The 123,025-nt window shown below is 42.4% G+C and overlaps 3 protein-coding genes, 1 long non-coding RNA gene and 1 pseudogene across 6 annotated transcripts in view; all 5 read left to right on the plus strand.

Annotated features, from left to right (window-relative positions):
- The window catches only part of LOC110544885 (3 beta-hydroxysteroid dehydrogenase/Delta 5-->4-isomerase type 6-like), a 9,037-nt gene extending 5,630 nt beyond the window's left edge, over positions 1-3,407 (plus strand). The window contains exons 2-3 of the mRNA XM_060393342.1: positions 816-998; positions 2,177-3,407. Of these exons, the coding sequence (XP_060249325.1) occupies positions 816-998; positions 2,177-2,988 (995 nt within the window). The 3' untranslated portion in view covers positions 2,989-3,407. The remainder of the gene's footprint in view (positions 1-815; positions 999-2,176) is intronic.
- Positions 3,408-22,413: 19,006 nt separating this feature from the next.
- Positions 22,414-23,059, plus strand: LOC132657119 (3 beta-hydroxysteroid dehydrogenase/Delta 5-->4-isomerase type 1-like; annotated as a pseudogene).
- A 5,585-nt stretch (positions 23,060-28,644) lies between these two features.
- On the plus strand, positions 28,645-68,814 carry LOC110542496 (3 beta-hydroxysteroid dehydrogenase/Delta 5-->4-isomerase type 2-like). Its single transcript, XM_060393007.1, has 5 exons — positions 28,645-28,662; positions 47,198-47,248; positions 55,206-55,402; positions 58,661-58,825; positions 67,633-68,814. The coding sequence occupies exons 3-5, from the start codon at positions 55,258-55,260 to the stop codon at positions 68,442-68,444; spliced, it is 1,122 nt and encodes a 373-aa protein (XP_060248990.1). The 5' UTR covers positions 28,645-28,662; positions 47,198-47,248; positions 55,206-55,257; the 3' UTR covers positions 68,445-68,814.
- Positions 58,832-65,910, plus strand: LOC132656965 (uncharacterized). Its single transcript, XR_009594805.1, has 2 exons — positions 58,832-60,612; positions 64,744-65,910. It is a non-coding gene; the product is annotated as an uncharacterized LOC132656965 (long non-coding RNA).
- A 5,927-nt stretch (positions 68,815-74,741) lies between the features above and the next one.
- LOC110543775 (NADPH-dependent 3-keto-steroid reductase Hsd3b5-like) lies at positions 74,742-112,064 on the plus strand. 3 transcript variants are annotated; one of them, XM_060393009.1, is made up of 6 exons: positions 74,770-74,908; positions 79,220-79,426; positions 87,317-87,481; positions 103,647-103,853; positions 109,210-109,374; positions 110,889-112,064. In XM_060393009.1, the coding sequence occupies exons 2-6, from the start codon at positions 79,282-79,284 to the stop codon at positions 111,212-111,214; spliced, it is 1,008 nt and encodes a 335-aa protein (XP_060248992.1). In that variant the 5' UTR covers positions 74,770-74,908; positions 79,220-79,281; the 3' UTR covers positions 111,215-112,064. The 3 variants fall into 3 exon arrangements, with proteins under 3 accessions (XP_060248991.1, XP_060248993.1, XP_060248992.1); XM_060393008.1 differs by lacking the exons at positions 103,647-103,853; positions 109,210-109,374; positions 110,889-112,064 and adding an exon at positions 94,245-95,425 and having other exon boundaries at positions 74,742-74,908; XM_060393010.1 differs by lacking the exons at positions 87,317-87,481; positions 103,647-103,853; positions 109,210-109,374; positions 110,889-112,064 and adding an exon at positions 94,245-95,425 and having other exon boundaries at positions 74,742-74,908.
- The last annotated feature ends 10,961 nt before the right edge of the window (positions 112,065-123,025 follow it).

The following is a 123,025-nucleotide window of genomic DNA, read 5'->3' on the forward strand; positions in this document are numbered from 1 at the left end:
TCTTTATTCATTTTACACTGGGATCATAGCCCTCTCCCTCCTCTGCTCTCATTCTCAAGCTTTCTCATTATAAACCTATTCTCCCTCTGCTGTTCCTCAGATAAGGGGAGCCATACATACCCACACACACCAACTCATTAAGTCAAATCAGAACTGATGGAATCCTCTTCCCCATGGACTGGTGAGGCAGCCCTGACAGGAAGCAGTGATCAGAGAGCAGGCAGGCAACAAAGTCCATGTCAGAGACAGCCTCTTCTCCCCTTACCAGGTAACCCACACAAACCCTGAGCTGCCCATCTGCTACAACTGTGTAGGGAGCCTAGGTCCAGTCTATACGTGATCCGTGGTTGGTGTTTCAGTCCCCAAAAGCCCCTCTGGGGCCTTAGTTTGCTCTGGTAGTCTTCTTGTGGAGCTGGCAATTAAAGGTCTTTTTATCCTTCCTCCCAATTTTCCACTTTCCCTGCTCTTCACCCAGTATTTCCTGTGAGTCTCAGCATATGTTTTCATCTGATGCTGGGTGGAGCCTCTAAGAGGACAGCTATGGTAGGGTCTTGTCTTGTTCCGTCTCTTCAGACACTTCTCCAGTCTATTCTATTTCACACTCTGAGTGAGATTTAAGCATCCTCCTTGGGTCCTCCTTGTAACTTATATTCTTGGGTCTGTAAATTGGATTTTGTCTATCTTGGACTATGTAACTGAAATGTGCTTATACAGATACATACCATGTGTGTCTTCCTGGACAATTCTTGATGACATAGGTAGTCAACACCTGTGTACAGGGAACATCTTAGCCCAGAGAAGAGCTTCTCAATGACCTGCCTTGTGTTCCACAGACCTCAAGACAAACACAAAGGTGTCAGTGCTGGAGGGAGACATTCTGGATGCCCAGTACCTGAAGAGAGCCTGCCAGGGCATCTCTGTGGTCATCCACACCGCTGCTGTCATTGATGTCTCAGGGGTCATTCCCAGACAGACCATGCTAGATGTCAATCTGAAAGGTAGAGTATCTGCAGAGGAGAAGGTGAGATTATGGAGGTTGAAAATGTTAACACAGATTGGGAAGGAATGCTCTCACCATAGAATACCTGCCATTCTCTGAGTCTAATGCCTCAGCTCACCATACCCTGCTGGAAGAGATCACTGCTATTTCATGGCTAAGGCCCAGCAGTTAGAAAGTAGGTAACCCAGGATGTAAGGCCACAGCCATGTCACTCCACCTTCAAGAAAAGCTCTTCTGTTGTCCTCCATGCAGAGGAGACTGAACTCCAACTCCAAGCAGTTGACAAGAACCCACCCATTTTCTGCCTAGACTTTGCAGGAACCTGCTCTGCAGGCTGTTCTGTCTTCAGGACCTCACAATGTCCTGCCTTTACAAGAATGCCCAGCAGGAGGCTCACAAGCCCTTTTAGTTTACTACTAAGAGCAACAGATATCAGTGCTGGGTTCCAGAATGAAACTAGAAGGAATATGTATCACCCCTACTTTATATAACCAGGTAAAATGAAGTCATAGATAGAACCAAAAATGTTTTAAAGATTGTGCATACAATCAGGAATACAGCTGTATCTCTACATCTCCCCAAACCCAATAACCATCTGTTCCCTGAGTCAGACTTGTTGTCCTTGGCCCATTTTGATTCTTATCAAATAACAACAACAACAAAAAGCTGTACCTATGAAATGGTTACGTAACATGCATTTCAACTGTACACACTATACTTGAGCCTGAATGATGTTAATTCTTCAATGAATCTTGGTGAAAAGAACTATTCTCGTTCACAATCTAAAAGAATATGATCCGATTCTATAATTTAAAAATCATGGATGAATTGATATGCATAAAATTATACTTATTTCATGGGCACTTTAGGAATAGATTAATGAGAAGCTTTAAAGCATTTTAAAGTAATAATAAAGAAAACTCCACTCAGTCACATACACTCACGCTTGCACATATCCACAAGGCAATGAACACAAAAGCCTAGAGATACGTGCTCTCTGGAACCCACCTGTTGTCTTCTGGGAACAGCTTGGTAGCTGAGTCCAGGTAGGGAAGATGAACTGTAATCTCTAAACGTTGTATTGTTGGGCAAAAAGACAAGAATAATCCTGAAGCTGTGCACACACTGGGCCCCTGGCTTATCTCTTGACACTGACAATGCATTGTCTATGATTAGGTACCAAGAACCTACTGGAAGCCTGTGTCCAAGCTAGTGTGCCAGTCTTCATCTTCACCAGCTCAGTTGAGGTGGCAGGGCCCAACTCCTACAAGCAGATCATCTTGGATGGCCATGAAGAAGACAATCTAGAAAGTATATGGTCTGATCCATACCCATACAGCAAAAAGATGGCTGAGAAGGCAGTGCTGGCAGCCAATGGGTGTACCCTGAGAAATGGTGGTACTTTACATACTTGTGCCTTAAGGCCCATGTACATTTATGGGGAAAAAAGCTCATTCCTTTATGACACAGTAATTTGTGCTCTGAAAAATAAGGGTGTTTTGGATACTACTGGCAAATTCTCTAGAGCCAACCCAGTGTATGTGGACAACGTTGCCTGGGCACACATTCTGGCTGCCAGGGGCCTACGAGACCCCAAGAAGTCCCCCAGCATCAAAGGACAGTTCTACTACATCTCAGATGACACCCCTCACCAAAGCTATGATGATTTAAATTATGCCGTGAGCAAGGAATGGGGCCTCTGCCCTGATTCCAGTTGGAGCCTATCTCTGCCCCTGCTCTACTGGCTTGCCTTCCTGCTGGAAACTGTGAGCTTCCTGCTGCGTCCAGTCTACAACTACCGGCCCCCCTTTAACCGCCGTTTGGTTATACTTTTAAACAGTATGTTCGCCTTCTCCTACAAGAAAGCCCAGCACGATCTCGGCTATGAGCTGTGTGTCACCTGGGAGGAAGCCAAACAGAAAACCTCAGAGTGGATCAGGACACTAGTGGAACAGCACAAAGAGACAATGAACTCAAAGACTCGGTGATGTAAAGATGGCAGGGACATGGCCCTGGGTGTTATCAGAAATTATCCTCAGGTCCTCAGAAAGGATACACTCACAACCCAGGTCCTATTGCCACCCTTTGACATAGAAGCCAACTTAATGTCTTCCTAAAGTACCCAGAATCCTTGCCAGGCACTGACCCAGCCACAAGCTTTCTTCCCCAAACACCTGCCCAGAGACACACAGGCCATTGTGCCTCAGCTCCTGGTTCCTAACTACCAAGCACTTCTCGTTGCTCAAGAGTTCTCTCCATGGGCGTCATCTCCCCATTAACAGCATTTCTCATCTTTAAAAATTCTGCTTTGGTTTATGAAGTTGAGTGAAAGAAACAATAAACATGTGTTAATAGCTCATCTGTAGACATTTTTCTGTCAATAAACATGGCCATGCTGGATCAGAAATGGATTGTGGATTTGAGGGACTGAGGAAAAGCCATGAACAGAGGGGATGTGAGACAAATCCCAGCACATTGTCCTTTTGCGGTGTAATACATGACTAGAATAGATTACTGTATTTGAAATAATACAGTTCATATAGAAATAGTGTTTACATATATATTGACATTCTAGTCTTCTACTCTCTGACCAGTCATGCCTTACGATATGTTTATGACTATCTAGGAATTCTCTAACCTCTTTACATCATGATGTACCATGAGGTAGAGAGCAAAGGTAGAACCAGAGCTAGACTACTGCCTTCAAAGCCACCCTAATGCAGCTTCCCAATGCCATGGCTAGCATTCAGGAAAAAAGTAGACAGCAAGAAATAATTAAACTCAAGTCTGAAATATGTGAAACAGAAGCAAAAACATATGAAAATATCAGTAGAAAGAGCTGATTCTCTGAGAAAATCAATAATATTGGCAAACCCTTATAACCAATGAACAGAAAGCCAGAGAAAAACTAAATTAACAAGTATGAGCTCAAAAGGGAACATAACAGATACTGAAGAAATTGCAATTATAAACACATAGTGTAAAAACATGTACTCCACCAAATTGAAAAATCAAAAACAAATGGATAATTTTCTCAATACCCATCACCTATCAAAGTTAAGTCAAGATAAGATAAGCAAATTTAAACATACTTACACAACCTAGTGTAATAGAAACAGTCATTAAAATTCTCCCAGCAACACCACCAACAACAAAAGCCCAGGGCCAGAGGATTTTAAAAGAGAATTCTGCCAGATTTTCCAAGTAGTGTTATTGCCAATACTCCTCAATTTATTGAAAAAAAAAAAAAAAAAACAAGAAAGAAACAAAAGAAATAGTGACCAAATTGTTTTATGATGTCACAAGTACCCTGATAGCCAAACCAAGTTAGAAACCAAGGAATAGAAAGTTACAGAACAATTTTTTTATGAACATAGATGCAAAAATACTCAATAAAATACTTTCAAATGAATCTAAGAACACATCAAAAAGATCATCCACCATGGTCAACTTGGCTTAATCCCCGAGATGCAGGGATGGTTCAACAAGTGTATGTTGATAAACATAGGCCATATAAACCAACTGACAGCAAAAATCCTTAGGATCATCTCATTACAAGCAGAAAAGCCTTTGACAAAATCCAAAGTCCTTTCATCAGAAAAGTCCTGTAGAAATAAGGGATACAAGGGACATACTTCAACATAGTGAAGACAGTTTACATCAAACCTATAGCCAACATCAGCCTAACAGAGAGAAACTCAAATCATTTTCATTAGCATCAGGACCAAGACAATCTTGTTCAGTCTCTCCATGCCTATTCAATACAGTACTTGAAGTCTTAGCTAGAGCAATAAGACAACTGATGGAGAACAAAGGGATACATATTGAAAAGGAAGAAGTCAAAACATCTTTATTTGCAGACACTCTGATAGTATACTTAAATGGTATGAAAAATTCCACAAGAAAACTCCTACAGTTGATAAACACTTAGAGCAAAGTATCAGGACAGAAAATTAATTCACAAAACACAGTAGCCTCCTATACACAAATGACAAATAGACATAGAAATAAATCAGAGAAACAAAAGTCGCTACAATAGCCTAAAATAATATAAAATATCTTAGGATAACTTTAATCGAGCAAGTTAAAGATTGAATGCTAAAAATTTTTAGACCTTGAAAAAGGTATTAAAAGATGGAAAGAATGTCTATGCTCATAGGCAGGATTAACATAGTAACGATGGCCATCCTATCAAAGGCAAACATGCAGATTCAGTGCAGTCCCTGCCAAAATTCCAAGACAATTCTTCAAAGATCTTCATATGGAAACACACACACACACACACACACACACACACACACACACACCCTGGCCTAGATGAATCATTCCTGAATTATAAAAGAACTTCTAGAGGTATCACTATGTCTGATTCTCATTTGTACAACAGTCCTATAATGTTAAAGACAGAGTGCTATTAGAACAAAACCAGATGCAATCAATGGAATCAAATGGAAGACTGAGACATAAATCCACAAACATATGGACACCTTAATTTTAAATAAAAATTTAAATGTACACTGGAAAAGAGACAGCATTTTTGACAAATGGTACTGGTCAAACTAGATGCCTGAATGTAGAAAAGCACACATAGATCCATACTTACCGCTCTGTAAAAACTCAACACCCAATAAATCAAAGACCTCGAACACTAAACCAAATATACTGAAGTTGAAAGAAGAGGAAGTGGAACATAGCCTTGAACCCATAGGCACAGGAAAAGACATTCTGAACAGAACACTGTTAGCACAGGCCCGAAGATCAATAATTAACAAATAGGATCTAATGAAACTGAAAGGCTTCAGCTGGACAAGGGACACCAGAATTCAGACAAAGCAGCAGACTACAGAATGGGAAAAGTGTTTTACCAACTACACATTCAATACAGAGGGCTAATATGCAAATTATATAAAGAGCTCAACAAACTAGATAACAAGAAAACAACCCAGTTAAAAGTGGTGTACAAGACTGAAAGAAAAAAAAACCTCAAATGGTTGAGAAAGACTTAAAGATGTTCAACATCCTTAGTCAATGGGGAAATGCAAATGAAAGCAACTTTGAGATTTTACCTTACACCAGTCAGGGTAGATAAGATCAATGAAATGAGTAATAGCTCATGCTGGTGAGGATGTAAAACAAAGGTAGCACTCATCCATTCTTGTTGGGAGTGCAAACTTGTACAAATAATATGGAAGTTATTGTGGGTTCCCCAGGAAGGTGAGAATTGACCTACCTCAAGACTCTTGGGCATATACCCAAAGGACATTTCATCCTGCCATAGAGATACTTCCTCAGCCAAGTGTATTGATGCTCTCTTGATAAGAGCCAGAAATTAAAAACAGCTTAGATGTCCATCAACAAATGAATGAATAGTGAAAATGTGGGAAAACCGTTGAGAGGAACAGTAACAGCATGAGTGAGATAACTCTGACCAAGAAAGATAAATATGGTATGTGTTTGCTTATGTGTGGATATTTATCTATTGAGTCAGTGATAAGAAGCTATAATTAGTAAAACAACCAAGTTTAGGCATACAATAAATGATTTGGGGGCAAACAGATCTCCCTAGGGAAAGGAAATAAAATAAATATCTATGAGTGGATGAAGAGAAGTGACTGGAATGAGAGAATTAAATCAATGAGGAAAGAAGGAGCAGATGAAGGTAATACTGGGAGACAGCTAAAGTTAAAGGCCATTTGTTTTTTGTTTTGTTTTGTTTTTCTTTTTTTTTTCTTTTTTTATTTTATGTTTTTTATCAATTACATTTTATTAACTCTGTATCCCAGCCGTGTCCCGATCCCTCATTCCCTCCCAGTCCCTCCCTCCCTCCCTCATCTCCACCGTTCCCCTTTCCAAGTCCACTGATGGGGGGACCTCCTCCCCATTCATCTGATCCTGTTTTATCAGGTATCTTCAGGACTGGCTGCAAAGCCCTCCTCTGTGGCCTAACAGGACTGCTCCTCCCTTCGGGGGTGGGGAGACCAAAGAGCCAGTCATTGAGTTCCTGTTAGAAATAGTCCCTGTTCCTCTCACTTTGGGAAACCAATTGGTTACTGAGCTACCACAGACTACATCTGAGTGGAGGTTCTAGGTTATATCCATAAATGGTCCTTGGTTGAATGTCAGTCTCAGAAAAGACCCTGTGCCCAGATATATTTGGTCCTTGTGGAGCTCCTATCCTTTCCCCATCAGACTAACTCCCCTGCTTTCTTATGATTCCCTGTACTCTGCCAAAGGTTTGGTCATGAGTCTTTGCTTTGAAAACACTGCTAGTTAGAGTCTTTCAGATGCGCTCAGTAGACTCCTGTCATATGTTCAATGCACATCCCATCTGTCTTTCTAAATGAGGATTGATCATCTTACCCCATGTCCGCTCAATTGATTATCTTTTTTAGGTGTATAGATTTCATTATGTTTATCATATCTTATAGGTCTATATAAGTGAGTATATCCCATGTTTGTCTTTCTCTTTCTGGGATATTTCACTCAGAATGATCTTTTCTAGATCCCACCATTTGCCTGCAAATTTCATGATTTCCTCCTTTTTGATTGCTGAGTAGTATTCCATTGTATAAAAATACCACAATTTCTGTACCCATTCCACCGTTGATGGACATCTGGGTTGTTTCCAGGTTCTGGCTATTACAAATAGAGCTGCTATAAACATGGTTGAGCAAGTGTCCTTTTTGTGTACTTGAACAAACTTTGGGTATATACCTAGCAGTGGTATAGCTGGGTCTGGAGGAAGCACTATTCCTATTTGTCTTAGGAAGCGCCAGATAGCTTTCCAGAGTGGTTGTACCAGTTTACATTCCCACCAGCAGTGGAGGAGGGTTCCCCTTTCTCCACAACCTCTCCAGCATGTGTTATCGCTTGAGTTTTTCATCTTGGCCATTCTGATGGGTGTAAGGTGATATCTCAGGGTCGTTTTGATTTGCATTTCCCTGATGGCTAATGAGGATGAGCATTTCTCTAAGTGTTTTTCTGCCATTCGATATTCCTCTGTCGAGAATTCTCTGTTTAGCTCTGTTCCCCATTTTTTAATTGGATTACTTGGATTGCTGTTTTTCAGCTTCTTTAGTTCTTTGTATATACTGGATATTAGTCCTCTGTCAGATAAAGGGTTAGTGAAGATTCTTTCCCAATCTGTAGGCAGTCGTTTTGTTTTGATGACGGTATCCTTTGCTTTACAGAAACTTTTCAGTTTCATGAGGTCCCATTTATTGATTGTTGCTCTTAGAGCCTGTGCTGTTGGTGTTCTGTTCAGGAAGTTGTCTCCTGTGCCAATGAGTTCTAGGCTGTTCCCCACTTTTTTTTCCAATTGATTTAGGGTATCTGGTTTTATGTTGAGGTCCTTGATCCACTTTGACTTTAGTTTTGTGCAGGGTGATAAATATGGATCTATTTTCATTTTTCTGCATGTAGACATCCAGTTGGTCCAGCACCATTTGTTGAAGATGCTGTCTTTTTTCCATTGAATGGAATTGGCTTCTTTGTTGAATATCGAGTATTCATAGGTGTGTGGATTTATTTCTGGGTCTTCTATGCGGTTCCATTGATCCTCCTTTCTGTTTCTATGCCAATACCATGCAGTTTTTATTACTGTTGCCCTGTAGTACAGCTTGAGATCAGGAATGGAGATACCTCCAGATGATCTGTTGTCGTACAGGATCGTTTTGGAGATTCTGGGGTTTTTGTTTCTCCATATGAAGCTGAGAATCTTTTTTTCAAGGTCTGTAAAGAATTGAGTTGGTATTTTGATGGGAATTGCATTGAATCTGTAGATTGCTTTTGGCAGTATGGCCATTTTCACAATGTTAATCCTACCAATCCATGAGCACGGGAGATCTTTCCATCTTCTAATATCTTCTTCGATTTCTTTCTTCAGAGACTTGAAGTTTTTCTCAAACAGGTCTTTCACTTGCTTGGTTAGAGTCACACCAAGGTACTTTATGTTATTAGTGGCTATTGTGAAGGGTGTTGTTTCCCTAATTTCTTTCTCAGCCTTTTTGTCTTTGGTATATAGGAGGGCTTCTGATTTTTTTGAGTTGATTTTGTATCCTGCCACTTTGCTGAAGGTGTTTATCAGCTGAAGGAGTTCTCTGGTTGAATTTTTGGGGTCGCTCATGTATACTATTATATCATCTGCAAATAGTGACACTTTGACCTCTTCCTTTCCGATTTGTATCCCCTTGATCTCCTTTAGTTGTCTTATTGCTCTGGCTAGGACTTCAAGTACTATGTTGAAGAGATATGGGGACAATGGACAGCCTTGTCTTGTCCCTGATTTCAGTGGGATTGATTTAAGTTTCTCTCCATTGAGTTTGATGTTAGCTATAGGCTTGCTATATATTGCCTTTACTATGTTTAGGTATGTGCCTTGTATCCCTGATCTCTCCAAGACTTTAAACATGAATGGGTGTTGGACTTTGTCAAATGCTTTTTCGGCATCTAAGGAGATGATCATGTGGTTTTTCTCCTTCAGTTTGTTTATGCAGTGGATTACATTGATGGATTTCCGTATGTTGAACCACCCTTGCTTGCCTGGGATGAAGCCTACTTGGTCATGGTGGATGATATCTTTGATGTGTTCTTGGATTCGGTTTGCAAGTATTTTATTGAGTATTTTTGCATCAATGTTCATAAGAGAGATAGGCCTGAAGTTCTCTTTTTTTGTTGGGTCTTTGTGTGGTTTAGGTATTAAGGTGACTGTGGCTTCGTAGAATGAGTTTGGTAGTGTTCCTTCTGTTTCTATTTTGTGGAATAGCTTGAGAAGAATTGGAGTTAGCACTTCTTTGAAGGTCTTGTAGAATTCTGCCCTGAAGCCATCTGGTCCAGGGCTTTTTTTGGAGGGGAGACTGTTAATGACTGCTTCGATTTCCTTGGGAGATATAGGGCTATTCAGTCTTTCTACCTGATCTTGACTTAGTTTTGCTAGATGGAATCTTTCAAGAAAATTATCCATTTCATTTAGATTCTCAAATTTTGTGGCATATAGGCTTTTGTAGTATGACCTAATAATTGTTTGGATTTCCTCAATGTCTGTGGTTATGTCCCCATTTTCATTTCTGATTTTGCTGATCTGGATAGTTTCTCTCTGCTTTTTAGTTAGTTTGGCTAAGGGTTTGTCTATCTTGTTGATTTTCTCAAAGAACCAGCTTTTTGTTTCATTGATTCTTTGGATAGTTTTATTTGTTTCTAGTTGATTGATTTCAGCCCTTAGTTTGATTATCTCCAGCCGTCTGCTCCTCTTGGGTGTATCTGCTTCTTTTTTTTCTAGGGTTTTCAGTTGGGCCATTAAGTTGTTTGTATGTGATGTTATGAATTTCTTCTTGCAGGCACTTAGTGCTATAAATTTTCCTCTGAGCACTGCTTTCAATGTGTCCCATAAATTTGGGTATGTTGTGCCTTCCTTTTCATTGAATTCTAGGAAGTCTTTAATTTCTTTCTTTATTTCTTCCTTAACCCAGCTGTCATTGAGTAGTAAGTTGTTCAGTTTCCATGTGCGTGTCGGCTTTTTGTTGTTTCTGTTGTTGTTGATGTCTAGCTTTAGTCCATGGTGGTCAGATAGTATACAAGGGATTATTTCAATCCTTTTGTATCTGTTGAGGCTTGCTTTGTGACCCACTATATGGTCTATTTTGGAAAAGGTTCCATGCGGTGCTGAAAAGAAGGTGTACTCTTTTGAGTTTGGGTGAAATGATCTGTAGACGTCTATTAGGTCCATTTGATTTAGGGATTCTGTGAGTGCTTTTATTTCCCTATTTGGTGTCTGTCTAGTTGATCTGTCCCTTGGTGAGAGTGGAGTGTTGAAGTCTCCCACTATTAAGGTATTAGGATCAATGTATGATTTAAGCTTTAATAATGTTTCATTTACGAATGTCGGTGCTCTTGTGTTTGGGGCATAGATATTCAAGATTGTGATGTCCTCTTGGTGGATTTTTCCTTTGATGAGAATATAGTGGCCCTCCTTATCTTTTTTGATTAACTTGGGTTGAAAGTCTATTTTATTAGATATTAGGATGGCTACTCCAGCTTGTTTTCTGGAACCATTTGCTTGAAAAACAGTTTTCCAGCCCTTTACTCTGAGGTAGTGTTTGTCTTTGTTGCATAGGTGTGTTTCTTGGATGCAACAGAATGTTGGATCCTGTTTCCTTAACCATTCTGTTAGCCTGTGTCTTTTTATTGGTGAGTTGAGTCCATTGATATTGATAGATAATAGTGACCAATGCATGTTAGTTCCTTTTGTAATGGAGTCGATGATCTAACCCTGTTTCATTGCTTGTTTTCTTTTCATTTTTGTTGGGACATTATCTGTATGCCCTGTTTTCTTGGGTGAATTTGTTTTCATTGGATTGGAGTTTTCCTTCTAGTATCTTCTGTAGGGATGGTTTGCTGTGTAGATATTGTGTAAATTTAGTTTTGTCATGGAATATTTTGTTTTCTCCATCTATGTTGATTGAAAGCTTTGCAGGGTATAGTAGTCTGGGTTGACATTTGTGATCTCTTAGAGTCTCCATGATACTTGTCCAGGCCCTTCTGGCTTTCATAGTTTCTGATGAGAAGTCCGGTGTGATTCTGATAGGTCTAACTTCATATGTTACTTGGCCTTTTTCCCTTGCTGCATTTAATATATTTTCTTTGTTCTGTAGATTTAGTGTTTTGACTATGATGTGTCGTGATGTGTTTCTTTTCTGGTCTAGTCTATGTGGAGTTCTGTAGGCCTCTTGTATATTTATGGACATCTCTCTCTTTAAGTTGGGAAAATTTTCTTCTATGATTTTCTTGAAAATATTTTCTGGACCTTGGAGTCTGGAGTCTTCTTTTTCGTGAATTCCTATTATTCTTAGATTTGGTCTTTTCATAGCATCCTTGATTTCTTGGATATTTTGTGATTGGAACTTTTCTGATTTTACTTTTTCTTTGAGAGAAGTATCCATTTCTGCAAGTGTGTCTTCAGCTCCAGAGATTCTCTCTTCCATCTCTTGTATTCTGTTGGTGATGCTTACTTTTGTGGTTCCAGATCTTTTCTCCAAGTTCTCCAGCTCAAGGGTTTTCTCATTTTGTGTTTTCTTTATTGATTCTAATTCTGTTTTCATGCCTTGCACCATTTCTTTCATGTGTTTGAATTTGGATTCCTGTCTCTCTACGACGGCCTCTATTTCTTTTTTCATTTCCTTCTTATATGCCACTAATTTTTCCTCTACTTGTGTATCTATTTGTTTGGCTATGTTTGCCTGTGTTTCTTTAAGGATATTGTCTATTTCTTCTTTCTTTGCCCCCAATTGACTGGCCATCTCTTTGAAAGACTTGTTCATTTCCTCCTTATGAGCCTCAAATAATTGGGCAAGCATGGCTTTAAAATCATTTTCCTGTGCTTCCGCTGAATTGGTGTATCCATCAATTTTAGGGTTTGCTGGTGAAGTCATGATGTCCTGATTTATGTTGGAAGTGTTCTTTCGCCTACCTCTGGCCATTGGCTTATCTGAAACCTTTCCTGTTTGTTTTTGGATTCTGCAGATCAGACTGGTGCTGTCTCTCTCTGGTGTCTGGAGAGTTCTTCAGGAAGCTGAGCACTCTCAGCGTGTGCTGAGGACTAGCTGTACCTATGGGAGGAAAGTACACAGGCACAAACGGGGCAAATGTAAGCATGTGTGCGCACGCGTGTGTGTGTGTCTGTGTGTGTAAGTGTGTGTGGATGAGTTTCTTGAGGGACAGAGTGATGGCTAATGTTGAACCCTTGAGTGTGTGGGAGGGGCTCTGCACTGTATATGTCACAGGCGCTAATGATGATCGCAGCGCAATTTCTGGCATTAACTGTCTTAACTCCTCAATCAGACCCACAGGGCAGGAACTTCAATGTCCCTAGTGCCCCTCTGTTTCCCAAAGTGGGTATGTGGGTGGGAGGGGGGTTCAATGCCTGGCTTCTGATTTAGAAGGACCCAGGATCTGGGGAACTGCAGATTCTCAAGGGTGCACTCACTTACAGGCAGGTCTCTTGGCAGAGATCGTGGTATCCGGGGCTCTCTGCTCTCTGGTTTGGCCCTGCTTCTTTGATGTGTTCCACCAGTTCTGTGCTGCTGTCACTGCCAGGTTCTGAGGTCTTGCTGCAGCTGGAGATTTCAGGGTGGTCACTTCAGCAGGGATGGGGTAACCAGGCTCTCTGTTCTCTGGTTTGGCCCTGGTTAGTCTTAAACTGGAGGGCTGTGGTGCCCCACCAGTTCAGTGCTGCTCCGCTGCCACTTCCCGCTGTAACTGGAGACAGGGTTGCTAGTCCCTATGCTTTCTGGGAAGTCCTGGGATCTCTTCGTTGTGCTCTCCAAGCTTGGGAGGCCCAGCGCCTGGTGTGTCCAGGTTGTATGACGTTTCTGCCTGGTTTTGGTGAGTATATAGCGTATTCTCTGTCACTGTGGGATTGGGCGGGGTGTACCGTCAGTGATGGCGATCCTGCGGAGCTAGTACGGTGTCTAGCAGATTCGCGCCCTGGGAGGATGGTGCAGCCGCTGCGCGAATCTGGGACTCCGGGGCACGTACTGCTGGCTTTTGTCTGCCGCTAAAGTGCTTGGGGCTCCGTCTCAGTGACTGTATACCCCAGGCAGTTAGGTCTGCACTGAGAAAGATGAGTCCGCAGTGCCGCTGTGCCAAGGAGGAAGGAGGTCTGGGGGAAGGGAGTGCCGCAAGAACAAAGGATCGTTTCTCTCCTTCCCCAAGCAAGTCTCCAGGTGACCAGAGGCCAAAGTTTTCACCTCCTGCGATGTTCCCTGGTGTTCACAAAGGCTCGCTGTGGTTTTCCTGGGTTGGGGGTCCTTCCATTCTCCAACTCAGAAGATCAGGTATCCCACCGCTCAGAAACTGTGTGTGCTAGTCGCCATCTTGGCTCCCTCCCCGTTAAAGGCCATTTGATGGGTAACATGGACACCTGATATAGTAGAAACTTCCTAAAATATATGCATAAATGAAGGTGGTCTAAATAAAATGAACAAATACTGGGTGAGACAGAGCCCAAACTGAGTATCTCCTGTCAGCAAATGAAGCTTCAGGTACCAGGACTGGGTCACATCTGTACTAGAAGTTTTGGTTTCTTTGTGTTTTGTAAATACGTTTTTGTTTTTATGCCAAGTGCAGGATTTTAGTTTGGGCTTTAGTTTGTCCACAGCTGGTAATTGCCTCCTTAAAGACATGGTCCTTGCCAGCTGATAACAGCCCGCCTCATGCAGCATACAGATGGGACATGGTCTAGGACTCTGAGAGATATAAATATGAGAGCCCAGAAAGGGCTCAGGAAACCCCATGGTTGAGGAGGCAAAAATAGCAAGAGCCAGAGGGCCTGGAGAACACCAAAAACACAATGCCTTTTTATTCCCTATGATCAATACACATGTGAACTCACGGAGACTGAGGCAGCACATCAAGGCCTGTGCAGGTCTGCATCGACTGGAGTCCTGGAGATGAAAGAAGACATGAACAAATGCTCCCATTCTTAGCTAAGAAGCAATCTCCAGCTCATACCACTTGCAAGTGAAAATTTAGTTTCTTCTAAGGAAGTCTCACTGGGGAAACAAACTACTTACTCATAAGAGTAGAATGCATGTCAGGCACTAGTTGGCCAACAGAAGACTAACACAATGGCATAATTGGAGGTGTTTATTGTTTCATAAGATCATGTCAGACCTCTCTTATTTTTATCTAATTGTTATTATGTTACTTTATTTAGTTTATATATTTTCTCTTTTTATCATTCAGATACCTTGTGTATATGTCTTTCAGTTGATTGTTTTTATAGGATTCCTGGATGTGCAAACCCATGAGTCTGTTTCTGGTGCCTTCTCTGGAATCTTCTGAGTCTTTACCTACATAACCTAAGCACGTCCCTTCCCATGTTTATACCACTTTCAGGTATTATGCTTGGTGTGAACCAGCACAACATATGAGCTCTCCTGTACAAAGTTAAGGCTGCTGTGATTGTAGAGAAAGGTTCTGCACAGTAGTCCAATGTGGGACCTACACTGGGCTCCATGTGAACCTCAAACACCAAAAGGCAGTGAGCCCCTTCCATGCACCTGGACTTGGTCACCTCCAAAGCTCATGGTCAGAAACCTCATAATAAAGTCACTAAATGGCATGAACTGTTCGTCATGTTCTAAGTAAAATCTCAACTTCATGTTGGGCTGCATTCAGAGCGATTCTTGGCCACATGGGCCTTTGGGCTGTAGATTGCATAAGCCTTAGTGTGTTTCTCCCATAAGGCCTTTCATTTACTCAGCTACTGTTGTCAATCTGAACAAACAAACACCAAAAGCAGCTTATTCCAGTAAACAGTGAAATGTCTTTCAGATGAGCACATGCATGACTACAGTTGACTGTGAGATGCTCAAAGAGGTTGAGGCCAAGAGAAGATTTTATAAACAATAACAAAAAGCATTACATGTAAGCCCCAGAAAGACTACCCTTTGGCCAGGTATTGAGTAGCCTTGGTTGTAAACTTGACATAACCTAGAGTCATGAGGAAGAGGAAACCTCTATTGAAAAATTGCCTAGATCACATTGGCCTATGGGACATTGACCTTATTGTTAACTGATACAGGAAAGCCCAGTCTCCTGATCTGTGGAGAAGTGAAGTTAGGCATTCTTGGAATGCTTACTTGTTTGCTCCCCCCCAAAAAAAAACAGGTGGATCAATAAATGACCTCAGCAGAAATAATCGTGGTTTTCACAGCACAAAAGATACTGCAAAGTTGGACAAAGTGGTTCTGGCCTGACCCAGAACTAGAAGATGGTGGAAACAGATGGGATCACCTTGGGTTTGCAGGTGATCTCTTTAGACATTGCAGATGAGGGTTCTCTGTTTCTAAATGTTCTTTACTGTCCTAAAGGATCTGAACTTGGAAATATTGTGCAATATTGTGCCATACTAAAAAGGTTATTAACTCAGAGACCTTAGCAGTGGTCAATGCCTCTTTTGAATGGTCTCAATCTGCCTATAAACATAGGTATATGTTTATTATGTTTATTAATGACTAGAAAGAGTGTTCAGATCATAGCAGGCAGTGATTATAATGTAAAGGTAAACTTATGAAGGCTGTATTGAAGGGGAGTGAGGATGGGGCAGCAGGGAGATTGGAAAGCATATGGACAGTACAGAAACATATTGAGGGGCACAGGACTTCACATATGTCATCAGGAATCCCCAAAAGTCTTTCCCATCAATCCTCCTCTCTGTCTTTCATCCTCAGAGAAAGTGACAACACTTTGCTGGAGAGGTACTTTATTGTTTTTTTCTATTCTCTCTACCTCACCCCAAGGCCAAGTGTAAGCACTGGATAGAAGTGTAGTTTCCCAGATTCTACATTCTTACATCCTTCTGTGGAGGTGGTTTGAAGGTCCTCTGCTACTGCTGTGAGGCCATCATAAATGCCATCTCTTCCTTCATATTCCCCAGAGTTCATTTACAACGAGTTTCTTGGATTCCACTCACCCATCCCTGGCTTTATCACATTGAGTCTGGATCAAATCACTTCTCAGAAATCCTAGAGTTTGATTTTGATTGTCCCCACTTCCCAAGGTGAACCTATCCCTGGAGCTGGTCTGATTTGGTCCTATGAAGAAGGAAGGTGACTGAAGCCTCAACCTTAACGCTTACCCTAACCCATCTTAGTTAGCTTTCTGTTGCTTTGATAAGACACCATGACCAAGGCAACTTATAGAAGGAACAGATTAGGGAGTTACAGTTTCAGATGATGAGAACCTATGACCATCATGGCAGAGTGCATGGCAGCATGCAGACAGGCATAGCACTATTGCAGTTGCTGAGAGCTCATATCTTGATCAACAAGCACAAAGCAGAGAACTAACTGGGAATGTTGCAAGTCTTCAGAAGCCTCAAAGGCCACCTCCACTGACACACCTCCTCCAACAAGGCCACACCCCCTCATGTTTCCACCCACCGGGACCAGGTATACAAATACACAAATCACCTGGAACCTGGAACCATTCTCATTCTACCCACAACAAGTCAGTATGTAAACACTCTAAGACACATTTGAGGATTAGAAAGACTGGTTCTCTGGCCACACTTATCTGGACTCCACAGTCAAGTTTAATTTTATCTATTTTTGAAGAACGATTAACATCTCAAGGTTCTGAGCCAGTATTCTTCTTTTAAAAGTAATAATCCTCAGAGTTTTGGAAACTGACAGTTGCAAAAGTTTAAAAGGAAAATACACACACAAACACAAAGCAAAAACCTAGAAAAACAAAGCAAATTCTATTCCTATAGTAGTTATGAGCCAAAAAACACATTTTTTATGCAATTTCATTTTTGCCCTAAGAAAAATAGAAAAAATTGATTTGGTGATTTTTGAAGCATTTAGATAGATTATTCTAGAATGACAGTTCATAAAATATATTTAAACATATCAGATTTCTAGAGTACTTATATAAACTTGGGACATGTGCAAAGGCGTATTTGTAAATATGGATCTCTATATACATATGCCTTGGATATGCAGGGCTTTCTGAAATCCCAGAGGCAGTAGTAAAACATAGGATTTCGGGGCTGATTTACAGAGTAGTGGGGATTGAACACAAAGGATTTTAGTTTACTGGGAAAATTCTCCAATGGAAAATGGAGAACCAAAGTTTCATTTTTTTCATAAAATTGGTGATTGAATCCAAAGCCTGTTTGTTTGTTTGTTTGTTTGTTTGTTTGTTTCTTTGTTTGTTTGTTTGTTGAGAAAACTCTCCAATTTGGACATGGAGAATCAAAGGCTTGACTACAAGACCAATGTTTCCTATTTCCTGATATTGAAGAGTTTAACTTAGCTTGAATATAGCTCCAGTTTGAAATAAAGATCTTGATTGGGAACTGAATTCAGTTACCAGGAAATATCACAGAATATACAGCTGGCAGAAAACAAAGTTAACTCTCCTAGCAACAACCTCCAGTAAATACAGCAGAATAAATGCTTCATAGAAAATAGATACAAAATCCCTGGCAATAATCAATGGGAATCGGCTGAGAATTGGGTGGGAAAATTCTCCCCAATGTTTCAGATATGGTTTAGAAAAATAGCCATTGTGATTATATGCCTTAGCCATTGTGATTGTGTGCCTCAGAAAAGGTCATCCCTCCGTGCTAAACTTCACCCAATTCTGTAACTCCAAGACTTGTGCCCCTCTCCTTGCTGCCATGGAAATGCCCTGCTCACAGACTTTCCCTTTAAAAATCCTGTTCACTCAAAGCTCGGGGTCTCACTTCTCTACTGCTGTGTCATAGAGACATGGGTACAGAGTTTATCACTCTCATAATAAAGCTCTTTTGTTATTGCATTGAGTCACCTACTGATGGTCTCTAAGGGTCCCATGAACCTGGCAATACAATATCTGTAATTATCTACAAAAGTCAACATTGTTTGATCTCATATGTATCTGTCTGAGAAGTTGAGGGTCTCTTCCACCACTAAGACCAACAGGGTAACAATCCATGGGAAGCAAGAAGGTAGTTCAGATCAGCATGACTAAGTAGCTGGTGTTGCTTCACTTTTCTGGAGTGTGATCCAAGTGGTTTAATTTAGAATTGTAAAGCACAGCACAATTTGGTGAAAACTTCCCTGGTGATAAATAACTCAATCTCATGTACACAAGAAAGCTCACATCAATCTCCTTGAGGAACAAAGTAAGGTAAATAAATACCAGACATAACACATCGAAAAACTTTGTAAAGTCCATATACAAAGATGGGTTCTATAGATTGAAAAACAACCCGTATGATAAGGGTGTAGGGGAGGGTTCAGTGTGGTCTCCAGCCACACAGACTGTACAGAGCTCACCAGGCTAGAATGTACATCTGATCCCAGGCTTCTGGACAGATAACTGGCACTTCATTTCTTTCCTTCAAGGACCAGCTCTGTATGCTTACATTCTAGGTTCTCACAGTGAGCACAAGAACTTCTGTGAATCTACAAGAAGTCCTGTGCCTTTCTGAAATTCTTGTGCAGTTTTATGAAACCCTTTGGGAATAATCCAAAAGTTTCTATCACTCTGGGTCTTATCTCTTTCTTCAGTAATGGAAACACAGCAGATTGTAGTTTTAGGGAAAATAAGCAAGCAAACAAACAAACATTACCTTAACCCTTATTCACAACAAAATATTCTATTTTATAATTCTCCTTACACATCCTACTAAAACATGTCACACTTTCTCCTCATACTTAGTTGTTTCCCTTTGTTTCATATACCCAAATACCAAATGTTTTATAGTTTTTTGTAACATCCTTAGAAATAACCTAGACACCCTGTCTCAAGGCAAGCAAGCAAAAAGAAATAAATAACATGATAGTTCTGTCTAAGTTAGGGGTTACTATTGCTGTGATGAAACATCAGGACGAAAAACTATGAGGGAAAAAAAGAGTTTATTTGGTTTAAGCTTCTAGATCACTGTTCATCATTGAAGGAAACCAAGATAGGAATTCAAATGGGACAGGAACTGGAAGCAGGAGCTGATGCAGAAGACAAAAAGTGTTACTTAATAGCCTGTTCTCATGGATTGATAGGCCTGCTCTCTTATAGAACATATGTATGATTGCCCAGCGATGGCCCCACCTACAATGGAAAGTACCCTCCCATGTGGATCACTAATGATAAAATGCCCTACAGGCTTCTCTTGGCACTATGTTATGGAGGCATTTTTTTTTTTTAGTTGAGGCTCCCTCCTCTCAGTAACAGCAGAAGATCCTTCTGGTGTCCATTTTGCATCAGAGACATCTTTTTTTTTTCAATACAGTTTTTTCAGGAAAATTGAACAATCATCTGACCCTGGGGAAAGCCAGCCCACAGCTTAAATAGCCTCTGGGTAGCCAACCCCAGCATGCCACTTGGGCAATGCAGATAGGTCCACATACATGGAAGCAAGCCAGATCCTCAGCCTTAGCCAAATGTGGAGTTGTTCGTGACAGAGAGCACTCACCATCGGGAAGGTGGAAGGCGGAAACCAGCTCCATCTTTAAGCCGCGGCATTACGCAGCTCTCTACAGTTCCCCCTTTTTGTTTTAGATGCATCAGGCAAGAGTAGAGGTCTGATCTCTAATATTAGAAATAAATTGGGACTTTGTACTAATGTTCATTTAGGTGTCATCCACCCAAAGAGACATCTTAATGATGGAAACTTCTTATGACACTGTCCACCCCTGTCCCAAGAAATGAGTGAGCAAAGGTGACTTTGTCTTCTGATTACACAGAGAAGGAGGCAATACAGATGTTAGGTGAAATCCCCAAGAGACCGCAGCTAAGATAAGGGAAAGAAAGGCTGGGGTCCGGGAGCTCTGTCCTCTTAAAGGTTGGTGTGTGGGAGCCTCTCTCTTGATCTCCTTCTACTGCAGCTCACAGCACGACATCAGCTCCATGATGTGACACTGCAGAACAATTGCCAAGTCCACAGTGTCCCACAAGTCCCAATGTGGGAGCTTGGCTCTACCAGAAAGCACCCACGATGCCCCCTCCTGGGATCACAACACCAGCAAAGAACAAGGTGTGAGTCTACTACACTCTGTGTCTGGCTCCACCTGCCATGTCACAGCCATTCATTTGATACAGTCAGTGTAAAGTCAGCGCAAAGGAGAGGAAAGAGCATGCAGAAAGAGACCCACCTCCTGGTACCTGTCTTCTTTACGGAGAGCTTTTCCTTATTGTGGTGGTTTGAATAATAATGAGCCCCATAAATACTTGTGGTTAAAGCTTGCACATAAAAAGTGGCATATTAGGCAGGGTGGTCTTGTTAGAAGAAGTATGTCACTGTGGGGATGAGCTTTGAGCTCTTCTATGCTCAAGTTATGCCTAATGTGGAAGGCAGTCCCCTTCTGCCTACTGAGGATCAAGATGTAGAACTCTTGGCTCCCCCAGCACCAGTCTGCCTGCATACTGCCGTGCTTATTACCATGGTAATGGACCAAACCTCTAAAACTGTAAGCCAGGTCCAATTAAATATTTTCCTTTACGAGAGTTATCCTGATCATGGTGTCTCTTCCCAGCTACAAAAACCCTAACTATCATACCCATCTTTCTCTTCTTCAAGGCCTTCCTCAGGTTGCCTGACTGGAGAGAGGAACCTAGAGTAAACTAATCCAGCAGAAGTTTTAATCTGTCCCAAGAGAGATATCCATATCCCCAGCTGTGTATTTCTACTTCTGCCTCTGTCAAACAATTCTTTGGCTTCACTGCAAATTCAGTTAACATGAATGTCTCAGAAGAGTTGTCCCCAAACAGTCAGCCATGTGCTTACGTGCATGAAGTGAGCATGGACTGGACTAAGGCACAGGCATTATAGACCCTTCAGTAGGCTGATGTGTGTCCCTGGAGCTTTATGTGTTTCCCCAACCTATACCAGGAACAACAGAATCCCCATTATCATGAGATAGCTGAAAAAGGAAAGCGCAAACTAAGAAAGTCATGTGAAAAGTGTCAAGCTCAGCCAGTGTGGAGTACTGGTACACCCTGCATGAGGCACACTGCCATTAAGGACTCTATCTAGAAAATAAAAGTAAATGAACATACATATTGCCTATACCCTATACCTGAGTGTGCATGCTGTAAGTTCTGAACTACCTCTGAGAATGTGCATTCTCGAATTTAAAACTCTCCCTCCTTAATGATGGGAAATGCATGAATATTAGTAAGTGCTTTATTGGTGTGGGCATCCTTTTAAACGTTTTTTGTTGTTTCTAGCTATCACAACATGAAAACATGCAAACCATCAATCACTAAGCAGTATCCCCAAACATATTTATTGGTGTCAGTTTTTAGAAAACCTAAAGGAACAACTAGGGAAGTACTTTCCAAAGTAAGAACGCCAATTTGGTTTTCTTCAGCTCGACACATATAAATCACCTGGAAAGAAGGAACCTCACTGAGGAACTGATTCCACGACATGGTCATGGGAGAATTTTTGTAGGTTATTTCCTAGATTAAATATTCATATGGGAGGGTCCCGCCTACCGTGGGCTGTGTCTACAGAGAGCAGGTGTTCCTGGGTTATCTGAGTAAGCGAGCTGAGCAGCCCATGGAAGCAAGGTAGTAGGTAGGAGCATCCATGGTTGCTGCCTGTGTTCCTGCAGTGACTTTCCTCAGAGATGAGCTGGGATCTGGACGTGTATGAACCCCTCTCTCCTCTTGTTGTTAGAACAACATAGGACAGTGGCTCAGTGGGAGGGGCGTGTGTAACCTGTGGAAGAGCCTAGGGTTGTTCCCTAGGACTGAAAACAAACAAAACAAATGAAAAAACAAGCACATACAAACACATACACTCACGGGGGGTGGTGTACTGCATAAACTTAGAAACCTGGAAATCTCTGTTTTCCAGAATGTAAATGTCACCTCTTTACATTTTGGGTCGTTCTGTGGTCACAGAATCTTAGATTGGATTCATGATCAGGTAAGAAAGCATTTATATCTGGGGTAACCCTTCCACCGGAGTTGGGATGGAGTTGGCTCTGACTCCATTGCCACAGTGGGCCCTTTGGCTGATTTCCCAACAGTGATGGTGAGCTTCCTGTGAGCAAGTACTCTGCTCCTGTTGGATGCTTGTGTGGCAGTCAGTGTGGCAGTCTTCATCTGCAGCAGCTTAGTAGCTGGACCAAACTACAAGGAACCTGTCCTAAATGGCTGTGAGGAAGACCATCTGGAAAATTCATGGCCTGATCCTTACCCATACAGCAAAGAAATGGCTGAGAAGGTGGGGCTAGAAGCCAGTGAGTGCACACTGAGAAATGATGGCATATTGCACACTTTTGCCTTCTGGCTCATGTACATTTAAGAAGAAAGAAATTCCATTCTTTTAAATAATGATTACTTAATGATTATTCAGGCCCTTGAAAATATGGGTGTTCTGGATGTTACTGGCAAATTCTCCAGAGCCAATCCAGTATATGTTGATAATCTGACCTGGGCAAACATGGCAGCCAGGGGCCTACAAGAACTCAAATATCCAATGACACCCCTCACCAAAGCTATGATGATTTAAATTGCACCCTGAGCAACACTTCTGAAGAACATTTTAAACATCATTATTAACACACCTTGTGACTCCTGTGGTGGGTCGTCCTGTGACTCCTAATTACTTAGTAACCCTGCTAAAGGCAATTACATTCCTTTTACCCTGCCTATATAAAGGATATACTAAAAGTAATAAACGGAGACCTTGATCACACAGCCTGCTTTGGTCTTCATTCTTTGTGGCTCTTGTCCCACCCAATTCTTAGCCCCTCTCTTTTTTTCTTTTTTTATTATTGTTTATTATTATTAGTTACATTTTATTAACCCTGTATCCCAGCTGTATCCCACTCCCTTATTCCCTCCCAATCCCACCCTCCCTCCCTCAGCTTCTCCCTGCCCCTTTCCAAGTCCTCAGATTGGGGAGGACTTTCTCCCCTTTCATCTTAAGGTCTTTTTGGAAATGACCTGTGGACTGGGTCATCCCTTTCACCGCCACTTGATCACACAGTCAGACAGCATGTTTTCCTTCTCCTATAAGAAAGCTCAGAGATATCTGGATTATGAACTGTGTGTCAGCTGAGAGGAAGCCAAGCAAAAAATCTCAGCATGGATCGGGACACTTGTGGAGCAGGAGATACTGAACTCAAGAGATACTGAAATCAAAGGAGATACTGTTCAGGAGATACTGAACTCAAAGACTCAGTGATGTGAAAATGGCAAAGACATGGCCCTGGGTGTTATCAGAAATCATTGTCAGGTCCTCAAAAGAGACAGAAGCATAACCCTGGTCCCCTTGCCACCCTTTGACACAGAGGCCACCTTAGTGTCTTCCTCAAGTTTCCAGAAGCTTTGCCAGACACAGACCCAGTCACAAGCTTTCTTCCCCAAGCACCTGCCCAGGGACACACAGGCCACTGGGCCTCAGCTCCTGGTTCTAATCTCTCAGCATTTCTTGTTGCTCAGAGCTCTCTCCATGGGCTTCAACTCCCCATTAACAGCATTTCTCTTTTGGTAATGCATTTGGTAAAGAGATTGTGTGATGGGTTCCTGCCTGACCTTGCTTGCAAGTAAGCTGTGCTGTTGGCTTTCATGATTGGAATGTTCTCAGTAAACTGTTCTTGATTGTTCTTCATTCCTCTCACTTACTTTCTCCAGTTTCTAAAAATGTAAGGAATGCTTGTCTCTCAGAATTCTTTGCCTAAGAAAGTGGCTCCTGTTTATTTGAACCCAATTTCTATAGGGTTTTGGATAAGAAACATGTGAACTTAGGGTTCCTGTCATGTGGGGACATATCTCCACACATGAAACTGCATTGCAAACTGATTCCTTGTGGACACTCTCTTCTACTGGGAGGGGGGGGTTAACATTCCACTCCTTTGGATGGACACAGCGTTTTCTCTCTCGCTCTCCCTCTCTTTCTTTCTCTTCCTCTCTCTTTCTCTCCCCCTCTCCCTCTTTCTCTCTCTTGCTAGCTCTCTCTCCTGTGCAGGGGAACTGATTTTGGCTCTTTAACATTTATGTTTGACATATTTGTTAGAAATTCCCTGAGAATGCCTGAGACAAACAGAAACCAGTGGCTTTTGTGGTTGTCTAATAGGAGCTCTGGAGAAAGCTTTGTCTGCTCCTAGAGCTGATGGGAAATAACAACCTGTGTTCCTTTTTAAAAAAGCATATATTTCTGAACCTAAGGTGGTATTCTAAGTCCATATAATTGTTCTTCTCAGTGTCCTCTGTTCTTTGTTTTTGTCTGGATTGGTGAAGAGTGACACAATGAAGGAAAGAATAATGGAGCTATGACAAAAGTTCTATTAGAGAGGGAACAAATGTTTTTCTCTAGCCCCATTGGTAGTGAGGGGAAGAGAGTGTTACAGCACTGTCAGGCCACATCTGGCAGGGATTTAGGTTAGTGAATCTCACTCTCCTGTCTGTCCTCCATTAGGACCTCTCCACTCTCAGCCTCTTCAGTTGATTTCACTGGAGATTCCACCCTTGAAGGCTTCATTCAATCCTGTCTCTCCAGTTCATCCTTTGCCTTAGTGCAAGCTACTTGCAGAGGCCCTCTTCACACCACACCTCAGCTCTCTTGGGACCCCATCTCTTGATATGCACAGGAGCCCCTGACCTCATTCCTGGAGTCTGCTCAGCTTTTTAAAACTAGCTCACCTCTTTTCCTCTTTGCCACCAAAAAACCTGTAGAAGCGCTCTGTCCAGGAAACCCACAGGCACCACACTTTCCTAAGATCCAGAGAGGGCAACAGAAACCAAAACAAAGAAAACCCACCCAACACAGACCAGATATCAACACCTGGAATCTCTTCAGGGCCTCTTAACTAAATGCCTAGACACCAACGTGAAAACACAAGGATTTGAAAACAGCAATTATGACTATGTTCAAGGACCTTGAAGAGAATATGAAAAAAAATCCCATAAAGATGTCTATGAAAATATAAAGGAACACTAAGTAAAAGGAACAAAATGGTTCAAGACATAAAAGTAGAAATAGAATTGCTAAGGAACACCCAAACTGAGATAAAATTGGAAATGAAAACTTTAGGGAGTCAAACATAAACCACACAGTCCAATACATGGAAAAAGAGATTCTTGGGTGCTGAAGACAAGGTGAAAGAGATGGATACCTCAGTCAAAGAAAACGTCCAGAGTCTATATGAGCATAAAAATATGCTATATAAGCATAAAATTATGCTGCTAAGATGAGGAGACATGTTTCCTACGGGAATCTGCTCCCTTGAAGTCCCGGGTTGTTCCCCCTGGCCATCTTTGCCAAAAAGATGTACTCTAATTATCCTGCTTTTTCAGATGAAGGATTGAATGAGCCTTTTGATTTTTCTCTATGATTCTTGGTACAGCACCGCTAACTATTCAAGAAAATATATTTTTGATAGATTATTAAAAGCTTTTGCAAGAATAGAGGAAAAGAAAAATAAGTAATAAATCAGATTTAGTATTAGAAAGCATTATAAGAATAGTGAATAAATAATGGGCTTCTTCTTAGGAAAAAATAGCATAAGCAAGTACAGCAGGCTTGAGCATGCCTCCCTTTAGCGTCTTGTTTCTAAGGAAGATTATAAATCTTATCAAGACATATGGGAGGATGGGCGACCAAGGTGTATTTAGACTTTAATGTAGAAAAAGACTTTGGCAGGTATTTGACTTTGCTCGGAGGACTATTACAGCTCCTGACTTTCCCCTTCACTAGTCAGTGATAATGAAACCACAGTTTGAGGTTTTTGTTTCTTGTTTGCGTTGGTCAGAAAGTTTCTAGGCTGAGATTTCTTGTGGGCATTGCTTTATGCTTGGCTACACTTTCGAGTTAAAACATAAACTTTGTATCCTTGGTAAAAGTTTGAATGTTCTGGAAAGCATGCCAATTTTAAGGTGCTTCCTTGTGAAATCACTATAAAATTATTAGCCTGACTTCAGTAAAATTACAGCAGGGTCAAAACCATCTCGGTGTCGTCTCTGACTCTCATTCTGTCATTCGCCTGAAACTGTGCCTTCCTGATATCCAAATCCCCTCATTCTCCTACGGTTGTGGGACCCGGTTGGGTTGGTCCGTGGCAAGGTACCATAGACATCACAAGAGTCTCACCTGGAAGCAAGATGTCAACTCCCTCCAGTTCAATAACACATTTCCACAGACAGAAAACCCATAAGAACAAAATCGGGAACCATAGTAGGTAAGCAAATGGTCTGTAGGGTAAACAAAAAACAATAAATACCATTTTGTTCATTTTGTGTTGGCCAACTATGCTCGTCACGAGGCCTGTCATTCAGTCTGGTTTGCATACTCAGTGAGAATTGGTTGGAAAAACAACTCCTTTCCCTCTGAATGCCGTTATCAAATGGAGATAGATTTGGGTAGGAAAGAGGGGTTGTGTCTATTTCCACTCTCAGCACTGGAACCCCATCTGGTTTAGTCCTGTGAGGCCTTGTGTATGCTACCACAGTTTCTATGAATTCACTTTTGTTTAAGACTTGTTGTGTCTATAGGGCCATGTTTCCATAGTGCCCTCCATCCCTACTGGCTCTTACATGACTTCTGCCTCTTCTTTTGAAGAGTTCTCTGAGGAATATAGGGTTTTGATGAAGAAAATTCATTTGAGATTGAGTCTTTCAAGTCTCTCATGCTCTGCATACTGTGCAGCTGTGGGTCTCTGTATTTGTTGTCATCTTCTGCAGGAAGGAGTTTCTCTGATGACAAATGAGCAATGTGCTGATCTATGAGCATAGAAGATGTCATTAGGAGTCATTCTATTGCTACATACCTTTAGAAGATCTATAGTGTTTGGTTTCTCCTAGGTCCCTGGCCTGTCTAGCCTCATGTTCTTGGCCACTGGAGCAGTGTCAGGCATGGGTTCTATCTCAAAGAGTAGGCCTTAATTATAATAAGAGAGTGGTTGCTCTCATGACTTTTGTGCCACTACCACACCAGGATAACTTTGTAGGAAGAACACCATGTTGACTGCAGGTTTTACAGCCAGGTTTATGTTTATCTTTACCCTCTGGAAGTCCGCAGAGTGTCTTCTGGTACCATGAACACTAGTATTCAGTAGGCGTGAAAGCTCTATGTAAGCACCAGCTCAACATCTCTATGTTCACTGAGTTAAGTAGGTATTGTTGTCACCTCTAAAGCCTTGCCATCAGTTTGTAGTCAGCAGACAGTAGCCTTGACAATAGCCTGGGTTATTTGGGGGATTTCCATGGTACCCCTTGGGCCAACAACTGAGTTAGATGTAATCCATTCTCAGTGCTGGTGTTTAATTTGATGATAAGAGATGTCCAGTTAGGGCTTTGTCTCCCTTGTTATTAATGTTTCCAATTTATAGTTATTTTATATCATATATATGTTTTATTTTCAGAAGCTTCTACTGTATTAAATTTCCATATAACCCCTCAAATGACACTTAGTTTTAGCTGTTCCTTTCTGTATTTCCTTTCTTGACCCTTCTTTCCTCCCCTGACCTTTTGAGTATCCCCTTCCTGCCCCTCCCTATTCATCCATAACTATTCTTTTTCCCTTTCCCCAAAGAGTTTCTTCCCTCTTCACTAGCTCCATATCTATACCTCACCTCTGTGGTTATAAGGATAGTAGCTTGCTTATCAAAGACTGAACACTGAACAAATAACTGAATAAATATTTTCTTGTCTTTTGGGGTCTAGGTTATATCACTCAGAATGATTTCTTTTCTAATTTTATCTACTTACCTACAAACTCTTTTCTGTCTAAGTTGAATGGAGGGTCAAACTGAGAACATTTAAGAAGGGGGAGATACAGGGGAATGTGATCAAAATGTATTATATGAAATGTTCAAAGAATTAATAAAATATTTTTAAAAGAGTTAAATCCAAATTATATGTATGACCTAGTTTACCTAATCAAGATTATCTTCCCATAAAACTGTTAAACTCTAAGAATTATATCTATAACTTTTTATAGGGAAAGGTCAATGTTGCTTGGATTTCATTAAATGTTTTTGACATATTGATTTCTTTCACAAAACCCTGAGGTTTATAAGTCACACCAAGTCAGAGCCAGCTAAGCTTAGGGATCTGAAAAATAAACCAGAACATTGAACCTTATTTGGAAAATATTTACTACCTCCTTCCAGATCAAGAAGGGGACTCTCAGCTGGGCCTGACTTCAGCGTCTCCAACACTGAGTAAGTCCGCTTCAATGCCTTCTCTTATAGGTTGCTTTGGCTGTGGAGTTTTGTAACAGCAAAGAAAGCAGTGATTGCACTGCCTGTTAAGGAAGTTTCCACTTTCTTGGGTGAGCTTTGTGTTCGTTATGCCCACACTAGGTATATTTATACCATGGGCAGGAAATAGTAACGTCTGCTGGCAATGGTAGTTCTAACTGTTCTCAAGGGCACAGTGTCTTGAATGCCCTTAAATATGTTCTGTTCTCCTTGCTCTATAGCACAAGGGTTAAGGAGTAGGAATCTTTCTGAGCACAGATCTTAAAGGACATTTGAGAGAAACATGTTTGAGTCTGGAATTGAGGGAATGGTCTGGCTCTCAGATTTGGCTCTCAGTATGTCAGTACATGTGAGTTTACCACTAGAACCAGTAACCAGTGTTATGCCTGTAAGACCTGCAGTCCCGATGCAGGAACTCCGGACCGCTCCTCTCCCAAAGACACTCACAGAGTGTGATTCAATGAAAAAGCAAGAGGCATAAGTTTATTCTGATTGCGATGGAGTCGCCCCTTCAAGATGGGAGATGACCCCGAGCATACAAAGCACAGAGTTTTTATACCTAAAAACCAGACCACACATGTTTCTTTACATTGACTGGTCAGCAGAAAGATAACATAAAAAACAGTTTTGCAGCTGGCAGCTTGTGGTTTCTTCCAAGAGCAGTCCACCCTGCCCCAGGTTCCCTAGTTCTCAAAATAAGCTCATTCTGCCCTCTAGGAAGGGCCATTAGGTCTGGCCTCTATTCAAGGTTCAGTAGCCCCTGTTGTTTTTCTTTCTAATCTGGACCTTATTCAAGGTTTAGTTGTTTTGCTTTCTAGTCTGGGATGGTCTCGTTTCTCATTCCCCCCTTTTTCATTGACATAATTTTAACCCTAAAATATACAGGCTAGATTCAGCCTGCACATCTAACCTCTGATAATGCTGCTGAAGCATAAGGACCTGAATGGTACTAATCGCTTCTCTCATAAAGTTAAGCAGCTTGTTAAAAATGCAGGGACCAAAGGTTACAATTAGGAGAAGAATTAGCAAAGGACCGAGCAAGGTGGAGATTAGAGTGGTCAACCATGGAGAAGAATTAAATCATCCTTAAAACCACCCTAGGCTTTAGGCTCGTTCACACTTTCTCTTTTCTAAGCCTTCTTTGACCTTGTCTAGGGTCTCAGTGACAACTCCAGTATGGTCAACATAGAAGCAACATTCTTCTTTTAGGGCAGCGCATAAACCCTCTTGTTGCAGAAACAATAAATCTAAGCCCCTTCTATTCTGTAACACCACCTCTGATAGTGACTGTAGAGAATTTTTTAGCTTTCTAATTGTGTTCTCTAATCTTTCTATGTCCTCATCAACAGTTGTCCTGAGCTCATTTAATCCACTATGTCAGAGGGCTATAGCTGACCCTCCAACTGCTGTCCCTGCTGCTTCCAGTCTGATCCCAAGCATTATAGCTAGGGAAATTCCCAAATCTCTTTTTGTTCGTATTAATGGTTCCCCCACAGAGTCCCAGTATCGAAAGTGCTCTTCATATGGGTGGTAAGTGACACAGGGGATTACTTGGACCAGGACACAGTAGTCAGATGAATTAGCTAGCACCTGAGTACTGACACAGTAGTAATTCCTGTCACACAGGTCCACCATCCATTGGTCGGTGGTATGAGATACCCTGACAGGTCTGTAACATTATAGGTTTGGTTGCATCAAAACTGATAACGGGGGTAGAGGGATTCTACCTAAACAGAGTCCTTGCCCTGAAACAGCAGACAGGGAAAGTCTAGCCTCCCCTTCTGTCCAATGACAGGCTCTTGCCTCTTGGGTATTATTTATCTCATCTGTAAAGGTAATTCCTTCATAATAGGGAGGATCAATCCCAAAACATAACCAACAAGACTCAGTAGCTTCCGGATTGGTGTTATTTAGGGCCTGGAAGGCTCCCTGTGCTAGGGAAGTAATGTACTGTCCAGGAGGCTTAGGGGAAAAATCTTCTATTTTTGAGTTAGGAGTCAGAGAGGGGAGCGTTGGAGGCGGGACCGTAGTCTGGGGTCCGATTTTACTGGTGGGAACTAGACAAGGGCCAGCTTTATTTGGTCCCACTTCAGCAGATGGAGTTGTTATTTTTAGTTTGATGGTGAAGAACAACCCATCATCATATTTTTCCTTACACATTCGCAGGCCCCAAGTGAACCCCTTCAACCAATTGGTTGAAATTTGTTTCCCCACATCTGTGAACCGGATTAGCAGGGGGTGACAGCAAGTGTTACATATTGGCTGATAAGTCCACCTATTGTTCGGTCCCCGGTCTGGGGGCTCGGCATGACTATAATTAGCTCTAACAATGATGTAATCTCAACTGAAAGTAAGCTTCCAGTAAGAATCACCAGTGGTCTCAAAACCCCAACTTTTGCAGTAGAAGTCATTTCTTCCTCCACATTTGTTTACTAATTTAGGTTGCTGATGGGGTCCGGGACATACATAAAAGGTTAGGACTCACAGCATACTGAGGTGGTTGCGGTCCCACAGCCCCCCCACCACCACCACCAGGGATCTAAGCCCCTCTCGCTGTAAGGCCCATGTTTGGAGTGCTCAGGAACCACGTCGGGGTCTAGGTGGCTTTGCAAATCCCATTTGGCAAGTGCCCCTAAAGCCATTTTACAAAGGTCAGGGTATAAGTCCAGCCACCATGTGAAGGGTGGGGCTACCTTTGAGACCAAATTATAATATGTCTCTGATTAGTTACTTCCCAAGTCAAAAGTTTGGGCTGGTGAGGACTGGAGCCCAAGCAAGTATTTAGCAGAGCCAAAAGCACCAGCAGTTTGTGGATATTACTCATGGTCAACATTTTTAACAAGCTTAAGTTTTAAGGGATTGTCACTGGGCTGGATTTTCCAGTCAGAAGTGGAGTCCTCTGGAGTGGGTTTGATGTGGGATTCGTGGATCCCAGCAGCAATGCCTTCTACCTTCACAGCTGTTGTGGTGGTGAGCAGGACACAGTAAGGATCTTTCCACAGGGGTTCCAAATTCTGTCTACGGTGTCGTCGTACATAAAGCAAGTCTCCAACTTGGAATTGATGGGGCACCTCTAAGGATCCTGGCATATATGCATTGCCAACCTTGCTCCAGATTTCTTTTTAAATAAGCTGCAGTCCTTTTAACCCAGACAAGTCAGAGTTATTACTGGTTATGTCAAGGGGGGCCCCAAGGAGAGTTAAGGGAGTGAGAACTCCATACAATAGTTCAAAAGGTGTAAGGTTTAGCAAAGTAGGAGTATTTCTGACCCTAAAGAGGGCCAGCGGGAGGAGTACTACCCAGTCACCGCCAGTCTCCATGGTCAATTTGGTAAGGGTCTCTTTTACAGTTCTATTCATTCTTTCTACCTGTCCTGAACTTTGGGGTCTATAAGCACAATGTAATTTCCAATTAATCCCCCAAAATCTGGCCACCTCCTGACTTACCTGAGCAACAAAGGCCGGCCCATTGTCTGACCCGATTACCTTTGGAATACCAAACTGGGGAAAAATGTCCTCTAAAATTTTCTTGACTACAACCAAAGCAGTCTCTTTCTTGGTGGGAAAAGCTTTCACCCATCCTGAGAAGGTATCCACAAAGACCAAGAGATATTCATTTCCATACCTGGCTGGCTTGATTTCGGTAACGTCTACTTCCCAATGCATTCCAGGTCTAGTTCCTCTCAGCTGCTTTCCTGAGCTCTGGAAATTCTTTCCTACGTTGACTTTCTGACAAGGTGTATATGCCTGAGCCACTTTCTCAGTCAAAGCAGTGAGGTTTAGTATTCGGTATGGAGATTGATGAACAATTTCAGTCAATTTTCGTGCCCCTAAATGAGTCTACTGATGCATTTGTGCTATTAGTCTCTTAGCATCTTCCTGTGGTAAAATGATCTTACCTTTGGAGTCAATTCATGCTCCCACATTAGCATCGAATGTCCCCTGTTTCTTCTGTATTTGCTACAGGTCATCCTCTGAGTATTTTAGTCATTCCTTCCTTGGCAACTCAGCAGTTAATATCATTGGAGCAGGACTTCCTCTAGCAGCTGCATTAGCCTCCTGTTCAGCCATGTTATTCCCCTTTGCCGCTTTCGAATTTCCCTATTGATGTCCTGGACAGTGAATTATGCTTACCTTGGTGGACAGTAGTAGGGCATTGAGCAAGGCCAAGATTTCATTTTATTTTTAATTTCTTTACTGGCTGATGTCAACAGGCCTCTCTGCTGGTAGATGGCCCCGTGCACATGGGCCATAGAAAAGGCATACCCGCTGTCAGTGTAGATGTTTGTCTTTTTATCTTTCCCCAAAGTTAATGCTTGAGTTAAGGCAATTAGTTCTGCCCATGGAGCAAAGGTGCCTTCTGCCAGTGCTTTGGCCCATATTACCGTGTGTCCTTCCCCTACCGCTGCTCTGGCTTTTCTTTTTCCATTTTCCAGAAAGCTACTCCCATCTGTATGATATGTCACCTCTGCATCCAGCAAAGGCTGGTCTTTTAAGTCCTTTTGCCATCCCTGTTCTTCTGCTAACACCTGCAAGCAATCATGCTCTGGGGGCTGAATTTCTGGATCTGGTAACGTGGTAGCGGGGTTTAGCCCCATCACTGGGGCAAAAGTAATCCTGTCGTTATTTAAAAGCAAGATCTGGTAATGAGTCATGTGGGCATTTGTGAGCCAGCGATCAGGTGGCTGTCTAAGGACAATCTCAAGGGCATGAGGGGCATAGACAGTAAGATCTTGTCCCAAGGTCAGCTTATCCTTGTCCTTTACCAATGCAGCAACTGCTGCTATTATTCGGAGGCAGGTCGGCCATCCTGCTGCTACTGGATCAAGCTTTTTAGATAGATAAGCTACCAATCTCTTCCAGGGTCCTATCTTTTGAGTCAATACTCCTTTAGCCATTCCCTGATTTTCAGCCAAATAGAATTAAAAGGTTTAGTTACTTCAGGAAGTCCCAAGGCTGGACTTAAAGCCCGTTTAATATTATCAAATGCAGCTTGTTCATCTTTTACCCAGGTAAAAGAGTCATTGCCCTTTGTAAGGGCATACAGAGGGGCTGCCATTTCAGCAAACCCAGGAATCCATAATCGGCAGAACCCTGCTGTACCAAGAAATTCCCTCAATTGTTTAGTAATTTGTTAAGGGGGAATATGAAACACAGTCTTTTTTCTAGCCTCTGATAACCATCTTTTTTCTTCTTTTAATATATATCGCAGGTAATTGACCTGTTTCTGACATATCTGGGCCTTTTTTGCCAACACTCTATAGCCAAATTTGCCCAATTCTTGTAACAGTTGGCCGGTGGCTTCGAGACAGGTTTTCTAACAGTCTGCTGCTAGTAAGATGTCATCCATATACTGGAGAAGAGTTACCTGGGTATTTGTGGCCCAGAAGTGTGCCAGGTCTCAGTGCAGGGCTTCATCAAATATGGTAGGAGAATTTTTAAACCCTTGGAGAAGTCGAGTCCATGTTAGTTGGCCCGAGACCCCAGAGTCGGGATCCTTTCATTCAAAAGCAAAAATGTCTTGGCTGGCAGGGCTAAGTTGAAGACAAAAGAATGCGTCTTTAAGGTCTAGAACAGTATACCAGGCTCTGTCAGGGGGAAGGGAGTTCAGCAGGTTATACGGGTTGGGGACCGTTGGATGTAAGTCCATGACCTGTTTATTAACTTCCCTCAGGTCCTGCACAGGTCGAAAATCATTGCTCCCAGGCTTTCAGACTGGCAGTAATGGAGTATTCCAAGCGTATTGACATCTTTTTAGAACCACCAGGTCAAAGAGTCGCTGTATATGAGGGCGAATCCCATGACCGGCTTCTTTAGACATTAGATACTGCTGCACTGCAACTGGGGCTGCCTGAGGTTTTAGCTCTATCTGGACTGGCGGTTGTTTTCTTGCCTTTCCCAAGCCCGCTGTCTCAGCCCAGGCCTCAGGGTACTTCTCCAACCACCAGTCAATGTCTTTTCCCCATCCTTTAAATTTTCAAACAGCCGATATTCATCTTCCAAGTGAATTGTGAGCACGTGACTGGGATTCCCTTTGTTGTCTATAACCTGTGGGCCATCTGGTTTAAAATAGATGTGGGCCCTATTTTGGTCAGGATATCCCGACCCAGCAATGGGTATGGGCATTCAGGCACGACTAACAATGAGTGCGATACCCAGCCCACTCTGAGGTCCACTGTTCTTTGGGTAGTCCATAAGTATTGTTTACATCCAGTGGCCCCTTGAACCCATGATTTTTTTCTCTTTCTTAGCCCCTGAATCTTGTAATAGAACTCAATGCTGAGTGCCAGTGTCCACTAGAAAATGGACTGGCTTCCCCTCCACCTTAAGGGTTACCCTGGGCTCAGAGAGGGGGACCGAACCCTGTCTTCCCTAATTGCCACAAACCAGCCCAGTTGGATTCCCTGGGTCCATGGGGAACAAGGCTCTGGACAGGAAGACGCGGTTTCTGTGATGAATTAACAGACAGAGACACCTTGATGGTTTTGTCTCTGCTGCACTTTTCTGAAATCAAGCTAGTACTTTTATAATGATTTAACAAAAAGGCACCTTAAAGTTGGCAAACTTCCCAGAACATTCAGACTTTTACCAAGAATACAAAGTTTACATTTTAACATAGGGGAGTGCCCACAAGAAATCTTGGTCTGCAAATATTTGATCAAAGCAGACAAAGGGAAAGAAACCTCAAATGCAGTTTCATTATTTCTAACCAATGAAGAGGAAAGTCAGGAGCTAAGTCAGATGCCTGCCAAAATTTTTTTCTGTATCAAAATCTAATTACACCTTTGTTAACCATCCTCTCATATGTCTTGCTAAAGATTTACGATCTTCCCTAGGAACAAGGCACTGAAGGGAGGGGAAACTCCCACCAGCTGTACTTCTCATGCTATTTCTTCTTAAGAAGGAGCCTATTATTTTTCACTGTTCTTATAATGCTCTTAATACTAAATCTAATTCATTACTTCTTTTAAAACTACTTTTCTTCTGCCCTATTCTTGGTAAAGCTTTTGATAATCTATCAAGAATATATTTCCTTGAATAGTTAATTGTGCTGTTTCAGGAATCATAGAGAAATATCAAAAAACTCATTAATCCAGCCCCACAACCACAACCGAAAAAGCATAGAGACCCTAGACTGCGTCTTTTTTACTTAGGTGGTCAGAAAGACCTGCCAGTGGCCTCCAGGGAGTGAATTTCTGAAGAAAGCGTGTCTCCCGCCCTGTAGCACAATCTATTGATATGCTACATTGGCGATGCTGGAGTGGGTGTGGCACCTAATCACTGTCATCGTTCAAGGTTAGGACACAGGTCCCCGGGGCTCTAGTATTTAGCTGCTTTTTTTTTTTTCTTTTGGGGCAATCTTTGACCCAGTGTCCCTTTTCCTTGCAGTAGGCACACTGGTCCTTAGACAGAGGGCCCCCACGGTTGCCAGGAACTCTCTCCCTTTCAGCACAACTTTTCTGTACTACAGTGGCCAGAATCTTAGTCAACTTTTACCCTGTCTCTTGTCTCTTACTCTTTCTCTCATCTCCTGTTCTTTCTGCTTTCTTTTTTTTTTTTTTCAATGCAGTTTATTCAGGAACCTTGAACAATCATCTGACCCTGGGGAAAGCCAGCCCACAGCTTAAATAGCCTCTGGGTAGCCAATCCAGGCGTGCCACGGGGGCAATGCAGATAGGTCCACATACATGGAAGCAAGCCAGATCCTCAGCCTTAGCCAAATGTGGAATTGTTCGTGACAGAGAGCACTCGCCATCGGGAAGGTGGAAGGCGGAAACCAGCTCCATCTTTAAGGCATAGCATTCCGCAGCTCTCTACAGTTCCCCCTTTTTGTTTTAGACGCATCAGGCAAGAGTAGAGGTTTGATCTCTGATATTAGAAATAAATAGGGACTTTGTACGGATGTAAGTGCTTTATTTGGTGTGGGGATCCTTTTAAATGTTTTTTGTTGTTTCTAGCTATCACAACATGAAAACATGCAAACCATCAATCACTGAGCAGTATCCCCAAACATATTTATTGGTGTCAGTTTTTAGAAAACCTAAAGGAACAACTAGGGAAGTACTTTACAAAGTAAGAACGCCAATTTGGTTTTCTTCAGCTCGACACATATAAATCACCTGGAAAGAAGGAACCTCACTGAGGAACTGATTCCACGACATGGTCATGAAAGTATTTTCGTAGGTTATTTCCTAGATTAATTATTCATATGGGAGGGTCCCGCCTACCGTGGGCTGTGTCTACATAGAGCAGGTGTTCCTGGGTTATCTGAGTAAGCGAGCTGAGCAGCCCATGGAAGCAAGGTAGTAGGTAGGAGCATCCATGGTTGCTGCCTGTGTTCCTGCAGTGACTTTCCTCAGAGATGAGCTGTGATCTGGATGTGTATGAACCCCTCTCTCCTCTTGTTGTTAGAACAACATAGGACAGTGGCTCAGTGGGAGGGGCGTGTGTAACCTGTGGAAGAGCCTAGGGTTGTTCCCTAGGACTGAAAACAAACAAAACAAACGAAAAAACAAGCACATACAAACACATACACTCACGGGGGGTGGTGTACTACATAAACTTAGAAACCTGGAAATCTCTGTTTTCCAGAATGTAAATGTCACCTCTTTACATTTTGGGTCGTTCTGTGGTCACAGGATCTTAGATTGGATTCATGATCAGGTAAGAAAGCATTTATATCTGGGGTAACCCTTCCACCGGAGTTGGGATGGAGTTGGCTCTGACTCCATTGCCACAGTGGGCCCTTTGGCTGATTTCCCAACAGTGATGGTGAGCTTCCTGTGAGCAAGTACTCAGCTCCTGTTGGATGCTTGTGTGGCAGTCAGTGTGGCAGTCTTCATCTGCAGCAGCTTTGTAGCTGGACCAAACTACAAGGAACCTGTCCTAAATGGCTGTGAGGAAGACCATCTGGAAAGTTCATGGCCTGATCCTTACCCATACAGCAAAGAAATGGCTGAGAAGGTGGGGCTAGAAGCCAGTGAGTGCATACTGAGAAATGATGGCATATTGTACACTTTTGCCTTCTGGCTCATGTACATTTAAGAAGAAAGAAATTCCATTCTTTTAAATAATGATCACTTAATGATTATTCAGGCCCTTTAAAATATGGGTGTTCTGGATGTTACTGGCAAATTCTCCAGAGCTAATCCAGTATATGTTGATAATCTGACCTGGGCAAACATGGCAGCCAGGGGCCTACAAGACCTCAAATATCCAATGACACCCCTCACCAAAGCTATGATGATTTAAATTGCACCCTGAGCAACACTTCTGAGGAACATTTTAAACAATCATTATTAACAAACCTTGTGACTCCTGTGGTGGGTCGTCCTGTGACTCCTAATTACTTAGTAACCCTGCTAAAGGCAATTACATTCCTTTTGCCCTGCCTATATAAAGGATATACTAAAAGTAGTAAATGGAGACCTTGATCACACAGCCTGCTTTGGTCTTCATTCTTTGTGGCTCTTGTCCCACCCAATTCTCAGCCCCTCTCTCTTTTTTTTTTTCTTTTTTTATTATTGTTTATTATTATTAGTTACATTTTATTAACCCTGTATCCCAGCTGTATCCTACTCCCTTATTCCCTCCCAATCCCACCCTCCCTTCCTAAGCTTCTCCCTGCCCCTTTCCAAGTCCTCAGATTGGGGAGGACTTTCTCCCCTTTCATCTTAAGGTCTTTTTGGAAATGACCTGTGGACCGGGTCATCCCTTTCACCGCCACTTGATCACACAATTAAACAGCATGTTTTCCTTCTCCTATAAGAAAGCTCAGAGATATCTGGACTATGAACTGCGTGTCAGCTGAGAGGAAGCCAAGCAAAAAACCTCAGCATGGATCAGGACACTAGTGAAGCAGGAGATAATTGAACTCAAGAGATACTGAACTCAAAGGAGATACTGTTTAGGAGATACTGAACTCAAAGACTCAGTGATGTGAAAATGGCAAAGACACGGCCCTGGGTGTTGTCATAAATCATTGTCCTCAAAAGAGACAGAAGCATAACCCTGGTCCTCTTGCCACCCTTTGACACAGAGGCCACCTTAGTGTCTTCCTCAAGTTTCCAGAAGCCTTGCCAGGCACTGACCCAGCAACATGCTTTAATCCCCAAGCACCTGCCCAGGGACACACAGGCCACTGGGCCTCAGCTCCTGGTTCTAATCTATCAGCATTTCTTGTTGTTCAGAGCTCTCTCCATTGGTTTCATCTCCCCATTAACATTATTTCTCATTTGGTAATGCATTAGGTAAAGAGATTGCGTGATCCGTTCCAGCCTGACCTTGCTTGCAAGGAAGCTGTGCTGTTGGCTTTCATGACTGGAACGTTCTCAGGAAACTGTTCTTGATTGTTCTTCATTCCTCTCATTTACTTTCTCCAGTTTCTAAAGATGTAAAGAATGCTTGTCCCTCAGAATTCTTTGCCTAAGAAAGTGGCTCCCGTTTCTTTGAACCCAATTTGTATGGGTTTTGGATAAGAAACATGTGCACTTAGGGTTCCTGTCATGTGGGGACATATCTCCACACATGAAACTGCATTGCAAACTGATTCCTTGTGGACACTCTCTTCTACTGGGGGTGGTGGTGGTAATATTCCACTCCTTTGGATGGACACAGCATTTTCTCTCTGTCTCCCTCTCTTTCTCTCTTTCTCTCTCTCTCTCTCTCTCTCTCTCTCTCTCTCTCTCTCTCTTTCATTTCCCCTCTCTCTCTTTCTCTCTCTTGCTAGCTCTCTTTCCTGTGCAGGGGAACTGATTTTGGCTCTTTAACATTTATGATTGACATATTTGTTAGAAATTCCCTGAGAATGCCTGAGACAAACAGAAACCAGTGGCTTTTGTGGTTGTCTAATAGGAGCTCTGGAGAAAGCTTTGTCTGCTCCTAGAGCTGATGGGAAATAACAACCTGTGTCACTTTTTAAAAAAGCATATCTTTCTGAACCTAAGGTGGTATTCTAAGTTCATATAATTGTTCTTCTCAGTGTCCTCTGTTCTTTGTTTTTGTCTGAATTGGTGAAGAGTGACACAATGAAGGGAAGAATAATGGAGCTATGACAAAAGTTCTGTTAGAGAGGGAACAAAAGTTTTTCTCCAGCCCCTTCTGGTAGTGAGGGGAAGAGAGTGTTACAGCAGTGTCAGGCCACATCTGGCAGGGATTTAGGTTAGTGAATCGCACTCTCCTGCCTGTCCTCCATTAGGACCTCTGCACTCTCAGCCTCTTCAATTGATTTCACTGGAGATTCCACCCTTGAAGGCTTCATTCAATCCTGTCTCTCCAGATCATCCTTTCTCTTAGTACAAGCTACTTGCTGAGGCCCTCTTCATACCATACCTCAACACTCTTGGGAACCCATCTCTTGATGTGCACAGGAGCCCATAACCTCATTCCTGGAGTCTGCTCAGCTTTTTAAAACTAGCTCAGCTCTTCTCCTCTTTGCCACAAATCAACCTGTAGAAGCATTCTGTCCCAGGAAACCCACAGGCACCACACTTTCCTAAGATCCAGAGACAGCAACAGAAACCAATGAACAGAAAACCCACCCAACACGGACTGGATATCAACACCTGGAATCTCTTCAGGGCCCCTTAACTAAATGCCTAGACACCAACATGAAAACACAAGGACTTGAAAACAGCAATTATGACTATGTTCAAGGACCTTGAAGAGGATATGAAAAAATCCCATAATGATGTCTATGAAAATATAAAGGAACACTGAGTAAAAGGAACAAAATGGTTCAAGACATAAAAGTAGAAATAGAATTGCTAAGGAACACCCAAACTGAGATAAAACTGGAAATGAAAAGTTTAGGGAATCAAACAAAAACCACACAGTCCAAGACATGGAAAAAAAGATTCTAGGGTGCTGAAGACAAGGTGGAAGAGATGGGATACCTCAGTCAAAGAAAACATTAAATCTCTCCACAGATCAGCATTCACTGCTCAGACACTGTAGATGGTCCTCTTGACACTTTTAGGGCCCTCATTAGATTAAGAGGAGCTCCAACATCATAACATCTATCTCAGTGTACAATTGCCTTTGTACAACTGGGGGTGGTACTGTAGCATCTGGATTCTAAACTGTCCTTGAATGTGCTGCATGAACTGTTTCAATTTAAAAATTGTTTCTTCATAATGAAATGACAAATTATCATTTTAAATCTGTGTTGACAAAGCATACACTACAAAGATTTTCATCTTTTCTAAAATCAAAGTACTTAATAAGAATGAGAGAGAAAGAGAGAAAGAGAAGCTGAGGGCTAGAAACCTTGGCTACCTGACACCACAGTCATTCCATTTTTTTTTAAATTGCTCATGTCCTCACACTATCCCCATGCTATCCATGGTCCCCTTTAACCAAGAACAGTGAAGAATGCACCAGGAAGCCAGGGTTAGGTAGAAATGAGTAGGAATCATGGGGACTCCTGATTTATTTTCTAACACCAACAGTGTATGTGACTAGGTGCCCAAATATGTTGAAGGTCTGTGTCCAAACTGTGTTGAAGGATGTGCCAGCCTTCATCCTCACCAGTTCAGTTAATGATGCAAGGCCCACTCCTATAAGAATTTTCACCTAAATGGCCATGAGGAAGAGCAACATGAAAATGCATGGTCTGATCCACACCCGATTCAGCAAAATGATGGCCAAGAAGGCAGTGCTGTCAGCCTGAAAAAATGTTCATTCCCGGAAAGGTAAGACTGTTCCTTTCTGACAATATGATTGGGGTCTTCAATGTAAAGGTACTTGAGGTATCCCTGGCAAATTCCTGATACCCAACCCAGTGTTTGTGGGCAAGCAAATAACAGTAGTCAATTCCTTGTTTTCTCATTGCTCCTGTGACAAATGCATAGTTGTGTTGGTTCAGGAAATGTGAAGATTGCACAAAGGAGCTGGGATTAACAATAGAAATGAACAGAAATCGTGTGGACTTCTTGGTTTATTACCAGACACTAGCAAGATGTTGTGTATGATTAGGTACCTAGAACCTGTTAGAGGCCTAAGTTGAAGTTGATGTGCCATCCCTCATCTACTAGCTCAGTTGATATGGCAGGACCCAACTCATAAAAGAAATGGTCCTGAATTACCATGAGGAAGAACATCATGAGAGTACAGAGTCTGAGCCATACTCATACATAAAAAGATGGGCAAGAAGACAGTGCTAGCAGCTAATGGGTGACCCTGAAAGAGACTGGCACTTTGGATACTTGTGCTTTAAAACTCATGTACATTTATGAGAAGAAAAGAACATACATTTTCAACACATTGATCAAGGCTCTCAAAATTCACTGCTGTTGGGCCTGATAAGGCCTGTTGCATCTACCTGAGCCTGGCTTAAATTTGGAGACCTGTCTTTAGCTTCTGATTTAAGAGGTGCCACTTCTGGGCAAAAGTGATTCAGCATATCTGCCTTAAAATCAACCCTGCCAGGTAAATGGTGGGACCTGGAAAGGATCATCCTGAGTGAGTTGTCCCAGAAGCAAAAAGACACACACGGTATATACTCACTCATATAGACATACAACATAGGACAAACCCACTAAAATCTGTGCATCTAAAGAAACTAAGCAAGAGAGAGGACCCTAACTAAAACGGTCAATCCCCATCCTGAAAGACAAAGAGGATGGACATCAGAAGAAGAAGAAAACAGGAAACAACCTAGGAACCTGCTACAGAGGGCTATTGAAAGCCAGAAGAAGAAAACAGGAAACAAACTAGGAACCTACCATAGAGGGCCTCTGAAAGCCTCTGCCCTACAGATTATCAAAGCAGATGCTGAGCCTGATGGCCAACTGTTGGGCAGAGTGAATGGAATTTTATGTAAGAAGTGGGAAATAGTAAGAGCTGGAGAGGACAGGGTCTCCACAAAGAGAGCAACAAAACAAGAAAATTTGAACACAGGGAACTTCCCAGAGACTCATACTCCAACCAAGGACTATTCATGGAGGTAACCTAGAACCCCTGCACAGATGTAGCCCATGGCAGTTCAGTGTCCAAGTGGGTTACATAGTAATGGGAAGAGGGACTGCCTCTGACATAATCTGACTGGCCTGCTCTTTGATCACCTCCCCCTGAGGGGGGTAGCAGCCTTACCAGGCCACAGTAGAGGACAATGCAGCCACTTTTGATGTGAACTGATAGACTAAGACCAGAAAGGAGAGGAGAACCTCCCCTATCAGTGGACTTGGGGAGTGGCATGCATGCAGAAAGAGGAGGGAGGCTGGGATCGGGAGGGGAGGAAGAAGGGGCCTATGGGGGGATACAAAATGAACAAAGTGTAAATAAGAAAAAATAAAATAATAATAATAATGATAATAAATAAAATATGCAAATGAAAACACGCACACACACACACACAAATCAACCCTGCCAGGTAACTGTTATATGGAGTTTTCTCACTGGCCCACCTCCCCTTGTATTACCTAACCTCACCCTCTATGTCTTCTTACCTCACTTCCTTAATCCTGCCCCTTGACTCAAACCTATAAGAGGGGCTGCTAAATTTAATAAACTGAGTTCCTGCTTTGACAGATCTCCCAGCTCCATGGTGTTTTATTCCCTGGGGCATCCAGGGAGGTCCAGGCTGTTGACACTCACCAACCTGCTCAGCCACAGAGGGTGTCCAGCCAGACTGGCCATCCTCCTATTTGCTCCACCTGCCTGATATCAAACCAGCACAATGCCCTCTGAATGTTACTGGCACATTATCCAGAGTCAAACAAATGTGTGTCAACAATGTGGCTTGGGCAAATTTTCTGGCAGCCAGGGACCTCAGTCCAGAAGTCACCAAGTACCAAAGGACAGTTCTACTACATCACAGATGAAACACCTCACCAAAGTTATGGTGATTTAAAATGCACCCTATGCAAGGTCTGGGTCCTCTGCCTTAATTCCAACTGGACCAGTCCTCTGTTCCTGATGAACTGGCTCTTTTTCTCATCTTGCTTTCCTCTAAAAGGAGAAAACACAGTTCACCAGATGAAGGCTTTTGGTTTGAAAGCCTTCATCTTCCCACAGGCTCCTATGACTGTACTGCTTTGTCAGAGGAACATTAGAGCCCTGAATACGGGCTGGTGCTCCCTGATAGAGCCCTGGATCTCTTGGCTTCCCTCCAGCACAGCCCTGAACATGATCCTCAATTGATCAGCAAAAGCCTGTAAGGGGACTTAGAATTCCTATGGGTCTTAATACATGGTCCTAGTCAGAAAAGAAGAAGCAGAAATGTCCTTAGCTTACACTTCTGTTGAACAAGACTATCTAGCCAGCCAAACAACTGCTGTCTTAAAAGTCCAGCTGTCCCTAAATGCAGAAAATCATCCTAGCTGGACTGTCAATCCTTGCTATCACCCTGTAGAAAAAGGAGACAGGGAGGATCAAGGAACCCTCACCTGGGTATCCAGCCACTCCATAGCATGTTATATATGATCCTACTCTAATTACATGTGGCCTAATGGAGAGGCTAGGGTATACAGGTGGGAAAGACTAGGGTAAAGAGAGCACTGTCTATTCAACTATGAGAAAGTCAGAACCCGGCTAGGAAAAGACTTTCTAGGGCATCCTTTTACATGGAGCACCCATACTCATGGAAGTAACCTCTCACCTATGCACTGAAAGTAAGCACAGTCAACCCATTAGTATTAAGGATGAAAGTCGGTACCATTGCCTTAGTGTGTCAGTTGAACAGTAGAGAAGGGGAAAGATATAGTTTACTTCTCCTCAAGGGAAAGAATTTTACCAACAATGTCCACTCTCAGTAAAAGAGAGAGTTCTAGAACAGAGCTGGGTATATGGTTATTCCCACATTTCAGTTTTCATTCACACCCAGGAGACAAATTATGAGTCCCAGGAAAATGAAGACAAAATATTTAGTTTCTCCCCAAAGGTATCTCCCACTGAATGCGAGCTCTGAGGCACTATCCTTCCATTTATATTTAACTTTTTCTCCTTTCTCCTCCATATCCACATCTCTTCCTATGTACAGTTGCATCCTCGTTGACCCTTAGTCCACTTCCTTTCTTGTCATCTCCCTATTTTCCTGAAAAGAAAGAACAAATCAAGACACATTTGAGGCAGGGCAAGAATCAGAGATTAAAGGCACATGCCATCAAGCTGGAGCATCTGATTTCAATCCCTAGGACCTACCTAGTGGAATAAGAGAACTGATTCTAGACATACTTGCCAAGACATGCAAGTTCATGCATGCACAGAGACATACATGCATATGTACACATATACAATAGATAAATGCATACATACATAAATGTATAAATAAATGTGAGAGAAAACAATAAGTTTGCATAGCTTATAAAATGGTTCTTAGCTATACAAGGAAATGAAACCTAAAACTCCTGTCATGTCCACAGAGACAGTGACAATTCAAATGATGTATGAGGCTGGCAGTCTTGCAGGGATAAATGTGGACACCTTCGAAACTTGGATATTGTCTCTTCTGACTTTAGTTACCATAGAAATCACAAGAGTCTCACCGGGAAGCAAGATTTCAACTTCCTCCAGTTCAATAACACATTTCCACAGACAGAAAACCCATAAGAACAAAATTGGGAACCATAGTAGGTAAGCAAATGGTCTGTAGGGTAAACAAAAAACAATAAATACCATTTGTTCATTTTGTGTTGGCCAACTATGCTCGTCACGAGGCCTGACATTCAGTGTGGTTTACATAGTCAGTGAGAATTGGTTGGAAAAACAACTTCTTTCCCTCCGAATGCCATTATCAAATGGAGATGGATCTTGGTAGGAAAGAGAGGTTGTGTCTATTTCCACTCTCAGCACTGGAACCCCATCTGGTTTAGTCCTGTGAGGCCTTGTGTATACTACCACAGTTTCTATGAATTCACTTTTGTTTAAGACTTGTTGTGTCTATAGGGCCATGTTTCCATGGTGCCCTCCATCCCTACTGGCTCTTACATGACTTCTGCCTCTTTTTTTGAAGAGTTCTCTGAGGAATATAGGGTTTTGATGAAGACAATGCATTTGAGATTGAGTATTTCAAGTCTCTCATGCTCTGCATAGTGTCTAGCTGTGGGTCTCTGTATTTGTTGTCATCTGCTGCAGGAGTTTCGCTGATGACAAATGAGCAATGTGCTGATCTATGAGCATAGAAGATGTCATTAGGAGTCATTCTATTGCTACATACCTTTAGAAGATCTATAGTGTTTGGTTTCTCCTAGGTCCCTGGCCTGTCTAGCCTCATGTTCTTGGCCACTGGAGCAGTGTCAGGCATGGGTTCTATCTCAAAGTGTAGGCCTTAATTACAATAAGAGGGTGGTTGCTCACACAACTTTTGTGCCACTACCACACCAGGATATCTTTGTAGGTAGAACACCATGTTGACTGCAGGTTTTACAGCCAGGTTTATGTTTATCTTTACCCTCTGGTAGTCCACAGAGTGTCTTCTGGTACCATGAACACTAGTATTCAGCAGGCATGAAAGCTCTAGGTAAGCACCAGCTCAACATCTCTATGTTCACTGAGTTAAGTAGGTATTGTTGTCACCTCTAAAGCCTTGCCATCAGTTTGTATTCAACAGACATTAGCCTTGACAATAGCCTGGGTTATTTGGGGGATTTCCATGGTACCCCTTGGGCCAACAACTGAGTTAAATGTAATCCATTCTCAGTGCTTGTGGTTTAATTTGATGGTAAGAGATGTCCAGTTAGGGCTTTGTCTCCCTTGTTATTTATGTTTCCAATTTACAGTTATTTTATATCATATATATGTTTTATTTTCAGAAGCTTCTACTGTATTAAATTTCCATATAACCCCTCAAATGACACTTAGTTTTAGCTGTTCCTTTCTGTATTCCCTTTCTTGTCTCTTCTTTCCTCCCCTGACCTTTAGAATCTCCCTTTCCTGTCCCTCCCTATTCATCCATAACTATTCTTTTTCCCTTTCCCCAAAGAGTTTCTTCCCTCTTCACTAGCTCCATATCTATACCTAACCTCTGTGGTTATAAGGATAGTAGCTTGCTTATCAAAGACTGAACAGTGAACAAATACTGAATAAATACTTTCTTTTCTTTTGGGGTCTAGGTTATATCACTCAGAATGATTTTTTCTCTAATTTTATCTACTTACCTACAAACTCTTTTTGTTTAAGTTGAATGGTAGGTGAAACTGAGAAAATTTAAGATGGGAGAGATGCAGGGGAATGTGATCAAAATATATTATATGAAATGTTCAAAGAATTAATAAAATATTTTTAAAAGAGTTAAATCCAAATTGCATGTATGACCTAGTTTACCTAATCACGATTATCTTCCCATACTGTAAGAAACTGTAAGAATTATATCTATAACTTTTTATGGGGAAAGGTCATTGTTGCTTGGATTTCATTAAATGTTTTTGACACATCGATTTCTTTCGAAAAACCCTGGGGTTTACAAGTCACACTCAGTCAGAGCCAGCTAAGATAAGGGAACTGAAAAATAAACCTGAACATTGAGCCTTATTTGTTAAATGTTTACTGCCTCCTTCCAGATCAAGAAGGGAGCTCTCAGCTGGGCCTGCCTTCAGCGTCTCCAACACTGAGTAAGTCCGCTTCAATGCCTTCTCTTATAGGTTGCTTTGGATGTGGCATTTTGTAACAGCAACAGAAAGCAGTGATTACACTGTTTGTTAGGGAGGTTTCCACTTTCTTGGGTGAGCTCCCTGTTCGTTATGCCCACACTAGGTATATTTATACCATGGGCAGGAAATAGTAACCTCTGTTGACAATGGTAGTTCTAGCTGTTCTCAAGGGTACAGTGCCTGGAGTACCCTTAAATATGTTCTGTTCTCCTTGCTCTATAGCACAAGGTTTAAGGAGTAGGAATCTTTCTGAGCACAGATCTTAAAGGACATTTGAGAGAAACATGTTTGAGTCTGGAATTGAGGGAATGGTCTGGCTCTCGTATTTCACTCTCAGTATGTCAGTACATGTAAGTTTACCAACAAAAGCAGTAACCAATGTTATGCCCAGTTCTCGAGACCCCCAAAGACCACCAGGAATTGACTCCACTGCAAACATATTAGACTTTAATACAAGCCCAAGCTCAGGTGCAAGATCTCTGTGGAAAAAGAGAGGTATGTGTCTCTGAGTTCTGGAGGAACAGGGTTTTTAAAGGGAAAAACAACAAACAGGTAACTTTCAAGCATTTGTTTATTTTAGGCACCAAGGCCATAATGGTCCTGGCCCATGCATCTGGAGGGTTTCTGCTCCTGTTAGGGAGGGGGAATGATTAGCACATCTTGTGTTTGTTCGTTTGTTTGTTTGTTTGTTTGTTTTTCTTAGTAGCAGGACTATATGACCTTGGTCACCAGCTAGGGGCTAGCTGTATGGGAGACTGCCGGCCATCTGTTCTGGCTGCCAAGCAATGATACCTTTCAAGGGCCTCAAGGCTGGGCACAAGGGTCTGTCCTACCTTGTCAGCTTCTTTATCTAAACTTGTACTCAGGACCACAATCATGTTACCCCAGCAATTAAATTTCGCATTTTGGAACTCTCACCAGATGTGTCTTCTGCTAACACAGTCTTCTGAGCTCCTTATTCCCTCACTATACAATGTTTCTTACTACAATTCCTCCATGTGTTCTCTATAACTAAGTGCTATAACCCGATAAATATGCTGAGTGTCATTTACCTCTTTCTGTATTGAGGGGATATGTCTTATATCACTGCTATGTCAACAGTGTCTGACAAGGTAAGCAAATCTGAGTTACTGAACAGAAAAACGGTGTCCAGCAGAAACAAATGTTATCAAATAGCTGTTACATGAGGAAAGGGTAGACAAGAGACAGAATGCTTTGACTATAAATATACAAGGGAATTTCAAGTACTGATTAACATGAGCCAGTTGTAAAAGTAGGAGTATAGGGGGAGAAGAGGGAGGGTTGGGTGGGACTGGGAGGAGATAATGGAGGGGGCTACAGCTGGGATACAAAGTGAATACAGTGTAATGAATTGATTAATGTTAAAAAATTTATAAATTCAAAACACACAAGAGACAGTTGTAAAAACCTGAAGAGAATCAAAGAACAGAAAGCCACTAGAAGTCTATGGTCAAAAGAGAAAGAGGGAGAGAGGACCATATGTAGGGAGGGAGAGAAGAAGGGAAGCAGTGAGGGAGAAAACCATCCTTTACCATCACTTGAAAACACTCCATCTACATCAAGGCTCCTCCAGGACTAGCCCTTCTGCAGCACACCTCACTTTGTCTCATACAGCTCCTCACACATGTCCTCTTGCTTCAGGCTACCTTTCCCAAGGACTCTCCAGCCTGCTGGAGAGAGTGAAATACAGGCTGAGGGGCTCACACTTCCTGATGACTGTACTTGTTCACTAACTTATTGATCCCCCCACAAGTCTGTCTCGACTCTAGAAGAATACCTGAGAACCTTGTACCAAAAACCTGTGCTCATATCTAAATCGGGTCCAAAAATGAGTTGCATGAACTTGAAAAAGGCAAGAATGAAAAGAGACAATACATGTAAATAAAGACTTTTGCCCTCCATGTCTACTATGTTGCAACAGGGTTGGGCAATGCTATGCAGATGGCTTTGCTATTGTAGCGCACATGGTCTCCAGCTGATTCCACCTGTAAGTGTCCTCTACAGGTGCTCAATGTTTTGGCACCTCTGTTGTACTAAATAAAAAACTAAATGTTGGGATATGTAACGTTTTCTATTATTAGTAGTAGCCCCATAATTTTTGCTGTAGTATTATTTAACCTTCTTGACACAAATAATAAGATACCTGTTAGTTTTCATAATTGCCTTATTTACATTGGGGCAGGAAGATATTTCACCTACACAGTCTCAATAACCTCACCATCCACTTCCCAGCCCGCATCCAATGCCATTCTCCTTAATCATCCTCATCTGAAGTATCTTCTACCCGTAATCTTATAAATACTTGCATTTATTCTTCATCTGGGCCCTTTCATGCCATTATTGGAATCCTTCCTCCCAGGCAATGTGGTTCCTTCTCCATGATAACCCATCACAGCGTCCTCCTTCCTCCTCTTTTCTTGTCCATTGTTTCCCGTGATCCTCCTGTGCTACAAAGCCCGGGAACCTTAGCCATGCCTACCCCATTCTGTCATGCCAAGGTATAGGCTGTTTAAGCAGCCAATCAGGTAGGTTTATACAACAAGGATAGGTGTACCCAGATCTTGAGGGCCAGTAACACACCTCAGACCAACCTCCAACAATTCCCCTTTTTCTATCTAAATAAAAAGGCCTCATTTTTACAAGAAAAAAATTAGGAAACATTTTTAAAATAGGTAAGACTATTATGAATAATATCTAACTTAAATTCACTTGGCAACCTTGAGAAAAATATCTTATCTATGAGGGTCTAAGGTTTGTGCTTCATTTATTTTTAGAGTTTGTGTCTATCAACCTAAAAACATCTATCTAGACCTAAAACATCTTTTTAATTTGTAAGCAACTAAGCTAATTGTAAAACAATGACCATCTGGTTCTCAACACTATCAGAGACTTAAGAAGGAATAAAATTTATACCCTAAATAAACAGAATATGCATGTTAGTAGCTTCTAAAAATAGAAATTGACAGAGACAGTTTGCTACCTGAACAACCACCCAAAACTCTCTATAATGGTGGAGCATCATCTTCAGCCTTCTGGCTCAGTATCTTGACCAACATATATATATGAAGCAAAAACCATTTAGGACTTGCTTACCCTGTCTTGGCAGATTTCAGCAGTCACCTTGGCCTGCATTTGAGTTTGCTGATTTTGGGCAGAATTCTCTTTGTTGTGAAGTGAGGGCATTTTCTTTGCCTAGGGGGCTGGTCTGCCATATTTGAAGCCATCTCCATATGGAGCTTCTTCGATGCTCATCATCTTCTTTGAGGTAGTCAGGGTGCTGTCAGGAGATGATCTGTCCAATTGTCAAAGAATCTTTAAAATAATAAAAGCAGTTTATATACAATATTCTGTAGGTCTCTTGGGTTTTTAAAGACTTATCTATTTATTTTTATATAATCTATCTATAGAATATATTTGTTAAACCTAGGATGCATATTCCTGTGATAAATTAAACTAGGGTCTGACATAACCATGAGTAGATTACCTTACATTAGGTAACTTGCATTACCTAATATCCTAAACAGTTTGTAATAGCAGTTTCAAAGTATTGTAAGTAATTTTGAAATTGTATCAATACACTAACATTGATATCAATGTGTCAAAAATACATTTATTTTTGCACCACTATACAAAATCCAATACAAATGAGTTAAAAAGAACCTTATTTGAAAATAACAAACAAAGCGTTAAGTTGAGGAGTAGATTTAATAACCTACCATTTGTCTTGTTCCTATTTGATATTCCTATATTCCTCTTCTTTCTTTTCAACTCAATTCTCCTTAACTAAAAAAGACAAGGAAAAGAAAAGAGAGACATCCCTGAGCTTAACTTCATTTTCTCTCAAATAAGACCATTAATAACGTATACCAACTCCCAAGGACAATAAGCATTCATAGCCCAAGAATACAACCAAAAACCTACTCAACCCTCCTTAATGGAAATGGGGCATCATTATCAGGGATTTCTTCTAGCTCACTTTTGGGATGAAGCAATCCTATTTGGCCCAAAGGAAATTAGTAAAAATGGTTAAGCAAGCTAGCAATATCATTTGTGAGAAATTTCAGGCTAAATAGAAGTCTTGTTTGGAACAGTCTGAAATGCTGGAACAATTAAGAATGGTGGCTTTCTTCAAAGCTCTCTTGGGAGCAGGCTTTGATGAGGAACAGCAACTGAAGATGATGAGGCTAGAACAAGCAGAATACTGGAACATGCAGGATGCTGGAACAGATGTATCAGCATCTCAGCATGCTGAAAGGATGAGTCCTGTCAGGTTTGATCCAATGCCATTGGTGTCTGGTTTATTTGTTCTGAAAATACCTAATTTCTCACAAGCATTATAAAGTACCAAAAATAAATTGTATAAGATGTGCAGAATGCACAGGTAGATCAATTAAGGATGACTCTCTACTTTGTATGAGAAAAAAAAAGGTATCTGGAAGTCTTTATTCATGTCATATGAAAGGATAGAATGCGGATGCTGTAGCCAACAAGAATTCCTGGCTATGCATGGACATCCATGTCTCAGTCAGGTTTACAACTATTTCCATTTAGCGGGATCAGCAATATAAGTTACCATTATTATTGACCATATAAAAATTATCATGTTGAAATCAAAACATGGTTGTATACCTCTAAATATCCTCCCTGGGCTTGTGAGTGCCTGTTGCATTAGGCCAAGCCACAACCTGTCTTCTGAAAGAAGGCCTCCCTGTAAAGAGACAAGCCAGTTGTACTCAGCAATAGAAAAGGCATGTGTTTAAAATAAAATAAAACATGCCTTTTTTTATATTTCTTGTGGCTATTTTATATTTGTTTTTATATTTGTTGTGGCTATTTTTGTCCTATTCCCTTTTTTATATGGAATGGGTGGTAATGTCTTGATAGCCAAACTTTATATAAACTCTTTTCTATCTTGAAAGAGTTTCAGTATATCCTAGGCATCTTGTGTCTGCGTTTTTACATTTGTTCTGGCTATCTTTGGCTTGTTTTCTTTTTTCATATCAAATGGACAGTTTCATTTCTTTAAATACATGAATGGTAATTTTTAGTGTTTAGGACCTAACTAGGCTGACCTGTATTTTGCCATCTGTAAGTCTCCAGTTAATTTTTTGCATTAGGCATGACTAACATTTGTCCTCCGTGAAAATGTCTCATGTCCAAAAGGATAAGCTGGCTTCCAGAGCAGTGTGACTTCTTAATTTACTTAGTATTTAAAACCATTTTCACGTGGGAGGCATGCAGTTTGCATGTTTATCTCCCAGCCTAATTTTGGGTCCTCACATTGACCAATAGAACATATGTCTTCAGCCCAAATGCCTTTGACATCAGGTATTCTGTCGAAGTCCCATCTTCTGAGGAGATTGGCTAGCCTGTTTAAGCAGTGTGACATCTCTCTTCATAGAAACCTAAAAGTGATGTGAATCCAACCACCTGTAGATCAATAAGGACATAGTATTCATTATTATGAAAAAAGAATATACACGGAAATCTTAAGAAAAAGTTTGTCATTTTGAATCATAAACTGATTTTGCAAGTGGCTAATCACTAGGAGTTCCTATTCTGACTTGAGTAAGTTGGGCTGATCCAGAACTCTGAGATCAGCCTTTGTGTGTGTGTGTGTGTGTGTGTGTGTGTTGGGATTAAAGGCATGTGCTATCATCTTTCTGTTTAAATATTTCATCTCAAATGCCTTTGTTACTCAAAGCCCTGAAATAAAAACCAAGCAAAGAAACAAGAAAAATTTAAGTTTTAGGCCAAATGTACAAATTTAACAAGTAAATGTACAAATGTAACAAGTAAAGTCCAGTTTATTATTTTTTGGAATTTAGTTGTTGATAAAGGGTATGAGTGGCCCTTCCCAGAAAGAGATGACAACCATCTTGTAGCCAGAGAGCTTTGAATTTCAGCCATTATTAACCTAGTTTATATCAGGAAGGATGTCTTTTTTATTGTCCATAACTTAGTATTCCATCTTTTGACTTTCTCCCCATTTTCTCCTTGAATATTTTTTGGAGAAGGTATGGAAATGAGCCACCGCCATTAAACACATTGGAAATAGATCCATGACTATGGAAACCAAAACAAAGCCAAAAGAAATTCAAGTATCCTTAGCCATGGAATTTTTTATTTTAGATGCAGTTCCAGACCTGGAACTGCTTTGCCTCACAGTTTTACCTCTCCAACTTGCCATGTCTTCATAACCATGGCTGTTGTTGCTCTATGAGAGCTGAGCCAGCAGCAACAGCAGAAAGCAATGTTTGTGCATCCCCAGAGGAAACTGACCTTAAGTCTGCTCTGTTCGCTTCCCAGTTTGGGTCTTTCTGCAGTAGGATGCCATTTGCTTGTAGGTCTGTTTAAGACAGTCTCTTAAAGAGACATTATTTCACCCTGGAGTTTTTAGGTTTTAAGTTTGCATTGTATAGGTAGAAGCTTATTCCCCTCCTCCCAATAAATTATAATAAAGTTTGATTTAAAGAGTGTGGATACATAAAATTAGTTCAGAGCCATTTGCTGTAGTAAATAAATAATTAAATGTTGGGCTATATAATGTTATTTATCATTATTCTTAACTCTATAATCATTGCAGTGGTATGATTTAACCTGCTAACACAAGTACTAAGACAGAGACACCTGTTAGATTTTATAATTGCCTTATTTACCTTGGGCAGGATAAATATTTCACCTAAGCTGTCTCAATAACCTCATCATCTACCTCCCAACCCCCATCCAATGCCATCCTCCTTAACCATCCTCATCTGAACTACCTTCTATCCATAATGTTATGAATACTTGTTTTATTCTTCACCTGGGTCTCTGCATGACATTTATTGGAGTCCTTCCTCCCAGACCACTTGGATCCTCCTATATGCTAACCCATCCTGGCCTGTTTCTTCCCTCTTTCTCCTGCCCTCAAAAGACAGAAAACCTCAGCCACACCTAACCACTTTCTGCCCTACCCAGGTCAATCAGTCAATCAGGTAGGTTTACAAAACAAGGATAGCTATACCCAGATCTTGAGGGCCAATAACACACATCAGACCAACCTCCAACACATCTCTAAAATCATCAGGTCTACATTGCAGCTATGCATTACCATTGTAGCCCCATGCATCAGTCTCTAGTGGGCTTCCTACAGGGAATCTATCCTTCCTATACCTTGCTCTGAGTTCAGAGGATTTCTTTAAAATGCAGATAAAAGCTTCCTTGTAACCAAAACTCTTGAATTCTTCTTGCCTAAGTGAATTCTCAAATTTGTGTTGAGCTGCACAACATCAAGGAAGGAATACTGAGGAATTTCCAAAGATAGGGATTACTGAGCCACCCAGGGAGTCAGACAGCACTTGGCTAAACTCTGTGTCCCATCACATTTCAACAAAAGAGCACAAGGTTCAAGCATGCCCATAAGTGAAGTGTCCAAAACAGAGCCCAAGTCCCAAGTTCCCTGTCTTCCCAGATCACTGAAACTGTAGTGCTTTCTGGAGGGCAGTATATTCCCCAAGAGCATAGAAACTCCTGATCCCTCCCTTCATGCTTCACTCTGTGACTCTCCTCATCCCAACATTTTATGGCCATAAAGTTAAGTAAACACTTCTCTAAGTTCCACAAACAGCTTGTATAACTTGGCCATGCTTGGTAAGGTTTTATTCAACCCCAGGTTGTGACCATTTGTTATGAAGCAAAGGTGCAATGACATGGGCTAGCAACAGGCATCTAGGAAAAGGAGAAATCTTACAACATAGCCCACACTGTGAGTCTGACAGTTTCTTGACACACATTGAAATGCATTGCTTCATGCTGCGGAGAAATAGCCCCATGTCTTGTGATCTGTGTTATGAATGGGTGGTGGGGAAACTGGGCATGGGTAAATCACCCTGTCTCTCTTTCTTGCCATCTCCAGGGTCGCCCTACATTACCCCACCTCCCATTATAATCTGCTTCCTGTGTTGACCATGCCTGGGTGGAGCTGCCTGGTGACTGGAGCAGGAGGGTTTCTGGGCCAGAGAATCATCCACATGTTGGTGCAGGAGAAAGACCTGGAGGAGATCAGGGTCCTGGACAAGGTCTTCAGACCAGAAACCAGGAAAGAATTCTTCAGTAAGTAAACCTGATGATTCATTCTGTGACTGCATAGCAAACACTGAGCAGATGCAGGGAGGACTCCTCCCTTGTCTAGTACATAGACACTTGCAGTCATAACACGGCTCCATGTCCACACTCATCAGGAGGAAACACACCACTCAGCATAAATGACATTGTACAGTCTGGAAGAGACTGGGTTTGGACTGACAAGTTCTCTCTCTCTTTCCTGTAGCTCTTTAACGTGGACTTGTCATTTCCTGGGTAATAGCCATAAAGATTACTAAGCTGGAGGGCTCAGCACTAGCTCACTGTCTCTCCTAATTGCTACTGATCTAATTCTTTTGTTCTGGTTTGCTTTGTGGTGGTCTTCATTTAGCATCTTGGGCAGAAGTAAAATGAAAAGAGTAAAAAAAATATCAAATTAAAAGATGTATAAGAAGACAGAGGTAGGGATAGGAACATGGACAGCCAGACAGAAAGAGATAGAGACTGAAGAAGAGAATTTCTGAGTAAATGCATGTGGTCAAACCAAGGGACAGACACAAAGCCAGCATGAGCAGGACTGTCCATACCTTGCCTAGATTGTTCTGAAGGATTTCTTACCATTCCTCACTGAAGTTTATCATCACTAAGAGTAAGACTGCAGAATTCACTAGTGCAGGCTGTTATTCTTATGCCAATTTGTTCAACTGGGTACAACTGGAACAACTGATTTTGTAGTATAGTTTACCATCTATTCAGCCTGCACCCTGGGTCATTAAAATAATTGCAAGGAAAGAGGGAAAGCAGGCTCACTCACCTTGTCAGCAAAGGCTTTGAGTTGGGAAAAGAAAAATGACTATAGCAGTGTCACCTGATTAATGAGGAACACAGATGAAGACAGAGGTCCCTCACTATGCTCCACTATTTTGTCCAACGGTCAGCTCTTGGGCCCAGAGTCTTCAGTGTTTCCTGGTGCTCCTATGCGACTCAAGCTGGTTCTTTGCCCCTCTGCAGAGTCAAGTGTAAATCTGTTCTACCTAGGGATCTGCCCTGCACACAGGACCCTCCACAGTCCTCTGAAACAGCACTCACCCTCTATTCTACTTCTTGTCTCTGATCTCCTCTGATGTCAATTTCCTCCTGTCAGCTTCTGTGTTCCTTCCAGAAGTGAACTATTAACACACAGTCAACAATTCTATTAATTAGGATACTGTTCCTCAGCATTATTTGCAAACAGCCAAGGTTCAGATGGAGAAATAGCTCCACTATGGATATGGACAGAGAAGGCCCTGCATAAAGATAAGAATGAGGAATCTCCTTGAAGTGCCCTTTCTGGGCCAGGCACCGTAGGGCGAACTGTGGTGATAACTCCTTAGCTGTGTGTAACATTCCTGGGGTGTAGTTAATGCTTCCACCGTCTATTTCTGTAGAGGAATAGTGCAGAGGTTAACTGGTTTGCACAAATACCACAGTTAGAATAAACACACTGGAGTGGAGCCCGAAAAATCTAGCTGCAGCCGTTATGATCTTCACATCCGGTGGGTGGAGGCGTTTACCTGGATCTCCTTCTGATCTAGCTCATAAGTTGCACCACCCCACGAGGTTGTTGTGCAATTATCTGCACATGAAGATGACTTATATCATGCTGCAGCTGTGGCTCCACCAAACCACTCTCCACAGGCCCTCTCCTAGGACCTCAGAGTCCCCAGAGAGCTCATGGATGAGAGTCTTTCACTACAGGTCTGGAGTTCTCCTCTTGTCACAGCCACATCCCTGAACCAGTCTGTCTAGAACAGTGGTTTTTATCCTGTGGGTCACGAGACCACTGGGCTTTCACTAACCTTTTAGAGGGACTTCATATCAGGTATCTTACATACCAGATACTACAATACAATTCATAACAGTAGCAAAATTAAAGTCATGAAGTCGCAGTGAAAATAATTTTCTAGATGGGGATCAACACACCAGAAGGAACTGTATTAAAGGGTAACAGTGTTAGGAAGGTTGAGAACTACTGACTAACATCAGTATCAAGGAAGTAAAAGGAAGAAATGGGGAGATCAGATCATAATAATAGAATTCAACCCTCAGGCAGGTAATACCTTCTGAGCAGCCCCAAATTCGAATCTTTCTAATTCAGGGCCTTCTGAGAGTTGCATGGTGAGAGGAGGAGCTTGGATAGGGTATGCAGAGTACTGAATTAGGGGCAAGCCATTCTATTTTTGTCCCTTGGAGATGTTTCTTTAGCCTTGGATTTCTCCTGTCTTTCTCACTGTTTGGCTTCAGGGACAATTTCAGGTCACTTGAATGTCCTTAATCTCTCCCTGAAAAATTGATTCCAAGCAATGCCAGAGCATAGGCTAATGGCACACGTGTAGGCAGAGGGCAAGCAAGGGGTCCTCAGTAGGTATCGGAATAACTGTGTCCTCAGGCTTATGGGCATCACTTTGCTCATCTATTAAGCACGGCACACAGGACCAGTCTCTAGGAAGTGTGGGAAGGAAGGAAGCACAGTCTTGAAGCTGGGTTTGAATTATGAAGCACAGCAAGTGTAGGGTACTGGCACAGACTATGTGTGGCAAACAGTTCATTTTGAGAGTTAAGTGACAAAGTAATAGGAAGTGTTACCTACTGAGTCCAGAAGGACATGAAGATGCAGGTGTATTTACTGCCTTGGGATAGATGGCATAAGGAAGTCCTGAGAAAGCCAGTTAGAGCATTGACATCTGCTCTTGATAATGTCTCACAGGAGATATTCCACTTTATCCAACTTGGGCCCATCCTGATCTTGTTACCAGCACTTCTGACCTCCCTGGGTCACTAAAGCCAAGCCATTGGCTCTGAGTTAACTCTTCTTTTGTGCCCAGCAGAGACCCAGAAAATACCAGGCTCTGGCAAGGGGAACTCACAAGATATGTATCTGTGAGTCGTCCTTCCACTGCCACTGCTAGAAATGTTTTCCTCATCAAAACCCTGGGACAGACATTCTGATTGCTACCCACTTCTCCCCACCTCTCTATTACCTGCTGACTCACTTTGTGGATGGATGAACTTCCCAGCACTCTCTTGAACAAGTTCATGTCCCAGGCACATTTGACAGCTTCCTAAGCTGATTTGTTTGCCTTTCAGCAGGACAAAATGTTGCCCTTCTTTCTATCTATCTGGCTTCCTCTGAATGTGACAATTCTCTCCACTATGACAATTCTTGATGGCATAGTAGCTGACCCATGTGTACAGGGAACGTCTTAGCTCACAGAAGAGCTTCTCGATGACCTGCCTTGTGTTCCACAGACCTCAAGACAAACACAAAGGTGTCAGTGCTGGAGGGAGACATTCTGGATTCCCAGTACCTGAGGAGAGCCTGCCAGGGCATCTCTGTGGTCATCCACACCGCTGCTGTCATTGATGTCTCAGGGGTCATTCCCAGACAGACCATGCTAGATGTCAATCTGAAAGGTAGAGTATCTGGAGAGGAGAAGGTGAGATTTGGGAGGTTGAAAATGTTAACACATATCGGGAAGGAATGCTCTCACCATAGAATCCCTGCCATTCTCTGTGTCTAATGCCTCTGCTCACCGTACCCTGCTGGAAGAGCTCAGTGCCATTCCATGGCTAAGGCCCAGCAGTTAGAAAGCAGGTAACCCTGGATGTAAGGCCACAGCCATGTCACTCCACCTTCAAGAAAAGCTCTTCTGTTGTCCTCCATGCAGAGGAGACTGAACTCCAACTCCAAGCAGTTGACAAGCACCCACCCATTTTCTGCCTAGACTTTGCAGGAACCTGCTCTGCAGGCTGTTCTGTCTTCAGGACCTCACAATGTCCTGCTGTTATTCAGGAATGCCCAGCAGGAGGTTTTGCACAAATGTTTTTAGTTTTCTACCAAGAGCACTAGATGAGGTCAGTCAGTGCTGGTTGCCACAATGAAAACTAGAAGGAGTATTTACATAACCAGGTAAATGAAGTCATAGATAAAACCAAGAATTTTCTAACATTTTGTATAATATCTGGAACACAGTTGTAGCTCTTTATCTCCCCAAACCCAGTAATCATTTGTTTCCTGATTCAGACTATTGTTTCTCTGACAGTTTTGACTCTCATCAAATGACAAAAAATAAAAATTAAACAAAACAATAAAAAAAAACCCTGGACCTATGAAATGTCGATGTAACATTCATATCACCTATACACAACTGTGCTTGAACATGAATAATGTTAATTATTCAGTAATTCTTAGCTAATAAGAACTATTCTTGTTCACAATCTAAGAATATAATTTGGTTGTATAATTTAAAAAAACATGTATGACTGTATGCATGAAATTATACTTATTTTATTGACACATTAGAAATGGATAAAAAAGCTTTATGTGCATATTTACTTAATTTTCAAAATGTCACACACACTCATGTGTGCACATATTCACAAGTCTACAAACACAAAGGCCTAGAGATATTTGCTCTCTGTTGTCTCAGTCTACAGCATGGTAACTTTGAGGCCAATATGAGAAGATTTACTCTAATCTGTAAAAGTTTCACTGCTGGGCATAAGGATGAAAATGACTGTTGAGGATATTTGATCCTATCTGAACCCCAAAGCTGTGAGCAGTAAAGCATTGTTTCTTGTTTGATGTGGTTGAGCGCTATAACAAACCTTTAAACCAAGACCTTTCTGTATATTGTAAACAGGTGACTACCTTGTGGTTCACCCAGTCCTAACACACACCTTTAATCCAAGAGATTTCTGTATACAGGATTTAATAAAGTTAACCCTATGTCAAGAGGCAGAGCAAGAAACCAACTGACAGGGATTGAAGAGGAGGGACTTTGAGTTAAGGGGTATTTTAGACAGCCTGGAGAAGAAGAAATAGCTCTTTGACTTCAGCTTTTCAGCTTAGGCTTAGGCTTTAGCTCTCTGGCTTTGGGGGCCTTTTGAGCTTTGAGCTAGCAAGCCTCTGGCCTTGAGTTTTTGGCCTTTTCTTCCTGGGTTGTCAGCTGAGCCAATGAGCCTTTTGGTTTTTCCATCAGGACCTGAGCTGAGAAGGAAGGTCAGCTGGGTGCTTTCTCTGCTTCTCTGAGCTAGAGGGTTTCACCCCAGCATCTGGGCCCTGAGTCTTTATTGGTAAAATAGAACCGTTGGCATTTTCATTTCTTTACAACAATATTTTGGTGCTCCAATGAGTGGCATGACCCCAAAGACAGAGAGATCACTCCAGCTTCAGACAAACTGAGAAGCCTTCAGATCTGGTAAGTCATCTGGGAAATCCTCAAGGAGAGAATTAAGGGTGAGAAGTAGTTTGAAGTTAATAGTAGGCTTTGGGACCCTGTTTAGTCCTACTCTAGATAGTGTTTTAAAAGCAAAAAAATGAAAAGCTAAATGGCTTCGCTGAAGTTGTCTTAGTACCAATTATGATTTTATCATTTTGGTATTTTATACTTTATTCTTAAAAGTCATAATGGCTTTCCATATTCACTCAAAGAAAAAGTATATTGATAAGATAAAGGCCTTAGAAGGAAAGACTTAGATTTATAAATGAGATTTTAAAAAATGCTCAGACAGAGAGGATTTTACACAAGGGCCTGTCATGCCACCACATAATGAAACTGAAAGGGGGCAGCCTATGGTTGTTGGAAAACCAGCCTTAGTATATCCAATTACTATACAAGACATGGCCGAAGACGATAGGCACCCCAAGGGTATCAGGAATTGAAATGACATGCTGTAGACATATTAGATTTGAGGAGATTCAAGGATGCGATCGTTTCTTATACTATGTTAAGCAGATGTTAAATTCATAGACAACTCAGAACAGGACTATCCCTCAAGATGGGAAAGTTTTCACAGCAGCCATATTGGAAGCTGTTCTTGAGTTACAATGCCAATCATGATGGAAAGTGGAAGCAAAGGTCGTAGGACAAGGAAATCAGGCCAGACACACTGATAGCTCTCAGGATCAGTTGCCAGGTGAAGGTCAGTATGCTGATTTAAAAAGGCAGTTTGAAGTTGATGATCACACCTTGGCATTACGTCATCTAGCAGCTTTAAATGCTTGGGACAGGCTGAAGAATCAGGAAAAAGGTCTGAATCTTTTCCTAAAATTATACACAGCCCAAAAGAAGCTTTTAGTGATTTTTCTGTAAAGATTGACTTCAGATATGAATAGAATAGTATCAGATTCAGAAGTCAAAATGGACTAATTGAAACTTTGGATTTTGAAAATGCTACTTGAGAATGCAAAAGAGTGATTAGACCTTCAAAGGCAAGATCAGCACCAGTAGAGGACTGGATGAGAGATACAGCAGCTGTTGGATCTCATGTTTATGATGCTAATAGAAGAAGTAAATTCTAAAAGTCTTAGGAAAAATCAAAATGGCAGATGTTTTAATTGTGGCAAGCAAGGCCATTTGAAAAGGGATTGTAGGCAAGGCTTTCATAGAAACAATGGATTTTCCAGAGACAATCCAAAAAGAAGGGCCCAGCCTTCTGGAGTATGCAGAAGCTGTGGCAAAGGCAAGCACTGAACTAGGGAGTGCAGATCAACAAGAGGTAGGCAAGGTAAGCCTTTGCCTTTGGGAAATGCCTGAGGGGGGCCTGGCTCAGGCCCCAACATCAAACTTGATTCAGTCATTTCCTGTCAGCATAGGAGAAACTCATCCACAGAGAAATTAAAATGTTTAATACCTGTTGTTTAAAACAGCTCTGGATATAATCAAGGACAGAACAGCTTCAATATATAAAACAAAACAGTTCAAGAAAGAACACAAAACAACTATGTTGGCAAACTGCTATAATGATCAGAGACCTAAGCCAAAAATAAAGGTAAATGGCATTGGAATTGAAGATTTAGTAGACACAGGAGCAGATGTAACAATAATTTTACTAAAATCTTGGCATCCAGATTGGCCTTTTTAGGAGGTAAATATTCATCTTGTAGGGATTACAACTTTATCTCAGGTAAAACAACGTACAAGATTGGTCAAGTGTATAGGGCCAGAAGGACAAACAAGAAATTTAAAGCCATATGTGGCTAATATACCAATAAATTTATGGGCATGTAATTTGTGACAGCAATGGAAAAAAATAACAGTGTTAATGGAGATTAACATTCCTCCAATCTCAGAAAAATATATATATAAAATAAAGAATCCTTCTGAGAAAAATATCAAAAATTGTTATCGGGAACAGTCGCAGACTGTCCAGGTTGTCCATATGCAGGACGTGAACGGCATTGTTCTCTCAAAGCTACCAACTACCCTACATGTAAAAAGGTTAAACAGGCATTAATAAATAAAAACAAAAAAAATTTTTCAAATACAATTTACCAAAGGCACACTTGCCTTATTGTCATTAAATGAAAAATGGGTTTACTTAGACCATATGTCTTAATTTCATGTTAGCATGTTAGATTGTAGATTGTCACATGGCCTCTGCCATCTTGGACATCACCTTTTGAGTCTTCTTCCTAAATAAAAATGATATTTTTGTTGTTTGGTATTAAAAATACAGTTAAGAGATTTAAAATGTTTTCAGTAACTATAAAGAGTTGGTACACATGAACTTGCTATCTAAATCTTTAAGAGTTGGAGTAAATTGGAGCTAAAATAAAAAACTGAGCAGGGTGGTGGTAGCCCATGACTAATCCTATCAGAAACAGGTGATCTCAATAAATTAGTACTTTTCTAAATTCTAAAGTTACTATGAGCAGGATGGTAGTAGTTCACAACTTCAGTCCCAGCACTTGGAAAGCACAGGTTTTTAATTTAGGAGACAGAGGCATGTAGATCTCTGAGTCCAAGGCCAGCCTGATACAGACCAAATTCCAAACAGAGAAAAACTTAGACCTAGGTATGGTGGTTCATACCTTTTTTTTTTTTACATTATTATACTTTTAAAAATATTTTTAATGATTACAGTTTATCCATTTTGTATTCTACCTGTAGCCCCCCCCCCACCTCCCCTTCTTCCTCCCACCCTCCCTCCCTCTTCTCCATCCATGCCCCTCCCCCAGTCCACTGATAGGGGAGGTCATCCTTCCCTTCCATCTGATCCTAGTCTATCAGGTCACATCAGGACTGGCTGCATTGTCTTTCTCTGTGGCCTGGTGAGGCTGCACTCCCCTGAGGGGGAGATGATCAAAGAGCAGGCCACTGAGTTCCCGTCAGACACAGTCCCTGTGCCCATTACTAGGGAACCCACCTGGACATTGAGTTGCCATGGGTTATATCTGTGCAGGGGTTTTAGGTTATCTCCATGCACAGTCCTCGGTTGGAGTATCAGTCTCAGAAAACAAACAAACAAACCTTGTTCCCCAGATTTTTTCGGTTCTGTTGCTCTCCTTGTGGAGCTCCTGTTCCCTCTAGGTCTTTCTACCTCCCACCCCTAACTTTCATAAGATTCCCTGCCTGCACTCTGCCCAGAGGTTGACAATGAGTCTCATTATCTGGGTTTTGATACCCTGCTGGGTAGAGTCTTTCAAGGGCCCTCTGTGGTAGGCTCCTGTCTTGTTCCCTGTTTTCTCCCTCTTCTGATGTCCATCCCCTTTGCCTTTCTGAATGAGGATTGAGCATCTTGTCCAGGGTCCTCCTTCTTGATTAGATTATTTAGGTGTACAGATTTTAGTATGTTTATCCTATATTACATGTCTAACACCCACTTAGAAGTGAGTACATACCCTGTGTGTCTTTCTGCCTCTGGGATACCTCACTCAGGATGATCTTTTCTAGTTCCCACCATTTGCCTGCCAATTTCATGATTTCCTTTTTTTTAATTGCTGAGTAGTATTCCATTGTGTAAATGTACCACAATTTCTGTATCCATTCCTCAACTGAGGGGCATCTGGGTTGTTTCCAGGTTCTGGCTATTACAAATAAAGCTGCTACAAACATGGTTGAACAAATGTCCTTGTTGTATACTTGAGCATCTTTTGGATATATGCCTAGGAGTAGTATAGCTGGATCTTGAAGTAGCAATATCCCTAATTGTTTGAGAAAGCATCAAATTGATTTCATACCTTTGATCCCAACACTTGAGAAGAGAGATGCAAGCACAAAAGAATTACAGTGATTTAAAGTTAAAAGCTGCTTGCAAAAGGCAGACTGAAATTGAAAGTGAATATCTTTTGTGACCTAAAAACAAATACACTTAAAATTATTTTAGTTTCAAATTTTCAAAAGTTTTTTTTTAATTTTCAGTTGAGAGATTATAATTTTTCTATTGTCAAAAAGAAAAAAAAACATTTTGCCCAAGGAAAGATGTAACCCACACGAAACAAAATAAAACAAAGCAAAAACAAACAAAAAAAACCCAGAGGGGTGGGGCAGGAACTCCTCTGTTTTTCTTTTCTTTTCTTTTCTTTTTTTTTTTTTTAATCTTTCCAGGAGAATAAAAACATCTAACTAAGGAATCTGGAGACTACTGGACAAATGAAATGTCTGAAGAAAATGGAGAGATTAACAATAAAAAAAAATCACAACAAAAGGAGTAAATTGGCTAAGTCCATCTTCTGTCTTCTGCCCTCTACAACTATAATCGGCAAATGGTCTTTTTGAAGTCCCAATTCATTTAAGATTAAAGCTGCCTTTGAAGTTGGAACATGGCTCTCTCCTTCTCTAAACCCAGGAATTCTTGTTAAAGAAAAACCCAAAATCTCTGTCTGGTATCACCCATAGCCACGTGGTATGGGGTAGAAGAAAACAAAAAATAAGGGAATATTTTATTGCCACTGATCTCATAATCTTTTAATTTTCATTTGACTCTCTAATTTTAAGGTATAAATATTATCTCAAAACGTATAAAATTACTATGTATATATAAACTTTCTGTCATGATACCAGTAGTCATATAGAGTATTAACTAATTTTAGAAATAAGCTTCATCTAGTTTCCTGTACATGTTTCCAGGTTTAAGGCTGAAGCAAGTAACTAGGAAAAATGTTTATGTACTTCAGATGTACTTAATAGATTATGGACCTCAAGCCTTTCTGAGATATGCTGAATAAGGCATTTAAAATGTTTAGGGTTTTTTTTTTTTTAATCACTCCTAACAATAACATTTTAGGTTTCCAAGAAGAAGACAGGGATTCTGACAATGAATCCACCTGGATTGTGTAACACCAGTCACTGGAAAAACAAAAAACTTCCCCATGTTTCTTCTGCTGCCTGGTTCTGTATAAACAGTGGACACTTTTGAGCTGACTGCCATGTTTAGCCGAGTCATGATTGCCATTAAGCTGACAAACACCACCCAAAGATCTGCTTCAAATTACAGACTGCTTAAGACATTGAAATTGCTGAGTTCATATGAGACTAGCATGAACATTTCACAGAACTTTGAACTCAAAAATACTTAATCCTAAGACTGCCAAATATAACCTAGCAGGACATTGTGAAAAGCTTTGCAAAAAAAAAGTTGCTTAATTTTTGTAAATAGTTTTGCTGTATCTTTCCTTTATATTTAGGCACAAAGGTGGATAGGACAACATAGGAACAATGAAAAAGATAGATTATTGAATCTACTTTAATAAACCTTTGTATATTGGTACAAAATTAAGATTCTAATCAGTTACATTGCCATAGATCTTTTGTATATTGATGCAAAATTAAAGTTATATTTTGGTTACAGCACACTATATATCAATTCTTTTTGAGGTATTGTACCTATGTGATTCTTAAAAATGCAATGTGAAGTTCTAGTCCTTTTAAAAGCTACTGTTATAAACTGTTTAGGATAATTAAGAAATGCATACTAATAGTCAATGAAACTTGTGGTTTTACTAGGTACTGGTTTAGTTAATCAAAAATGTTTCCAAGGTAATCAGTCAGTATATAGCTAGAAACAAGTAATTCAGATATACGGTAGATAGGTAGATGTTTTTCAAAAACCTCAGACATTTATGGTATATAGATCATTAAAAGATGTTTCATTTTTTACAATGAGATGTGTCAGCTCCTGGAAGGACCCCCTTTCTACTTCGAAGAGGATGATGAGCATCAAAAAATTCTCCTTAGGAGATAGCTTCAGGTGTGGCAAGCCAGCCACTGGGCAAGGAAAGCCCTTGCTTCTTCTACTGACAGAATACTGGACAAACTGGATGCAGGAAAGTTGATGGACAGGTTTTGCAAGGACAAGGCAGGCAAGTCCTTCATCATACCTGCTTCACAGAAAAGTCTGTCAGGTGTTCTGAGCCAGAGACTGAAGATGATGCTCCAACGTTACATAAAAATTGTGTGTGACTATCCAGGCAACCTAGTAGTCTCTGCCATTTCTGTAGTTTTGGAAGGTGTTAGCTCTTGGCTTCCTATTTATTCAGCTACTATTTATCCTTCCCAGGTCTCTGATGGGTTTGAAGACTAGATAGTTATAATCTTATAATTAAGCTTAAGGTTTTTTAGGATTTAAAATGTTTATGTCTAAAAAGATGGGGTTTTTTGATTGGTAATTCAAGTTGTGATATAAAGTGATTTAGGTACAAAATTTGGACTCACCAAGATGGATAGATAGTGGAAAACTTTCTTCAGGTTTCCTAAGACATTGTTAATGTAACTTTTTTTTACCAGGTAGTATATAGTTTATTAATGTTAGAGTCTTTTATTTAGACAAAGAGGGAAAAACGTTGCATGATATTTAATCCCACTGTGAACCCAAGAAATTTGTGAATGGTAAAACAATGTTTCTTGTTTGGTGTGGTAGAGCCCTTCACACACCTTTAATCCAAGAGTTTTCTGTTTATTTTAAGCAGGTGAAGATGGTGTGGTTCATCCATCCCTACCACGAACCTTTTAATCTAAGAGATTTCTGTACACAAGATTTAATCAAGTTAAACCTAGGTCAAAATATGGGGCAAGTAACCAGGTGACAGGGATTAAAGAGTAGGAGGAACTTTGAGTTGAGGGGTATTTAAGACATCATGGAGAAGAAGAGAGATCTTTAGCTCTTTGCTTTAGGCTTAAGCTCAGTGGCTTTTTGGGCCATTTGGGATTTGAGCTAGCAAGCTTCTGGTCTTGGGATTTTTGGCCTTTTCCACATGGGCTGTCAGCTGGGACAGTGAACTTTTTGGATTTTTTTCCATCAGGACGTGAGCTGAGAACGGAGGGTGATTTCTCTGCCAATCTGGGTAATCAGGTTTTCATTCTGGCCTCTAGCTCCTGAGTCTTTATTGGTAAAATAGAATAGTTTGGATTTTTAAAGTAAGGAAACATCCTGACGCTGTGCACATGGTTGATCCATGGTTTAACTCCTGACATTGACAGTGTCTTTTCTGTAATTAGGTACCAAGAACCTATTGGAGGCCTGTGTCCAAGCTAGTGTACCAGTCTTCATCTTCACCAGCACAATTGATGTGGCAGGGCCCAACTCCTACAAGGACATCGTCTTGGATGGCCATGAAGAAGACCAACATGAAAGTACATGGTCTGATCCATATCCATACAGCAAAAAGATGGCTGAGAAGGCAGTGCTGGCAGCCAATGGGTGTACCCTGAGAAATGGTGGCACTTTACATACTTGTGCCTTAAGGCCCATGTGCATTTATGGAGAAAGAAGTCCATTCCTTTATAACACAGTAATTAGGGCCCTGAAAAATAAGGGTATTATAGATGCTATTAGCAAATTCTCTAGAGCCAACCCAGTGTATGTGGACAACGTTGCCTGGGCACACATTCTGGCTGCCAGGGGCCTACGCGACCCCAAGAAGTCACCCAGCATCCAAGGACAATTCTACTACATCTCAGATGACACCCCTCACCAAAGCTATGATGATTTACGTTACACCCTGAGCAAGGAATGGGGCCTCCGCCTTGATTCCAGTTGGAGCCTTCCTCTGCCCCTGCTCTACTGGCTTGCCTTCCTGCTGGAAACTGTGAGCTTCCTGCTGCGTCCAGTCTACAACTACCGGCCCCCCTTTAACCGCCATTTGGTTACCGTGTTAAATAGCATGTTTGCCTTCTCCTACAAGAAAGCTCAGCAAGACCTGGGCTATGAGCCATGTGTCACCTGGGAGGAAGCCAAGCAGAAAACCTCAGAGTGGATCGGGACACTAGTGGAGCAGCACAAGGAGACAATGAACTCAAAGACTCAGTAATGTGAAGATGACAGAGACATGGCCCTGGGTGTTATCAGAAATCATTGTCAGGTCCTCAGAAGGGACAAAGGCACAACCCAGGTCCTACTGCCTCCCTTTGACAGAGAGGCCACCTTAGTGTCTTCCTCAAGTCCCCAGAATCCTTGCCAGGCACTGACCCAGCCACAAGCTTTCTTCCCCAAATACCTTCCCAGAGACACAAATGCAGCTGTGCCTCAGCTCCTGGTTCCTAACTACGCAGCACCTCTTGTCACTCACATCTCTCTCCATGGGCTTCATCTCCCCATTAACAGCATTTCTCATCTTTGGAAAATTCTGCTTGGTTTATGAAGTTGAGTGAAAGAAACAATAAACATGTGTTAATAGCTCATCTGCAGACATTTTTCTATCAATAAACAATTCTTTGTCCCTTCTGTGTCCAGACATGGCCATTCTGGGATCAGAAAGGGGTCATGGATTTGAGGGACTGAGGGAAAGCCATGAACAGAGAGGATGTGAGACTAATCCCAGCACATGGTCCTTTTGCGGTGTGCTACATGACTAGAACAGATTACTCTATTTTGTGTAGGAAGGACCATGACAGAAGGAATGCTAAAGATTCAGTTTCTGCAGGAGATCCCACCCATGCTGGGTCCCGGTGAGGCTCCCTCTAAAAGAACATTCTCAGATTTACACGTTTTCTCACAACAAAATGGACACCTGGCTGGAGGATTTTGTTCCAGCTCTTCTATAAAATTATAACACTGGTATAGGAAAAGTAGGGAGAGGTAAGAAAGTTTCCCTCCATAGTCAAGACAGAACTATAAATAAACCCACTCCCCTTCACAAGCTACTGATTTTCTGGTTTTTCTTTGTAAAGTACAGAGAGATGGTCCTCAGATCCCAGACTCTAGGACCAGGTTTTGACAAGGCTGCCCAGTAGAGAGTGTCTTGTCTTGTTGCTGCATGGTTCCAGCATTTTGGGTAGGGAGACCCCCACCACCACCACTCTGCTTTTCAGAGCTTGTTTGTATCAACTGCCTCTAAAGGCATATTCATGAATAGATTTAGCATTAGGTTCCAGCCTGGCCTTATTTGAAAGGAAGCTGTGCTGTTGGGTTTTGTACCTGAAAAGTTCTCAGTAAATTGTCCTTAAAAATTCTTAATTCTTCTCATTTACATTCTCCAGTTTCTGAAAACATGAACAATGCTTTCTTCTCAGAACTCTTTGCTTTAAGAAAGGGTCCCCTGTTTGTTTGAACCCACTTTGTAAAGGGTTTGGGTAAGAAAAAGGTGCACTTAGGATTCCTGTCATGTAGGAACTTCTCTCCACACCTGAAACTCCATTGCAGCCTGATTCCATGTGGACACTCTCTTCTACGAGGAGTGTTAACATTCCACACCTAGGGCTGAACACAGCTCTGGTGTGTGTGTGTGTGTGTGTCTGTCTGTCTGTCTGTCTGTCTGTCTTTCTCTCTGTCTGTCTGTCTCCCTCTGTCAGTCTCTCTCCCTCTCCCCATTGACTCTGTGCAGAAACTGACTTAGGCTCTTTGAGGTTTGCTGTTTTAGAAATTGGATGAAACAGGGGGTGAGGAGGAGGAAGGTTCCAGTGGCAAGTACTGTTAGTGTCCATGCATTTTCAAAGAAAGACCACAGACTCAGATAGTGTGGAAAAGCAAAAAGTGTTCATTCTGCAGAGAGTTCCAACATGCAGTGGTCACCACCTTCACAAAATGGCAACAACCCAGAAGCAGGCTTGCAGGCCCAACTTATAGACAGTTAGGGAAAATCCAGGATTGATTGGGTAGGCTTTACTTTGGTTAGTGTGCAGCTAGCCCAGTTGTACAGGGTTAATCAGGATTGGTCAGGGCCTTAGGTACTTTCTGAGTAACTAAGTAACTATATCTGACCCAAGCCAGTTGTGAGGGCCAGTGTTGATTGGCTGCCATTTCCTTGTGTCTTTTCTTGGAACATTGGCTGCTGTTTCCTTGTGTCTTTTCTTGGAACAGAAGTTTGGTGTTCCTAGAAACCCAAACTGAAACTCCAACCTAGTCAGGTACAGTTAAAGCCTATCATGGAGTCAGGATGGTCAGCTGATGGGTTAATTGGAATTAAACCCTCTCACTCCTGCCACGGACCAGCCCAGTTGGGCTCTCTGCGTCCAAGGGAGAATCAGGGTTTGGATATCAGGAAGGCACAGTTTCAGGCGAGTTGACAAGAGACCACATTGAGATCGCTTTGACTCTGCTGTAATTTTACTGAAGTCAGGCTAACAATTTTAGAGTGATTTCATAAGGAAGCACCTTAAAGTTGGCATGCTTTCCAGAACATTCAAACTTTTACCAATGATACAAAGTTTATGTTTTAACTCAAAAGTGTAGCCAAGCGTAAAGCAGTGCGCACAAGAAATCTCAGCCTAGAAACATTCTGATCAACACAAACAAAAATCAAAAACCTCAAACTGTGGTTTCATTATCACTGACTAGTGAAGGGGAAAGTCAGGAGCTGTAATAGTCCTCTGAGCCAAGTCAAATACCTGCCAAAGTCTTTTTCTACATTAAAGTCTAAATACACCTTGGTCAACCATCCTCCCATATGTCTTGCTAAAGAATTTATAATCTTCCTTAGAAACAAGACGCTAAAGGAAGGCATGCTCAAGCCTGCTGTACTTGCTTATGCTATTTTTTCTTAAGAAGGAGCCCATTATTTCTTCACTATTCTTGTAATGCTTTCTAATACTAAATCTGATTCATTACTTATTTTTCTTTTCCTCTATTCTTGCTAAAGCTTTTAATAATCTATCAAAAATATATTTCCTTAAATAGTTAATTGTGCTGTACCAGGAATCATAGAGAAAAATCAAAAGGCTCATTCAATCCTTCATCTGAAAAAGCAGGATTTTCAGAGTACATCTTTTTGGTTTACATGGCCGAGGGAACATCCAGGGACTTCCAGGGAGCAGATTCCCATAGGAAACGTGTCTCCCCGTCTTAGAAGCATAATTTTATGCTGATATAGCACATTTTTATGCTTATATAGACTCTGGAGTTAGTGTGGCACACTCCACCCTTTCAATCTCAAATCTTTATGATAAATCAAGGGGCTGGTATTGTTGTCTTAAGAATCCTCAGTTGTGCAGTACAGATCCATTCCTTCACAAACTTGACCAAATCATTAATTATGTAGGAACCACAAGTTAAAGCTAACAGCAGCAGTATCAGGGGACCAACTAAAGCAAAAACAAGGGTGGTCAGCCAGGGGGGATCGATTAAAGAGTGATTTGTAAAGAGTTCTCTGACTGTAGTCTCACTTCCTCTCATGAATCCATTTTCTGAGCAACGTCGTAGATTATTTGAAAACCCTAGAGTGGCCTACATAGGAACAGCATTCTTCTCCTAGAGCTGCACTTAGGCCCCCTTGTTGGAGAAAGAGTAAATCTTATATTTTGTAGGACTACCTCTGCCAGGGATGAAAGGTAATCCTTTAGGTGGGTAATTGATGTTTCTGCTTGCTGCAAATCCATTTATGGCTGACCTTAAAAATTTATAATTTCAATGTTGAAGAAATAGGGCTGAGGCTCTGGTACCTATTGCCCCAGCCAGTCCTAGACCCAGAGGGAAGGCAGCAGAATATCTGTGATGGCCTCTCATTTTACCCAACCTGCTGCTTTTTCACATTGATTTCTCTCACAAAAGTCTGAGAATTATGAGATGTCACATTGTGTTAGAGCCAGCAAAGATAAAGAAACACCCAAATAAACATGAACAGTGAGCTCTGTTTGCAATCAGGAACAAGAAGAAAAAAAAATACAGAGCACCAAATAAAGTTTACATGTGTTAAGGCACACTGACACTCAGACATGTCTAGGCCTTACTCCCTATCAAAACTGCAGCCATTTTTTTAAGCTTCGATTTTGATCATAGGGTGAAATTAAGTTTAGGCTCCTAGGCTTGAGAGAACTAGGCCTGATATCCCCAAAAGTCACCAGAAACTAGTGACCCCACCCCAAGGTCACCAAGAACTAGTCCATGGGTCATCAATTCCAGAAACAAGGTCATGGATTTTCCTGCCCAAGGAACAGCCTGAGGATAACCACAAGAATGGGAAAGTATTTTATCTCAGAGTAGGGCATCTGTGCTGGTCAGCCCACCAACTCTGTAATAGAACATTTCATGATACAGAAAAGACTTAATATTCCTGAGTTCTGTAGATACCTTGCTCAGTGTAATGTTAGTTAGCCAATCACTTTATACCAAGCTTATCCTTGCTGAATGTCATCCAATAGTGTAACTGGTAAGCTGGGAATTCCTAGTTCTTGTTCAAACCCCAATGAAAACCCTGCCCCCGTGCAGCTGCACAGGACTCTCATCTGTTCCACCACTTTGGTGATGGTGAAGTGGACCAGCTTAAGCCTGAATAAAGCTCTGTGCTCTTGCAGGTATGGCCTAGGTGCTCTTTGGGGACCTTAATATCTGGGCATAACAGGCTCTGCCTGCCTGAAAATTTAAATAGCCTTTTACTTACAAGTCAATGTTTGTTGAATGTTCCGGTTGAATTAATAATATATGATCTACTTAAACGAAACCACCATACCCTGCTATGTTTCCTTCTCCTGGAATGGTGGGGAAATGGCAAGTACACTCTGTGTCACTGTTTGTTCAGAGTTCAATTAACTTCCCTTATCTGAGTCTGGAGTCTGAGTGTATAGTGTGTGGCTATTCCTGAACCAAATAAACATGTTAACCCTTTATTGAAGTTTTGAATACAAAAGGCATTTGCTCTCACTGTGGTCTCACCCATAGAGAATGAAGAGCCAGGTTTCAATGGGGCGAGATGATAATCATACCATTACATCCCCAGCTCACTTGTCAAGTTTTCAACTCAGCCACAGGGAGTGACAACAACCAGATATACTCCTGTCTCTAACTTTTTTCCCCTTTAGCTATATATGAAATATCATCTCCTTGCTTTTGACAACTACATCAATTTTGTTCCATATACAGAAATGGTCCCTTATATTTATACTTTCAGTATTGAATTGTAACAGAATTTTAATTTAAAATATTGCTGCTCTGGCAAGAGATCTTATCCAAAGATCTTCTAGGTCTGTAGGATCTGGCTGGAATACAGACACACGACATTACTCCCAGGAGACAAAGGCAAGCAAATCTCTGGGTTCAAGGCCAGCCTGGAATAGAGGAAGTTTCAGGTAAAGAAAAGCTTAGGTCTAGGTGTGGTGGTATATGCCTTTAATCCCAGCACTTAGGAGGCAGAGGCATTCAGATCTCTGAGTTCAGTTCAGCCAGTTCAGTTGAGTCAGGGAGTGGAGAAGCAGTGCAGTGGAGTTGAGTTCATGGCAGTTCATGGGAATTCAGAGGCAGTTTTTACCAGGAATGCATTACAGAGGGAGTTGGAAGAGAGAAGAAACTAGACCCAGGTGAAGACAGAACAAACAAGAGAATCAGAAGGACCCAGAAGATTAGAAAAGTTTGCTAGAATTAGTTTGAAGTCAGGCAGAGCTATTCAGTAAGAAACTGAGAGAAGCCAGATTACATCAGTCAATTTGAAGAAGAGATTGAGCCAGACACAGATGAATTGAATCAGCCAGCCAGAGCTCAGAAAGAACTAGAAAAGGTGAGCGTATTCAGCAATAAATCTCAGAGGCTGAAAACATTCTCATCCGAGAAATGATAATACTGAGGCTAGAAGCTTCCAGAACGAGGCCTTGGTTAGCAGACTGAGGTCTAAGCCTCAGAGATGACAATTACATCAGGGGAATAAAAGTTACTTTTATATTGATTGGGCAGTTTTTTATTAAATGTTTAACTATGCAAAGTCAAAAGTACAAATAAAAGTAGCATCTAGAAAGAATCAGCAAATAGACAAAGAAATATCAGCAAATCAGGAGCTTACACAACCAAATAGAAATGACTGGAGAGCTGGTAACTGTGGCACATGCCTACAACCTAAGCACTCAGTGAAAGAAAGCCAGGCAGATCACTGTGAGTTTGAGACAAGCCTGGTCTGGAAAGTAAGTCCAGGGCAGCCAAGGGTACACTGAGAAACCCTGTCTAGAAAAGAAAGAACAACAAATAAAAACAAAAATCAATCAAACAAACAAACAAAAGATATGACTGGAGAAGCCCAAGTGGGACAGTAAACAAAAGTAATCTCAAATGAGTCTCCTAAAGCATCCAGTAGAAATGACTAGGGAGGACCTGCTGAAACCCTCTCCTGGAGCTCTGGACGTTGGCAGTGTCTGGATGGGAATGGCCCATAAGCTCACTTGCTTGAAGCCTTGGTCCCCATTGGTGGAAATCATGCCAAAGGATTAGGAGGTATGGCCTTGTGCGAGGAGGTAAGGCACTGGAGGTGGACTTTAAAGCTTCCAAAGAATGCTGACACTCCTACTGTACTCTGCTACCTGCTTATAGGTCAAGACAGGAGCTCTCAGCTGTACCTGCCTTCAAGATCTCCAGCCCTTAGTAAGTCCACTTCAATGATTTCTTTTATAGGTTGCTTTGGCTGTGGGGTTTTGAAACAGCAAAGAAAGCAGTGATTACACTGCCTGTTAGGGAGGTTTCCACTTACCCGGGTGAGCTTCCTGTTTGTTGTGCCCACACTAGATATATTTATACCATGGTCAGGCAATAGTAACCTCTGTTGACAATGGTTGTCCTAATTGTTCACAAGGGCACAGTGGCTTGAATACACTTAATTGTTTTCTGTTCTCTTTTCTCTACATCACAGAGGTGAAGGAGGAGGACAGGGTCTTAAAAGATATTTGAAATAAACATGCTTGAGTCTAAAATCTGGGGAATGGTCTGGCTCTCAAATTTGCCTCTCAACATGTATAAACAGTACATATCAATTTACCACTAGAAGCAGTAACCAGATGTGTCTTCTGCTCCCACCTTCTTCTGGACCCCTCTATCTCTCACTATACAACACTTCTAACTCCAATGCCTCCATGTCTTCTCCATAGCTAAGTGCACTCACCTGACAAACATGCCGAGTGTCATTTACCTCCTTTCTGTGTTGAGGGTTATGTGAATTATTACCTCTATATCAATAGTGTCTGACCAGACAGGTACCTTTCAACGAATGAACAGGAAAATAATGTTCAAAAGAAATAGAGTTTACCAAATAACTGGCACAAGGACAGAAGGTGGCCAAAGGCAGAATGCTTTAGATAGAAATATACATGAGGATTTAAAGTACTGATTAACACGAGCCAGTTGTATAAACATGATGACTATCAAGGAAAAAAAGGCCAGTGAATGAGAAAGGGGTAGAGAGGAACGAATGGAGGGAGGGAGAGAAGAAGGGAAGAACTGAATGGGAGAAACATCCTTTACCATCACTTGAAAACATTCCATCTACATCAAGGCTCTTCCAGGACTAGTCCTTCCCATAGCATACCTCACTCCCTATAATGTAGCTCCTCAAACACTTCCTCTTTGTTTATATTTGAAATAGAACAGTTCACATAGTAGTGTTTACTATTCACATATACTGGCATTCTGGTCTTCTGCTCTCTGAAGAATCATGCCTTAAGATGTGCTTATGACTGTCTAGAATTCTCCTGTTCATATCATGGTGAACTATGAATCAGAGAACAGACATAGATCCAGCATTAGACTCCTGCCCTCAAAGACACCCTACTGCAGCTTCCCAATACCATCACTGGCATTCAAGTAGTGGCATGATTATTGCAGGTGTCTCTTAGATAAGCATACTCTAAGAATGAGGGGCCGAAATAAATTGTGCAGCTAGATAGGTGACTTGGTTGTGACTCTTGTAAGGGACCCATGTTCTGTCTCCAGTGCACAGACAACAATTCACAATTATTGACATAAACACCACAGTCTTGTCTGAAAGGATTTAAAAGATAGTTCTGGAACCATTTTGAAGGAAGATGATTGGAAACACAGACTTAAGTAACTCCAAATGCCATGTTCCAACATAGAAGTCTTATCTAGAGCAATAAGAAAACTGAAGGAGACCAAAAGGATACATATAACAAGTCAAAACATCTCCATTTGAAGATGCTTTGATAGTCTACACAAGTGGTATAAAAAAATTACACTAAAAAACTCCTACAGCTGATAAACATAGAAAAGTATCAGAATATTGAATTAACTCACAAAATTCAGTAGCCTCCTATACACAAATCCCAAATAGAGAAAGAAATCAGGGAAACAAAAGCCTTAAAAATAGTCTAATGAAATAGAAAATATCTTACAGTTATTTGAACCATGCAAGTTAAAGATTGAATGATAAATCCTTTATACACTGAAGAAGGCATTAGAAGATAGAAAGAATTTCCAAGCTCATTGTTAGTTAGGATTAACATATTAACAATGGACATACTACAAAAAGCAATCTACAGAGTCAATGCACTCTCCATCAAAATTATGGGATAGTTCTTCAAAGACCTTCATATGGAAAAAAAAACCCTTAGCCTAGATAAAACATTCCTGAATAATAATAATATTAAATGCTGGAGGTATCACTATGTATGATTTTTGATTGTACCACAAAGGTATAGTACAAAAAAACACAGTACTGGAACAAGAGCAGACACAATCAATAAAATCAAATTGAAGACCCAGACTTTAATCCACATACATATGGGCACCTTAGTTTTAGTAAAGAAGCCAGAAATGAACCCTGAAAAACAAAGAGCAGCTTTGACAAATGATATGGGTCAAAAGGATGGCTGCATGTAGAGGAGTACAAATAGATCCATACTTATTATCCTGTACCAAATTCAACTCCTGATGAATCAAAGACATTAAACCAGATACACTGAAGAAATGCCCTTGAAGTCATTGGCACAGGAAAAGACATTCTGAACAGAACACTGTTAGCATAGGCACTAAGATCAATAATTAGCAAATAGGATGTAAGGAAACGGAAAGACTCAGCAGGACAAAGGACACCAGAATTTGGACAAAGCAGCAGCCTACAAAATGGGAAAATGAGTTTTAACAACTACTCAGCCAACAGAGGCTAATATCCAAAATATAAAAAGAATTCAACAAACTAAATAACAAGAAAACAACCCAATTAAAAGTGGGTTACAGCTCTAAACACAAAATTCTCAAAAGAAGGACCGAAAATGGCTGAAAATATTTAAAGAAATGTTCAACATCTTTAGTTGTGAGGGAAATGCAAATGAAAACTACTTTGAGATTTTTACCTTCTACCACAGTCAGAATGGATAAGATCATTAGAACAAGTGACAACTCATGCTGGTGAGGATGTGGAGGAAGGGTAACAGTCATCCATTGATGGTAGGAGTACAAACTTATACAAACAATATAGAAAGTTGTGTAGGTTCCTCATGATGATGGGAAGATCTACCTCAAGATTCAGATGTACCACTCTTGTACCCAAAGGACACTTCATCCTAGCTCTTGTACCCAGAGACACTTCCTCAGCCGTGCTCATTGATGCTTTATTGATAAGAACCAGATTAAAAACAGCCTGGATATCCATCAACAAACAAGTGGATAATGAAAGATTTGGGAAAGCCTTTAGGGGGGAAATGTTATGAACATTGCAAGTAAACAGATAGAACTAGAAAAAAAATAATCATGGGTGAGACAACTAAGACCCAGAAAGACACATATGGTATCTATTTGCTTATATGTGGACGTTTAGCTGTTAAGTCAATGACAAAGAAGTAGAACAATGGAGTTTTGGTGTACAGTAAGGGGTTTGGGTGTAGACAGATCTCCCTAGAAAAGGGAAACAGAATAAGTAATTATGATGGAGTCACTAAATGGCATGAACTTTTCATCATGTTCTAAGTAAAATCTCAACTTCATGTTGGATTTCATTCAGAGCTATCCTTGGCCACATGAGCCTTTGGGCTGTAGATTGCACAAGCCTTATTTTGTTTCAACCATAAGCTACTGTTGTCAGTCTGAACAAGCAAATAGATCAGAAGCATCTCATGCCAGTAGACAGTGATATATCTTTCAGGTGAGCACATGCATGACTACATTTAACAATGAGATGCTCAAAGAAGTTGAGGCCAAGAGAAGATTTTATAAACAATAACAGAAAACATTACATCTAAGGAACAGAAGACTACCCTTTGGCCAGGAATTGAATAGCCTTGGTTGTACATTTGACATGACCTAGACGCATCTGGAAAGAGGAAACCTCTATTGATTAATTTCCTAGATCACATTGACCCACTATTAATTGACTTTATTATTAATTGATACAGGAGAGCTCAGTCTCCTGATCTGTGGAGAGATGAAGAGTTAAGACATTGTTGGAAGTGGGTACGTCAAACAACGCAGTACAAGCCTTGTTTCCCATTTTTGTTCCTTAGTGTGTATACCTCTTCTTCAATGTCCTTTGTAATGTCCTACCTAGGAACACAACAAATGTAAGCTTTGGTCTCTGAAGCCTGTGGGAAGCTAAGGAACTAATCATATGCAATGAGGGGCTATGGAACCCGAATGTGTGAGAGGTTTCTCAGAAGCATAAGTAAGAGAACCCAGAGGTTGTAACTGGCATCTAGGTGAGAGGGACAACCTTGTGGCACAATCTGACAGTGTCTGGGTATCAGAGCTGACTTGAGTTACAAGATACACATCTGGTGTCTACTGCAGAATTTATTTTTTCCTTGCATCTTGGAGAAGACCTACACATTTTGGAAAAACAGAAGCAATGTGTTAAGAGAGACTTGTGAATGAAACACAAGGACATGTTTTCTACTATGTCATCCTAGTAGGAACTCCATGACTCTGTACCCACTGGACCTCTTTTTCTAGCTCTCCTCAGGGTCACCTTGCATCACAACAGTTCCCACTGCAATCTACTTCCGGTGTTGACCATGCCTGGGTGGAGCTGCCTGGTGACAGGAGCAGGAGGGTTTCTGGGCCAGAGGATCATCCAAATGTTGGTGCAGGAGGAAGACCTGCAGGAGGTCAGAGCCTTGTTCAGGACTTTCACTCCAAAACACAGGGAGAAGTTATCCAGTAAGTGACCTAGAGGCTGGTAAGCACAGACTTGGTGTGGGGAAGGCTTCCTTGTCTATCAAATAAAATGCCAGTAAATCCCTACAGAGCCTCAGCAGAATAATCCCAGTTGGCAAGGCACAACAGGCATTCCACAGTTGGACAAGGGGGTTCTGGCCCAACCTAAGACTGGAGGATGGTGTTGGGAGGGAGTGGACCTGGGCCCTCAGGTATCTCTCCTATTTAGAAATTGTAGATCAGGATTCTTTTTTACTGCAAGTTCGTTTGTTCATTTTCGGTTTTATTTGGCTTTGGTTTTTTGTCCTTAATGGTCTGGATGTGATAACATGGTGTGATTTTGTGTAATATTGTGAAACAATAGTTAAAGATTATTAACTTAATGACCTTAGAGTGAGTGACACCTCTTTTGAATGTTCCCAAACTGCTTCATAGTTTATTTTTCTTAAAAACTACCAAGAAATTGAGATCATAGCAGGCATTGATTATGATGCAAAGGTAAACTTATGAAGGCTGTTGGGAAGGGGAGTGAGGAAGGGCCAAAAGGAAGTTTGGAGAGCATATGGACAGTTCAGAATCCTTCAAAGTCTTTCCCATCATTCCTCCTATCTGTCCTTCATCCTCAGAGAAAGTTACAACACTTTGCTGCAGAGGTACTTTATTGTTTTTTTTCTGTTCTCTCTACCTCACCCCCAGGCCAAGTGCAAGCACTGGATTGAAGTGTAGTATCCCAGCTACTACATTCTCACATCCTTCTGTGAAGGTGGCTTGAGGAAGGGCCTCCTAGTGTTAGGCCATCATGAATGCCATCTCTTCCTCCATTCTCTCCAGAGTTCATTTATACCCAGTTGCTTGGTTCCCACCCTCCCATCCCTGGTTTTGTCAGATTGAGTCCAAATGAAATCACTTCTCAGACATCCTAGGGTTCGGTTTTGATTGTCCCTACTTCCCAAGGTGAACCTATCCCTGGAGCTGGTCTGATTTGGTCCTATAAAAAAGGAAGGTGATTGAAGCCTCAACCCTAACCCTAACCCTAACCTTAATACATCTTAGTTATCTTTCTGTTACTTTGATAAGACACCATGACCAAGGCAACTTATAGAAGGAACAGATTAGGGAGTTACAGTTTCAGATGATGAGAACCTGTGACCATCATGGCAAGGTGCATGGCAGCATGCAGACAGGCATGGGGCTATTGCAGTTGCTGAGAGCTCATATCTTGATTTCCAAGCACAAGGAAGAGAACTAAAAATGATGCAAGTCTTTGGAAGCCTAAAAGGCCACCTCCAGTAACACACCTCCTCCAACCAGGCCTATCCCCTAATGTTTCCACCAACTGGAGACCAAAGTATTTAAATATATGAATCTATGGCAACCATTCTCCTTCAACCTACCACACATCAGTGGTGTCTAAACACTTTAAGACACACTTGACATTTAGAAAGACTGGTTCTCTGGTCACACTCATCTGCACACCACTGTCAAGTTTAATTTTATATATTTTGTAAGAATGATTAGCATCTCAAAATACTGGTGTCAAAATTAGTCATCTTCAGAGATTTGAGAAGTGACAGCTGCGAATTTATAAAATGAAAATACACATATACACACAAACACCAAATATCCCCATAACAAAAAAAAATAGCCTTTTTCTACTAGGTTTGAGCTTAAAAGCACATTTTTTGATACAATTCCATTTTTCCATAATGGAATTTAAAAAACAATTTCATTATTTTTGAAACATTTAGTTATATTATATTAGACTTACAATTGATAACATATATTCAAACATATCAGAGCTTCATCATGCTGATGTAGCTTTGGAAGATATAAAATGGATATTGGAAAATGCAGGTCTACTGTGCGTGTTCCTTGCATGTGCAAGACCTTCTGAAATATCAGAGTTGGTAGTAAATCAAAAGGATTTAGGGGCTGGAGAGATTCCTCAGTGTTTAAGAGTACTGGATGGTCTTCCACAGGACCCAGGTTCAATTCCCAGGACCCACATTGCAGCTAACAACTGCCTGTAACTCCAGTTGTAGGGATTGATACAGACAATGTGTCATACAGACACACAAGCAGGCAAAACATCAATGCACATATCACAAAAATAAATAATACATTTTTAAAAATCAAAAGGATTTAATTTTTAGTTAGAAAATATAGAAGAGGGTAATGTAGTTGGCAAAAGTTATAAAACAACACGAAAAAAAATCACAAATAGATCCAGACAAAGCAGAAGAGATTTCTGAGTCTAGACTGCATACCTGCACTAAAGAGGCTGCAGGGAGATGTGACAGTTCTTCCCTAAAATCAAATGTAAGATATGTCTATATATTTTGCTCCCCCACCCCACCCAGCACTGTGGATAGAACCCAAAGCCTTTTTTGTTTCTTGGAAAAAAACTCTGAAATTGAACATGGAGAATCAGAGTTTTACATTTTTCACAGCACTGGTGATTGAACCCAAAGCCCTTTTTGTTCCTTGGGAAAACTACACAATTTGAACATGGAGAAGCAAAGTCCTGAATGCCAGGCCGATGTTTCCTGATAGTTATTCACGTCTACAAAATTCAGCACTGTGTGATCTCATATGCATCTATCTGGGAAGTGGCAGGTTTCTTCCACCACCAAGACCAACAGGGTAAGAATCCACGGGAGGCAAGAAGGCAGTGCTGATCTGCCTGACTAAGTACCTGGTGTTGGTTCACTTTTCTGGAGTCTGACCCAAGGGGTTTAATTTAGATGTGCAAAATACAGCGCAATTTGGTGCAAACTTCCCCTCAATCTCATGTTAATTGTTAACATAGGTTACATAAATCTCCTTGGGGAACAAAGTAAGCTAAATAAATATCAGTCATACCACACCAAAACACTTTATAAAGTTCATGTGATACCTTCCATAAGGATGAGTTCTATAGATTGAAAAATAACCTTGTTATATAAGAGTCTGGGGGAGGGTTCAGTATGGGCTTCATCCACAGGGATTGTACAAAGCTCACCAGGCTGGAATGCACATCTGATCCCAGGTATGTGGGTAGATAAGTAGCTATGCATTCCTGTTGGGGGCCAGGCAGGAGGAACAAGCAACACAGCTCTAGAACCCATGGAATGAGGCCCACTGTTTAGCACACCCATGATGAGCTTGTCCAGGAAAGGCAGAACCCCAAAGACTATGTGTCCTTAGGCCTTCATGCTGCTGTGGAGCATCGCTCTGCTTGTTGCTTTTGTGCTCACCACATCCCTCATAGAATATGAGCTGTAGGAACACTCTAAGGGGGCTTCCAGAGCACCATCACGGGCACTTACAATTACAAAGCTTGATGTCTTTCAGGCATCGCTGCTTTAATGATTTAACCACCACCCCTGAAAGGAACCTAGAGATGTCGATCATTAGCAATACCACTACCCTTAGAAAGAATAAGGTAACATAGATTGTTTAGCAAAGTTGGGTAAAGTTGTTTTTGCTATTGGTCTGATGCTGAAAATGTTAGGGAACAATTTGAAGTTAAGAAAAAGTACACTCTTAATAGTTAGGCTGGGGACTTTTTAAGGTTTGTGAACACAGACAATAGCCCAGAATGGCACTGGCTGACATGACACTCTCAGGCTGGGCCAGTGACTGAGATAATAATTAATTACCTTATACTTGTTTTTGCCCTCAGCTTCTTGATATGATTTAATAAAAATTATTACTGAGTACATGCACACCTTAAAGATTTAAAATAGATATGGATGATTATTTTTTATATAAAAGTTTGGATTTTTTTATTCTTTTAGGATTTTTATTAGATTACTTTTTAGGATAATTGAATCTTTCTTTGTAACAACAAACTACAGCCTGCTAATAAAGAAAAGCTGGCTGAGAAGTTACCCTGCTTGCTCACATTCTGTTAATATAAAACAAAATGCTGAGTTATAAGTGTACTGGGTTCTTGGGACTAATTTTTTTTCATATGTGTTTCTCACCCATAATAAGTAAAACACTTGTCCATGTGAGGGTGCTGGGGAACACATTTTTCTTACATATACTCATTGTAATCATTTACATAAAGAAAAATAGAATGCAACCACATTGTGATTTTTGCACTGCTTGAAAGATTTTTCTGGGATATATAAGCTGTGGGAAATGAATAATAACATGGTTTGGAGTTCGCTCTTCAGGATTTCTTCCATCCATCAACTGTATATATGTATATATGTATGTATGTACAGTAGCTGGTGAGGTTGGAATCTGTTTCTATACACTTAATCTGTGAATGTGTGTACATATACGTGTGTGTGTGTGTGTGTGTGTGTGTGTGTGTGTGTGTAAACTAATAGAAGCTAGAAAATAAGCTTGTGGAGTCTAAAGGCTGGAGTCTGTCTTACTTCATCAAGTGTAAGTACACGTATGTGTGCCTATGGTCTTTTCTCTCAATCTTCCTTTACTTTTCTAGTCCCTTTGCCACCATCAGGGGAAAGCCCCCGCTAGAGAAAAGAGCCCTAGCCAGCACTTACTGCAATAGGTGTAAGCGCACACCAGCAGGCTACCAATTCTGGCTTCTTAGTTTGCCGCTCTCAGTGGAAGCCATGGTTGGTAACTATCAGTTCTGGCTCACATATTTACCCTCAGAAAAACACTGTTGGGCAGCCAACCAGCAGCTGTGGCTATGCTCTGACTCAATTTACCCAATAGTGTAATCTTGCCTTGAAGGTACAACTCTGTGTGACTACATTCCAGGTTCTTCTAGTGCCCATCTGTGAACTCAAAGACCTCTGTGCTCCTACAAGAAGCCTTTCTGAAATTCTTATGCAGGAAAACCATTCACAAGTAGTCCAAAAGTTTCCATCATTGTGAGATTGACCTCTCTTTCCTATAATGAGAACACAGTCATCTTTAGGAAAACAAACAACCAAACAATCAAACAACCACTACCATTTGCCTTCTGCACACATTTTCCTATTCTATACTTCTCTTTCTACATCCCAATAAAACATGTCACACCTTCTTCCCACACTTAGTTGTTACACACAACAAAATACCAAAATATAAACCTTAAATTTCTGTATAACTAATGTTTTAGTGTTTTAATCTTATTAGAAATAACCCAGACATCCTGTCTCAAAGCAAGTAAGACAAAAGAAATAAAGAACATAATGAACCTGTCTTAGGTACAGTTATACTTGTCACACCATGACCAAAAACTACACTGGGAGGAAAAGGGGTCATTTGGCTTAAGCTTCCACATCACTGTCCATCACTGAAGGAAGCCAGGATAGGAACTCAAACAGTGCAGGAACCTGGAGGTAGGAGCTGATGGAAGGGCACTGCGTACTGCCTTGCCCTCATGGCTTGTCCAGCCTGCTTTTTCATGCAACACACGTCTCATTGCTCAGTGATGTCACCAGCCCTAGTATGTCCTCCCACGTATTGTGGTAATTTCAGAAGTACATGCTAATTATGTTTATTATTATCTCTGTAACTACTATGGTGGTATTATCTAACCCACTATCACAATCAATTCACAGACACCTGATAAACTTTAGATTGCCTCATATCACCTTGAGGTGTTGAGATAATTCCACCTACGCTATCTCATATCTCGTAGCCCTCATCACATTCCATCTGCTTTCATCATCCCTAATTGAGCTACCTCCCATCCATAATCCCAAATACTTGTTAATGTTCTGCATCTGGACCAATCCTTTCAAGCCATTCTTAGGGTCCTTTTTCCTGATCCATGGGGTTCCTTCCACACTAACCCATTGTGTCTTTCTCCTTCTTCTTTTCTTTTCTCTCTCCTCCCAAGATCCCAAGAACCTATGCCTCATCTACCCTGTCTGTCTTTTCCAGATACATCAGCATTTTATTGGTCAAACAGAGAGGCAAGTTTACAAGTCATTTGGGGTTCCTGAGTATCTGCTTATAAGAACCAACAAGGAGACCTCATGGAGGAAAGCAATTAACCAGACCAACCCCCAACAATTCCCCTTTACTGCCTAAATAAAAAGGCCATTTTTCAATATAATATACAGTAAGAATAATTATGAAACAATTATAAAGACTAATAGGTAAAACAGACATGTAATGTCTAGTCTAAATGTATTTGGCTACCTTGAAGAAAATATCTAGCCGATCTATGAGAGTTTAAAATTTTGTATTTTAACATATATTGCATCTAGCAACCTAAAAACATCTATCTAGTCCTTAAAACATTTTTAACTCCTTAGCAACTAAGCTTAATTGTAAAATTATTAACTATTTAGTCTTCAATCCAATCAGAGAAAGAATAAAATTAATAACCCAATTAAACAAGAAGTGCAGGCTAGCAGCTTCCAAAACCTAAAATTTGACAGAGACCGTTTGTTGTTTGGACAGGGCAGCCACTCAAAGCTCGCTACAGTGCTGGAGCACCATCTTCAGTGTTTCAGCCTCGTATATTTGACAGACATATTTGTGAAGCAAAAACTATTTAGGACTTGCTTACCCTGTCTTGGCAGAGCACAGCAGGCAACTTGGCCTACATTCACGCTGGCCCATTTTAGGCAGAATTCTGTCTGTGGTAGAAACAAAGGTTTCCAAGCCTTAGGTTGGTAAATATCCGATCACTAAGAACCCGTCATTGACTAACCGTCCCATCACACAGAAAAGGAGAGGTTAAAGCTGACATTTGAGCTGGGCAAGCCAAACCCCCATCTGGGGTGAGGGATTTACAGCATGCTGCCGTTAAGTGGCCAAAAGAACTTTGTGCGTAGTATCATTAAATCTAACCTGGCGCTGTCGAGCTAAGTGGACACATCTGGCAATTATGAAGATGAATAGTACCAAACCAGCAACCAAGAGGGGGGTTGGGCACTAAGACCCAAAGGTGTAATTTAGCCTTCACTGGATGAATCAGGTGCAACAGGATCAGTAATATCATCACTTGGGGAATGATCTTGTTCCTTGATATAATGTACTTGTTGCACCATTCTCTCTGGCAGCCATAGAGCAGCATCTTTAACGTGCAAAAGAAACACAAACATATCCTCATCCCGAAATTAAAATGGAGTCTGGTCCATGCCATGAATTATTTAAAGGATCCTTTCATTTAACCATGGAGGTTTTAGGGTGCCAGAAATGTTTAGCTGCAGATTTGCCATGTTTGTCTAGAGTTAAAAAATTTAAATTGAGCTCTGGATGAATGAGGAGGACATAATTCCCCCTTTTTTGTCTTTTGTAAATGTATCTTAATGGTGGCATGGGCACGTTCAACCATGTCTTGGCCCATAGGATTATAAAGAATACCTGTTACATGCTTAGTATTTAACTTTTTGGAAAAAAAAAATTGAAAAAGCTTGCTGGTATAAGCTGGTCCATTGCCAGTTTTAATTTGGTGTGGCACATCAAGAACAGCAAAAGCAGCCAAACAATGATCTATAACGTGACACGGAGCTTCTCCAGATTTCTCTCATGTTTTCAGACCTGTACAGTTTACAACCTGATACTGTTGCTTCAGCTTCCCAAGACATAACACTGCCTGGCTTCTCCTCAAATCCACATGTGAGGCCCTATTCCCTATAAATGAAATCCTAATTCTCTCTCCTTACATTTGACTGAAATCATGGCTCACATCATTTTAATGAATGCATGAATTTCCCATGATTCTGTTTTTTATGTGCAATGCGCAAATGGCATTGTACTACTCAGTTTCATTTTCTCCAAAGGGATGGGGTAGAGGTAGATGTTTCCTCCTTCCCTACAAATGCTACATTCGATTTTTGTTCATTTATTGTTCCTTCGGTAGAAAGACCTCCTCCCCAGTGTCTTCTCACTATGGCTGCCCTTGAAGGCTTAGGTGACTGTCACCTGTGTCAGGAAAATTCCACCTCATGTAGAAAGCTTCCCAAGATCCTGCTTTGTCTCCCACAGAGCTGAAGACAAAAACCAAGGTGACAGTGCTAAAAGGAGACATTCTGGATGCCCAGTGCCTGAGAAGAGCCTGCCAGGGCATCTCTGTTGTCATCCATACTGCTGCTGCCATTGATTTCTTAGGGATCATTCCCAGACAGACCATCCTAGATGTCAATCTGAAAGGTACAGTACCTGAGGAAGATATGGAGTAGGTGGGAAAATAAAAACAAACAAACAAACAAAAGGGTAAGGAGGAAACATCTGGAGGTAGAGTTGGAGCAGCTAGGAAAATTAGTATTGCCAAGTAGCAAGAGGACAGAAAGGACAGTGCCAACCATGGAACACCTGCTGTGCTTGGGCAGGTCAGATGCATCTTCCTGGCAGCCCAGCTGGTAGAACTGAGGGATGAGGTCCTTGGTGTTTAGAGGCTGAGAGATGAAGGAAGAAGACCCTTACATGTACTCAGTATGAGAAAAGGGACATAAGGACACACCCATGACACTCGTATTGCCAGGAGAGTTCTCCTGTCTCTCCACACCAAAGTGACTAGACTCCACCTACAAATTTTTTATGTCTGTCCACACACTGCCACTGTGAATTCTTTTGTTGAACTTTTTGTTGTTTTTGGTAATCATACCTTGAACACATAGCCTAAAGGCTCAATCGCTGCCTAATATGAACAAACTTATTTATTGATATTGATTTTCAGAAAACACAAAGGAACATCTTGGGAAGTAAAAACACTGGCTAGTTTTCTTCAGCTTGACACATACTAGTCACCTGGAAAGAAGGAAGCTCAGCTGAGGAACCGATTCCATCAGATGGGCCTGTAGACTATTTCCTAGATTAATGATTGATATGTGAGGGCCCTGCCCACTGTAGGCTGTGTCTACATAGAGCAGGGTATTGATGGGTTATCTGAGTAAGCCAGCTGAGCAGCCAGTGGGAAGCAAGGTCGTAAGTGGCATCATCCATGACTTCTATGTTCTTGCAGCAACTTTCCTCGGGATGAACTGTGATCCAGTGTGTCAGCCATATGAACCCTTCTCTCCTCTTTTTTTTTCATTGCATAAAACATGAGGATCTTTTTATTACAAATTATTACAAACTTCAGCTTGAGCTCATACCCCCACACCGCCAAACTGGTAAGAGCTGAGAGCCCTATGCTCCAGTTGGTTGGGTGATTTAAAGATTCTGGTTCCTCCTAGCATTCCCAAAGCAAGGGGGCCTTCTGCCTGGCAAGCAACTATTGGTCAAAACGCAGAAGGGATGTTTTATTTTGAATTGATTGGCTATAGGAAGGTCCCCAAACCATTAATGATCTGGTGTCCCTCCCTAGGGTGATTGGCCAGTTTCCTAGCAACTTTATCTCTAGTGGGCAGGGAAAGAATGCAGTAAGACTAGTTCTTCCTCTCAGGGCATTACTGGACATGTCTCCACCTAGATAGCCTTCCTTCAGGCTTTATACTTTAAAATAATACCCACTGATTTTTTAAGTCTTTGGTCTCTCATTCCTCCCTGCTCATGATCATTTGAAGACCCAATCTTGGGTCTTCCAGATATGACCCCTTGAGTCAGTCCTCCAAATTTATCTTTCCATAATGGAATCTGAATACCATTATCCATATGGCTCTCAAGCATTCCTTCATGACAGCCATCAGCCGATTTAAAATACAAGGCCCAAAGGTAAAAATCAAGATGAGTAGGGGTCCCTTCAGGGTGGATATATGGGTAGTAAGCCAAGAAGAACTGTTATATCAGATTTTAAACCATCCTCTGGAATATTTTCTCTTAGCATCTCTCCAGTATGCAATACTAGTTCCTACTCCAGCTAAGCAAGTTCCCAAGATAATAGCTACTGTCAGCTAGCTTCTTTTGACTTACCATTTCAGCCTACTAGGTGGGATTTGGGGCCAAGGGTCTCATCTTCTGAAACTGCTTCATTGTGACAACAGGACCCTTGGCATCAGGGGCTAGGAAGGCTGAAATGCCAGTCAAAGGTTGGGCAATGGGGCAGCTCTCAGAAGCATCTGGTTATTTGATCCAACTGAAGAGACAGGGAGCAATCATATCAGCTTCCAGCAGTCCAAATTTCAGCTTGTAGTCCATTGCCGATCCCGGAATAGAGTCAACCAGGTGAAAAATCTGCTGAGACAAATACATACTAGAGACAGAAGTTAACATTTGTCTAGTAAATGGGAAAAGTGTGGAATCCGAAGACCAGGGAAAAACTGATCTGGGGTTCATTTGGGCTATGCCAGATCCAGATCTCATGACTTTTTGATTTCCTTAAACTCAGTTGAATTTTTAGTTTACAAAAGGAAATATATGTTTAAAAAAAAAAACTCAGAAAAGTTAATATATCAGCAAATCTAATATAAACAACATTCTGAGAGTAACAGGTAAAACTATATCCAATGGAATGAGCATCAGTTAGCTGTTTGTTTTGTATCCTTTATAAACAACTTAAGTGTGTCCACAGTCTGAAATTCTAATGCTTTAACTGTAGGCACAACTGTCTGTAATCAACCACCAATGGAGCTTGGCTACTTTTTGTACACTCAACATCTACTTTTAGCCCCCATCTCCATGTCACACTTGAAAGTTAGGCAGAAATACATTAATGGCTTTAGTGCTAAGCCCTGGATGCTTGAACTTTTCTTAATCAAAGCAAGTAGAAGGAATATGTTTAAGATATTTCTGTGTCAAAGTCTGCCTCAGAAATGGCAGATATTAAGAATACCATAGTAAAAGCTATGGTTTTTGGGTCAGATATACATGAAACAGATGTTTTTAGCATGATGATAAGCACCTTTAAGTCTATCTCCAGAAGACAACCAAAGAAAATTAAAATCCCAAGCTTGTGACTGAATAATAAGCAGTCAGTGCTCCATCAACTTATCAGAACTCTATTGATCAATGTCAAAACTCTGAACTTCTGAAATCTTATGACAACATAAGTACACCAGTTGAAAGAGGGGGGGAGAAATCTAAAATATCTCCCATTTTTAATGTGCCTTAAATCATTTTTCTATATCTTTTCAATTCCTATTCATATATCTTAAAACACCTGCTCAAACTCTCCAATCTTTCTTGCATTTACTAACTTGGAAACATTTTTCCAGACCATCAAACACTTTCTAGATTCTAACAACCTAAACTCCTATATCTTCAGACACTACATAAACTCCACATCTTTCTATCCAGCTATTTACCATAAGACACAGGCAACTAACATGAAGCCTGTGAGCAAGGCAAACCTTTTTGCTTTTCTAAATAAAGGATCTAGTATCCAGTAGTTCTTACTAGCTAATGAACTGACCAATGAGCTAACAGTGGATCTAATTGTCAGCTCTTTAGCTGCAAAGCTACCATAAGCTTGGTTTAGCCATCAATGTGATCAGACCTGAAAAGGATAAATTATGAGCTAAATAAATGTACCAATCCATGTACCAATCAAAATGACAGAGATGACTAGTTAGTCCATCACCTAGGCAGTGTCCCTGGTTCCTGTGGTCTCATGGCATCATGAGCAGAGGTGGTCCAGGCAGGCACAGAAGATGAGAGACTGATTCTGTGGAAAGAGGAACATGAGAGATTGGCTTCACCTTGCCTCCCACATTGTGAAACAATAACTCTCCAATTGCTCACAGTTTTGTCCACAGATTAGGCTGGGCCCTAGCAGTGGGCCAGTTGGGGCAGTCTTACCCCAGTGGTTAGCATACCACAATCCAGAGTCACAGTTACTTGTCATTGTGCCCAAATCTTCACGCAGACCTTGGCAGAGTTACTGGCAGGATTTTGGGACTCTCTGTCATAATAAGCTCACATATGTTAACATGCCATATTCATCAGCTCTCCAGCAAGCTTGAGGGCCAGCATATGTGAGTTACTCTTTGTCTATCTTTATCATCTGCTCTAAAATGCATCTTATAAAACAGAATGCTATAATCTCTAATTCTGGCATATTCCTTAGATGCATGTTTTAGAACTATTTCAAGTAGATCTACATAGGCAAACTTCATAGTTACCCATCCTAGGCTTAACCTGAAAAAAACCTAAACAAAGACACTAGGTAAAGTTCAACATTGTAACCAACTGAAGTCCTTAGCATAACTCTAAATATCTTTCTGAACTACAATCAAAGCAAAACTTTTAACCAGATATAATTCATAGAGGGGCTAGCAAATCTGGCTGATCCTACCACTTTGCAATAAAACTGAACACCAAAAAGCTTTGCCCTTAGCACTAATCAGATAACTGAACACAGCTGGTAGCCCTAAACAAAGATGGTGGCAAAACCATGGCTCCATCCTCTTTATCTCTGAACCAACATGGCTGCTAGCCAAATGTTGCTACAGGTTATGGCTGACAATATAAAATATAGCCATTAGCTGTAGCTGATGGCATTGCTACCTCCCACAATACAACAAGATCTGTGGAACATTCACAATTTCCCATAACCAAAAGTTCTAACATTGTAATTAAATAAGTTTTAGAACCAACTGCATAATCGAACAGTACAGAACAATATTAAACTGTACAAACTATTCTGGCCACACCAAATCTACCGGCCAGGATTCTTCCCCCTTTAAAGAGCATAAGAAAACATTTTGCATTGAAGAATCATGAGCCTTTTACATGAAGAACAACATATTTTACAGTTCTTTCTCAAATCATATTTACAGGTATGAAGAACCAGAGTAAATAAATACACTTCATATGCCTCTGGCTTTTTCATACTGACCTTCCATAACATTCTATACACATTCAGGTTAGCTTTCCTAGCTCCGTTCTTCTGGTTTAACCAGACATTCTTACTTTAGACAAGCTAGTCTTTTCTTTAATATCCCTGTCTCTTGCTTTCTCTCTTGCTTTTCAGACAACATAAAAACTCCCATCAAAATCCTTTCGGTCCTGACATGATCCTGCTGGAGCCCACAGTGGGCTTATTCCATGATTTATTTTTTTTACAGCAAAGCAAAAACAAGTCACATCAATACAAAAAGAAGTTCTGGAACTGCCAAACTCTTTTTCTGAAATTACTTCCTTGTAGCAGATATGGTCCAGGGAACATAAACAAACTTTAAGGAACTTGGAGCAAGTTCTAAGGAATTTAGTGAAACTTCCTCTTTTCTCTGTCTCAAGGTGAAGGCCAGGGTAAAAACATGTTTTTTTGATAAATAAAGCAGCTTAACAAACAAGCAGCCCTCCACATGATACACTGCAAAACCGGCAATTTTCTCAGTTGGCTCACACTTGATTTTAGTTAGTAAAATTAATAAAATAAATACCGAAGGTTTTTTCTGTCCTGCCCCAAAGGATTGTGAAACTGTTCTAAGTTTTTTGTTAGACTGCCCAAGCTCATTATTTAAAATACCTGATACCTAGCCTTAAACATGTACACATTCTCCAAAACCTGTTTTTGAAATCACAAAGCATAAACATAATTTAAAAGTCAAAACCAGATTTTAAAACCAAAATTCACCAATGCAAACAATCCAATCTCTAAAACCAATACCAATTTAAAATGAGATGTGTCTTCTTGGTCTAAAAGGAAATAGAATGATAAATGAAGTCCATTTTGACTAGGAGGTTCTGTAATCCTTTTTTTTTTTCTTTCCCTGACCCACGTGGCAACCTCAAGATGGCAGAGTCACATCACATTCCACATGGAAATCTCAAGAGGACAGAGTCACACCACATTCCACGTGGCAATCTACATTGTTGCTATTTAAACGCATGCATTTATAGACCTTATAAACACATAGGCACACATATATGTTCTAAACAAGAGTTTAAATTTAACCTTTAAACACATCCAATATCTCTTAATATAGAACCTCGACATACAGAGCATATTAACCATTTAAGATCAGTCAAAAACAAACATATGATGACCATACACACATTTAAACAGACAGACAAAACTTTTCTTACTTCCTCCGGCTGTAATTTCAAGCACTTTCTTTTCTCACTCAGCTGCAGCTAGAGAGCCAGAAACACAAAGACAAAAAAAAAAAAAAAACAGATCCCACCAGCACTTGTGGGAACGACCCACTTTCTAGGCCTATCAAATAGATTTGGGACCCCGTGTCCCTCACAGTGCTATTAGAGAGCACTGCCCCACTGGTCTGGGACATCTCCCGAGATCCCCATGGCCTCATTCTGCTGGCTTGTCAGCCAGTGTACTATGACACAACTGATCCTTGGCCACTCACTGTGTACTACCTTAAGATCTCAAAAATACACGAAATGACAGAATAGAGACACAGAACTTGGCCAAGACAAAAGTGCTTACCCAGGGTTCAGATCCTCCAGTTCAGGAGTCCTAGGAAGTCTTGGGGACCCCGGGAAGCCCTCAAAGTATGTTATGCCTGAATCACAATACCCCAAAAGACCACCACCAGGAGCCGAGTCTGTTGCAAAACATATGAGGATATTTTTATTACAAATTATTACAAGCTTCAGCTGGGGCTCACACCCCTACCACCGAAGCAGTAAGAGCTGAGAGCCCAGTCCCTTCTCTCCTCTTGTTGTTTATTACATCTCATAGTGTTTTTTACAGCAACACAAAGAAACTAGAACAGAGGCTCAGTGGCAGGGGCCTGTATAACATGTGGAAGAGCCAAGCACTGAAAAAGACAAAAAAAAAAAGGAGCATACAAACATATGCACTCACATAGAGAGAGACAGAGAGGGAGAGAGAGCTTTATGAATGTAGAAACCTGGAAATCTGTTTTCCAGGATGTAAATGTCACCTCTTTACATTTTGGGCTATTCCATGGTCACAGAATGTTAGAATGGAGCCAAGGTCAGGTAAGAATGCATTTAGATCTGTGGTAACCATTCCACTGGAGTTGGAGTAGAGATGGATCTGACTCCACTGCCACAGTGGGCCCTTTGGCTGATTTCCCAGCAGTGATGGTGAGCTTCCTGTGAGCAGGTACTCAGCTCCTGTTGGATGCTTGTGTGGAAGCCAGTGTGCCAGTCTTCATCTACAGCAGCTCATTAAGTGTGGCTGGACCAAACTACAAGGAGCCTGTCCTGAATGGCTGTGAGGAAGACCATCTAGAGAGTACATGGTCTCATCCATACCCATACAGCAAAAAGATGGCCGAGAAGGAAGTGCTAGCAGCCAGTGGGCGCACCCTAGGAAATGGTGGCACTTTGCACACTTGTGCCTTAAGACTCCCATTCATCTATGGGGAAGAATGTGCACACCTGTCAGTCAAGGTAAATGAAGCACTGAAGAACAATGGCATATTTTTAAAAAATGGCCCATTCTCTGTGGCCAGCCCAGTATATGTTGAAAACGCAGCCTGGGCACACATTCTGGCTGCCAGGGGCCTACGAGACCCCAAGAAGTCACCAAGCATCCAAGGAAAGTTCTACTACATCTCAGATGACACCCCTCACCAAAGCTATGATGATTTAAATTATGCCCTGAGCAAGGAATGGGGCCTCCGCCCTGATTCCAGTTGGAGCCTTCCTCTGCCCCTGCTCTACTGGCTTGCCTTCCTGCTGGAAACTGTGAGCTTCCTGCTGCGTCCAGTCTACAACTACCGGCCCCCCTTTAACCGCTTCTTGATCACAACCTTAAATAGTGTCTTCACCTTTACCTACAAGAAAGCTCAGCAAGACCTGGGCTATGAGCCATGTGTCACCTGGGAGGAAGCCAAGCAGAAAACCTCAGAGTGGATCGGGACACTAGTGGAGCAACACAAGGAGACAATGAACTCAAAGACTCAGTGATGTGAAGATGGCAGAGACATGGCCCTGGGTGTTATCAGAAATCATCCTCAGGTCCTCAGAAAGGATACAGGCACAACCCAGGTCCTACTGCCTCCCTTTGACATAGAGGCCACCTTAGTGTCTTCCTCAAGTCCCCAGAATCCTTGCCAGGCACTGACCCAGCCACAAGCTTTCTTCCCCAAACACCTGCCCAGTGACACACAGGCCATTGTGCCTCAGCTCCTGGTTCCTAACTACTAAGCACTTCTTGTTGCTCAAGAGTTCTCTCCATGGGCTTCATCTCCCCATTAACAGCGTTTCTCGTCTTTGGAAAATTCTGCTTTGGTTTATAAAGTTGAGTGAAAGAAACAATAAACATGTGTTAATAGCTCATCTGCAGACATTTTTCTGTCAATAAACATGGCCATGCTGGATCAGAAAGGGGTCATGGATTTGAGGGACTGAGGAAAAGCCATGAACAAAGGGGATGTGAGACTAATCCCAGCACATTGTCCTTTTGGGGTGTGCTACATGACTAGAACAGATTAATCTATTTTGTGTAGGAAGGACCATGACAGAAGGAATGCCAAAGATTCACAGTTTCTGCAGTAGACCCTATCCATGGTGTGTCCAACTGAGGCTGCCTCTAAAAGAACATTCTCAGAGTTGACAAAATGTACACCTGTCTGTTTGGAGGCTTTTGTTGCAGCTTTTCTGTACAATTGTACAATTGTAACACTGGTATGAGAAAGGCAGGGAGAGGTAAGAAAGCTTCCCTCCATAGTCTGGAGAAAACTGTAAATGAATGTGTTGTTGTGCAGCTGAGCCCACTATCCTTTACAGGCAGTCCCAATAGCCTGCCTTTCAGGGCCCTAGTAACCTCTGGTGCATCTGCCAGGTGGGCTGCCAGGTGTGTGCCTGACAAAGTGATCCTGTCAACCTCCCAACTCTCTGACTTTCTCTCTAGGTTTCTCTCTGTCTCTCAGTCTCTTTTTCTGTCTGTTATGGGCATCCTCTCCTCTTTCTTCCCCTCCCCACTTCCTACAGTAAACCTCCTTTATACCAGATCTGTTTTGTGGCATATTAATCATTATTATAATATTGGTGTTGTGAAACTCTGTGAGCTTTCCCATTGTCTGAGCACACTAGGGTCCCCTTCTATACCTGCAGGCAACAGATTTCCGTTCTGTCTCACAAATTGCCTTTCTGCATGCAGCACTGGTCAGGCAAAGCAGCCAAGGCATGGTTTCCTCTCTTTCTTGAACTTCGGGAATCCTAAGTGAAACTGAGCATGCTCAGGCATTTACTCTTGGTGCCTGACAAGTGTGTGATTACCAGCTTAGCCACTTTGTACCAAATAGGGTCTAGTCCCCTTATGCCCTTTGGAATGTTTTGGCATCAGGCTTGTAACTGATTTACTTTCTCTCTTCACTCATGGAAATGGTGTTGCCTTTTGGACATTCAGGCACCTCATGGGAACTCTTTAAGTTGCCTCATTACCCTGCCCAAGTGATGGGAGACCATGAAAATCTCTCCTTTCTTTCTCCTGTTTCACTCCTGTATGTTTGCTGTATTTGTAGCAGGTCACGGCGGGATGGGAACACAGACTCCAGCACACACCTGCTCTCACCAATGCCTGCTCTAAAGCAAGCAGCTTTTCCAAGACCACTCCTGAGGGATGTGCAGACCACTTGTCTGTTCTAAATTTTACTTAGAGTCCAATTCCTGCACATGGCTCTCACTCTCAGGCTCTTCGCATTGATTTGCTCACTGCTCTCAGCTCCTCTTCTCCCACAGCCAGCCTGTGGGAGTTTCAAGTGTGTGTTTTCCCTCTTCCTTCCTTCAGTGGACTCTCTGTCACAAAAGACCTCTCTCCCTCTGTCTCTCTGTCTGTCTCTCCATCTCCCTCCTTTCCTTTCACCCTCCCTCTCTCTCCCCCTTCACTGTGCAGGGAAACTGACTTGGCTTTGAGGTTTTCTCTTTTAGAAATTGAAACAAGGGGCCAAGAGGAGGAAGGTCTCAATGGACAGTAAAGGGCCAAAATGGGGAAGATCCAAGCTACCAGAGAGCTTGAGTACTTGGGCATAGCAGGCTCAGAAATCTCACTGGAGATCCTTAATACCTGTATCTTTCGTTCCACCAGCCAAGATTCATGAACAGAGAAACATCATTCCTCCCCCAGTACAACACAAGTCCCTCCCTGCCCAGCTGTCAGCAGGTCAAGAGCTCTCCTGCTTTGTAAGACAAGGGAGGGTATCCGCTGCTGGAGGGACTGGAGGCTGTGCAGTGTGGAAGCCATGACCTGGTCAAGCGAGTCCTGGAAGTTGTCAGCCAGGAGCTGTGTCTGTACTAGTGCTTTCCCAGAGGCCCCTGCTGCTCCTCCTGATCAGGGAGCAGGCCTAATCCTACAAAGAGGAGCTGATCTTGGCAGGCTTAATTCTACAACAGGAACATGAAGATATTTCTCTTTCTCTGCTTCTCTCTTAGCCTCCAAGCAATTTCTTCTATTCCTACAGGTAAACCTGTAGGTTAGCCATTATGGGGACACAAAAACCTTGGATGGAGGAGTTAGGGACAGGGAATGATGATTTCATTGCACCATAGAAGACCAGGGGATGGGAGACATAACACATAGTGGTTTGGGGACAGTGTTGTCATAGGAATGTGCAGGATGTGACCTAGAAGATGGCCCTAGGAGACAAAGGGGGAAGAATATATTAAAAAGAAAAATGTTTTGTAACTTTCATGTGGGTAAGGGCCCACAGGGTTCATGAAGACAGATGTTAATGGGAACAGCTGGCAACAATGTCCAAGAAAAGCACTGGAGGAGCTGGGTGAGTTCTTAAGGGGTGGAGGTCAGCCATGTACTGGATGTAACCAGGAAAGGATGGCTCTGACCTCCTCAGTGACTTGCCTTGATCACCCCTTTGCCGGCATCCTGTATCAACAGGCAAATAGGGATAAGTCCTATCCTCAAGACCTTGACACATGTGGGGCCTGCCACTATTGGAACTGCAAAATAGAAATGGCACAATCCAGGATACTAAACTGCCAAGTTGGTACCCGGCAGGTGAAGCTGAGAGGAAATTGGCCAGTCCAACTGGACACCCTCCATGGCTGAGCGGGATGATGAGTGTTGACAGCCCGGACCTCCCCGGATGCCCCAGGGAATAAAACACCACTGAGCCAGGAGATCTGTCGAAGCAGGAACTCAGTTTATTGAATAAAGCAGTCCTTTTTATAGGTTTGGGTCAGGAGGCAGGGTTAAGGAAGTGAGGTAAGATGATGTAGAGGGCAAGGTTAGGTAGTGCAAGGAGAGTTGGGCCAGTGACAAAACTCCACGTAACAGTTACCTGGCAGGGTTAATTTTAAGGCGGATATGCTGGATCACTTTTGCCCGGAAGTGGCCCCTCTTAAACTGGAAGCTAAAGACAGGTCTCCAAACTCAAGTCAGGCTCACGTAGATACAGCAGGCCTTATCAGGCCCAACACTAAACAAAAAATTGTCATTTTTATAGCTGCATTAAGAAAGCATACAGTACAAAGCCTTTCTCCATTTCCAGAATTGAAGTCCTTAGTCAGGATCAGACAGAAACAGAGACAGAGAAATATCTGTGAAAGCTGCAGGCAATAAATATTGGCTGCCAGATTCCAGAAGTTACTGCCCCCACCCTCTTTATTTTTTTTTCTCAACTCAGCCACAGGGAGTGACAATCACCAGATGTATTCCTGTCTCTAGCTTTCCTTTTCAGCTTTTGCTTTATATTACAGTAACTCCTTCAAAACAGAAATATCATCTGGTTAGTTTTGATAGCTACACCATTTATCTTCCATATAGAGAAATAGTCCATTATATTTATACTTTCAATATTGAATTGTAGCAGAATTTTAATTTAAAACATTGCTGCTCTGGCAAGAGATCACATCCAAAGATTTTCTTGGTCTCTATGATCTGACTTGAACACAGACATGACATTACTCCCAGGAGGGAGAGGCAAGCAGAACTCTAGAGTTCAAGGCCAGCCTGGAATAGAGGAAGTTTCAGGTAAAGAAAAGCATGGGTCCAGGTGTGGTGGTATATGCCTTTAATCACAGCACTTAGGAAACAGAGGCTTGAGGATCTCTGAGTTCAGTTTAGGCAATTCAGTTGAGTCAGGGAGTTGAAAGGCAGTACTGTGGAGTTGAATTCAAGGCAATTCAGTTTCTGGAATTCAGAGGCAGGTTTTACCAAGAGAGTTTCACAGAGAAAGGTTGAAGAGAGAACAAACTAGACACAGGTATGGACAATTTGAACCAGAGAATGAGAAGGAGCCAGAAGATTAGAAAAGATTTCTAGAATTAGTTTGAGGACAAACAAAGTTAGTCAGTGAGAAACTGAGAGAAGCCAGATTGTATCAGTCTGCTTGGAGATGGGTTTTAGCCAGAACACATGAGTTGAACAAGCCAGCGAGAGCTCAGAAAGAACTAGAAAGGGTGAGCTTATTCAGCAATAACTCTCAGAGGCTGAAAGCATTCTAAGCCTAGAACGGACAGTCTTGAGGATAGAAGCTTCTGAAACTAGGCCTTGGTTAGCAGCCTGAGGTGCTAAGCCTCTAAGACGACAATTATATCTGGCGAGTAAAAGTTACTTTTATATTGAATGGGCAGTTTTTATTAAATGTGTAGCTATGCAAAATCAAAACTATAAATAAAAGTAGCAGCTACGAAGAATAGCAAATAGACAAACATCAGCAAATCAGAGGCTTATATGACCAAGTAGAAATGACTGAAGAACATAGGAATGGTAGTACACACCTTTCATCCAAACCATCAGGGCAGGAGATCACTGTGAGTTGCTGTGAGTTCAAGGCATATCCTGGTTTACAAATTGAGTCCAGGACAGCCAAGGCTACACTGAGAAACCCTGTCTTGATTTGAAAAAAAAAAAGAAAGAAAGAAAGAAAGAAAAGAAACACAAAACAACAACAAAAGAATCACCGGAGAAGCCCAAGTAAAAGAATAAGTAAATGTTAGCTCAAATAAGTCTCTTAAAACATCCAGTAGAAATGACTGGGGAGGACCAGTTGAAACCCTCTCCTGGAGCTCTGGATTTTGGCAGTGTCTGGATGGGAATGGCCCCATAAGCTCACATGCTTGAAGCCTTGGTCCCCATTGGTGGAAATCATGCCAAAGGATTAGGAGGTATGGCTTTGTGCGAGGAGGTAAGGCACTGGAGGCGGACTTTGAAGCTTCCAAAGAATGCTGACACTCCTACTATACTCTGCTACCTGCTTATATGTCAAGACGGTAGCTCTCAGCTGTGCCTGCCTTCAAGATCTCCAAACCTTAGTAAGTCCACTTCAACGATTTCTTTTATAGGTTGCTTTGGCTGTGGGGTTTTGAAACAGCAAAGAAAGCAGTGATTACACTGCCTGTTAGGGAGGTTTCCACTTACCTGGGTGAGCTTCCTGTTTGTTGTGCCCACACTAGGTATATTTATACCATGGTCAGGCAATAGTGACCTCTGCTGGCAATGGTTGTCCTAGTTGTTCTCAAGGGCACAGGGTCTGAATACCTGCAACTGTTTTCTGTTCTTTTTCCACATCACAACAGTGAAATAGTGGGAGTCTTTTGGAGCACAGGGTCTTAAAGGACACTTGAGAAAAACATGTTTGAGTCTGAAATTAGGGGAATGCTCTGGCTCTGAGATTTGGCTCTCAGTATATATAAACAGTACACGTCAGCTTATCACTAGAAGCAGTAATCATATGTCTCTTCTGCTACCACATTCTTCTGAACTCCTTACTCCCTCACTATACAAAGCTTCTCACTGCAAACCTTCCCTGTCTTCTTCTCAGTAAATGTGCGCACTTGACAAATATGCCTCATTTCTGGGTTGAGGGGTGTGTTGTATATCTCCTCTATACCAACAGTGTGGAACCAGGCAGGCAACTCTGAGCAAATGAACAGAAAAATAAATAAGTTAGAGAAGAAACAGGTTTGATCAAATAGCTGGTGCAAAGAAGGAAGGTGGGACAAGAGGCAGAATGCTTTGAATATAAATATACATGAGAATTTTAAGTATTGATTAACATGAGCCAGTTGTATAAACATGATGACAATCAAGGAACAGAAGGCCACTGGAAGGCTATCGTAGAGAGAGAGAGGGAAGAATCATATGGATGGAGGGAAAAAAGAAGGGAAGCAGTGAGGGAGAAAACCATCCTTTACCATCACTTGAGAACACTCCATCTACATCACGGCTCCTCCAGGACTAGCCCCTCCTACAGCACACCACACTGTCCTGCAATACAGCTCCTCAAACACTTTGTCTTTGTTCACATTTGAAATCGTAGTGTTTACTATCCACACATATTGGCATTTTACTCTATAACCAATCATTCCTTAAGATATGCTTATGACTAGAATTCTCCTGTTCACATCATGGTGGAATGTGAAATGGAACTTATACCCAGCACTGATTGGGTAACCAAGAGCCACACACTAGATAGCCCAAAGACCAATATTACTATTCGAAGAGGGAAAAATAAAGTACCAATACAATGAATCCTAAAGATGTTCTGCTATACTCGTAGACCAGTGCCTTGTTCAGCCATCATCAGAGAAACTTCCAACTGCAACAGATGGGAACAAACACAAGGAACAATGGCCAGACACTGTACAGAGAGTAAGAGACCTTAAAACATTGTCTTAAATGGGATGTCTCCATCATATCTTTCACATTAGGGTTCAGAAACCCCACAAATGATTTGGCCAAAAGAGTGTAAGGGCCAGAGGGCATGAAGGACACCAAGAAAACAATGCCACCTTCTTCTTCTTCTTCTTCTTCTTCTTCTTCTTCTTCTTCTTCTTCTTCTTCTTCTTCTTCTTCTTCTTCCTTCTTCTTCTACTTCTTCTTCTTCTTCTTCTTCTTCTTCTTCTTCTTCTTCTTCTTCTTCTTCTTCTTCTTCTTCTTCTTTGGTTTTTAGAGACAGGGTTTCTGTGTGTAACCTTGGCTGTGTTAGACTCATTTTGTAGACCATGCTAACTTCAAACTCACAGAGATCCACCTGCCTCTGCTTTCCTAAATGCTGGGATTGCAGGCATGTGCCACTACACTGGGCACTCACAATGCCTTCTTAACCAACATGATCAACAGGCATGTGAACTCACAGAGACTGAGGCAATTTTCACAAGGCTTTCACAAGTCTGCACCAACTAGGGTCCGAGAGCTGAAAGAAGAAGTGGACACACGCCCTCATTCTTAACTCAAAATCAATTCCAAATCATACCTACTAGCAATTGAAAATTTAGTTTCCTACAAGGAAGTCTCACTGGGGAAACAAACTACTCTTAAGGGTAAAATGAGCATCGGGCACTAGTTGACCAACAGAGGAATAAGTTGATAGCAACTTTGGGTGTTCTTTGTCTCATAAGATCATGTCAGAGCTCTCATTTTGAATTTTCTCTAATTATTTTTATGTTACTCTATTTATATACTTTTCTCTCTTTTCACCATACAGATTCCTTGTGTATATATAATGGCTTCCACTTTAGTGTTTTTTTTATGAGATTCCTGAATGTGCGAGTCAGTGGGTCTCTCTCTTGTGCCTTCTCTTGTTATCTTTTCATTCTGTTTGTTTGTTTTTGTGGATGGAATAAAAAAATAAAGCTTTACAGTTATCCTTCAATGTGCTTCCTGTATAATGGTTGCCTCTCCTGTACCTAACTGTATTATAGAAAAGAACATGTATGTAATTGGAGATAGTCACCTATAAAGTTCTGTAACATAAGTATGTAGCATCCCATGTCTACACAACTTCCAGGCAATATGAAGTAGGCGTCCAAAGTGTGAACCAGCACCATAGATGATCTCCCCTGTACAGAGTAAAGGCTGCTGTGCTTGTAGAGAAAGGTTCTGCACAGTAGTCCCATGTGCAACCTAAACTGGTCTCCATGTGAACCTCAACCACCATAAGGCGGTGAGCCCATTTGGTCACCTACAAAGCTCGTGGTCAAGTACCTCATAATAAAGTCTCTAAATGGCATGAACTTTTCATCATGTTCTAAGTAAAATCTCAACTTCGTGTTAGGCTGCATTCAGAGCGATCCTTGGCCACATGAGCCTTTGGGCTGTAGCTTGCACAAGCCTTAGTGTGTTTCTCCCATAAGGCCATTTACTCAGCTACTGTTGTCAATCTGAACAAACAAACACGAAAAGCAGCTTATTCCAGTAAACAGTGATATGTCTTTCAGATGAGCACGTGCATGACTACGGTTAACTGTGAGATGCTCAAAGAGGTTGAGGCCAAGAGAAGGTTTTGTAAGCAAAAACAAAAAGCATTACATGTAAGCCCCAGAAAGACTACACTTTGGTCAGGTATTGAGTAGCCTTGCCTGTATACTTGACATGACGTAGACTCATCTGGAAAAAGCAAACCTCTATTGATGAATTGCCTAGATCACATTGACCTATGGGGCATTGAAATATGTCTTGGTGTAGACCCACATATTTTGAAATCACAGAAGCAAAGTGTTAAGAGTGACTTGTGAACGAAACACAAGGACATGTTTTCTACTATGTCATCCTAGTAGGAACTCCATGACTCTGTACCCATTGGACCTCTTTTTCTAGCTCTCCTCAGGGTCACCTTGCATCATACCAGTTCCCACTGCAATCTACTTCCTGTGTTGATCATGCCTGGGTGGAGCTGCCTGGTGACAGGAGCAGGAGGGTTTCTGGGCCAGAGGATCATCCAAATGTTGGTGCAGGAGGAAGACCTGCAGGAGGTCAGAGCCTTGTTCAGGACTTTCACTCCAAAACACAGGGAGAAGTTATCCAGTAAGTGACCTAGAGGCTGGTAAGCACAGACTCAGTGTGGGGAAGGCTTCCTTGTCTATCAAATAAAATGCCAGTAAATCACTACAGAGCCTCAGCAGGAAAAATTCCAGTTGGCAAGGCACAACAGGCATTACACAGTTGGACAAGGAGGTTCTGGCCCAACCTAAGACTGGAGGATGGTGTTGGGAGGGACGTGGTCCTGGGCCCTTAGGTATCTCTCCTATTTAGACATTTTAGATCAGGATTCTCTTTTACTGCAAGTTTGTTTGTTTGTTTTTGTTTTTGTTTTTGTTTTTGCTTTCTGTCTTTAATGGTGTGGATGTGATACATGGAGCAATTTTGTGTAATATTGCGCAACACTAGTTAAAGATTATTAACTGAGAGGCCTTAGAGTGAGTGACTCCTCTTTTGAATGTTCCCAAACTGCTTCATAGTTTATTTTTATTAATGGCTGCAAAGGGATTCAGATCATAGCAGGTAGTGATTATAATGTGAAGGTCAGCTTATGAAGGCTGTAGTGAAGGGGAGTGAGGAAGGGGCAGCAGGGAGATTGGAAAGCATATGGACAGTACAGAAACATAGTGAGGGGCAAAGGACTTCACATCTGTCATCAGGAATCCTCCAAAGTCTTTCCCATCATTCCTCCTTTCTGTCCTTCATCCTCAGAGAAAGTGAGAACAGTTTGCTGGAGTGCTACTTTATTGTTGTTGTTGTTGTTTTTGTTTTGTTTTTCTGTTCTCTCTACCCCACCCCCAGGCCAAGTGCAAGCACTGAATTGACAGTGCAGTTTCCCAGCTGCTCCATTCTCACATCCTTCTGTGAAGGTGGTTTGTGGAAGGGTATCCTAGTGTGAGGCCATCATGAATGCCATCTCTTCCTCCATTTTCCCCAGATTTCATTTACACCCATTTGCTTGTATCCCACCCATCCATCTCTGGATTTGTCAGATTGAGTCTGGATCAAATCACTTCTCAGACATCCTAGAGTTTGATTTAGATTGTCCCTACTTCCCAAGGTGAACCTATCCTAGGAGTTGGTTCTGTGAAGAAGTGTTTGAAGGCTAAAATCTAACCCTAACCTTAAACCAAACTCTAACCCTATCCTTAACCCTAATCCTAACACTAACTCTTACCTGTCTTGATTATTTTTCTGTTGTTGGGATAAGACACCATGACCAAGGCAACTTATAGAAGGAAGAGATAATTGGATTGTTACAGTTTCAGATGATGAGAACCTATGACCATCATGGCAGGATGCATGGCAGCATGTAGACAGGCATGGGGCTATTGCAGTTGCTGAGGAGCTCATATCTTGATTTGCAAGCACAAAGCAGAGAACTAACTGGGAATGATGCAAGTCTTTGGAAGCCTCAAAGGCCACCTCCAGTGACACAGCTCCTCCAACAAGGCCACACCCCCTAATGTTTCCACCCACTGGGGACCAGGTGCACCATCATATGAATCTACTGGAGCTATTCTCATTCAACCCACACCAAGTCAGTGTCAGCACTCTTAGACACATCGGAGGTTTAGAAGGACTGGTTCTCTGGCCACACTTACCTGGACTCCATGGTCGAGTTTAATTTTATCTATTTTGTAAGAATGATTAGCATCTTAAGATACTGGGCCAGTATACTTGTGTTAAAAGTAATAGTCTTCAGAGATTTGAAAAGTGACAGCTGCAAAATTTTAAAAAGAAAAATACACCAAAAAAAAAAAAAAAAAAAAAAAAAAAAAACGGTAAGAACTAAACAAATTCTCTATTTATAGTAATCTGAACCAAAAAAAACAATTTTTGGTAATTTCAGTTTTTCCATAAGGGAATTTAAAATTTTTAATTTTGTAATTTTTAAAGAATTTAGTAATATTATACTAGAATTACAATTGATTATATATATCAAAACAAATCAGATTTTCAGATCCCTTATATAACCTTGGAGCATGTACAAATGCATATTTGAAAATATAGGTCTACTTCCCGATGGTGAGTGCTCTCTGTCACGAACAACTCCACATTTGGCTAAGGCCGAGGATCTGGCTTGCTTCCATGTATGTGGACCTATCTGCATTGCCCCCGTGGCACGCCTGGGTTGGCTACCCAGAGGCTATTTAAGCTGTGGGCTGGCTTTCCCCGGGGTCCGAGGATTGTTCAATGTTCCTGAATAAACTGCATTGAAAAAAAAAAAAAAAAAGAAAATATAGGTCTAATATTCATGTTCCTTAGATGTGCAGGACCTTCTGAAATCTCATACTCAGTAGTAAATCAAAAGAATTTATAGGCTAGAGCAATGGCTCAATGGTTAAGAGCACTGGATATTCTTCATGAGGACCAGGGTTCAATTCCCAGAAGCCACATGGTAACTAAAAACTGCCTGTAGCCCCAGTTTCAGGGGATCTGATACCCTCACACAGTCATTTGTGCAGGAAAAACATAAACACACATAATATAAAAATAAGAAATCATTTTTTAAAACATCAAAGGATTTAATTTTTATTTGGAAAACAGAAAGGGCTAAAATATTTGGTAAAAATTATAAAGTAACACAAGGAAATCACAAATAGTTATAAACACAAAGCATAGGAGATTTCTGAATTTATACGGGCCACCTGTATCACAGAGGTGGCAGGGAGATGTGACAGTTCTCCTCTAAAATCAGATGTAAGGAAGTGTAATGAACATCTATACGGTTTGCTTGTTCCCCACAGTTGTGGGGATTGAACCCAAAGGATTTTTGTTTTGTTTTGTTTTGTTTTCTGGTAAAAGCTCCCCAAGTATATTGGAGAATCAAAGGCCCAAATACAGGGCCAATGTTTCCTGACATCTGTTCATGTCTACAAAAGTCAACACTGTTTCATATCATATATATCTGTTGAGGGTCTCTCCCACCACCAAGACCAACAGGGTCAGAATCCACTGGAGGCAAGAAGGCAGTTCTGATCAGCCTGACTAAGTAGCTGGTGTTGGTTCACTTTTCTGGAGTCTGACCCATGGGGTTTAATTTTGATGTGTTTAAACACAGCACAATTTGGTGAAAACTTTCCTGATGATAACGAATTCAATCCTATGAATACAATAAAGAGTGCATAAGGCTCCTTGAGGAACAAAGTTAGCTAAGTAAATATCAGACACACCACACCAAAGCACTTTGTAGAGTGCATGTGACACCTTTTATAAATATCTATTCTATACACTGAAAAACAACCTTGTTATAAGAGCCTGGTGGAGGCTTCAGCGTGGTCTCCAGCCACAGAGATTGGACGAAGTTCACCAGGATAGGATGCACACCTGATTCCAGGCTTCTGGGAAGATAATTGGCCATGCACTCCTTTTCTTGAGGGTACAACTCTCTGTGCCCACATTCTAGGTTCTGCTAGTGCTTATCTGGGAGCACAAGGACCTTTGTGCCTCCTACAAGAAGTCCTGTGCCTTTCTGAAATTCTGGTGCAGCTCAAACCATCCACAAGTAATGCAAAAGGTTCCATCATTTGGGGTTTTGTCTCTCTTTCCTATAATGGAAACACTGTCTTCTTGAGAAAAATAAAACAAACACATACTACCTTCTCTCTTCTTCTCAACACACTCCTATTTTAAATTTTTCCTTATACATCCTAATGAAACACTTCACACTTTCTTACCATACTTAGTTGTTTCATACAACAAAGTGCCAAAATATATAAACCAGAAATTTCTGTCTAACTAATGCTTTATATTCTTTTTAACTTCCTTAGAAATAACCTAGACACCCTGTCTCAAAGCAAGCAAGCAAAACAAAATTAACATAAAGAACATGTCTTGGGTTAGTATTGCTGTGATGAAACACTGTGAGCAAAAAACTACATGGGAAGGAAAGGATTTATTTGGCTTAAGCTTCCACATCACTGTTCATCCATCACTGAAGGAAGCTAAGAGAGGAACTCAAACAGGGCAGGAACCTGAAGGCAGGAGCTGATATAGAGGCCATGAAGGGGTGCTGCTTATTGACTTGCTCTCATGGCCTACTTTTTCATAGAACATAGGTCTAATTGCCCAGGGATGGCCCCACCCACAATGGAAAGTGGCCCTCTACATGGCACATTAATGATTAAGTGCCCTACAGGCTTGCCTGCAGCATCACCACGTTATGGAGGCCTTTTTCTCTGCTGAGGCTCCCTCCTCTCAGGAATGGAAGACAATCCTTCTGCATTGTCCTTTCTGCGTTAGAGACATCTTAATGATGGAAACTCCTTACACCATCCCCAACCCCTGCCCCAAGAGATCAGTAAGCAAAGGAAACTTTGTCTTCTAATTCCACAGAAAGTGAGAGAACACAGATGTTAGGTGACAGAGAGAGGCCTAGAGTGTAGACAACCCAGCAGGGGGGTTTTCTGTCCCAAGAGGGATTTCTCCAGCTGTGGATTTCTGCTTCTGCCTCTGCCATACTACTCTTTGGCTTCATTCAGTTGACCCGACTTCTCAGAAGCTCAAGCCAGTGTGGGTTATTGGTACAGGCTGAATGAAGCACTCTTAATTTTCTCAGCTAATTTCCATGGCATGGTGATTGCTGCTATCAGTACTATCGATTTCACAGTAACCTGAAGATACAGGTGTATCTATTATCCCTGGCTACAAGGCTGTAATGTTGTCCCTTGGAGGCTGCCTCATTTACAATGTATCTATCTGATAAGAAATGCTCACCTGAACCCATCACTGGAGCCCATTCTGAGTTCTCTAATGGAGGCTCCAATTTCTTCTCTGTTATTCAGCCAAGTCTTCATTTGTATTTAGCCTAGACTTAGAAAATGTCAAGACCTATCAGGGGCAGGGCTGACATTTCCTTCCTTGTGTATGTCTCTCTCTCTGCTGGGTCCTCCTGATGGGAACTCTGGGAGATACAATCTAATTAACCTGTTGCCTGCCCAAATTTCTCTCATGTCTTCACACCTGTGCAGTTTACAACCTGAGAAGTTTTTTCGGCTTCCCAGGGTACAGCATGCCTCTGCTTCTCCTCAAATCCACATGTGAGGCCCCATTCCCTATGAATGAAATCCTAATTCTCCCTCCTTACATTTGACTATCACTGCTGCTCCAGTGGCTTCAAAGAATTTCCAATGACTATTTTTTATGTGCAAAGCATAAATGACATCTGCTCTTCAGATTCATTTTCTACAAAGGGATGAGGTGGAAACAGATGCTTCCTCCTTCCCTACAAATGCTACCTTATGATGGTTGTGCATTTATTGTTCCTTCAGTAGAATGGCCTCCTCCCCAGTGTCTTCTCACTATGGCTGCCCTTGAAGGCCTAGGTGACTGTCACCTGTGTCAGGAAACTTCCACCTCATGCAGAAAGCTTCCCAAGATCCTGCTTTGTCTCCCACAGAGCTGAAGACAAAAACCAAGGTGACAGTGCTAAAAGGAGACATTCTGGATGCCCAGTGCCTGAGAAGAGCCTGCCAGGGCATCTCTGTTGTCATCCATACTGCTGCTGCCATTGATGTCTTAGGGATCATTCCCAGACAGACCATCATAGATGTCAATCTGAAAGGTACAGTACCTGAGGAAGATATGGAGTAAGTAGGAAAATAAAAATAAACAAACAAACAAAAAAACAGGTAAGGAAGGAACATCTGGAGGAAGAGTTGGAGCAGGTGGGAGAATTAGTATTGCCAAGTAACAAGAGGACAGAAAGGACAGTGCCAACCATGAAATGCCTCCTGTGCTCTGGTCAAGTCAGATGCATCTTCCTGGCAGCCCAGCTGGCAGAACTGAGGGCCGAGGTCCTTGGTGTTTGGAGGAAGAACACAGGCGGAGAGAGGAAGGAAGAGTAGCCCCACATGTAGTCAGTAGGAGAAGAAGGACATAAGGACACACCCATGATAGGCCTTTGCCAGGAGAGTTCTCCTGTCTCTCCACACCAAAGTGGTTGGACTCCATCGCCAAATGCTTGATGTCCATCCACACACTGCCACTAAGGACTCTATCTGGAGAATAAAAGTAAATAAAAATACATATTGCCTATACCCTATACCTGAGTGTGCATGCTGTAAGTTCTGAACTACCTCTGAGAATATACTATCCTTCATTAGTTCAGTAAAAAACCAAAAAACAAAAAACTGACCCTCCTTAATAAAAGAAAATGCATGAAGATTAGAACCTTTCTGCTTTTATTTAGTGGGGGAGTCTTTTTAAAAAGTGTTTGTTGTTTTTGGCAATTATACTTTGAACACACATCAAAGGCTCAATTTCTGACTAATATCCCCAAACTAATTTATTAATGTCAGTTTTTAGAAAACATAAAGGAACCATTTTCCAGAAGAAACATGTAGGGAAGTACTCTATGAAATAAAAACACTGGCTAGTTTTCTTCACCTTGACACATACTAGTCACTTGGAAAGAACAAACCTCAGCTGAGGAATGATTCCATCAGGTGGGTCTGTGGGTTAGTTCCTAGATTAATGATTGCTGTGTGAGGGGCCCGCCCACTGTGGGCTGTGTCAGTGCAGAGCAGGTGTTATCTGAGGAAGCCAGCTGAGCAGCCTGTGGGAAGCAAGGTCTCAAGTGGCATCATCCAAGGCTTCTATGTTCCGGCAGTGACTTTCCTCGATGATGAGCTGTGATCCAGAGTGTCAGCCATATGAACCCTTCTCTCCTTTCGTTGTGTATTACCTCTCATAGTGTTTATTACAGCAACACAAGGAAATTAGGACAGAGGCTCAGCGGCAGGGACTGTGTAACATGTGGAAGAGCCAAGCACTGGAAAAGACAAAAAAGGACATGCAAATATATGCACTCACATAGAGAGAGACAGAGAGGGAGAGAGAGCTTTATGAATGTAGAAACCTGGAAATCTGTTTTCCAGGATGTAAATGTCACCTCTTTATATTTTTGGTTATTCCATGTTCACAGGATGTTAGATTGGAGTCACGATCAGGTAAGAATGCATTTAGATCTGTGGTAACCCCTCCACCAGAGTTGGGATGGAGATGGCTCTGACTCTATTGTTACAGTGGGCCCTTTGGCTGATTTCCCAGCAGTGATGGTGAGCTTCCTGTGAGCAGGTACTCAGCTCCTGTTGGATGCTTGTGTGGAAGCCAGTGTGCCAGTCTTCATCTACAGCAGCTCATTAAGTGTGGCTGGACCAAACTACAAGGAGCCTGTCCTGAATGGCTGTGAGGAAGACCATCTAGAGAGTACATGGTCTCATCCATACCCATACAGCAAAAAGATGGCCAAGAAGGAAGTGCTAGCAGCCAGTGGGCGCACCCTAGGAAATGGTGGCACTTTGCACACTTGTGCCTTAAGACTCCCATTCATCTATGGGGAAGAATGTGCACACCTGTCAGTCAAGGTAAATGAAGCACTGAAGAACAATGGCATATTTTAAAAAAAAAATGGCCCATTCTCTGTGGCCAGCCCAGTATATGTTGAAAACGCAGCCTGGGCACACATTCTGGCTGCCAGGGGCCTACGAGACCCCAAGAAGTCACCAAGCATCCAAGGAAAGTTCTACTACATCTCAGATGACACCCCTCACCAAAGCTATGATGATTTAAATTATGCCCTGAGCAAGGAATGGGGCCTCCGCCCTGATTCCAGTTGGAGCCTTCCTCTGCCCCTGCTCTACTGGCTTGCCTTCCTGCTGGAAACTGTGAGCTTCCTGCTGCGTCCAGTCTACAACTACCGGCCCCCCTTTAACCGCTTCTTGATCACAACCTTAAATAGTGTCTTCACCTTTACCTACAAGAAAGCTCAGCAAGACCTGGGCTATGAGCCATGTGTCACCTGGGAGGAAGCCAAGCAGAAAACCTCAGAGTGGATCGGGACACTAGTGGAGCAGCACAAGGAGACACTGAATGCTCAGTGATATGCAGATGGCAGTGACATGGTCATGGGTGTTATCAGGTCCTCCAGAAAGGGACTTAGAAACAATCTAACTCTTACACTTCCCTTTGAAGTGTCCATTATCCAGCTTGTCTTCAGTTCACTGAAAGCTTTGCCAGTCATTGGCCAAGCCATAAAGTTTCTGCCCTAAGAACTTGCCCAGGGATACAAGGGCTGATGTGCCTCACCTGCTGTGACCAAAATCTTAGTTGCTGATGCTGAACTGCCTGGAGCCTTTTGTGACTTAGAATTTCATCAGTGTTTCTAGTTCCCCTCTCAAAGTCCCAAAGCATTTATTTCCTGTTGCTTTATGAAGCTCAAAGAAAAGAACAATAAAATGATTTAATGCTTAATTAGGTAAAGTTGTGTGTTTGGCCAGTCTAGTTTCTGGCTCTCCTTTCTATCATTTAAAGGCTATAGTCAAAGAAGTAGAATCTGACTTGTACCTAATTGGGCCCAAGCATGGACTAGACTTGGGTTTAGAGTGCCTCAGTTCAGCATTGCCAGGTAGTCTTAAGAAATTAGTAGTCTTAAGAAATTAAAACTCTCCTCCTACTACTGTGTAGTGGGGCTTCCACTAGCTATAGGGGTGCTATAGCACAGCGCTTGAACATAGTCTGTCCCTCTAGGGTGAGTCTTGACTCCCTTGGTCTTCCCCTTTCTTACTAACTGTGTGAACAGGACTCTGTAGAAACAGAACAAACCTTGAGAGGTACCCAGGAGGTCATGGGCATCTAACAAATGGCACTGGGCATCAGAGGTGATCCAAGAGTCTCCTACTAACATAACCTCCCCAGATGTATTTCCAACTGAGCCATAATGGAACATTCTACTTTCCCCACCTCTAAGAGGAACTGCCCCTCTCTCTTTCTTCCATTTCCCCATCTCTTATGCCCATTATCTCTCCCTTTATCTTCCTATCTTTTCTTCCCCTCTGCTCCTCTCTCTAATCCCTCTCAGTTTCCCTGAGCAGAGGAATTCAGTCAAGACGGGTCTGAGGTCTTATATGACAACAGGGTAAGTAGCTGACCGCAGCACCAGAGTTGAAAGAATTGCTGTCTGCTCAGCCAGACAGCATGAAACTGAAAGCAATGTAGGGGATTCAGTCTAGAGGAAAGAAAACGGTCTGGTGTGACACCTGGGTGTTCACTTGCCTGTCTTTTGCTATCACAGACAGCACTGGAGTCTCACCCAGCATCAAAACTTCTTCTTCCTCAGCCCACATTAATTAATGTTTATAGGACTTTATTGACTGGGACTGAGCTCCCTCACTAGGGTCAGGAGACAAAACCATGCTGAAGTTCTATACAGCAAACCAAACCTGAGAGTGTTCTCCTGATTGCTACAACAGCAAGAGAAACCATTTTCAAACAGACCGCTTAATTTCCTATTTACAAAGAGGACATCTAGAAGAAGCTGCTCTGCCTTTCTCTGCCCCTGTCATGTCAAGAAAGCCCATGTGCAAGGTTCCTGGGGAATACATGCTGCAATGGTCAGCTGCCCTCCACCTGGATGCCCAGTCGTGAGGTGTTACGTATGTCATGTCTTTTATAAAATGAAGGCTGTTTGGACAATATTCAAATGTTACCAGACAGTGTTCTATGGTATAGAAGGAAGAGTTGCCTGTTTCTAGGAATAAATTCCAATGAAGATTTCTACCCACAATCTGTTATACATTTTGACACCTGCATCCATAAATTCTTTGAGTTGGATAGTTGGTAAGGATGTAGTTTCAGCATCCACTCTCTGAAAGGAAGGGAGAATACTCAGGCATCACCTGCCACGGCAGGAGTAACAGCTCATCACTGGGTATCCATGCTGTGGGCAGCTGATGACTGGAGCATGGACACCCCACGCACCTTGCCCAGAGTCTATGTCCATCAGCCCTGGGGAAACTGAACACCTTCTACAAGCCCGTTCCATTAGTTCAGAAGGAAACGTGATGCTGGTGGGGAATGAGAAAGGATCTTCAGTCTTGATTTTATCCTACTGAAATCCCTCAGTGAATCCACTGGGCCATTTTCTCAGGGCAAAGCAGTCTTCCAAGGTCTAACGACAGTTAGTGGAAAGAAAGGAGAATGAACTGCTTTGTGTATCTGACGTGATATGCATAAGGCCTTATAATGCTTTGGATAACAAAGATCCCGTTCCCTATTCAACCTGGACACAGAGTTGCTGGTAATAGAGCTCCTGCATGCAAGACCCATGTAGTACATGCTAACTATCACAAGGGGGCAGCAAGGGTACAGAAAGCATGGCAGCATCCCCCAAGCCATGAACCCCTTTCCCTTTTCTTCTGGATTCTGCAGTGAGATCATGGGATAAGAGGAGCACAGGGAAGTGCTCGCCCACAGGTGTCAGTGTGATGTGCATATGATTGGAGACAATGGAAATGAGCAGAAGGTGTTAGGATGGACTTGGATAGGAGAGCCAGGTGAGTCCATGTGGGGAGGGTGAGAGGGTGAGTGTGCAGGTAGGGAAGGGAGGAGAGCCCAGATGAATAAAGAGTCTGGACACGACTGAAGCAGGGTTTGACGGGAGACATAGGAGTGTCCTGGGTGCCAGCCAGAGCTGGGCACTAGACAAGGGTGGCCTCTGGGGAACCAGCACAGTGTCCAACGGCTGGTCCTGCATAAGAGGCCATCTGCAGGAGAGTGGCTGGATACCAGAGGCAATCAATGCTGGAGTGTGAGCTTTGGGCAGCAGAGGACAGAGGGTAAGTGGCCCCTGCTCCTCGGGTGAGTGTGCAATCCTGTGTCTTAACAAGATGTGGGAGGCTACAGCGGCACATCTGCTTCCCCCTGACTCGAGTCCTAAGTATACATGTCATCAAAATATGGACCTTCAGAAAGCTTCACATGAGCTTTGGTTTTAAAGAAAATTTGATCCGATGGAAAAGAAATATGCAAATTGCTGGGCAGTGATGCCAAATACCTTTAATCCCAGCACTTGGACAGCAGAGACAGGTGGCTTTTGAGGGCAGCCTGGTGGATAGAAAGAGTTCCAGGACTCAGGGCAGCCAGGGCAACACAGAGAAACCCTGACTTGTGTGGGAAGGTGGGGAAGGAGCATATAAACTGAAAAAAAATGTGTTTGATACTGAGCCTGGGGCCTCTGGCCTCATTTTACCATCTCCAATCCAGACTTGTGGTATAGTAGAGAGAGAGAAAGGTGACATCCAGTAGCAGTTCCAGACAAACACTGTTCCGGTGCACAGTGTTCAGGGAAAACACAAGCACTGAGGAGGTCAGCATTCTCACTGGATAAGGGAACTGAATACTGCCTGCTTTAGCAGTGAACAAGGAGTCAGGTGACAGAACCCAGGCCCTATTCAATATGCCTTGAAAAGCAGTGAGCATTTGGCTTCAGCTTTCTGGAAAGCCTCCCGGGCAGACTCCTCCCCAAAGAATCTAGCAGCAAAATGGAGGCCTGATGCATGTGACTTGTAGCAAAATGGAATTCATGTCTAGTGAGGCAAGCCTGAGGCTGAATGGACAAGACCCTGGGGAGGATTAAGTGTCCTCACTGCAGACCGGTAGGCACAGTTGCCCAAGATACAAATCCAGTGTTATCCACAACCTTCTCTGTGCTGATTAGCTTTTACCATGGTCTTGACACGACCTTGAATCATCAGGGAAGAGAGACTTAATGAGGAATTATGGAGTCCAGGTTGGCCCGTGTGCATGTCTGTTCTTAGTCATGTGGGAAAATGTGAGATGGAAGAAAACTATAGGGAGCAGAAGCAGCAAGCAGGGCTGCATAGACACATTTGTTCCTCTCTGCTCTTTACTATGTATGTGATGTGACCAATCTCTGAAGTCCCTGCCTTGATTTCCCCAAGATGGTGGACCGAAACCTGGGATTGCTCAACAAATAACTTTTCTCCTTGCACTGTTCTGGTCAGGCCATTTGTCAAGCAAAAGTAGTGAAGCTAGAAAGTAAGCATTCAGTCCCATCCCTTCAAACTCCACCAAATCCTGCATGCTCCCTCTTCTCTCTGGTAACCTAGCTTTGTTTCAATCCTCAGCATTCTTTGCCCCATTCCCCATTAAGGCCATACACCTGGGCAGTCATTCCTGATGTCCTTATCCGACCCCTAGATCACTCCGTTGGATGGTTCATCAATACACTGAAACTTGAGGCTTCCTACACATGTCTGGCTTTCCATATGGCCACACCTTCTGTTGGGAAGGGAAGGGAAGGGAAGGGAAGGGAAGGGAAGGGAAGGGAAGGGAAGGGAAGGGAAGGGAAGGGAAGGGAAGGGAAGGGAGAAGGGGAAGGGAAGGGAAGGGAAGGGAAGGGAAGGGAAGGGAAGGGAAGGGAAGGGAAGGGAAGGGAAGGGAAGGGAAGGGAAGGGAAGGGAAGGGAGAAGGTGAAGGGAAGGGAAGGGAAGGGAAGGGAAGGGAAGGGAAGGGAAGGGAAGGGAAGGGAAGGGAAGGGAAGGGAAGGGAAGGGAAGGGAAGGGAAGGGAAGGGAAGGGAAGGGAGAAGGGGAAGGGAAGGGAAGGGAAGGGAAGGGAAGGGAAGGGAAGGGAAGGGAAGGGAAGGGAAGAGAAGGGAAGGGAGAAGGGGAAGGGAAGGGAAGGGAAGGGAAGGGAAGGGAAGGGAAGGGAAGGGAAGGGAAGGGAAGGGAAGGGAAGGGAAGGGAAGGGAAGGGAAGGGAAGGGAAGGGAAGGGAGAAGGGGAAGGGAAGGGAAGGGAAGGGAAGGGAAGGGAAGGGAAGGGAAGGGAAGGGAAGGGAAGGGAAGGGAAGGGAAGGGAAGGGAAGGGAAGGGAAGGGAAGGGAAGGGAGAAGGTGAAGGGAAGGGAAGGGAAGGGAAGGGAAGGGAAGGGAAGGGAAGGGAAGGGAAGGGAAGGGAAGGGAAGGGAGAAGGTGAAGGGAAGGGAAGGGAAGGGAAGGGAAGGGAAGGGAAGGGAAGGGAAGGGAAGGGAAGGGAAGGGAAGGGAAGGGAAGGGAAGGGAAGGGAAGGGAAGGGAAGGGAAGGGAAGGGAGAAGGTGAAGGGAAGGGAAGGGAAGGGAAGGGAAGGGAAGGGAAGGGAAGGGAAGGGAAGGGAAGGGAAGGGAAGGGAGAAGGTGAAGGGAAGGGAAGGGAAGGGAAGGGAAGGGAAGGGAAGGGAAGGGAAGGGAAGGGAAGGGAAGGGAAGGGAAGGGAGAAGGGGAAGGGAAGGGAAGGGAAGGGAAGGGAAGGGAAGGGAAGGGAAGGGAAGGGAAGGGAAGGGAAGGGAAGGGAAGGGAAGGGAAGGGAAGGGAAGGGAAGGGAGAAGGGAAGGGAAGGGAAGGGAAGGGAAGGGAAGGGAAGGGAAGGGAAGGGAAGGGAAGGGAAGGGAAGGGAAGGGAAGGGAGAAGGGGAAGGGAAGGGAAGGGAAGGGAAGGGAAGGGAAGGGAAGGGAAGGGAAGGGAAGGGAAGGGAAGGGAAGGGAAGGGAAGGGAAGGGAAGGGAAGGGAGAAGGGGAAGGGAAGGGAAGGGAAGGGAAGGGAAGGGAAGGGAAGGGAAGGGAAGGGAAGGGAAGGGAAGGGAAGGGAGAAGGTGAAGGGAAGGGAAGGGAAGGGAAGGGAAGGGAAGGGAAGGGAATGGAAGGGAAGGGAAGGGAGAAGGTGAAGGGAAGGGAAGGGAAGGGAAGGGAAGGGAAGGGAAGGGAAGGGAAGGGAAGGGAAGGGAAGGGAAGGGAAGGGAAGGGAAGGGAAGGGAAGGGAAGGAAGGGAAGGGAGGAAGGGGAAGGGAAGGGAAGGGAAGGGAAGGGAAGGGAAGGGAAGGGAAGGGAAGGGAAGGGAAGGGAAGGGAAGGGAAGGGAAGGGAAGGGAAGGGAAGGGAAGGGAAGGGAAGGGAAGGGAAGGGAAGGGAAGGGAAGGGAAGGGAAGGGAAGGGAAGGGAAGGGAAGGGAAGGGAAGGGAAGGGAAGGGAAGGGAAGGGAAGGGAAGGGAAGGGAAGGGAAGGGAAGGGAAGGGAAGGGAAGGGAAGGGAAGGGAAGGGAAGGGAAGGGAAGGGAAGGGAAGGGAAGGGAAGGGAGAAGGGGAAGGGAAGGGAAGGGAAGGGAAGGGAAGGGAAGGGAAGGGAAGGGAAGGGAAGGGAAGGGAAGGGAAGGGAAGGGAGAAGGTGAAGGGAAGGGAAGGGAAGGGAAGGGAAGGGAAGGGAAGGGAAGGGAAGGGAAGGGAAGGGAAGGGAGGAAGGTGAAGGGAAGGGAAGGGAAGGGAAGGGAAGGGAAGGGAAGGGAAGGGAAGGGAAGGGAAGGGAAGGGAAGGGAGAAGGGGAAGGGAAGGGAAGGGAAGGGAAGGGAAGGGAAGGGAAGGGAAGGGAAGGGAAGGGAGAAGGTGAAGGGAAGGGAAGGGAAGGGAAGGGAAGGGAAGGGAAGGGAAGGGAAGGGAAGGGAAGGGAAGGGAAGGGAAGGGAGAAGGTGAAGGGAAGGGAAGGGAAGGGAAGGGAAGGGAAGGGAAGGGAAGGGAAGGGAAGGGAAGGGAAGGGAAGGGAAGGGAAGGGAAGGGAAGGGAAGGGAGAAGGTGAAGGGAAGGGAGAAGGGGAAGGGAAGGGAAGGGAAGGGAAGGGAAGGGAAGGGAGAAGGTGAAGGGAAGGGAAGGGAAGGGAAGGGAAGGGAAGGGAAGGGAAGGGAAGGGAAGGGAGAAGGGGAAGGGAAGGGAAGGGAAGGGAAGGAAGGGAAGGGAAGGAAGGGAAGGTAGGGAAGGGTAGGGAAGGGAAGGTGGAAGGGAAGGGGAAGGGGAAGGGAAGGGAAGGGAAGGGAAGGGGAAGGGGAAGGGAAGGGAAGGGAAGGGGGAAGGGAAAGGGAAGGGAAGGGAGGGGGAAGGGAAGGGGGAAGGGGAGGGAAGGGAAGGGAAGGGAAGGGAAGGGAAGGGAAAGGGAAGGGAAGGGAAGGGAAGGGAAGGGAAGGGAAGGGAGAAGGGGAAGGGAAAGGGAAGGGAGGGGGAAGGGAAGGGAAAGGGAAGGAAAGGGAAGGGGAAAGAAAGGGAAGGGGAAGGAAAGGGAAGGGAAAGGAAAGGAAAACATAAATGGACAGAGATAATAAGATAGAACAAAAATCAACTGAAGGAAATGGATGAAGGGAAGAAGAGGGAATTGGGAGGCAGAATGTTTTGGGTGACAAAGGAAAATATAACTTCAACAAACGTGACTTCAACATTTCAGTGAACCTGAGTAAGTTATCATTGTGGGAATCCAAGCAATGAGACGGCACTGGGGGGAGGGCTATTGTAAGGAAGAAATACCCATTCACAACACCTGTAAAGGAAGAAGGGGGCATGATAGGGAGAAAAGAATAGAGGGAGGGAAACAGGGACGGGGAGTGGGTGGAGAAATAGGAAGGCAAGTGGACAGATCTAAGAAAACAGAAGGTTTTCAAGAAGGCAAACACCAGCTACAAAGATTGTAAGGGGAATGGAAATTTGTTAAAGTTCTGAAATAAAGTAATGCCCATCACGTTGTTAGTCTATTTTTTAAAAGGACAAATCAGCTGAACATAGTGGCGCATACCTTTAATCCCAGCACTCAGGGAGGCAGAGGTGGGTGGATTGCTCTGAGTTCAAGGCCAGCCTGATCTACAAAGTGAGTCCAGGACAGGCAAAGCTACTTGGAGAAAACTTGTCAAGAGAGAGAGAGAAGAAAAACACATGACAAATCTTAGAAACTATAACTCAGAGACAGAGACATCTTTGGTAAAGGAAGAGTCAGTCCCTCTGGAGTGATTTGTACAACACTGATGAACTCAGGGGAAGTTGGAAGGAAATGCTCCTCCAGCTCCCCCAGTGAGGGTCTCTCTATAGTCCTGGCTGTCCAGGAACTTGCTATATAGACCAGGCTGGCCTTGTGCTCACAGAGATCCACCTGCCTCTGCCTCACAAGTGCTGGAGTTAAAGATGAACGCCAAGATACCTGGAAGTTCCTTTCCTTTTAAGATCTCACATAAATGTAATAAGCCTGGAATAGAGACAGTTTTCTGAGGCCTGAAGAGTAGAGGAAAAGGGAGAGGGGTAATGCAAAGATAGTCACTGTCCCCAAAGGCAGGAGACCCTGGGTTGCTGTAGACTGTCATGAACCTGGTCTGCAGCCTTAAAGCTCCCTGTGAGTGACAAGTGCAGTGGTTCCTCATCTGTTGATACAGGGTTCTGTGCCAGTGAACTTGGCCCTGCCAGCATGGTTGCTGGGGCCTGGAGGAGCCTGAGGAACTCTAGCATGTTGGTATTTTGCCACAGACACTGGCCACGAATCCAGAAGAATTCTTGGAAGTCACCAAAGCACTTGCCCCTGTACTGGCTGGAGCCTAGAAACCACTGTGTAATTATTAAGGCACTCTTGTGGACATGTGCTTAAGGGTTGATACAGGGCTCCAGATTTAACTTTATATTTAGTGGCCAGAATGTGCCACCAATGCTGGCTGTAGTCATCTTTTCTAGCTTGACACAGTGGGCCCTTTCAAGACCCTATTTATCAAGACCCTATTTATCAATGAGGATTTTGAGGTGAAGGAACAGTCCTAAGCCTACCCAAGCCATCAGCAGCAGAGTTGGGCTGGACCCCAATTTCTCCGCTCATCTGCTGAAGAAAGGCCTAGCATGGCTGTGGATAAAAAGGGAGAGAGTATAGACCTGTGAGTACAGGGCTAGGAACACAAAGAATTGGGGGATGGGATGCAGCCAGAAGCTGGGGGTGGGGTGGGGGGAACTTTATTTGCCTCTTTACTGACATTGGAACATGCTCCAGAAACACCTGGCCTCCACCAGGGCTGATGCTGCCTGAACGCATCCCATTTCTCCGTACAACTGCCCCTACTTCATGCACCCTCTGCTTTGAGTTCCCTTTCTCCCAGGGAGTCTTCAGGCTCTCAGTAGGGCTGAAGCTTCCCTCTGCCAGGCACTGTCACAGGACAGGGTGGTTATTCAGATACTTGTCAGTCATCTTCTTAGTCTGTGGATCCTGGTAGGCTACCACGGGAGCCCCACACCGACAACCCATATGCAGGCTGGAGGGGAAGAAAGAGAACCTCGGGACGCTGCACCAGATGAACAGGGTGTTGGGAAATGCTTCAGAGGCTGAGAAGAGAGTAGGTGAGGCCTTGCTTCATGGAGGCCTCAAAGGCACTGGGCAAGTAAAAGATGGGTTTGTGTGTGCTGCCTCCTTCAAACATGCACAGTTTGGTTTTCTGGTAACAATGTTGAGTATGTAGATTGGTTTGTCGAAAGAAGGTGACGCGACTTGAGTATACAGTTTCTTGCTTCATCTCCAGCCCCACTGGCATCTGCATCTATTTGTAAAGGGCCATCGTACTCCTCCAAGGACTGTGACGGGCCTGGGGCAAGGAGGTGCTCAGAAGAGGCAGATATGCAACCTCCCCAGTGGAAGCACTGACCACTCATGTCAACAGGGCCTCCTAAAACCCCAGCGTTAGCTCTGGTGTTTCCCAGGTGAGACTGAAGTCCTTTGGCAGTTGCTAGACAGAAAACAAAAAAACAAACAAAACTCCCCTGTTCACCCCAATTAATTAATATTCGGATTCAAAATAATGAAGTTGTAAAGACCTCTCCACAGTTATAAAAGCACATCTCAGCCTCAACCCATCAAACATGAGAATTCCAAGGTGTGCAGACACAGGGACTCAGGCCCATGCAGACGCTGCCCCGTAGGCACTGGGCAACTCTAAGCTGAGCCAGGAAACAATAAACCAATTTCCTGGGCTGGTTTGTTTTGGTTTCTTTATGTGCTATGTAAATACACTTTTGTTTTAATCCCAAGTGTGGGATTTTGGTTGGACTAGTTTGTCCACACCTGTTAATTGTCACATGTAGGGCGTGATCTTTGTCAGCTGGGAATGCCCTTCTACGTGCCTCATGGAGAAGGGAGTGGTCTAGGACTCTCAGGGTATAAATATGAGGCTGAGAAGGTGATGGTCTGGCATTCTATGTAGCATTCAGTGTTGGTGTGTGGCATAGAGCAGTTTGCAGAAACCAGAGACAGTGTTGCAGTTTGGAGCAGACAGAGAGAAACGCTTTGGGGGCGCAGCGGCATGGAGGAGCCTGCTAGCTGAGTCTGGGGTTGACAGAGAGGGGTATAGAGCCCTAAAAGAACCCTTTGACCCTAAATAACTGGGAGAAGTAAAGGGATCTGGATCCCCTCTCTCTACTAACCTTTTCTCTCTCCTACTTAAGGTTGTGAGATTGGTGGAAGAGAGTAAGCACCCCAAATAAAGTTTAAATAAGAATTTAAAAAAAGACCACTCCGAGTGGCTTTCCTCCTACATTTTGTAGTCCTGCAAAACTGTTACTGAGACTGGCCTCAAATTTATGGTCTTCCTGTACCAGTGCTGAGTGCTATTATAAGCATATGCCACCACACCGAGCTGGTCCCACTGCCCTCCAGTAAGTGGCTTCCCTGTGGGTTACCGATACTGCTCACTTGGTATAGCGCTAGCTTAGCTTACGTGAAACCTTGGGTCTAATCAGCAGCACTTTGTAAAGTAGGTGTGATAACATAGCACCATCACTGCGTGGCCACACCATCAGCTTTCATCCCAGCACTCTGAGCTAGGGGCCAGAAGGATTCCAAGTTCAAGGTCATCCTCTATAAGGCTCACCTATGCTAAAGCTCTGGGTTTCGTTGTTCATTCCCCTGAGATGTTTGTGGGACCAGTAGCTGCTTTAATTGATATGTCAAGCCGAGCTGGACATGGTAACATATAGCTTTGTTTGCCTTTCCTGGAAGGTACTCTCTGGGCCATCCAAACAAGGAGGACACTGTGAATGTTAAAAGAGGTGATAAGCTGGGCACAGTGGCACACAACTGTAATCCCAGCACTCCAGGAGGCAGAGGCAGGTGGATTTGTGAGTTCAATGCCAGCCTGGTCTACAAAGTCCAGAACAGCCAAGGCTACACAGAGAAATCCTGTAAAGAAAGAAAGAGAGAGAGGAAGGAAGGAAGGAAGGAAGGAGAAGGAAGGAAGGAAGGAAGGAAGGAAGGAAGGAAGGAAGGAAGGAAGGAAGGAAGGGAAAAAGAGAGGAAGAGAGAAAGAGAGGAAGAGAGAAAGAGGAATTGAGAGAAAGAAGGAAAGAGAGAAAGAGAGAAAGAGAGAGAGAAAGGAAAGAAAGAAAGAGAAAGAAAGAAAGAAGGAAGGAAGGAAGGAAGGAAGGAAGGAAGGAAGGAGAAAAAGAGAGGAAGAGAGAAAGAGAGGAAGAGAGAAAGAGGAATTGAGAGAAAGAAGGAAAGAAAGAGAGAAAGAGAGAGAGAAAGGAAAGAAAGAAAGAAAGAAAGAAAGAAAGAAAGAAAGAAAGAGAAAGAAGGAAGGAAGGAAGGAAGGAAGGAAGGAAGGAAAGAAAG

The sequence above is a fragment of the Meriones unguiculatus genome, chromosome 10, assembly GCF_030254825.1.
Source record: "Meriones unguiculatus strain TT.TT164.6M chromosome 10, Bangor_MerUng_6.1, whole genome shotgun sequence".
Taxonomy (NCBI): domain Eukaryota; kingdom Metazoa; phylum Chordata; class Mammalia; order Rodentia; family Muridae; genus Meriones; species Meriones unguiculatus.

Coding starts and splice junctions, on each gene's coding strand:
- LOC110543775 (XM_060393008.1), top strand. CDS start 74,764: ATGGCCTTGTGCGAGGAGGTAAGGCACTGGAGGTGGACTTTAAAGCTT. Junction 79,427..87,316: donor ACACAGGGAGAAGTTATCCA/GTAAGTGACCTA, acceptor TGTCTCCCACAG/AGCTGAAGACAAAAACCAAG. Junction 87,482..94,244: donor CCTAGATGTCAATCTGAAAG/GTACAGTACCTG, acceptor TCCTGTGAGCAG/GTACTCAGCTCCTGTTGGAT.
- LOC110542496 (XM_060393007.1), top strand. CDS start 55,258: ATGCCTGGGTGGAGCTGCCTGGTGACTGGAGCAGGAGGGTTTCTGGGC. Junction 55,403..58,660: donor AACCAGGAAAGAATTCTTCA/GTAAGTAAACCT, acceptor TGTGTTCCACAG/ACCTCAAGACAAACACAAAG. Junction 58,826..67,632: donor GCTAGATGTCAATCTGAAAG/GTAGAGTATCTG, acceptor TTCTGTAATTAG/GTACCAAGAACCTATTGGAG.